Source organism: Trichoderma aggressivum (assembly GCF_033847375.1).
Source record: "Trichoderma aggressivum f. europaeum strain CBS 100526 chromosome Unknown scaffold_078, whole genome shotgun sequence".
Lineage (NCBI taxonomy): Eukaryota > Fungi > Ascomycota > Sordariomycetes > Hypocreales > Hypocreaceae > Trichoderma > Trichoderma aggressivum.
Genome location: NW_026946444.1, coordinates 1 through 109,264, shown reverse-complemented (window position 1 = coordinate 109,264; position 109,264 = coordinate 1). Strand labels below are relative to the sequence as shown.

General features: G+C 43.9%; 32 protein-coding genes across 32 annotated transcripts; 11 read left to right on the top strand and 21 right to left on the bottom strand.

The window, feature by feature from the left end:
- Window positions 1-2,278: 2,278 nt before the first annotated feature.
- Triagg1_10635 (uncharacterized protein) lies at window positions 2,279-3,295 on the bottom strand (the record flags this gene model as incomplete). The annotated part of the gene is made up of 1 exon (XM_062894728.1): window positions 2,279-3,295. One exon carries the CDS (start codon window positions 3,293-3,295, stop codon window positions 2,279-2,281), a length of 1,017 nt encoding a protein of 338 aa, XP_062750441.1.
- Window positions 3,296-4,487: 1,192 nt separating this feature from the next.
- Window positions 4,488-5,339, bottom strand: Triagg1_10634 (uncharacterized protein; the record flags this gene model as incomplete). The annotated part of the gene is made up of 1 exon (XM_062894727.1): window positions 4,488-5,339. One exon carries the CDS (start codon window positions 5,337-5,339, stop codon window positions 4,488-4,490), a length of 852 nt encoding a protein of 283 aa, XP_062750440.1.
- Window positions 5,340-6,468: 1,129 nt separating this feature from the next.
- On the bottom strand, window positions 6,469-7,291 carry Triagg1_10633 (uncharacterized protein; the record flags this gene model as incomplete). Its single annotated transcript, XM_062894726.1, has 4 exons — window positions 6,469-6,730; window positions 6,864-6,930; window positions 6,994-7,068; window positions 7,120-7,291. The coding sequence occupies 4 exons, from the start codon at window positions 7,289-7,291 to the stop codon at window positions 6,469-6,471; spliced, it is 576 nt and encodes a 191-aa protein (XP_062750439.1).
- A 449-nt stretch (window positions 7,292-7,740) lies between these two features.
- Triagg1_10632 (CAZyme family GH18) lies at window positions 7,741-13,440 on the bottom strand (the record flags this gene model as incomplete). The annotated part of the gene is made up of 10 exons (XM_062894725.1): window positions 7,741-7,950; window positions 8,018-8,457; window positions 8,525-8,571; window positions 9,304-9,858; window positions 10,014-10,242; window positions 10,298-11,092; window positions 11,154-11,420; window positions 11,497-11,601; window positions 11,663-11,870; window positions 11,941-13,440. The coding sequence occupies 10 exons, from the start codon at window positions 13,438-13,440 to the stop codon at window positions 7,741-7,743; spliced, it is 4,356 nt and encodes a 1,451-aa protein (XP_062750438.1).
- A 1,026-nt stretch (window positions 13,441-14,466) lies between these two features.
- Triagg1_10631 (uncharacterized protein) lies at window positions 14,467-16,177 on the top strand (the record flags this gene model as incomplete). Its single annotated transcript, XM_062894724.1, has 7 exons — window positions 14,467-14,676; window positions 14,732-14,945; window positions 15,212-15,232; window positions 15,286-15,729; window positions 15,788-15,919; window positions 15,985-16,008; window positions 16,101-16,177. 7 exons carry the CDS (start codon window positions 14,467-14,469, stop codon window positions 16,175-16,177), a joined length of 1,122 nt encoding a protein of 373 aa, XP_062750437.1.
- Window positions 16,178-16,379: 202 nt separating this feature from the next.
- On the bottom strand, window positions 16,380-17,441 carry Triagg1_10630 (uncharacterized protein; the record flags this gene model as incomplete). Its single annotated transcript, XM_062894723.1, has 2 exons — window positions 16,380-17,202; window positions 17,269-17,441. The coding sequence occupies 2 exons, from the start codon at window positions 17,439-17,441 to the stop codon at window positions 16,380-16,382; spliced, it is 996 nt and encodes a 331-aa protein (XP_062750436.1).
- A 997-nt stretch (window positions 17,442-18,438) lies between these two features.
- On the bottom strand, window positions 18,439-19,233 carry Triagg1_10629 (uncharacterized protein; the record flags this gene model as incomplete). The annotated part of the gene is made up of 1 exon (XM_062894722.1): window positions 18,439-19,233. One exon carries the CDS (start codon window positions 19,231-19,233, stop codon window positions 18,439-18,441), a length of 795 nt encoding a protein of 264 aa, XP_062750435.1.
- A 972-nt stretch (window positions 19,234-20,205) lies between these two features.
- Window positions 20,206-22,136, bottom strand: Triagg1_10628 (uncharacterized protein; the record flags this gene model as incomplete). The annotated part of the gene is made up of 4 exons (XM_062894721.1): window positions 20,206-21,360; window positions 21,424-21,571; window positions 21,638-21,920; window positions 21,980-22,136. The coding sequence occupies 4 exons, from the start codon at window positions 22,134-22,136 to the stop codon at window positions 20,206-20,208; spliced, it is 1,743 nt and encodes a 580-aa protein (XP_062750434.1).
- A 1,833-nt stretch (window positions 22,137-23,969) lies between these two features.
- Triagg1_10627 (uncharacterized protein) lies at window positions 23,970-25,409 on the bottom strand (the record flags this gene model as incomplete). Its single annotated transcript, XM_062894720.1, has 4 exons — window positions 23,970-24,523; window positions 24,563-24,598; window positions 24,659-24,773; window positions 24,828-25,409. 4 exons carry the CDS (start codon window positions 25,407-25,409, stop codon window positions 23,970-23,972), a joined length of 1,287 nt encoding a protein of 428 aa, XP_062750433.1.
- A 1,230-nt stretch (window positions 25,410-26,639) lies between these two features.
- Triagg1_10626 (uncharacterized protein) lies at window positions 26,640-27,542 on the bottom strand (the record flags this gene model as incomplete). The annotated part of the gene is made up of 1 exon (XM_062894718.1): window positions 26,640-27,542. One exon carries the CDS (start codon window positions 27,540-27,542, stop codon window positions 26,640-26,642), a length of 903 nt encoding a protein of 300 aa, XP_062750432.1.
- A 405-nt stretch (window positions 27,543-27,947) lies between these two features.
- Triagg1_10625 (uncharacterized protein) lies at window positions 27,948-29,396 on the bottom strand (the record flags this gene model as incomplete). The annotated part of the gene is made up of 1 exon (XM_062894717.1): window positions 27,948-29,396. One exon carries the CDS (start codon window positions 29,394-29,396, stop codon window positions 27,948-27,950), a length of 1,449 nt encoding a protein of 482 aa, XP_062750431.1.
- Window positions 29,397-32,437: 3,041 nt separating this feature from the next.
- Triagg1_10624 (uncharacterized protein) lies at window positions 32,438-33,482 on the bottom strand (the record flags this gene model as incomplete). Its single annotated transcript, XM_062894716.1, has 2 exons — window positions 32,438-32,793; window positions 32,876-33,482. The coding sequence occupies 2 exons, from the start codon at window positions 33,480-33,482 to the stop codon at window positions 32,438-32,440; spliced, it is 963 nt and encodes a 320-aa protein (XP_062750430.1).
- A 3,164-nt stretch (window positions 33,483-36,646) lies between these two features.
- Triagg1_10623 (uncharacterized protein) lies at window positions 36,647-37,444 on the top strand (the record flags this gene model as incomplete). Its single annotated transcript, XM_062894715.1, has 3 exons — window positions 36,647-36,729; window positions 36,785-36,822; window positions 36,897-37,444. The coding sequence occupies 3 exons, from the start codon at window positions 36,647-36,649 to the stop codon at window positions 37,442-37,444; spliced, it is 669 nt and encodes a 222-aa protein (XP_062750429.1).
- A 1,691-nt stretch (window positions 37,445-39,135) lies between these two features.
- On the top strand, window positions 39,136-39,705 carry Triagg1_10622 (uncharacterized protein; the record flags this gene model as incomplete). Its single annotated transcript, XM_062894714.1, has 4 exons — window positions 39,136-39,192; window positions 39,248-39,334; window positions 39,403-39,537; window positions 39,592-39,705. 4 exons carry the CDS (start codon window positions 39,136-39,138, stop codon window positions 39,703-39,705), a joined length of 393 nt encoding a protein of 130 aa, XP_062750428.1.
- Window positions 39,706-42,834: 3,129 nt separating this feature from the next.
- Window positions 42,835-44,088, top strand: Triagg1_10621 (uncharacterized protein; the record flags this gene model as incomplete). The annotated part of the gene is made up of 1 exon (XM_062894713.1): window positions 42,835-44,088. One exon carries the CDS (start codon window positions 42,835-42,837, stop codon window positions 44,086-44,088), a length of 1,254 nt encoding a protein of 417 aa, XP_062750427.1.
- A 450-nt stretch (window positions 44,089-44,538) lies between these two features.
- On the bottom strand, window positions 44,539-45,492 carry Triagg1_10620 (uncharacterized protein; the record flags this gene model as incomplete). Its single annotated transcript, XM_062894712.1, has 1 exon — window positions 44,539-45,492. One exon carries the CDS (start codon window positions 45,490-45,492, stop codon window positions 44,539-44,541), a length of 954 nt encoding a protein of 317 aa, XP_062750426.1.
- A 1,137-nt stretch (window positions 45,493-46,629) lies between these two features.
- Window positions 46,630-47,329, top strand: Triagg1_10619 (uncharacterized protein; the record flags this gene model as incomplete). Its single annotated transcript, XM_062894711.1, has 3 exons — window positions 46,630-46,759; window positions 46,825-47,101; window positions 47,167-47,329. 3 exons carry the CDS (start codon window positions 46,630-46,632, stop codon window positions 47,327-47,329), a joined length of 570 nt encoding a protein of 189 aa, XP_062750425.1.
- Window positions 47,330-51,173: 3,844 nt separating this feature from the next.
- On the bottom strand, window positions 51,174-52,230 carry Triagg1_10618 (transcriptional regulator family: C2H2 zinc finger; the record flags this gene model as incomplete). The annotated part of the gene is made up of 2 exons (XM_062894710.1): window positions 51,174-52,074; window positions 52,139-52,230. The coding sequence occupies 2 exons, from the start codon at window positions 52,228-52,230 to the stop codon at window positions 51,174-51,176; spliced, it is 993 nt and encodes a 330-aa protein (XP_062750424.1).
- Window positions 52,231-58,338: 6,108 nt separating this feature from the next.
- Triagg1_10617 (uncharacterized protein) lies at window positions 58,339-60,270 on the bottom strand (the record flags this gene model as incomplete). The annotated part of the gene is made up of 5 exons (XM_062894709.1): window positions 58,339-58,679; window positions 58,749-59,467; window positions 59,526-59,540; window positions 59,598-59,918; window positions 59,972-60,270. 5 exons carry the CDS (start codon window positions 60,268-60,270, stop codon window positions 58,339-58,341), a joined length of 1,695 nt encoding a protein of 564 aa, XP_062750423.1.
- An 804-nt stretch (window positions 60,271-61,074) lies between these two features.
- Window positions 61,075-61,814, bottom strand: Triagg1_10616 (uncharacterized protein; the record flags this gene model as incomplete). Its single annotated transcript, XM_062894707.1, has 4 exons — window positions 61,075-61,240; window positions 61,299-61,416; window positions 61,469-61,747; window positions 61,811-61,814. The coding sequence occupies 4 exons, from the start codon at window positions 61,812-61,814 to the stop codon at window positions 61,075-61,077; spliced, it is 567 nt and encodes a 188-aa protein (XP_062750422.1).
- A 1,562-nt stretch (window positions 61,815-63,376) lies between these two features.
- Window positions 63,377-64,460, top strand: Triagg1_10615 (uncharacterized protein; the record flags this gene model as incomplete). The annotated part of the gene is made up of 4 exons (XM_062894706.1): window positions 63,377-63,473; window positions 63,542-63,681; window positions 63,722-63,905; window positions 64,177-64,460. 4 exons carry the CDS (start codon window positions 63,377-63,379, stop codon window positions 64,458-64,460), a joined length of 705 nt encoding a protein of 234 aa, XP_062750421.1.
- Window positions 64,461-65,308: 848 nt separating this feature from the next.
- On the bottom strand, window positions 65,309-66,430 carry Triagg1_10614 (CAZyme family GH75; the record flags this gene model as incomplete). Its single annotated transcript, XM_062894705.1, has 3 exons — window positions 65,309-65,833; window positions 65,935-66,273; window positions 66,332-66,430. 3 exons carry the CDS (start codon window positions 66,428-66,430, stop codon window positions 65,309-65,311), a joined length of 963 nt encoding a protein of 320 aa, XP_062750420.1.
- A 4,008-nt stretch (window positions 66,431-70,438) lies between these two features.
- Triagg1_10613 (uncharacterized protein) lies at window positions 70,439-71,236 on the top strand (the record flags this gene model as incomplete). Its single annotated transcript, XM_062894704.1, has 1 exon — window positions 70,439-71,236. The coding sequence occupies one exon, from the start codon at window positions 70,439-70,441 to the stop codon at window positions 71,234-71,236; it is 798 nt and encodes a 265-aa protein (XP_062750419.1).
- Window positions 71,237-71,695: 459 nt separating this feature from the next.
- On the bottom strand, window positions 71,696-73,217 carry Triagg1_10612 (uncharacterized protein; the record flags this gene model as incomplete). Its single annotated transcript, XM_062894703.1, has 2 exons — window positions 71,696-72,864; window positions 72,926-73,217. 2 exons carry the CDS (start codon window positions 73,215-73,217, stop codon window positions 71,696-71,698), a joined length of 1,461 nt encoding a protein of 486 aa, XP_062750418.1.
- Window positions 73,218-79,012: 5,795 nt separating this feature from the next.
- On the top strand, window positions 79,013-81,109 carry Triagg1_10611 (uncharacterized protein; the record flags this gene model as incomplete). The annotated part of the gene is made up of 4 exons (XM_062894702.1): window positions 79,013-79,648; window positions 79,702-79,770; window positions 80,072-80,460; window positions 80,542-81,109. The coding sequence occupies 4 exons, from the start codon at window positions 79,013-79,015 to the stop codon at window positions 81,107-81,109; spliced, it is 1,662 nt and encodes a 553-aa protein (XP_062750417.1).
- Window positions 81,110-81,388: 279 nt separating this feature from the next.
- Window positions 81,389-82,863, bottom strand: Triagg1_10610 (uncharacterized protein; the record flags this gene model as incomplete). The annotated part of the gene is made up of 2 exons (XM_062894701.1): window positions 81,389-81,532; window positions 81,607-82,863. The coding sequence occupies 2 exons, from the start codon at window positions 82,861-82,863 to the stop codon at window positions 81,389-81,391; spliced, it is 1,401 nt and encodes a 466-aa protein (XP_062750416.1).
- A 1,640-nt stretch (window positions 82,864-84,503) lies between these two features.
- Triagg1_10609 (uncharacterized protein) lies at window positions 84,504-85,446 on the bottom strand (the record flags this gene model as incomplete). The annotated part of the gene is made up of 2 exons (XM_062894700.1): window positions 84,504-85,366; window positions 85,425-85,446. The coding sequence occupies 2 exons, from the start codon at window positions 85,444-85,446 to the stop codon at window positions 84,504-84,506; spliced, it is 885 nt and encodes a 294-aa protein (XP_062750415.1).
- Window positions 85,447-86,131: 685 nt separating this feature from the next.
- On the top strand, window positions 86,132-87,229 carry Triagg1_10608 (uncharacterized protein; the record flags this gene model as incomplete). The annotated part of the gene is made up of 2 exons (XM_062894699.1): window positions 86,132-87,042; window positions 87,106-87,229. 2 exons carry the CDS (start codon window positions 86,132-86,134, stop codon window positions 87,227-87,229), a joined length of 1,035 nt encoding a protein of 344 aa, XP_062750414.1.
- A 4,748-nt stretch (window positions 87,230-91,977) lies between these two features.
- Window positions 91,978-92,579, bottom strand: Triagg1_10607 (uncharacterized protein; the record flags this gene model as incomplete). Its single annotated transcript, XM_062894698.1, has 2 exons — window positions 91,978-92,090; window positions 92,402-92,579. 2 exons carry the CDS (start codon window positions 92,577-92,579, stop codon window positions 91,978-91,980), a joined length of 291 nt encoding a protein of 96 aa, XP_062750413.1.
- Window positions 92,580-94,242: 1,663 nt separating this feature from the next.
- Window positions 94,243-95,726, top strand: Triagg1_10606 (uncharacterized protein; the record flags this gene model as incomplete). The annotated part of the gene is made up of 5 exons (XM_062894696.1): window positions 94,243-94,333; window positions 94,426-94,611; window positions 94,687-95,093; window positions 95,175-95,384; window positions 95,637-95,726. The coding sequence occupies 5 exons, from the start codon at window positions 94,243-94,245 to the stop codon at window positions 95,724-95,726; spliced, it is 984 nt and encodes a 327-aa protein (XP_062750412.1).
- Window positions 95,727-96,364: 638 nt separating this feature from the next.
- Window positions 96,365-97,873, bottom strand: Triagg1_10605 (CAZyme family GH28; the record flags this gene model as incomplete). Its single annotated transcript, XM_062894695.1, has 1 exon — window positions 96,365-97,873. The coding sequence occupies one exon, from the start codon at window positions 97,871-97,873 to the stop codon at window positions 96,365-96,367; it is 1,509 nt and encodes a 502-aa protein (XP_062750411.1).
- A 6,314-nt stretch (window positions 97,874-104,187) lies between these two features.
- Triagg1_10604 (uncharacterized protein) lies at window positions 104,188-106,054 on the top strand (the record flags this gene model as incomplete). Its single annotated transcript, XM_062894694.1, has 8 exons — window positions 104,188-104,338; window positions 104,410-104,890; window positions 104,952-104,957; window positions 105,017-105,048; window positions 105,111-105,279; window positions 105,345-105,417; window positions 105,479-105,881; window positions 106,011-106,054. 8 exons carry the CDS (start codon window positions 104,188-104,190, stop codon window positions 106,052-106,054), a joined length of 1,359 nt encoding a protein of 452 aa, XP_062750410.1.
- Window positions 106,055-109,264: the final 3,210 nt, after the last annotated feature.

Below are 109,264 nucleotides of genomic sequence, written 5' to 3'. Positions count from 1 at the left end.
TAGTCGTTTTGTCTGATAGCTAGTCAAACGGGTGGGAGTTTTTGGTGGTTAGGCACCCAAAAGGTGGGGTACCTGTAGATGTAGGAGGGAAGCTTGTGGGGGGACTGGTTAGATAGTAGTTTAATACCTAGTGCGAATATTCAACTTACATCACAGACAGTAAACTATTAGTTCTTGTTAGTATCTTCACAATAACTAATATATATACAAGATATGCAGAAATCTTTCTACTTACGCAGTCGCAGTCTGCAGGAGTCAAAGCTGCGGTAAAGGTCACGCCCATGAGGACGGTGAGGAGAACACGGATCTGCATGTTTATGGTAGCGTTTTAGGTATTGGAGCCTCAATGATTTGTTTGATGAGATGAGCTGTGAAGAAATTTACATTTGCAGACAGTGCCGAGTCTTTTATAAATCTCAAGATAATTTCTAAGTGGACCTACCGGAGTTTTCTGATCACCGCCGGAAAGATTATCTACCCGAACCAAGTTTGTTGAAGAAAGAGAAAGCAAACGGCATTATGTTTTATTGTTGATCATCATTGGTCAATAACATCAACAGGCACGGATGCATGATGAGCATTTACTGGGGTCGTTATATAATCATTGGATAAGTCATAAATACTACATGTGGATAAAGACGTTCTACAAGTAATTAAATTGTCAAGTTACAGGCTAAAGTATGTTAGAAGGGGTAATGATTATCCTTTAAACTGAGATGCATCTCCGGTCCCTGTCATGTGCCCTGGGTCACACTTGTAGACTCAAGACATCCGGCATTATGACTGGGACATTCTTTATAAAATCATTAAATGGTTTTTGGTCTTAATTTATCCTGGAAATGATCTCGTCGCATCAATGTTTTATTGTACGGAAGGCTCAAAGTAATTGAGGCTCCTCATGAATCGTTGAGCCTTCGATGAGATCAGCCGTTACATTAATAGCGCCAATCTCGGCTAGTTTGTCTGTTCTCTCCGCCAAAGCTCTGTAGTATGCTTATAATTCTTTTATTCCAGACTAGGAAGGAGCTCGCAACTCATCCTAAACCATGAATCCATGAGCCATGTTGCACTGTACACAGAATGCGGGCGATAATCAACTATGTTAACTTTTATCTCAAAAGCTTGATCATACGATTGGCCATAATCTCAGTGGGAATCTGAGCATTTCATATTTTATGTGCATTACATCTGGACAGTCGATGTGCTCTCAATTCACTATCATTTCTCTCTCACTGGATCTGGGCCTGCATATGTACGAAGATATTGCATAATCATTTGCTCATCGAACACCTAAACTTCGCTCTCATAACCTATTTGGGAAAGCAGTTGGGTTAGAAAGCCAAGCCCCTGATTGTTAGTGATGAAACTGCATGGGTAATATGATTATATGGAACCTACATCTGACATTTGGCCTACTAACAAGACTCATTTTGTGTCATATGCAGTGGAGATATAATTCACCGTAGTCATTTATGGAATAGTAAACTCAAGAGCAAAGGGGTAAAATAGCTCATGGGTCTCAGAGGCTGAGATATGTATGAATTTTGAGCAGAATATTCCTTGTATGTAGTGGAGAATTCAGAGGCTGGGGCGTAGCCTTCCTCTGACCTAGCTGTTGCAGCTGTACTGAACCTCCTGATAATAAATATAACCTCTATGTAGTGGAGACTTGATTTATAAATGCTTCAAAGTCTTCAAGTAGAGCGAAGAGCTTTTGACTTAACTAATGGTATCAATTAATTTTGATCAACAAAACGCATGTTAGATCGTGGGTCGCAATTGCAAGTCTTTTGGCAAGGTTAGAACAAACAGAAAGTAGTTGCATTTCACACAGGTGCATGTGTTGTTTGTCCAAGAAATAGTTTCAGTCGTAGACATTGTGGAGAACTACATGAATACACGGCCACATTGGGGAATTACATCATTGTCAATGAGAAGATACAAATAGTCAAATCTAATACTATGGTTATTTCCAACCATTTCATACCTTATGGCATGTTGGTATTCGAGATAGACTCCTAATTTAGAAACACACTGCTCGTGCTCATAAACGTGCATCTCGAAAAATGGACTTTGTCTATCCAATAATAAACTACTAAATATATGGAAATACGACTAACTTAAAGTTAAAACATCGCACTATGAAACGTAAAATCAGAGTATCTGTACTAAGTTCATCTATTGCGTCTTCTTTCATCGGCTTGATACATCTAAGACTAAGTTTGTAAGGTAGCGAGCGGCTCTACACAGGTAAGTATTAGCAGCGTGTGCCGCAAATTCACAGCGGCAGATCCTCAGTCTTGAAATCCGCCATCTTTTTATACTCGATTATCCGCATGGCTCGTGCGTCTCCCTTTTTGAAAAGCTCATTGTAGCTTGCGCTGTACACCTTCAAACCCTCAGTAAAACCAGGTTTCTTTTGTTTCCAACCAGCAGCCTTTTTCAGCTTTTCGGCACTCATGGCGTGAGAGAAACCAGTCAATTCTTGATAAAGCTTCCCGCTCTCCACAGGCTTAAATGTGATCGTATGTTGTCCCCCGTATTCTTTGCTGACTGCCTCTGCAATGGCGCCAAGAGTTTCGTACTCATCGTTTGCTATATTGTACAGCTCGCCATGACCCCGCGACCCAACCTTGGTCGCCAGCAAAAAGTATGCCTCGGCCACATCATCAACGTGCACGCCGTGGTAGACAACATCCTCAGAGCCATATAGAACGATTTGATCCCCGGTAGCAGCTTGATGAAGAATTGTTCCATACCAAGAGGCGCTGCGACCGTAGATGAGCGTTGGTCGAGTTAAGATTGCGTGGAAGTTGGCAGCATGATCAAATGCCTTTTGTATAGTATTATGTCGTATAACATGCATTGGGAGAGGATTGTGGGGAACAGTTGACTCGTCCGTTACCACGAAACTCTTGGATGAGACAAGGCCAGATGGTCCGGTGTCTTTAGCGCCAGTGGTGAACAAGAGGAGAGGTTGCTTTCCTACACGATTTGCTGCCGCCGATGCAGAAGTAACGAGGGCAATGATGTCGGCAAAGTGGGCTTCGTAACGGACCATGTCTTCGGTAGTAGATATAATGACATCAAACTCGACATCTTTAATCTGCTCAAGAAAGCCCAGGTTTCCAGGCGCGCCCACGAGTGGTATAATCTCATTTTCCGTCAGACCGGCCGCCTTATCAGCAGAACGCACCAAGCCATATGTCTCCCACCCCTCGAGGCAAAACTTTCGACACACGCTCTCTCCCAGGAAGCCGTTTGCTCCGGTGACAAGAACTCTTTGTATAGCCATTGTTGTGCTTGTTGGTCTCTTTTCCTGTAAGTCGTTGTTTATGTTGTCTTATTGGGGCTTGCCACATCCTTCTGTGCTGTGCGCCATATTTATACTTAAGTTGAACATCCAAGAGCGGGCTAATCCTGATATCCCAAGTGCCTCAGTCTCCTCTTCCCATACTTCGCATCGGTGTCTCCATGCATCCGCAATTTCCGTGCATGACCGCATTTCCAAGTCAATTGGTAACCATTTGATCTGAATTGGTTTGTATTAGACCGACGGTCGCATATTCTGCGCCGATATGCCGGTTTCATCTCATTGATTAGCAGCTCAATCTGTCATCTGTTTGGTGGAAGAAGGTATCTACTTACTCGTTGTCCTCGTCTAGAAGCCTAGAGAAGAGTTGCTTGCGGAGTGGATCATATTTTGCTCAGCAAATTTAGATGGCAAATGGCGGGAGCTATCCTATTTAGCTTAGTCGCCGCATTCAAAGTAGTAGCAGGGATGCGGGAAGTCTTAGAGTACTGTACATGGGAGTTGCCTCCTCTACGAAAGTTCCAACGTCCTTCAGTACGTTTTGATAGTGGAATGATTGGAAATCGCGTACTACGTATAATACTTCCAATTGTATCGACAGACATACCGTGAAGTGGCGGCCTATGTAAGCAGCCACGGTATATATTCCCGTTCTATGTGCCGCCAAGTCTACTGGACCGTGTCCGCTGACAGCGCTTGCCGCATTGAATACCATGATTTGTGCCCATGACTATAGCTAGAAGAACTGAGAAACAGGCACAGTATTATTTCGAACCTCTTGGCTGCGTGGGAAAAAAATAGGCGAAGCTGTTGCAGTACAACCCGAGATTCTCACAGCCCATACTTCAATACAAGTAACTGCGTATGGTGTCGGTGGAATGGCCGAAGGCTGTGAAGAAGCTAGTCGTAAGGACAATGAAGGGCTTCATTTTAATATGAGACATGGGTTATAGAAATAATTATTATGATCAAGGTAGGATGGTCGGTAAAGCTGTAATAGCTGGTGCAGAGGAAGGATACGCCCCAACTTTTGATCCCAGATCCAGAATCAATACTCGGGCCAACCTGATGAACGACAAATCAAAATAAACGCTGTGAATACTAAACGTTGGTCGCTGGTAAAGCTATAAAAGAAGTAAAGAACTCTGAACAAGATTTATCTTTGACAAGTGTACTAGCATTGAGTCCATCGCTCCATTCTTTCTGTTCCATATGTACTCTCCAGGATCATCTTCCCAAAATCATCAATTTCTAAAGGATTAGCTTCTGTAAAAAGCTTTTCGGTCTCAAATCTCTGGATGAACCCAATGTCTGTCTCTAAGCACAGCATCTCCCATGCCAAAGCCGTTTTGGCTTCCCAAACTCCGTGGCGTGTCGTAAACATCATGCCTCCGGGACAGAAAGCCCAGCCTTGCTGGAGGGTTAAGTACAAGGCTTGTAGCCCCGTAGCTGTTAACCATGTACGCCGTATGCTTTCTGCCAAGATCCAGGTGTGCCAGAGATGCTCTGTGTTGCCAGTCAGGCTCGGTGGGTCAACTTGGCAAGCAGTTTCTACAAGATCGAGGGGATCGAGCGTCAACGATAGCGGGTATAGACTGCTACTGGCACACTCGACCATCTGCATAACCCAGCGGTCCAAGATATGAGAGCGGCCTTCAGCAAGATGGCGCGATCGGATATCGCCATCGAAGAGACATATAATTTGGTATACCATCAAGGCGTGGACTCGAGCCAGTTGCTCCAAAAGGTCGAGAGGTTCCAGCGCGTCGTTGACGCCTAAGTCTGGGCCAGTCAGCAATTCTTTCGCTTGACTCTCTATTATCCTCAGGATGATTTCGTAATTGCCTTCGGTTCTGTTAATATAGGCTGATAAAGTGGTGTAGGCAACCTGAACACAGGTTGGAAATCGAGTCCGATACAAATGAGAGTGTATGAATGGGTTACTGCCCGACATGGCCCAACTCTTGAGCCAGTGTTGGATCACCGAGACATAACGCTTGAGCATGGAGCTAGAAAACAAATTCATGTTTGGATTAATGTGAATAGGATAAGGCTCGATCTTCCATGTCTCTGGAGAAAGAAACCAGCCTGAAGGCGAATGTGCGCTAAAAGGTTGATGGGAAGGGGCTGAGAGATCAATTGCCGGTGATAGTATTGCAGTATTAACACCTGTAATCTCACGAATGCCTGCGGAGTGTTTTGGCGAGCCAGCGACCTCATTAGACAAGACAGAATCGTGTAATAGCACATATGAAGACTGCCTTGGAGGTGGGTACACGCACTCCATACCCGCGTTTTTGCATCTCTGGCAGGACAACATCTGCTTGTCACATTTTCTCTTCGACTTCGCGCAAGCATTGCAAGCTCTTAGTTCCAAAGGCGCAGTCATTTTAGTATCGAGCGGCTCCTCGAGGCTTGGTAGCTAGCCACTGGGTAAATGATTGGACAATTGAGAAGACAATAATCTTGAAGCAAGACCGTGTTTTGACCGGCCGCGTACGTGGCACAGGTGCTGGCAGAATCTGATTAGCTAGAGACGATTTGGGCATCGGCTGATACATGGAGATAGTAACCGGGTTAAATGGCATCCATGAAGGGACTGCAAGGATTAGCGCTTACGGTGATGATTGGGGTTGTTTGCATCGTATCTAGGCGTCTACTCTGCGGGGCACAGCTTTTTGAACGCGATCTTCTCCCGGCAACGCCTGTAAATGACTTCTCTGATGACATTGTTTTGCCATTCTATAAGTCAATTTTTGAAAGTTAATAAGCCAGTATATAAGTAACAGTACACCTACTCTTTTGTACCTATGATAATGCTGCTGGTGGATCATATTATTGCTGCTGCTGCTCTTGGTGCTGGCCAATAGAGCAGGCCGTTGACAAGAGAATTGGAAAACAGTCTTCAGGTTCACCATGGGGGGTAATTGATGGCAAAGAATTTCTTTGAAGAAAAAAATGCTCCAGGTGCAGCAGGAGAACTTGTCTCCCATATTGCTGTGCTATATAATTGTGTTCATGCATGAACAACTTGTTGTGTTCCAATTGGAAGGGAACTGTAGCCATGTAAAATATCCGTTGTCGTTAGAACGCAATGCATAGTGTGCTATTGCATCCCCCGTGAGGCCTTTTATGTCTTAAAAATATATCCATCGTTAATCTACAGGAGCAGGAGCCGCTTCAGGATCGTTGGCCAGCAATGCTTCAATTTTCGCCCCCCTTCTTCGCCTCTCATCGAGGGAGATCTCGTCATCGGGGGCAGTAGACCAACCAAGACGTAGCTCAGGATATTGAAATGGGACCTCGTCACTTTTACGCGGCAATCCGTCTAGGTAAATGGGCCATGGAGTGCCCAACCAGGCATTCCGAGATTCGTGATCTCGGCGTTGTTGAGATGTCAGAGGATGGACCAGGATACTATATAGTTTCTTAGAATCGAAATGAACCGTGTTTATCTTGGCCATCGGGAAGCATAGTGTATTCAGGGTTGGCAAAGTAGACCGTGGTGGCTTGCGCCTCACATGTTAAGCAAAAAGGCGGGGGCTCATACCTCAGGTTTCCCCGGTTTGTTGCCAAGTAGAAAAACACCTCAGAAAATGAAGTGTCCGGAACCCAAACTTTATCCAACAATTAGCCTTGTATCATTGGGGTCAACCGCAGTCACCAGCGTTTCCACTTACTCTCGTACGATCCAGCAGGATGAGGCCCGATGGGTTCCTTATTCACCCTGTGTAGGGGGACGGCGACGAATGCGCCTACATGACGATAGTCAGCGAAGGCTCGAGATCACCTGGCGACTTGCTTACCATCACGACGTAGTTTCAATACAGCATCACGAAGCGCGAGCGCTGCGGCCGTTTCAGTCGGCGATTGCAGGAGAAAATAGATGTGAAAGTGCCATTCCCTCGTCCGACTTTCTACAACAGTTTGTAGATCCGTTTGAGGGCCTAGTGCCGTGGGAAGGGTGACTTGAGTCATCGTGAGACGTCCTCCTGGCGTTTACGAGTAGGCAGCTTCTCTGAATAAGTGAATGTCTTCGGTTAAAAGTTGAAGTGTTTGTTTTCTGCCCTAGCCAAGCGGTAAGCACGCCATTCCATTGTCATTTGCGCTACCCGATGCGGGGATCCAGATCGCGCATGTGGTGGCTAATGAAACTCGACCCCGGCGCGCTCCGGCAGCCCAAAATAGGATGCTCAGTCAGATTACGTTACGTCGAGAACTTGGCGACAATTTCGAGGATCTTCATAGTAGAGGTTTACATATCTGAAGAACCATCAATGCATGGCCGAAATAGCCTATTGCTGTTCATTAATTATTGGTCACACATAACGCCACAGTCACGTCAACCGCGTGAAACCATTTGCCAAAGCTGGTGATTCATATTTTCTCATCTACTCTAGCATTCTTTGTATCTCATAATGTCAGATTTATGCCTTCAGCTTTGCAAGGCGGGCCTTGGTGTTAGACACAACCTTTTCCTCATTCCAGATTCCATTCACACTGGGGTGCTCTACCACTGTGGTTGCCCATTTATAAAAGTTGGGTGTCTTGGTAGGCAGTTCTTTGATCAAACTCTCTGGCCCAACGCCATTCTTTGGTAGAGAGAGCAATCGCAGAATGAAAGATCCGGTAAGAACCTGTCATCAGGATTAGTACAGACATGTTTTTTAATGACTCTTCTATTTTATTCTTTTGATAACATACCTCAGCCAACGTCAACGTCTTGCTTCCTCCAAAATACGGGGCTGCATCGCTCAAGAGCGGCTCAACCTCCTTCTCAAGCTGCTTCACAAATTCCGCCGAAGCCTCCTCGGCCTCTTCTTCTGTCTTGGCGAAAAGCGCCTTGTGGTAAAGAGAATTGACCTTGCTAAAAAAGGTATCCACGAAGAAGTTTATTCTGGCGCGAGTAAGGGCCGCCTCAGGAGTGCCAGCGTTCGGGACTAGGTGGGACGGATAGGCATCGGCCAGAAACTGGGCGACAATGGCAGACTCTGTGATAATCTGGCCGTTGTAGGAAAGGCTGGGAACGAGGCCACGAGGATTGATTGCCAGGTACTCTGGCGTACGAGGAACACCCAAGTCAATGATTTCCTCTTCAAATGGGATTTTCAGCTCTGCCAATGCAATATGAGCACGGTGGGCCCCTGTGGTATCAACTAATGTTAGTGTTGTCATGGACGTGGCTGTGCCTAGTGATACTTGTATACGCACAAGGGCAGCCGTGATTGGTATACAGCTTGATTGTGGCAGTCATGATACTGGCAATGTCAAATACAGTAACTGGTCAGGTGGGTGAAATAATGGCAGAAATCGCTGTCTTAGGCAGCACGCAGTTAGAAAGACAAGAGGGGTAGCCGTTTATATAGGTTCCATGCCAATGCGCGATCAACGCCCATCTTGATGCAATTCCGCAATCTATGAGATGCTTTATAATACTCGCAAATACCCCGCACACAACTAGCCACTTGATAGGACGCGCTGGGTAAGGCGTCATGGGTTGTGCTTCTTCTCGTTCAATGAAAGGCAAGGATGTTCTCTATGTACTATTCATTTCGTGCTCTATGGCCCCATTGCGTGTGTCAAGGGTTCTTCAACAATATGTTGTCGTTAAGTGAGATATTGGCTGACATTCACTAAGCACCTACGGGGTTTGCGACGAATGAGGGAATCGAGAAATGATGATGAGCAATTCCGCATAACACACCAGACAATCCGCAGATATGCACCGGACTGAACACATATCGAACGGTAACTGTATTCTCCCCATGCATGCGCTATTCAGTTTACGGTCCCTGTTTTGCGAACCGCGCGGCAACTATAAGCTGAGGCAGAAATAGGGACTTTGTTTGCGGACAATGGAGTAGACACAAGGACTTCAATGGCGGACTTTCGTGTTGAACGAGTCCAAGATCGGATTTCGGCATTAGCGAGAAGCGAAAATACAATCTAGGTCCGGACCACCTGCGGAGACTATCGCCCTCTCCACGCACCCTTTCTTCATAAGCAGTGGTAGGTTGAAGCGGCACTCGCGTGTGCCATCCGCTCTCTTGAACCACTCCCATCCGGTCACTGCACCGCAGCCTTTGACCTCCTTCTTGAGACTTTCACCTTCATCGTCCAAAACCCAACTGCCTGTCATGTCAATTATATCTAGTCGCCACATGATTGGTGCGTAAAGCGCAATCCCGCATGTCACTTCTGGCGCCGCTGGAGTAGGTTCTGGAGTGGCCTCTTCTGCGGATGTCGAGATAATCTCCGAAGTGGTCGTCGCGGGTGACTCGAGCAAAGAGAAGAATTCGTCTTCGTCTGTAGCGATGGATGCGAAAAGATCTTCATTTCTCAGCAGCTTCATCCCTTCGTACCCGACAACCTTTGCAATGTAGGTTGGATCTGGTTCTTCACTTGATGATTTGATAGTCGTCGTGACAGTCATGTCGGCAGCGTCGCAATCGACTACATTCTCGCACTGAGTTCGAGTAGTAGTTGACCAGCTAGTAGTTGGCTTCGTCTGCACCTCGGTAACGCTGATGAATTCCGTGCAGTCTCTACCCGTTTGTAACGTTGTGCAGGCTTTGGCTGTTGGCTGACGCCCCGGAGGACAACCAATCAGGCCGCATGGTGCGTTGCACAGGAGATCCCAAAATGGACACTCAGGGAGTTTCGGACATCCAAAGAGGCATGTAGGCTTTGGGAAACTCACCGGAGTGCCCTTTGGACGGGGAAGAGGTTTGATAGTGAGTCTCTCGCATTGTCCGCCAGAGCACTTTGATCGAGGGAAACAGCCTTTGCCCTTGCACTCTCCAGAATTGCAGCTTCCGGAGGACTTTTTAGAACAGCCGCCTCCTCTTTCGCATGCTTCTCCTTCACAAATTCCTCCTCGTTGACAATGAGAACCCACGCAATTTCCTCCACGGACGCATTTCTTGCCCCTGCATTTTCCAGCAGACACGCATGATTCGCCGAAACAATCACCTCCCCGCAAACACTCGTCATTCTCGCAGTCCTGGCCCTTGGTGCATGAATCGTTTTGACAGTCAACAATACCAGGAGGAGTAGGAGGATTGACTATTGGTTGTTCGTCATCATCAGGAAGCTCCGTTGGGGCTGGTGGCTTGGGAGTAAGCATTGACGGAATTCTGTAGCTCACCGTTGGGAGCCAGGTAATAGGCAGCAAGAAGCCAATTCCGCCATGGGATGAAGTGGTGGTGCTAGTCGCTTGTGGAAGCCCAATGATTGACTTGGAAGGCTCCGTTGACGACTCTTCCTTCGTGGCCTTTCCTATTCCTGTTACCGTCCAGCCGGTGGGTATGAGAATCGTAACGGGATTTGGCGTTATCCTGGGAGTGGGGTTATACGTGAATGCTAGTCCAGAACCCAATGAGCTGATATCCGACTCGTTAAATGTAAACGGCTGATAGCTAACTTCTGAGATGGAAAAGGGTGCGGATACTACCGTCGTGCTAAATGACGTTCCAGACTGGAGCGTAATTGTCGTATATGCCGTAAGCGTAACTGCAGCCGGGAGAGGCGAGGGCTGAAGAATATTCGTGCATCCTACGACTGCCTCTATGGATGGATTGAGCCAGTCCCATATCATATCGTCAAAGACTTGTATGCAAGAGGAGCTGTTGTATTTCCCATGCGGGCCAAAGGTGTCCGCCCCGTTGAATTCTTGCAAATCAACTGCCCAGTCAACTGATCCGCCAAAGTTTAGCTGCTTCCACTTGTCGCGGCGCATTTCCTTTGTGTGATCGGACATGTAAGCTACCCATTCAACGTCTGTATCGATGTTAGCATGCAATGCAGTATCTGGAGAAACCTCAAGTGCGGATAAGCTTACCATCGTACACCAGATAATCCGACGCGGTATCCTTGTCGAACCATGTCTTTTTTGACTTTGACGACTTGGATATGATCTCGTTAATCTCTGCATTGGAAAGGTACCCGCTGGCGTTTGTACATCTTCCTTTTGAGGCATCAGAATGACCGTTTGCGCCTGTGAATGTACAATTAGGCCCAGTACAACCAGCCTTGGCCATTCGAAACGATCTTCCGTAACTAGATTCTCCTACAACCACCTTGTTTGCATTCACACCGGCTTTGGTAACTGAATCCAAGGTAAACAAATTAGCAATGCTATATATTTTCTCTGTGGGTATCAATGAGCCCGACTGTTGACTTACTCATAGAAAGCGCCAACATGACTTCTGTCTGGTTAACATGGCTTCTTAGGCAATTTCCACCTGGGCATCCGGACATAGCCCATCCATTTCCTACATCCCATTGACCTGTCACACAAGTTAATCATCGTGGCAGTAAATCTTGTCGCAAGGTGACGGTGTTGCTTACCATGAAGATCGTACGCCATGTATACGAGATAATCCACGACTTGAGACATCTCTTGGATCGGAAAAGGCCGTAGATACCAATACGAGGCAGGGACAGCAATGGACAAAGAATACTTGGCTGGCAACGCTTTTCGTAATGCGCGCAGTGTATCGAGATAGTTGTGGGTGTCGCTTGGTAGACCTGCTGGAATACCAGGTATATCTGCTGCCTACATTGAATCGGAATATTAGCAACCAACAGTTGAAGCACTAGGCAACGTATGACGAGGTCTCACTCACGCCAGGATATTCCCAGTCGAGGTCTATGCCATCGACGTTTGCTTCTTCCACAAAAGAGACAATGTTCGAAATGAAGCGATCCCGGCTTTCGGGAGACATAGCCTTGCGGAGTACTTCATACGAGGCGACTCCAGTGGAAAACCCCCAGCCGCCAAACGAAACAATCTTTTTGATGTCCTTCAACTCAATGAATCCATCCCATTGACCGTATGTATCGTTGACAGACACCGACATGTCGCTTTTGACGTCTCCAAACGCCCAGTGCATATGAGTGTACTTCTGCGTGTTTGACATCACTGATCTCATGTGCAAGCATGGACGCTCCCAGTTGAATGCTTCGTAATAGCCGATGCGCTGGAATCCGCTCGAAGGGGGTTTGTCGTTGTTTACAACGTCGGTGCCACAGTTTGAGATGCATCCATTTGAGCGAGGCGGTGCGGTTCCAGGGTTTCCCGTAGGCCCATCTGCTTTTGTGCAAAAGAGAGAATCGATTCCACATTGACCCCATATGTTACAACAAGAGTTGAGGGGGCATGGGTTGAGCTTAGCCAGAGCAGAAGCATCCTTGACTGGCCCTGGACTGACGGTGCCGGGCTTCTGGGGGCCACAGACGGCGTTGCTGACGGGTGCTGGCATCGGGGGCGAGCCTTTGCTTAAACAGATTTTGAGACCGATAGTCAAGTCGGGACAGCCTCTCCAACCCCAAGTTACCTTGTCGTTGAACCCTTCTATGTCCTTTGGTGTAAGGTTCCAAGGCAGGCCGATCTTTTGACAGTCGTCGTCCGCCTTTATGGTGTATGTAAAGCAGTCACCATTGTCTTCAGGGAGTGGTTTGCTTGAGCCAGATGAACAGCATGCATTCTTCCCCGTTTGCAGCTTCCTACACCAGTCGTCTCCGTCTCCTTTGACGTCGTTGTATTTGAGAAAATCGGCGACTGAGATCTTGCATGCTTTTGCTATCGAAGTGCATGAGTCACCGAGGACAATTTGGTGCTTGATGCAATATTTGGCATTTGCATTAGTATCCAGAAGCTGGGCGGTGTTTCCGAATCCTTCCAATCCCCTGAATAAGAACTTCATGTCTGTAGAATTCTTGGCTTTTGAGCTCACAGTGGCTGGCAGAGGTATTTGGTGAATGATGAGCTCTCGGGAAGTGGATTGGTCGTTCGCTGCTTTGGGTTTGCTGGCACACTCTCCCTGGTTCCACGACAGTAATGCAGATTGAACATAGTCAATGTCAGTTTCCAATGCCACTGCCACACCGGCTGTATGATCCATGTCGTTTTCCTGGCCACAAATCTCTGCTAGCATACTGACTGTAGCATTGCTAAGTCCATTGTATCGAGCAGACAGATGATCAATCATGGATGAGATAGTATCTGAGGCCAATGACTTCCCAGCGTAAATGCCTACTACCAATCCATCAAAGTAGCTGAGCATAACATCGTTATCTTTCATGCAGCCATTGGCGTCTATAGTACTGCCCGAATAATCCTTCATTTGGTCAAGTAGTCTCACCAAATGACCGCTGGATATAGCCGTGGATTTGTCAACATTCTGCGAAAATTGCAGTGGGACTTTGGTTTGGACAAAAGAATGTCCGCATGTGTCTAACTCTTTCTTCGCAGCTTCCGATCCCTGCAAAGACTGTCCATTCGATACAGCAGCCGTGCATGCACGAATTAACACCGACTTTGTTCGGTCATTGATTCGCGTATGTATTGCCAAGTCAAAAAGCATGGGGCGGTCGCATTGCGAAAGTCGTTCGAAAGAAGAGTAAACGCTCCAATTTTCGGGAGTGTTACCCGAACATAAGATTGGGCAGCGATTGAACTGAGATAGGAAATCTGTCGTGTTGTATGTATTTGACAAAAGCTGCTCTGGTTCTGCTGCTACTAATGTTGTAACCAATGCAAACAGGCATGTAATAGCCCAAGACCTTATCCAAGGCATGTTTGCCTGATAAAGACAGGAAAGAAATTTTGATCAATGAGAATTCTTAACCTCAGGCGCGAAGTAGTAATATTTGGGCGGTATCAGCTGGTGTGTGTAATGTCTTCGCTAGAATCGTAAAATATTGATGATGGAAGCATTAGGCGGTGACTATATGGCTATGCGTCTCTTGATTTCATTTCACCAATTAATCTCTACTATAATATCACCAACAGTATCCCCCGCCTGTGAGATCAGATGATCTATTGACAAACAACCGTTGGCTGTTGGGCTCCTACTGCCGGCGACTTTCTGTTATTCTCAGGCGTGTTAGTATTACGGCGATATGTCATCATTGGAGAATTTGTTGGTTCCTACACTAGGAAATCTGTTTGTTTAATTTCGCGAGGACAACAGACTGTTGGTGCTGTTGTATTGCCGTGATTTTAGAGTGTATGTTCAACGCCGCTCCAGCGCTTCCCATATCGCGCCGATTTGCAACCTCTATGTACATATATTGCTTGTTCTGGTATACTACTCGGATGAACTTCATTCAAGCAGTCAGAGTCACTTGTGTTCTTTTCTTTCACAACCATGAAGCGGTCACTACTTGCCCTTGTTGAACTGTTTACGCTTTTGGGCCTCGTACTCAGCACGTCGGCTCTACCAACTGATTATCCAATTGCAAACGTCACTGCTTCTCCAAAAGTCAGACCAAGAAGTAAACAAGATGCTTTTCAAAACTGTCAGAATGGGAGGATCGTTCCTTACGTTGAACAAGCTTTCGAGGACGCAGAGCTCATTGTGAGATATACCACTTCCTGTTAGTGATTGAAAGCATTACTGACCTCGGGTTTAGCTGGGAAATGCATTTGAAATGATGGATTTACTCATTCCGCTTTTTAGCGGCGACGGCACCGGTCTACTCCGACCCGAGAAAGCCACAAAACAGGGCCGAACCTTTGATGAAGACAATGTGTTTTCAACATACAGCTTTCTGATTAGAAGACTGTACTTTCCTGATAATCCGGAGTGGAACAGGGGAAATATGGATGCAATGTTACACACGCGCAGTAAGTATTACTTGGTGGGAGTCTCGACTAGAGAGGAATCTAACGCGTTTTCGCCTTGTATAGCTATGTTATTCACCATGAGGTACACGATTCAGCAATACTTACTCGGTAACCACATTGCTGGCCAGCCAAAACTACAAATGTATTGCGACGAAAGAGAATACATGTTTTAATACAATGACCGTGGCACACGATATATCGACGGTTCGATAAACCCCAATTTCCTTCTTAAACGTGCCGTTGCCTCTATTTACTGACTTTGGCAGACTATCCCCAGTCTACAAACCGTGAGTTTTCGAGATTCAGATGAGAGACTGTACTGATGCTAATGGGTAAAAAGCCTACAACGGAATTTATTTTGTTTCACGGGCTGTAGGATCGCATTCTGCTCGCACAGGCTATATATGGGTTGGAGTGACAGAGATCTGCGAAGAATCCCGTGGACAAACTCACCGCAACATAGGATCGCTCGTTATTCCAACTTCGGACATGTACGCATATGTGGAGAACCCATCACCCGAAAATCTCGACGAAACCTTGACTCTTTGCCCGGCACGGTCTGATCAATGGATAACCGCCGAATCGAACTCGGTAATGGATGGTCTTGAATTTCGGCGGCTACACGTGCCAACGGATTCTCAGCCTAATGAGTACCAGAAAGCGGCATTGGATAAATTGATTTATCAGAAATCTGACATAGGTTGGCTAGGACAATTCCTTGTCACAACTTTGATCCATGAGCTATCGCATACAGAAGCTTTTACACCCACAGGCGTCCAACAACGTAAGCGGTACATTCTCGTCTTATCTTAGGTCAATGCTAATGTAGTTGGATGGAATAGAAGATATTGAATGTCTCGCAAGTGGAGAGCCTGTCATCACATCTGGAAGCATCGAATGTCTCTATAGTGTCGCTAAAGGGACTGATGGTTTAAATCCAGATACCAACACTCCACAAGGTCATTTGGATGCAGGTAAGTTTCTCAGAGAACCTGCCTTTGAAGAGGTAGTTGTGCTGTACTAATACATGAACCATTAGAAGCATTGACTTTATTCGCCATGGGTAAGTTATCTCCAAAATACACCTTTCCACATCCATGTTCAAACGGATCCTACCATTGGATTTATGCTAATTGACATCCATGATCTTTGCAGCATTATGGGCAAATTCGGCAACTTGGTGGAAGTCTTATGAAGCAAGGCGCAGACAGAAAGACCCCCAGGCACAATGAGGAACTTGGCCCAACACAGCGGGGTTGGTGAGATACAGTGAGGTGTGCAGTTCGGTTAATGCACGTCATGAAATTGAGTCATGACTATTGGATCTTACCACGATGATCTTTAATCTGAGCTATATTTAGCTACTTATGTTATCAAGAGTATACATGTTGAACCAGCAACCGAAAGACTAGATTGTTGTTCCGAATGCTATGTTTAAAATGAGAACACGCTTCTGATTCTTCTAACCACTTCTCTTCTCAGGGCGTGGTATTCTGCCAATGTTCTTGACGCGGCGTCTTTGTTCTCGTTGGCACGCCGTAGAAGATAAAAAATGCAGTCGCCAATTGTCCCCCAAGTAAGGCATTTGTATACCTCACTAGGTACAAACCCTTGGCGTTGGATATCCTGGTTGTTCCGCTGAAGCAGTGTGAAGCTTACTTCATCTGCCATCCCTAGTAGCTGGCCGTATTGAATCTGAATGCGCGGCAGTCCGGCGCTTGTGCGCGACTGTTGCAGCTCCTGAGCCTTGAGAGTGCTAGTACGATTATGGGTTGCCAAAAAGAGCTGTAGCCTCGGAGAACTGAAAGATTCATCTTGCTTCCAGGTAGCCGATTGCCCTTGGATGAGACTTTCTGCCATGATATCGTACGAAGCATCTGTCTCTGCCTTGGTATCGTGGATAAGATGGCGAGGCTCTGTGCTCATATAAGCACCGCGAACCAGCTTTATACCAATTATAAATTGTTCCTCTTTCGCGCAGTGTAAATGGTCAAGAAGGGTTACCGATGTCGACTTCAGATAGGCCTGATAGGTGTTGAATACCACCGCTGCATCACCCCGATTGTAGCGACGCATCAGATCGATGGCGACTTTAGCAATTCCTGGCTGAACATGATGCTGCTCTGCATCTAAGAAAATGTTTACACGTCGGCGAATAGCTTTGCCGCATATATCTACCAATGCGTTCTCCATCTGTGTGGGAAGAGGTTTGCCATGAGAAAGCGCCGTTGTCACCGCCGCACCGGCCCCAGTCAATCTATTCACATGTCAGTTGTCTAAATCGGCACGGTGAATTTTGACAAGGAAAAGCGATATGCCTTACTTTAATGCCAAAAAGTCTCCATCGCCAATCATCTGGACTGTTTGCAAAACACCTTGGTGCCATGCTTCAATCTCAGGGTCAGCCTGTTGTGATTTGGAATCGACTTGGTCTTCCTCAGCGGATTTCCCAGGGCCTTCTTTTGCATAGGTAAGAATAACTCCGCGGAATCCCATTTTTTTAATGTTTTGTATTGTTGCCTTAACCTCGTTTGCATTCCCCCCGGCGCAAAAGTGATTGTAGAGTACGTTTTTCACGATGCTATGCAGCAGTGGGTTTCTTTCAACGTTGAACAGAAAGCCTCGGGGCTTGGACAACAATTTCAGAGTAGCTAATCCTGGAGCGAGAAGCATTGGGTGACTAGTGATTCCAGCTACCAATAGCGACCGCAGAAGCATCCTAGTTGGGAGAAGAGAATGCGGTGGCAACATTGCGTTTCCCCCTCCTCCAGCTCGAATGAGCCGAAAGCCTATGAAGCTATCTCTTTGTTGTCAGATGTCCGGATGCGTGCTCGAAGAACTTCTTTCTGAATCCTATATTGGAATAGAGAGGTTTACTGCTCCGTCCAGAAAAGTACCATCATACTCGTTTGGGCGAGTCTCCTGGTTGTCGCAGTGCTGTTTGATTCGAATCTGAAGATTTCCCCTCCTCTTACGGACCTAGAGGATTGGATTGGGCTAGCCCCTCACCAGTATCTGCTTAGTAACCACGTGAATCGCTATTGACATCGGCATTGCATGTTTCCTTCCTGCTTTCAACTGGACTATATCTTCAGATGGAGGACACTTGGATCGAAGCACGTTGCCAGTAATGCTTCGGGAAGGTAGCACTTGATTTGTGATTACATTCGTAAAAGTCCCTTGTCGCTATCACATAATGTAAAGTCACGTCGCAGAAAGCTCGAATTTTCAACTAATGACCTATCAGGATGAATGGAGTCCCCCCTCCCAAAAAAAAACGATCATAAATGGGCTTGACAGAGAACTCTAATACCATAATGTGTGTAGCGAATTATTATTAAAATTTCATCATAGAGAATGCCTCTTTAGTCATAATGAGACCTTCAAAAATCCCCAAATCATCTCGGGTTAACACGCCTTCACTTTGTGATCTGGTGGTTTTGGCGCACCAAAAGAATTGCATCATGATTCCTATCTCCTCAGCCCAACCTGCCTATACTTTATTAAATTCCTCTGGCTGAAGTTGGATGTACTCGGCTGCCTTTCCTTGAGCTTCTCCCCATAATTGTAGCATTTCCCCGCATGTTGTGTTTTCTGTGTGGGCTAACACATGTTTCCCGGGTAATGTTTTGTTGGGTTGATCGATTATGGCCTTGATAAATATTCCGACATTATTCTTAGCATCACCGATAGGCCGAAGAGGCGTGTCGGCTGGGTATGCATTAAGTTGAACGTATTTACCAGCTGATGGAACAAAGATTGGAATATGTGTTTGCCAGTAGAAGTTTGCGGCGTAATACCCTATGATGACAAATGTAGTCTTTGCGAACAGTTCTGGCTGTGATTGAATATATCGGTCGGCGACATTCTTGCTCTCGAAGTGAGGGACCAAGGGTTTTCCTGAGCTCTGAGTTTTAGCATTAGGTAGAGTTGACCATATATAGTGCTCAAGTGTTGGCGTTGCTGCTGCGGCTTTTGCCAAATTGATAGCTTGAGAAGAATCAATCTCCATTGCTTTCAAAGGCTCTTCTTTTGCAAATAATCCAAAGAAATCCGTCACACCAAATATGATCGATGACCCTTGGAAAGCTGCCGTTAAGGATGAAACATCATTAGTGGTTGATTGGATGAGTTCAACGCCTTTAGCAGCCAGATCTTTAGCCGACTGACTTTGGCTGTTTCGTGTGATAGCGCGAATATGAAATGTATCATCTTTAAGAAGAACATCAATAACAGAACCACCTTGAATGCCTGTGGCACCAACAACAGTGACAATGTTTTTCTCCATGGCGTCTTTGCGGCCTGAGTGAATTGCAGAGAGATTGAAGAAAAATAAATGACCCCGTAGACCGGCAACTTGATGAAGTCTATGTTATGGTTAAAGTTGGCTCATGTCGGTTGGGAGAGGATCGATCTTTTGTATGCCAAGGGCCCGTTAGCTACCATTGCACTTGAGATTGTGTCAGGATCCAAGATTAATAATCGGTCTTGTTGAGTAATCTTGATTTTGAAGCACAAGATATGCAACTCATACACAGCTTGGAAAGTAATAGAGTGGATGGTCAACGCAGCGCAGCCAGAGTAGTGTAAATGAGTAGCACTTACAGGATGCTTAAACTGTGTCCCGGGCTAGCCATAGAAAGTCGGATTTTGCAGCCGTTCGTGGAAAGGTGGGTATTTTGCCCCATAGGGAATTGTTCCATCTCGTTCCAGTTTATGATACGATTCGATAGTGAACCATGATTCTATATGTGTAGAGGTACTGTCTCGTCTACTGATCACATAATCATGTTCAAATGCCAAGCATTTAGTCAATAGTAATTTGTCAATATGGAGTCAACAGTGTGATAGAATATCGGATGTACGGCTTGAGGGCGTGACCACACGACCAAGTACTAAATACTGAACAGAGGGAGGTAGGATGCCACTGTTTAACTCTTTCAAAGAGTGATATGTCTATATAGGGGAATTGTTATACAGTGATTTTTCTGACTGTCACCATTATTTTTAAGAAATATGAAATTTAGCAATACACTAGTGGGTATTAATAAAAGCGTGGCTCACAGCATCATCGCCACAATTGGCCCTCACTGCGAACCATGGCATTAGAGCGGATACTATGAGGTGAGCCTAGAATTATTGGGATATAATATCTAAATGACAGGTTGCACGCTCCCGGTCATCCTCTATGATCTATATCTAAATAATAACGAGAAGCAAAAAGAGAAAAGAAAAAAAAAGTGAAAAAAAAAGGTTTCCATCATACAACGTTATTGACCTTCATCTCCTCGGCGTTATCTGAGGACTGAACTTCAAAGTCAAGTTTTTCCCATTTCATAAAAAGTCCTGCGATTAAAGTGATAGCACCTCCTGCAAATGCAATCCATTCAATCTTCCCAATGGTCGTCGTTATACCTTCAACGGCAAGGCCGATAACACGAGGATCTTGTCCAGAGCGGAAGATGCTTGAATCAACGCCGGCAAGCGCGTCACGGATGTCTTTGTCGGAGAAATTACCAAGACTGCTGATGGAGTCGTGTAGCTTGTTGTATCCGAGATTCTGAAAAACGCAACCGGCGCATGAGAGAGCAACTGAGACTCCAAAGAGCTGTGAAACAAGATGTATCATGGCAGTATCTTGGCGTAATGATGCTTTGCGCGCCTCATTTCTTTCCACCTCGACTGGGTTGCTTTTGTCAAGCCCAGGATCATCCGAGACCAGACGTGACATTACCGCATTCCCTGATTGCCAAATGAGACCAACACTTATTCCCACAAGCGTATCAAGACCCAATATTCTACCATCGGGAGTGTTCGGCTCAATAGTTGATAATCCACCCGCGCCCGCCAGCATCATGGCGCCACTCAGGATGTAAAAAGGTGGGAAAATGCGCAGCCGGGGTAAGAGAACGGCAGATACGATTGTTGATAGGATAAAACTACCGATGAATGGCAACAGACGAACCGATGCATCGAGGGGACTTAAGCCCTGGGTAAAAGCAAAAAACAGCGGTGTATAGTAAAGCGCGATACCGTAGGAGCCGCCTGCAGCAAAAGTCGATATAAATATGAGAAGGAAATTTCTGTTCTCGAAAAACAAGGCGACGGGGAAAATCTGATGTTCGCGGGTGGTGAAGAGTGGTTTAAGTTGTTGCACTGTGTAAAAGATGAAAAGAACGCCTGTAATGACCCAGACTGCAATCGTCCCTCCGAAGCCCCAGTCCCACGTTGAGCCACTGAATATGAGGACCACACTGGAGAGAATAACGAACGAAAAGTGCGAAAGGGCTCCTATCCAGTCAATACTAGTTAACTTTGTTGATGCCGTTGTGCTCTGGTCTGCGGATAAACTGGGAAGGCTAATAACTGCGATCGTAAGGATAAGACCAATGAAGGGAATATTGATATACATGGCCTACAATCCGGACTTGTTAGCGAATAGGTTCTTAAACCAGTGGTTTTTTTCATATATACTCACCCAGCGCCAAGTAGCGTGGCTATTCTGGGCAAAAGCACCTCCCACAATGGGTCCCAGCACAAGCCCTATTGCCCAACACACGCCCAAGAGCCCCATATATCGAGCGTATTCTATCGGCGTTGTGAGAAGTAAAACATATATGCTGCCTCTATACTCCGTAAGTACGTTAGCCAATGTTTAAAGGACGAATTGCTGCTTTTGAGATATTACATACGTCATGATAGCTCCTGCTGACCCAAATCCAGTAATCACGCGCCCGATAATCACCATATCGACGTTGGTGGCAGCACCAGCCAAGATTGATCCAATGAGCATCAATAGTTCTGAGATAAAGAATACGACTTTTAGCGGATAGATGGCGGTGGCCTTGCGCCATGATGGAGCAGTAGCAGCACTCAATGTACTATACCCGACGGCCACCCATGGAAGAAGCTCAACATGACCAAACGCTTCATAGACAGAGGTTTGAACATTGGCGACATTGCTGACATCGTAACCTAAAGAGTGTCAGTGGTTCGTACCGATGAAGACGTATTGATTTCTTGCATCAACTCACCGACAATTAGCATGGTCAACCCCAGACAAGTGAGAATCAGTGGCCATCTCCAGCCTTCCAACCCCTCTCTTGGATGACCGGAACTGATTATGGATGTAATGGCACTTTCATCGGTATTAGGCGCTCTTTCGTCAAGAAACATCTCTCGCTCCTCCATATCGATGGCTGATGAGATGCCAGGAGCAGCTCGCCGGCAATGCTGTACTGCTTTGAAGTCCTTTGAATAAGGTCCTAGAAGGGAGCACGATACGAAAAGGAGCAACTAATGTTTTTTTTTAATCCTGAATTGCAATGGGTCTCTTCCAAAGCTGAGCAACTTCTTTTCGTCAGCGGACGATTATATAAACGCGCGTTTGTGATAAAGACCCATAGGGCTCAGCTCTCTCACGCGCGCAGGTGTAATCCACCATAATCCACAAGGAGACCGCAGGGTTACCTTGCGCATCAAATCATTTACAGTACTGTAAGCTTCGGCAGTGATCCCGAACACCTTGTCGAAACATTATCGACTTTGGAATCAATGTGACCCTATCATGTCCTAATGCCAAAAGAGGACATATCTTCAAAAAGGACCTCTCATTTGGAACCAAACGACCCACCCGCGTCAGCACGGCTGCTGCGACCCACGGACGAACAAGTACGGGCACTATACAGATACGAGTTGCTCCATTTGCAGCTTGGTGGGAACTAGGAGCCTCCTTACATCTGTTGCTCAGAATCATTGAAGATTTCATCAGGATATAACGGAAATAGGAGAAATAGTAACATCTTTGGAATCATATATAGAAGGTAATCGCCAAATAACTTGCATGGAAGAACACCAAGCGTATGGATATCAGAACTGAGGCAAGTTACGACGGTGACACAAGGTATGAAATAACTACAGATACAAGACAGAGGAATTTGAAGATTGATACTCAAAGTCCAAAATACAAAAATAGCTGTGGCGGTCAGCTCTCCGATGCGCGCATGGCTATCGTTGCGTTCACGCATAACATTCCCATTATAGCTATGACTGCCCCATATATCAAGATGGATCCTGCATTTCTCACGTGAGAAAAGGAACTGTAGATTTATCTTGACTAACTACTCACATTTGTAACAAACCGTCTTGAAGAAGCCATTCTTACCAGCCATAGGACCATTCCGCATTCTAAAGATTGCCATAGTACAGAAGGTACGCTTTCGCCTCGCACTCCAGATCTCCCACGGATGCCTAGGCTGCTGCCTAATACTTCATACCTACTGGCTTCATCTTACCGTAAACCCTGAGGTGTGTGGAGTTCAGTTATATTACTAGTCAGCTTCTCGCTGGGTGAGGACATCGGCTGGTCCGTCTTTTCCAAGCGCCCGGAAACGTAACCAGTAAATTCCGCGAAGTCTTTGAAACATTATCAACAAGGCCCATCAATTAAAACACACATGTAGGGGGTGAGTTTGTCAACTCTTTCCAGAGGCAATGGTGTATAGCATGGATGGTCGTTGAACGGGAGACTACGATAATAAGCCACACCCTGCCGGATAATACTACTCCGTAGGAACCTTGATTTCACGTCTAATAGTGGTCCCTCTTATGTGTCAAATTTTGCCGTAGGATTCGTAGCTTAGCATTAAGCTCGTTCTGGTACATCACTCCACACGAAGGGAAATAAGATCGCTCCTGGGGAACAGGAATAGACTCAGTGTCGGTGGGATATTACACAATTATCGGATAAAATCATAGTACCCACTTGGCGCCCCGTTTCCCTAGCATAAATAGGTTCCTTTCTTCTTCAGGTTCAAACCCTAGATAGTTACATAACGCACATTAATTGATCACGGATTTTCCACACTCAGCCTCTGTTTCAGAAAAAAGGGGCGCTAAAAAAGATCAAAGTGAGAAAAAAGAGGATCATCTCATAGTCAGATACTGCTGTTTTTTTTTGGCAAAATTCACTAATTGCGGCTCAGTAAATATATGTAACTGTGCTCTATGCAACAATGAGTTGTCTTAATTTTTCCACACATTGTTGAGCAGCCACAGCTCTCCAGCCCATTGCTCCTGAACAACGGGCCAGATGTTTTCAGGAGGTAAAACAAAACCACCCTGACCACTGGTCACTGGATCTAATTCGAGTGTCCAAGAATGGTCTGCACCGTAGGCACCATAGTGGTGATCGCGACCATTGCCGGCGGAATAGTACTCAATATCGCAACCCGTACCATACTGATAAGTCTCGTTTCGGCTGTCGAATGCCTGCACAGCATTTGCAAAGCCTCCAGCAACTTCAAGCATGCGAGGGAGGGTGGCGGGATACTGAGAGGTATTGCAAGTCCAACCGGGAGGCGTCAGGATCTTCTGGCCGTAGCTGTGGAGGTCAATGTAGGAGCGAATTCCCTTCCGGGATGCTCCAAGCTTGTTTGAAAGACTCGATACGGCGATGTTCTCCGGAGTGTCACCTGGGTTCAGCCCTTGGAAAGTATCAGAGCATGGGTTGGTGGACGCAGCTCCAGTGCCTGGTTCACCACCCCACTCAAAGCTCCAGTTGCGGTTAAGGTCTGTGCCTATGCAAGTCGTGTTAGTGCGAGGCAGTCGGTTCTTACGCCACATTCGATCAGTCGTTTGCGTGTAAGAGAAGCCTATGGGCGAGATTCATATCAGCATATTATTTTGTGACACATTAATCAGTGCCTTCTCACCGTCGGGGTTGTGGAATGGAACAAGCCAGAAGTCATAGTAGTCCAGAAACTTTGTAATCTCCTTGTTCTTGGTCTTGTATCCGTTGATCAGTTGCCACGCCCAGTATTCAAGCACCTATAAAACCCGTTAGACTAATTACAGCGGCGCGGGTTGCTATAAGACGCATACCGCTGTAGAAATCCACTCTCTGGCATGGACGGTGGCATGCCGCAAGATGATGGGCTTATTGCCTTTCTCACCCTTGTCGCCAAACAGGTGAAAAGCGTATATGGTGCGGTTTTCATACGACAACCCAAGCTCATATTTCTTAGAGTTCTTGGGAAAAGCCGCAGCCAAGTCATCCCAATACTGGAGATGATCCTCGTATGGGTGGTATGTTTGATACCAGGACAGGTCGGGTAGGTGGCCAGCCTTGTGCAGCCAGCGCTTGTAGACGGGAGCCTTATCCTCACGTCGAATCTGCTCCCCAAGATCGTCGCTCAGCAGGCGTGCATTGAGACCAAGTTCATTGAAGCTGCGGACTTCATTGGGAGGAATGGCGACTTCAAATCCTCGGCTCGTAACTTCTGTGTGGTAGCTGGCGAATCGTTTCTCAATGGACTCAGCCTCGCTCTTATCTGCCGCTCTTATACTGTAGACGTGATACCCATCGTAGCTGACTTTTTCCGTACGGGGGCCAAGCGATTCTACATCGACAGAGCGCGAAGCCACCAATGGCGCCAGAAGGGCCAGAGTCGTCAGGAACTTCATGATTTTAATCCCGGATGGGGTGCCGGATCCGGTTGTCGAGTGCACTGGAGGACAAGAGAAATTGAAAGCAGGCAGATGAAGGCCATCTTTATACTTCTCATCTATCAATGCCCATAACTATTTTGTGGAGAGAAAAATCGGTCGGAAGCTACCCCGAGATCATGATATATTGCCAAATGGAAGATCTAAACCGCGAGTTGCATTACATAAAGCAGAAGGTAGATGAGGGCAGTTTCTGGATCTATCACGCAATTCTTGGCCTCCTCATTGAGTGATATTGTGCTCCATTTACGCAATCGCCAGGGGTCTTTGTATCAATGCCATCAGTGTTTATGTGCGAAAATATGTCCAATGGGCCATGGTTCACCCATTATTAAGAATCATTTGGTGCCCATATCCGTACGAGCTAATGCGCTAAAAGTGTCACCGCTGCTAGTGGCGGTTATAATACCAAAACTACTGCAATCTTGCGACGTTTTGGGCCGGCAGTTCCAACCCAATTCGGCATGTATGAAGTTGAACCAGTAATGTTTCAGCATGATTGCACGTAGCTTATCGCGTCTTTCCTTCTCCTTGGATAAATAGATCTCATAGAGGTGATGATTGGATGCATCGCCTGGCAAGCCAAAAATCTAGCCAATTGTGCTCCAGTAGCCCACCTAAAACCTTCAGATCCCGGTATGTTGTCATCACTATAACGCATGCTATTAAACTACATATTCTGCAACATGTAACTGTCTGTAGAGTATCTAACAAACATTTATTTAGATATCGCAACATTATGATGTTGCGGTCAGCTTGATCTTGGTTTGTTGCATAGATATAATACATCCTTTATCTTTTTGCTATAGCGGCTATTGTATGTCCGCATCCGCGCATTTAATGATACCTCATCTAATTATTTATAACTTATCTGAAAAAAAAAGAGAGAACGTCTGACCAAAACATCTGCTTCGCTAGAAGTATAGGCAAATTTCGTGTTGAGGTCTAGTAAAGAGAAATTAGTTCTTCACGCAGAACACGAAACGTCGGATATCAATACCGATATTGAAAGGAATACATCACATTCATGCAATATCTTTAGTCAAGTGACGGAAGCTCAATATGTGATATCATCTTGTTTCTCATTATGATACTGTAAACATGAAAAGTGTGGTGGTAATCTTCCCCTGTTCATATATAGCCCGAATCAGCTGTCTGCGTTGAGCTGATTGGCCAACCTCCTTGACTTCAAAGGACTATTCGAACTTTCAGCGCATTCTTCTGCAATATTTCGTCCTTTTTCTGTTCGAGTTCTTGCATGTCCCAGCACACACTAATGAATCGACCAGACAACCATTCTCTCCTTTCCTTAGCCAGCCATACAAACGTATGAGCTGCCAACTCCGGTGGATCAATCAAAACTTGATGCAGATATTTTGGCATACTCTGACCCAATTCTGTAGCAACGCTGCCAGGATGCAAATTGATTGCAATCAAACCTTGCTGATAATATTCTTTATCTGCAAACTCGGTAAAACGAGCCATTGCAAATTTCGCGGTTTGGTAACCGGAGGCACCTGGTAAAATGTGATGGCCGCCTATACTGCTGCAGTTGATGATTGTCTTTGTTTGCGACTTGAGCAACAGCGGTATAAAGTACCGGTGACAGAGGTATGTGCCCTTCATATTGACTTCCCACGACTTCCACCAATCATCAGCTTGAGACTCAGCTAATTTTCGCCAATCTTCCAGGTAGCCAGCATTGCAAATCAAGACGTCGAGGCTTCCGGCAAACGCCTGATCAGTAGCCTCAGCAGCCATTCGTACTGACTCTTCGGACATTACATCCACAGTTAGGCTTAGAACAAGAGGCTCAGGATGAATTTCCCTGGCAGCAGCTTCTCTGATGGCCATTTCGACACCGCCTAGGCTAGAACGTGCAGCAATTGCAATTTTGGAACAGCCAGCCGTCGCAAAGGCCAAGGCAGCAGCCTTACCAATACCTTTGGAGGCACCCGTGATGAACACAGATTTACCAGCCAAATGAGCATTGGTAGGATCTATGAAAGGATATACATCATGGTGAGGTTTGACATATGCTGCTAATTGAGGGGCGTTGGTCTCACGAGAAGATACTTCTCGATCACTCATCTTGGATGATGGGGTTGTGTGCTGTGGGTTGCACGCGTCTTTTGCGCTAGCTGTGCCAATAGCAGGAAAAACAATGAATGTGAAGGGCATCAGATGATAGACACATGGCAATCATGAAGTACTACTTATAAAAAAAGAGAAACGGCTTGCCTGCTTTAACTTTCCTCGGATATATAGCATGGCGTTATCTCCGCCCGAGGAAGAAGGATGCGGACTCCAATGTTCAAATTATAAATCTGTACCAACGGCTGTTGTCGGATTTGGAAGATATCGAGTAAGTAAAGCTAATTCCGTGATTTATTACGGATTTAGCAGATAAATCTATCATACTAACTATCGTCCACCGATTTCTCCGGATGTTCGTAGAGTGACTCTAATCCGAGGGATGCAATAGATCCCATCACTCTATTTCAAAAAGTTCCAAATATTATTCAAGCTTTCAGCTAGCGAAGGGTGTGCCCATATGGCATTGCTCAATGCCGTCCATTTGACGCCTCCGATCATGGCCATTTCTACCAGACTCATTATCTCCCCACCCTCGATACCCAAGCAAGTGAATCCAAGAATTTGCTTCGACTCAGCATCAACCACGGCTTTCATGAGCCCTCTCGACTCATCTGTCTCCAGCGCACGGGCAACATAGGACATTGGCATGGTAGCGACTTGGATTTTCCGATCAGGGAACTTTTCGCGGGCCTCATGCTCGTGTAGGCCAACATGGCCAAGCTGTGGATCGGTGTAGACGACGTAAGGTACGAGACGGTCAGTTGTGGTAAGATTCCCCTTCTCAAGCAAGTTGGTTCGCAACAAACGAAAGTCATCATATGATATATGTGTAAAAGCTGGCCCTCCCTTAACATCGCCTAGGGCCCATACTCGGCTATTGGTTGTGCGTAGCTGCGCGTCCGTGATAATATGTCCGCGAGCAGTCGACTCAATACCAGCCGCGCCCAGGTTAAGATTTTCAGTATTGGGCATGCGACCAGCAGCGAAGAGAACATGGGAGGCCATCAGTTCATATTGATCATTTTGACCAGACACTGAGACAGATAATGAGACTGTGGTGGCTGGATCTTGACTGCTGGTATGAGGGCGGATAGCTGTAGGGGCCGCCTTTAGAAGAATGCGGATGCCATCTTCTTCCAGCATCTTCTGCATTATTTCTGCAACCTCAGCATCTTCACGAGGGAGTAGTTGATTACCACGCTGAATGATTGTGACGGCAGCACCCAATCGGCGAAAAAGTTGACCAAATTCGAGTCCAATATAACCTCCGCCGATGACCACGAGATGTGATGGGACCACTCCTAGCTCTTGGATAGAGCTCGAGTCAAGTATGACACCGGGTGGGAAAGAAGCCACATCGAATCCGTCAATCTGGGGTATAGCCGGGCGTTCTCCACTGCAAATGAAGATGCGATCAGCAGTGAGGCTCTTCTCGGGGCCATCCAGGCCGCGTACCTGGAGTGAACGCTCATCTTGAAAACTTGCTGTGCCCAAGATAAGCTCCACTCCAGCTTCTCGCAGCCTTCGCTCGCTTCCGGAGCGAAAACTGTCGACAATGTCGCGCTTTCGCTTTCTCACAACCTCCATATTCACTTGAACATCATTACTGGCAGCGTCGGCGCCAGCATTCGCATATACGCCGTACTGAGGACCGCGGCGTGTAAGATACGCGACTCTTCCGGATGCAATCAAAGTTTTGGTCGGGGTACATCCTTCGTTAATGCAACAACCGCCGACATGAGAGCTCTCTATCAAGGCAGTTTTGTATTTTGCTTGTGCAAAAGCCATACTAAGTGGCGTGCCGCCTTGACCGGAGCCAATAATTATGGCATCGTAATGAGTAGACATGGTTCGAATGATCTTTGTAACAATAAATCGCTTGGGTGCAATAGATAGCCTCAAAGGCATGACATGTAACGCAGTGTACATGAAATTACCTGGGTGTCGAATGATGCAAGTTGAGCGAGAAACTGTGAAGAGATGCGGTAATGAGGGGGGACATTCATAAATGTCATCAACGTGACGACAGTACTCAAATGGCAAAGTACTAGGTAAGGTTGAGTACCAATCAGGATTATAGGATTATTGTAAATGCCTACTAGGTAAGTACATGTAGTCTGCATGCTTTAGAGTTAAGCCAATTTAGACTTTACGTGTGGAGAAAAGGTGTATTGGAGTCATTAAACACTGGGTAGAAACTTGTGAGAAGGATAAAGGCCGCAAGGGAGTTAGGTGTAGGTGGGGATATCGGGCAAATATACTGAAGTAACGAAATGAATATCGGTCAAAATGCGGTTTACTCTGTGCAAACCTCTCTTGATACCAAAGATATAAAAAGCGAGAAAGTAAGATGATCAAATATTGAACGAATCTTACCTACTAGGATACGCGAGAGCAAAGGCGTAGATCTCGTATTTCTTCTGCTAGAGGCTACGTGATTGTCAAGAGGAAATTAAAATTATCAATAAAACTTTTGTCTACCTAGGCCGTTTACTGCCGTTTGAGTAATAAAGAATAGAGATCCGCAGCGTCTTAGTACACGAAAATGGCAAAATAAAGAGCAGCTTCACTTGACAGTTGCGAACTTCAGATTACTGAACTTTAGTGGCCTATGGAATTTTCCATGAAATAAAATATGGGTACGACTTTGGAACCTGGGTTTAGGTCACTCAATCCCGTATTCGATACCGATATTTTATTTCAGTAATGAATCTATACTCACAGACGTTTTACTCATAATATTTTTAGTATTGAAATTCAATACGTTCAGCTACTCGAGGATGTGGCGCAGTAGTTCGTTGTACACGCACTGAGCCCCGACACTGTTATTTATCTCTCAAGTGATGAGACGCAACCAACACCTGCATATCGGGCTTGGCGGTAAAATGAGTTTTCAAAAATTTACAAGCCGCACCCGTTTATCGGAATTTTGCAGTCGCAGACATTGTTCATTACGAATTATTCATCGGCCGGTTATGATATTCAGTGCTTGGTACCTCATCGTCCGTCCAAAGTTGGCCTTGCGTCTTAGTAAAGAGATCGATGAGGCAGTCTCAGATTGATAAATGTAACGGCTATACTGCTATGCCCCGGCATGTTGAGGTGCGAGGGACCGGATGGAAAACTTCGATCGTTAAGTGACATTCATGGAGGCCTAAGAGAGCAGACTCTGAAAGAGAGGCGACTATAATGCTAATCAATTAAAGAACATCGCGGAGTTCGGCAGTTGTCTGCTAGTGTACTAAACATTGTGAAAATGGAAAGACATTTTCCGTAAAGGAACCTTTTTTTTCTTAGCTTCTCGCCCGGCCAGCCGCGGCGCCTCGCTTCGGCCGCAGTGACACCCAGTATGTTTGTCTCTAGAATGCCGGGAAGAGGCCGTCGTAATGACAAAAAGCGGAGTACTCATATACTTCTACATTTTCGCCAAACATAATCTGAATAATTTCCATTTCATCAAATCCTATTCAATTTTACTTACGATTAATTTCTGTATCTGTCGATGACTGTTCTGGACGTACCTTGCGGTTTTCCACCAGTGGGTAGATCTGCAACGTCTGATGAAGGGGCTTCTGGTAAATACGGTAGAGTTACCTCGTGGCCGAAGTGATTTTGGCAAAGGTCTATACAATGTTACTTATGAGGTTTGTTTCGGGAGAATTCGCTTTCCTCTCGGGCTGACCACTCCATTTAGAATTGTTGAGTGCAAATGCTTGCTCCAAATCTCGATGACCCAGGTCAATAAAGTACAGGGCTTTTTATGTATGGGTAGTTCGATTTCGGGGATGCAGACAATGAATCTCCGATTGTCAGATTCCTTCGGCCACGATAGAAGCATTCCGTATCCCTCGCACGTTATACCACGCCTCAAGCAGTTCCCACAGGATGGAACCTGTCTGTCGCATGACTTCTTACCCCCTGGCCTTTCAAGTTAAGATTCTGAAGCGGAAATGTTGTGCGATGTGTAGATGTACTCACAGCGGCAATTCCAACACCTTCTCTGCGTTCGATGGTCCATTGCTTGTCTGAGCGAAACAGACTCCAGCATAATCGAGGGGGGAGTCAAATAGTAGAAAGAAGCAAGAGACAACCCAAAGTTGCCGCAAGGAGCCTGCCCTGGTGAGGCACATGGCCACGAGGCTAATATAATAATACATCATCTATTCTGCAGCTAGTTACTTGCTACATATGATAATCAAGTGGAACTTTGGAACACCCCTTTCGGGTTGTCGTCAAGTTATGTTGTGCTAAGTATTATTTTGTCCTCACATTGCCACATTGCTTCTGATATTGGGAATGTAGTAGAATCACGCGGAACTATGAAACATCCGCTTCAGATATTTTGTCGGTATTTAAGTTGGCTTCTAACGCTGTGGATTGTTTTTTTTGTCGCACTGTCGTGTTGCCTTTGACGTTGAGTGTGCAGTCCGAAATCCAAGAGCACCAGCCCGTCACTAATCGCCACCAAAATGCCCCCTTATGGTTTTTCTGCATGTGCGAATAACAACTGAAATCAAATAAAGCGATCGCCCCGTCCCAATTGTTATACGGTAATTCTATATGCGCGGTAATGGTCAAGAGGCATGCCGACATGTTTATCTGGTATTATTTTATCTAGTGTTATGACGTTATCCCAAAGGGAGCTACTTGTAGGGAAGTTTAAATAAACTGATAGGGAAATTGAGGTATCATTTCTATTCCGAATTATTTATGGTGAGATTGTAGATTCTAGAGTGAGGGGATTGTTGAAGTGTTTCATGAATAGAAGCGGCCGACGTAGAGGGAGAGGCATCGGATGTTAGCTGCTGTGGCGAGATGCTCATACAGCTTAGAGGCTTTACCACGATTGCAAATCTCTCGCCATTTCCTTACCCTTAGATAATGGTCTTTCATAAAAATGCGAGACCAGATGTGAATGCCATCAAGTAAACGGTCAACCATAGTGTAGGCACAGAACTGGGACCAGCAGCATTAGAATGACCATCATCCCCATTGTCTCCGTCCCCTCCCTTGTTTGAAGCTTCGGGATCTCGGCTGCCGCTGGTAATATTGCTGGCACGCAAGCAGCGAAGCGTTGACGTGACACTGGTAATATTTTCCGGCGTGTTGGATGTGTGACTAAATGTGAAGAGGACGGGCCAAATGTTTCTAACGGCAGCATCGTACTCTGTTTCGTTATTCTCGGAAGCTGGAGCTGACCCAAAGGTGAAAAAGCGATTGTCGGTGAGAAGCTTCTCGTTGAGTCCTTCGGCGCGTTAGCTCTCTTTCCCGCTCCCGCTGTGATATTTTAGGTATATATATTATATAGACCGGTGCCCTCAACTTACCAAACGAAGTCATTTGGAAGATTTGATTGCCAGACGGGCCTAGCCAGTCGTGGCAAGAATCTGGTATAGTGAGTGAACCACAATCAGATGATTGACGTTGGGCGTCGGCCTGTAGGTCATCCTGGCACTGCTGGGAAAAAAAGTCACAGTTCCCGCCTTTGCTCGCATCGTCCTGGTTGTCCGTGGTCGCGTTGGAATTGAGACCAAGCATGATGTAGCCACACATCTTATTCTCTTTCGCAATTTTGGAAACTTCTGTTTTCTCGACATTATTGAAACTCATAGAGACGAACTGGGTGAATTCATTCTTCTCGGCACCGCTGAGGCTTGTGTCAGTAGAGCCATTGAGCGGGATGTTGGCCTGAACCGAGATTTCGATGTTCCAGTTATGCCCATCGTCTTGTAATGATGCATTTGATGAAGACAAGTTGAATGCTGGGATGGTGAACGAGCCGGTGGCATTGGCTTGCGATGGAGGCCGAAATGAACTGTCTGGAAGACTCCATGGCGCGCCATTACCAACAACTAGGTATCCTCCTGTGCCAATGTCTGCCACAACTAGCGGTGCCAGACTCGCGATATAAGCCACTTGGCGTAGGATGGCCATCTTTGTATGTGTTGTGTGGGTATGGTATATGTTTGTGGTAATAGTAGTACAGTAAAAGAAGGCTAAGCATTCCTTGAAGGTTAGGCATGATGCTGTTTTATAATTACCGGCTGTGTAATTGAGCACAATATTAGACAAACTATCCGCCCTGCCAGTATACTGTAAATAGCATCCGCTTATCTCCTCGGTGTTTACTCTCTTGGTCCCAATTCGTGTATACTAATCGGGTCTGAGTATGAGATTGACAAGAATCGGCCTCGCCAGTAAGCACCAAAATCAGACCAGGCTAAACCGCAGCAAAACACCCGCCCCCGGGAATAAGCTAATGCAGGACCAGCGCCTTTAGTGCCATTCTTCGCCACCTTTAGGGATGTCAGCAGACGCTGGACAACAGACAGGAGGCTGACGCTGGGGCTCCTGGCACTTACAGGGCAACATCTCAGACGATTTGAGACCAAAAAAAAAGGTAGCCCCTGTTCTCCCATAATACTGTTATAGCTCGCTCGGAAAACCTGCGGGGCGTGAAGGGGACGATGCCCTTTGTCGGCCGGTTCGAATCGTTCAAGCCTGCACCTCGATGCCAACAGCTAACCGCGACTAGTATTGACACGAGCTCTGGATAGGTAAGATTTATGTCTTAACAGAACGAAGTAAAAATAAAAAAGATGGCAATGTGTTGTACTAAACCAATGGTTCTTACAGCAACTACCACAAATCCAAAACTCAGTATTGATGCAATGTACCAAACAACAGGGACCAACAACACCTCTTAATTATTTGATGGTAGCCTCCCCGGAATCAAAAGACGCCTAGGGTTGGTATTGATGGGAAGAGAGCATGCCGATGAGGTGAAGAGTTCTCTAATCCAGGCTGCTATCGGCAAAATCCCCTACTTGTAAGTTTATGTTCGAGTTGCTCAAGAGAGAGTTTCAGAGGAATACAAACATATTGGATAAATGCGTATCTAATCACTGAATAGGTCAAAGGGCATTCATCCCTTGATAACAAGTTACTGAGCAGAATCTTCTGTCATTTACAATATCGGCATAAGCCTACATTCGTTATATCAACGCGGCCTGATTGCTTTTTCTCTTTCTTTCTTTACTATAAATTATCGATAATAGATCGATCTCTAGCACATTAGATATTGCTCACCTATCGTCTACTAAAATAGGGTTGAATATCTCGAATCTGCTGCCATGCAGCTCGGAAGCAGCTTACACTGTGAATGAAACATTTGCAATTCATCTTGGACTCATGCCTGACACGACTTCGGTAATTATATCCGTATGAGATGTCCCGCCGCCATATTCGATGATGTATCTGAACAATCTATTGACATAGAGTTAGTTATCTACCTTACTGTTCATGGCCGGCATATGGAATAGATACAATGTCTAGATCGACATGTGCAACTAAGCATAAGACACATGGCGTAAATGATAAATAAAGGGTTGCAGAAAACGACTAATTTATAAATACTAGAATATACATCATCTACGCTTACCTTAGTAGCTATTTTAAGCAATTAGTAAATACCACGCTTGCCTTAGTCCGATATGGTGTCGTTGATGGTGTTGCTTTCAAACTGGCAGCAGCTTAAGTAGCTGTACTAAGAGACGGCTTCACCCACAAAGTACTAGCGAGACTGCAGCTTATTCATTCAAGTCATTTTTGAGCGAGACCCTGCCGCTAATCAAAAGTATGTCATGGACGTCAGCTCTGACAGCATCGTGTCGCATCTATACAACATTAGGTAAGGCGGATGGGCACCACCTGTTTCAGACCTTACTCGTGGTCCTTTATAGATAATTTTCTAAGACTTAATACTATTGTGCTTGTACGCGGAGCGTCACGGTACACAGTCTCGGCGAAGGAGTGTTCCAACAGGGGTGAGGGTGAGAATTGATAAACGTGGTTTTCGAGGCCAGCATTCCACTCCTCTACAATTTATTAATATCCTCAATGTGAACAATTCTGTTAATATCGAGGGAACGTGAATAATCCTTCTGCATTCGATTCAGCAACCCTATTTCCAGAAACGACAGATTAGTCTAAAGATCCAACCGGTTCGGTATAGCACACTAACCCAACTTTGCGACTATCCAGAGTTCAAAGTCCCACCCGAAGGACAATATACTACACGGATGGGATGAAATAGACAACGACTGCAGGAATCATACTAGGATAAAGCTAGCTAATTGATATGTCCATTGAAGTGCGACCGAAAATGATACCATGTCGTTAATGACTCTTCATCCCCTTTAGCCGGCGCGATAGCAATTTTATGAGTATCATGAACATACAGTATATGATTTGCTTTGTACACGGCGCACACTGTTAATAATTATGGAAAGACCGGAAACAAACCGCTGTACTCTTTACCCTTACCCTTCGATGGGTTATATTGCGAGACTTATAAGCTGAATGCGTCAATTACACTCAAGAGACTGAATTTATCTGAACCGGCTAGAGTAGCATTGAATCTCAATTTGTTTAAGTGGTTAAAAGAGTTGACTTGTTACCTTTTGGTATTATTGCAAGAAAGATTGTCATACAAAATGATGCTAGAGAAATAGGCATTTAGTAATATTGCTCACAAAATACATTGTGAGCAACGAATTTCCAGAGTGTGAGTAAGCTTAGCGGATTCTGTCATGCTTTCACTCGAAACCGGCGCGTCATAGCCACACGGCTGTTGGCTATATCAGTTGCAACCTCGTGGCTGATTGGGCACATCAGTTTGCAGCGGCGTAGCCAGTGGTGCACATTGCGAGCAACAAACAAAGGGGGGGCAAAACAGTTTGTGTCGGCTTCACGTCTATTCCAGATGGTGAGCAACACAAAAACTGGGCAACTGATGATGATAACCGAGTGACTCGGTTACTCAAAAATGGTGTCCTATTGAGAAGTGGCGCATCATTCGATACTCACTTTGCACTCTGTTTCAATGCAATTCCCAAGCTCGTAATGACTACAACGGTGGTGAGAAGGTTCGGCATGATAATTATGATTGGTGCTCCGCGATATGTTCTAGGTATTTGAGGGCCTTTGCTGCCGTAAGTTGCTATTCGACCTACAACCGTGAACAAACATATCGCATACGACGATCAGCCCATTAAGCAATCATTTGAGAACAAACCCATTATTCAAACTCCATTAGAATGGTTTATCCGGCCATCGAAGTTACTGTCGTCACCGTTGGAAATCGCACGATTGAAGATGAAACAACGGAAGATGGACAAAAGTACATGAAGGCGTTCCATGCCGCAGCTACAACTACCTCGCGGTTGCTGGGGCAGAAGTGATAAATATCCAGGCAAGGTTATTCATTTTATCGGTACGTTTCCAGTTTGGTGGGAGTAAAAGACATGCGCTAGAGAGTCAACTAATCATTCGCATTCATATTATCAGACTACGACACGCGCAAACAGCACGATGTCCACAAAGGCCTTATCAATGGACCTACACCACCGATTCTTCTAGATGTTCAAAGCGATGAGACTGTGTATGTTATTCACCCAAACACGAATGATCGCACCAAGGTTTACTATGCTCCATACACTACCGTCACCTTCTTCTGGGGAATAGATGAAGACAAATGGACCGATATTGCACCAGAATTCTTTGCCGCTGTGGCTAAATCGGATAGCTGCACTGGTTATATCTGGGGTGAAGTAGATAAGCCTATTCTTGCCGATTTTAATGCATATGCGTCGTTAGGCAGTGGAAAATGTGGGATCTTAATTACCGGCTGGCGCAGTAAAGGTCAGCACGACCGAGAGACGAAGGGTCAGCGCGTCACCAGGGCTTGGGACGCAATACAAGAAGCTTGCGTAAAGGCAGATGACTGGGGTACCAGTTTGAGGATTACCGAAAACACGGGTCATACTCACCAATGGACTACGCCTTTGCCTTTGAAGGACCGTTCTAGTTGGCTTCCTGCGGCTGGAATGATTTAGTTCAGGCAATTTAGATATCGAAATGCACACAATTGGACTAAAAGTACGTAGAACAATACAGCTAATTATCTGTATGCAGCGACGGTTGAATGAGAATAGAGAAGGCCCAGATTAATCCAGAATGTATTAGTCAAGAGAAAAAGAAACAGAATTGTCATCGAGGAAGTTGGTAAAGGAAGAGGAATCACCTTAACGTAGCAAGAGTGCGATAATGCAAGCCTGAAGTGAAGCACTGTTATATAACCCATGTATTTTCCAAGCAGCAGATATTAAACGTCGTTGTGCTGGATTCACATCTGTGCAATCAATCAGTAATCAGGCCGGTGTATGTGCAGGGTATCTCGGATAGAAGGAGGTTGAGTGGGGGATACGTAAGATGAAAAAGGTAGGAGTACACCTCTTGAATAAGATGCAATATATATATTTGTATGTAAATAGTTCATCCTCTCCGCTCAACGTCTGGATAATATTGAGGCGCTTCATGCCGATTGTACATCCCATAATCCCTTATAACTCTTCCACCCCTACATCTAGATACCTTTTCCGCTTCACATACTTTGAGAAATTCCGATGCAGCACTGGCAGTTGTAAACGACAGATAGGCTATAATATCGCCTGGGTCAAGCACAGCATCAAAAACATCCCATGACACTAAATTTTTGACCCTGTCTGGCTCCAGACGAAAATAGTCGAGGACCTCCTCGGGATTTGGGTTCTGCAGCCCCGTTTTGTTCATGCTAATTAGCACGATTGCCTCTGCGTCACCCGTGCGTGTGATGTCCAGCCTCTGTTCATGTATTTCATATCCTTCAGGTATGTGCGTGTCTGCTGTGATTTCGCATATTCTCAATCGATAGTCCAGAAATACCTCGTTCCTACCCTTCTCTTGAGCTCCATGGTGGCGCCCCTGAGTTCGCCATCTAACTAATGACTTTTCATCTCTCCAAGTAGAAAGTGACAAGATCCAGCCATATTTAGTTAAAGAGCCGTATCTTATATTATCGATGAAGCCGTCTATTTGCAGTAGTTCGGGCCTGAGAGCCTTCCCAATGTCAAGGTAGAGGGGCTTTTTCTCCGAAGAGGGGTGTACTTCAAAGAGCACTGTAAACATGGCGCCTGTTGGTGAATGCCGGGGCAGCTTTTGAGTATCTGTTTGTGAAACTGTGAATATTTTTGTAGAATTGTTTTTTTTATATAAAATTTCGCAACAACGATGAAAAGTCATTGAGTGTTTTCTTTTATACAGCAGCGCAAATTATAGAATGACAAGGCCTGGGTGAATTAATAAGGGCCCTGCAGGCTGGTGAACCCCGCGCCCGCCGTCCAAAAATTACAGATAATTCTTAAGTGGGGGTGGGGGCGATCGCATTGTGCGTGAAGTGCAAATTATTGTTGCTTTCGATATTGCTAGCTTATTCGTTAACTAGACGCAGCATTTCTTGCTTAGTCTCGTGTTGCTTTGGATATCAAAGCTCACGCATGACATAGTCGCTTTATCCATTATCCGAGGCATACCATTTTGACGTCATGCCTTCTTGTCATGCTCATTGACATTTGCGGGCAAAGCGCTCTAAGAAATATAACCCGTTCTACTTACTACGTATATATATATATTAATCATGAGCAGTAGAGAAGATACACCATTGCTTACTAGAATGTTGTGATAGAGATTAGCGACACATTGCAAAATTATGTCTCTGAAACATATTGCCACCAAAAATGCGCCAGGGGCACCAATCCCCGGACTGGTATAGTCATCATTCTTGGTGTTGAGTTGCAATTTGCTAACAAATGCTTTAACAGTTCTCTCAGGGTGTGAGAGCGGGTCCGTTCTTATGGACTCAGGGTACTCCAGGAGCCCTTCCAGATGGTACCATGGTTAAAGGGACGGTACGCATCAGACCATGACCTCAGTCTCATTTACAAAAATTCGTACTGATACAACTAATGCCCTACAGATTCAGGACCGCACAAGACAAGTAATTAAGAACCTTGAAGCGGTACTGGCTGCTGAGGAGATGTCATTGGGGGATGTGGTGAAGGCAACCATTTACATAAAGAACTTCGATGAGAATTTCCCTTTAGTCAACCAGGTTAGTCAAATGACATGCAATGTAGTGAGTGCATAAGTCGCTAAACGAGAACAGATATGGGAAGAGATGATGCCTGAGCCACGCCCTACTAGAACGTCATTAGGTGTTGCTCAATTGCCCGCCGGCGGAACCGACGTCGAGATCGAATTTGTGGCATATAAAGCTTAACTCAAGATATATTTTGGTAGAATCAAGCGTATTCTGGAAGTCATACCAGTGATATATTATAATCTTATCTGTGTAACACAAGAGCAATTCGTTACCAAACGGCAATCTGGGTTCATGATTTATACTTTCAAAGTCATTTTATTAGACAATAACGCGCATAATTATAGGCCAGAAATCCACTATTTGCTTAACGCTCCTATTGTTACTAATATTACAGTAATACCTGAGATGATGCGTCGAATCCAGGCATGAGGAAGCGACCGATTTTGTAATACTTGGCTCATTTTTCTTGATGAGATTGCACTGCTACTGGCAGTGCCAATCATCCATTACGTACTGTCAACCTTTGTGTGGCATCATATATTACCTCTTTCTTGCAAAACGCGATCAAGACGAAGCTATTTATAAGATATAGTCCTTATCCGGCCTGAGAACTCTCAATAATTGGACATCCCACATAGAGATTATATTGAAGTCCCCACGACCAACTTGCGAGCGGACATTTCCCATCACCGTAATTTAGGCGCCTGCAATGGAGATTCAGCGAATGTTCAATGTATTAATATACATCGTTTCGTATGACGTCAGCTGAGAACTAAAACGTATTGTCACCCCAATTATGGCGAAAAAAACTTAAGACTCCACGTGTAAGAAAACAGGATCAATTTACTTACATGATGCTGCCGTGTTACAAGGCATCTTGTAATCTGTAAGACAAGAAGCAAATTGAACTAACACCCTCGCATTAAGCTTCAGGACTGTACACAGAGAATGGGTTATAGGGCAGTGAGATTCCCATTGGACTAATGATGAGCTATAGAGTTATAGAGTAATTTCGGAACTTCCAATACAATAATATTAATTTACGTGCGTTTTTGAACAATTTCATTCTTTCCGCAAATACGATACCAGTATTTTGAGGCTGTTTAATACATGTTGTGACAGTAGGCTGTGACTGAGACTACGAAAAGAAGTAGTCAGTCAGTGTAGGATTCCGAATGCCCATGATGCCCTGCGCGGGTGCCACTGATACTACCTATTTAGAACTGACAGCGAGCACAGAGGCGTACGTTTCGTTCGGTGGCTTCCGAGTAAACCAATCATCTAAACTACTACCCGCAATTTTTAGAGAGACTGGCACAGCACTCCATTTCGTGTTGGCGGGCTTACCTCGGAAGCAGACCTTTTAAGACTTCACGATTCAATAGCAAAACCATCAACGAAATACTGATTAGTCGATAGCTCCACAGAGAAGACCGGTCAAGGATGGATTTGGTGGTATTGGAGCGTCATTGGGTCGTTATTGCTGCCTAATCATTTCTAAAGCCCCCACTAAGCAGGTTTATAAGGAGTGGTCAGATCAGGTCAGACAATTAGAGGACGCGAGCTTGATAATAACACCAGCGACTAGCAAAAATGCCCGGCCAGTGGAAACAATTCATCAAATCCGTTCACGATGATGATTGGACAAACGTCACAGACAAAGCAGAAAGGAAACGAATACAAAATAGACTTGCTCAAAGAGCCCATAGTTCGTAGATGCTGCTGTCTCCAGAAAGATTCTGATATCCCAACCAAAACTAAAACTTTTAGGATCCAAGTATGGGCGACGAAGAAAGTCCAGAGCAAAAGGAATTGCAGGAACTTCGGCATCCAAAGAAGACGAAGCGGTTTCACATACTCATAATGATTCTGCACAAGAGCTACAACTGAAAGACGGTACTTCCGCAGAAGGGTCAAGATCCGTTTATAGAAAAGCATTGCCTGTTTCCGCCTCTTTACCCACGCATACTTTGATCTCAGCTATCTATGGCGATGACTTGCAAACAAAAGGGCGCCATCAACTCGTGACGTAGGGCTCTACCTCACTTTAGCACATCTTTACTATCTCATTCTGGAGTACTAATAGTGACTAGAATCCAAGAAGACGGAAATCGAAGCGTTATACCCATATCATCATTGAAAACAGATCTAGTTATCAATCTTCAAGGAATGGCGACTCTGGTAGCTCTATTGACTAACAGATATATTCTTGCCATTGATTGTAGCCGGCTTGTTCCTGCCATTCATATCCAAACCTCTACTCCCACTCCTTCTGCACTTACGCCGACAGCGCTTCAAGCTTGCAAACCCCATCTCCCCTTTATTGACCTCCTCCCATTTCCCCAGTTCCGAGACAACCTTCTACGCGCTGGAGATGTAATTGATTCTTACGAGTTCGGGATGATATGGTATCAGGCAAGTTAAAGGTCTGGGGGAAGACTCCCTGGGACCGGAGAGGCTGGGAAATGCAAGAAGAATTTGCGACAAAGTGGAGCTGGCTGGTGGCAGATGATATCTTGGAGGAAACGAATTTTTGGAGAGTATCTAGAGGTGAGGAACCTCTGCTGCCTCGCTTACTATAGGGACCATGATCTACCAGCCATTAAAGAATTTGCATGTTTCTCAAGTAGCCGGTAATAATAAACCAAGAATCAAGTTCTGAGTGGTCGTATAATTGCTGTATTAGTCCTAGCTGGTGGGCGGAATGCATCGTTAAGATGTTCATGGACTTTACTCTCATATATGGCTACTGTAGGGGTAAATATCCGCTGTTAGACCTGTCACTCTTTCTAGTCTTTTACACCATAGTTTAAGAGAAAGCCAGCGACGAAATGCTGACTGTTACATCCAAGTTCGAGCAAGAGTTTGCTTATAGTAAAAAACGCTGGCGATGTAATTAGCTGACAGTCTGACCCCTCATCTGACTGCATTAATAATGCCTTTGAGGCTACGCTACCCGCATATCGGTCTGGCCATTCTGACCACAATCCGCACTGGAGGTAAGCTGCCAGGAATGAAAGCTCTCAATTACAACTATGGGATCCGCCAAAGATATGCTTTGTAAATATTGTCATCGTGGATAGATCAGGTAAAAGAAGCTGCAATGGATTGCGTTGCATCAATTCTAACCGCAGATATCGTTGTTGTACCGAAAAGCTAGGTCAGAGAGCGGCTGGATTTATAATCTCTCGGTTCAGTTTATAAGTTTCCTTGTCCCCAGGCGCCATTGCAAAACTCAACCATCACCATCAACCTACTGGATCTTTATCTCTCAGCACAATCTCCCGGTGGTAGATATCCCCCAATATGTCAAATAACCCAAAATGGCTGAGCGCGCCGTCATCGGCCCAGACAGTTACGGTTCGCCTTATAGAAGAGGTTGGGATGATGACGCTTCCGTCGGCGTTGTTCTTGGACCCGGTATGTGAAGGGCATGAGGTTATGAACGGAGCTGATTTGGTTTTTTTGATCGAAAACAAGAAGCTGGGGAAAATGGCTGTTTTTGATTTGGGTGTCCGAAAAGATTGGTGGAATCTACCATCTAAAGTTCGAGATCCGCTTGCGTTTTGCGTAGGCGTCAAAGTTGAAAAGGATGTTCCTGAAGTGCTGAAAGACAGCAGTATATCATTAAATGATATAAACGATGTCATTTGGAGCCACTCTCACCTTGATCATAGAGGTGATGTGTCGCTATTTCCTCCTAGCACCACTCTTAACTACGGAAAAGAAGTGGGAGCTTTAAAGCCTGATGTCAATGGCGAGGCAGAAGCCGTCTTTCACGCATCAGATTTCGCTGGACGCCATAATAACGAAATTGACTTCAGTCAATCTACCTTCAAAATCGGAGGGTTTCCGGCGCTTGATTTCTACGGTGATGGATCCTTCTATCTGCTGGACACCCCGGGCCATGATCACGGCCACCTAAGTGCCCTGGCCAGAACCACGAGCACAGCGGCCGGACATGATAAAGATACATTTATCCTTTTAGCGGGAGATGCATGCCATTTCTGCGGCGTATTGCGACCCAATGCGTCCCATCCGCTCCCAAGTCGCCATTTTCCCGACTCCAGCATTGGGCTTTCCGGTATCGAGAGCCCAGAGGTGTTACTGAAAAGGCACCCTCAGTTCCCGCAACCGTCTGGTGCAGTAAATGAAGCAGCTCGCGTAACGCCATGGTACGGTGTTGCGACGGGCCAACTTTCCACATTCGTCGACCCTATAGTTGGTCAAAATACGGCTAATCAAGTAAGAGAGGCATTCGATGAAATGGACAACGTTTTTGTGGCAGTTTGCCATGATCTTGGCCTACTAGTCCAAGACAACGGAAAGCCGGTGCTGCCCTCGTTAAACAAGGCCCCGCAAGAAGATCTCAACAGCTGGTACGAGAGAGGTTGGAAGGATAAGGTATACTGGACTTGGGTCAATCAACTGGGTAAAAAGGATGAACATGGAAGAGTGCAGCCGCAAAAGCCATCGGTGATTGGATTCTGGATGTATGGGAAGCGATACGACAAGGCACAAGATTTATTCGAAGAAGCGCGCAAAGTCAAGACAGTCTGAGGGCATAACGTTCAAGCTTCCATTGTACGTAGCATACACTATTGGCGGTGGGGGTTTATATAAGGACTATAGAGCTCTTACAGCGCCAACAGCTAGAGACATAGGAGCGGGAGACAGCCCTATGTTATCCATGCTCTATATTTCCCATTGGCGTCTCAATAAAATGCGGTATGATTTTACACTTCAACCATCTTTGTTTATTATGCTTCACGATCAGAGTAATGGAAATGCACGCGACCCGTCGTATTTGCATTGGATGACGGCGCTGGATGCGGATGCCATACGGCCGCTGCCGATAGGCCTATTGAAAATAATGTAGCCTATGAAATATATAAAGGACGAGAAGTTTGGTGTGTTGTGTGTGATGCGCTTTTCAGACTGGTCAATTAACAAAATTCCATATGCTTTTTAGACGAGCAAGTCAGATATACAGTTGTAGTACATACTAAGCTAAGCCCTCTTCTTTATGAACAACATGACACCATTAATGGTCCCCCGCATTCTTTCTTTCCCTTCTTCCACACCACTTTCTCGTAGCACACGTTCAATTCGTCTCCGAAGAATCCTCACGACATCATTCTCGGTACCAACGGCGTCCGGGTGGGCTTGGCGCCATCGCGTCGTGGGGCTGCCACTTCCGACGATTTTCTCAAATGTGTCCAAATCTACTTCAGACTCCCCTACCACGAATTTCTCCCCTGCTGCCCAATTTTTTCGTACGAAACTCTCTTTGTCAAATGCTTCAACTGGTTGCGCGATTGACCATGGTAAGCCGAGTTCCGCATACCCGCTGCGCACCATGTAATTGCCGGGCACATGGAACGGCTTCAGATAAGTTTCCGTATGCTCGTCGAAAATAGCTTGAAGTGCAGCAGCATTTGGCATAGATGGGTGAACGCGTATTTCACCACTCGTCCATAGCGCGACTGTGCCACCAGGTTTGAGGATGCGGGCGGCTGCTAGCCAGAACTGTGGCATGTCAAACCAATGGGCAGCATTCGCCGCTGTGATGAGATCGACGCTTGAATTGTTGATGGGTGTGGTTAAATGTGCACCAAGATCTTCTGCTGTCGATATCTCAAACCGAATAGGCCGTGATGCGGAGGAAACACCGCCAAAGCTGCGGGCAGTTGCAACCATGCCTTGTGAGGGGTCGAGTCCAATGGCATTGGCAAAGTACGGAGCAAGTCCTCGTGTAGCAGAGCCAGGCCCACAGCCAACATCAACAACGGTGTCGAATTGACCTCCTGTTGCCTTGTGGTGATTGACAATTGCCTGATATACACCAGGGTCATAATCGGGGCGGGCATGAGCGTAGGCTATGCCTTGTTTCTGATCATATGAACTGAATGTCGTTTCAGTTACTGGGAGCGCGAATTGCGCATCGGATAGCTGAGAGGACATGGTTGATTGTGGGTTTATATGGCGCAAAGGCAGAGCAAGTGTATGGGTTTAAAGAATATTAAATGTCCCATTTGTTGATGGTGATTCATGAAGAGATGGCTCCTTGCGAAAGATATACGTCGCGAAATCCGGAGTAAGTAGGTCGGGTTTGGCGAAGTCCGATCAGAGCTTACGCATTTATGTGGGCAGATAACCATACAAACACATATCAAGTCCGTACGGAGCAATCCTTCGAAGTGGCTATATTCCGTATCTCCTTTGTATGGAGAACTTTGTTAAAGGGAAGAAGACGTACGGAATACGGAGTGAACCGGCTCCGTGCTCCGTACTCGTACACCTATCCGAAATACTAGCGTGCTAGTGAGGAGATGCTCGTAAGCTACCTAAAGGCTTGAATCGGGCAACCTCCATGGATGAATCTTGAAGAATCTACAGTAAGGGATAACATTCTTGTTTGTCGAATCTTTCAATGATTCGCGATTATCAACGTATGGAAATTAATTATTGTAAAATTTTCATCTGGCGTAGCTGCTGGGATTGCTTACAACGAACGATCATCATTGTCGCACCGGGCCTCTCAGCCGACCTTCTATGAGTTCAACTTACCAAGAATCAGGCCTGGTATTGATGCAGAGGAAATGAGATGTGGGCGTACATAACAAGAGCAGCATGATAAACATACCAATGAGGTTCTACTGTCTATTTATGGAATAAATAGACTTGAAATGTCAATTTTTAATCGTTATTGTTCTTGATTAGTATGCAGTCTACAGCTTGGCTGCGGTGAGTGGGTTGTATGGATGGTCAATCACCGAGGCCCCAGATTGATCCTAATCCTAAATGGGTGTCGCTCCATATTAACAGCTTACTCGAATCTTTCGTTGCCGAGGTTGGGCGGTACTCTTGTTCATATATAGTCAACTGACCAAGCTGAGTAGTACATTTTGGGAATCTCCTTCTTCCAGCATATTACCAGAAAACACAAATTGGACCTGCGCGATAATGAAATCCTCATCCATGGCCAGGGTAGCTTTGCTGACTACCGCAAGAGTAAAGGATGATGAGACGAAGCAGGTTCGTAATTTTATATCTTACCTGTGTTGGTAGGAATTATTGCCAATCACAGTGCACTACACAATGTCACGTTGGAACGCTAAGTTGATGCACGCACAGGTTGTGAATGGTCTGCAACAGCTTAGTGCCCATCTCCAACTCCCTAATACACCATGTATAGCAGGAGCGTGCTTTTGGTCCGCGGCCAAGAAAGGTTCGTAAACGCAGTGTGTCGAATAATTATAAGTAAACGGGGTTTTTATTGATCTGGAGATTTAGAAACGGGTGCCAAACTCATCGGTCGCATGGAAATTTTCCCTAGTGCGAACGAATTTGCTACTGTTCAAAACTCACCCGAATATAAGCGTTTCAACGACTCGGTCACCGGCCAAAAGTTTCACGAAGGCAAGGAGACTGCCAATTTATGGCAACCTACCGGCGGTTTTCTGACACGGAAGAACCAAGCCTCGACAACAAACGCCGGTGTACTTGTTCTAGCCAAGTTCACATGCAATGACAACGAGAAGGCTGTTCAAAATCTCGTGAAAGAGTTGCAGTACGCATGATACTTCTCCCAATTGAGGACAGCAATGAGCTGTATTTTTAAGCTAACCTTTTTAGAACATATTGTGAGTGGATCGAGGGCAACGAGTTCACGACATACACATATTGCGTAATGACAAGTCAAACTGCAAACAATGAAGTTTTGCTCTTTGAGCGTTATAAGGATCTTCCTTCCGTCAAGGCCCATGGCCAAACAAATGAGTTCAAGTCTATGTTGTAAGTTTAGTCGTAGCAACTTAAATATCCTCTGCCCATGGATGGGGGAAAGTTTAGTATGGAGCTAATGACTATTGAAGCAAACGAATTTCGCCTTGGATCGAAGCAAAGCGTACCGAAATAACTCCATGGAGCGAATTAGACGGTTCTTTTTTCTCTTCCTTGGATTTAGGAGCCACGGCGAAGCTCTAAAGATAGCTAGATAATCGTTATAATGTTGTATTTGCTCCTGTCTTCTATTCCAAGATTGACAACTGTGACTATACTCTGGCACGTTTCGTTGCCTCGATTTAGTTCAACCGATGACCTGAAAGGTATGGACATTCCCATGCAGGGTTGCCTTTGTGGATAATAAACTATCACGCGACACGGAGCGATGCGTACCATTTGGTACTGCTGCACTCTGCATACCACCTCTATCATTTACCTGTAGTAAGGGGTTATTCTAGTTGTCGAGTGTCAGTGTTACTCCGGCATATGCGTGTAATATTGGTATTCCCGGCTGTTCTTCTTTGACAAATCGGTTGGGTTAACAAGTTTCTCAAATTGAATGGCGTTGGAAGTCCCAAATGACTTAGGGAGTTGGTATCATTCCGAAGCTGTATGCTAACAACGATTTCAGTAACACACATTGGTAATGGTAGTGGCCCATATGAATTGACGATCTATGAAAGTGTTTTTAGTAGTACTGTTTGGATGGAAGTACCTGTGATGTCACATACTTTGCCAATAGACTTATATCAAATGTCATACCATAACTGTAGCTTGGTAGAAGCGTAACAATCAATCCATCAAAATAGTATATAGCATGTTAAAGTGGCTCATCCAGAATTAATCACCTTATACTATAATAGCGAATTCGATTCAATAGCCTTTTCGAAGCCGGAGGCGTAAAGAGACTTGATCCTCCCCCAGGTGCCTCAATTTGGTGCTGTATTATAGCTAGGTTGCTGGGTAGCCAGCTGTAGGATGTCAAGTAGCTGCTCTCTTTATTTATTCATCTTTTATTGATAATATTACACATGGCATCTGCTGCGCTATACCCATGCGGACAAGCATGGAATCATGATACTATTACTTTATGATTTCTTTACAGTAGACCTTCGGCTCTGGACAGCAACCTTGTTTAGTATTGGTGGGTTTTTGTATTAGCCCGTACCCTTACTGGCTTAGTTAGGTGTCAAAAGATTTCTCCAGGAGCCTATGCTGCAGCTAAATGAGAGATACTCCGTAGTTGAGAGAGATACCCCGTAGTGCTGACATGAACCCCCCTGGGGAAGCCGACCATCCGACGTAAAAATTTGGCGGGGCTCCATACTTGGAGTGTGTCACACACCAGTTAAACGGGGGAAACTCCTCCATCTCATCGCCATTGGTGCATAATTACTGGCAAGAGCCATTTAGTATTACGCTCAAGCACAGTTGATCCCTTCAATGCGGCTTGTTTCGTTATAATAAGCGCTGCAATTGCAATTATTAGCCTAATATTTTACGCTACTAAGGTAAAGAATATCGGCCCATCGGACATTCACTGCACTAGAAGGACAATAAGCAAAGTTTTTAATTCATTACCATTCAGTGATACCTCGACATAGAAAGTATAAATAATTTACCGAGTTGTAATGGATGGTTTAGTGAATAGTTACGCCTGAATCTGCAGTTCAAAGTAAGAAGATATTATGATATTATAGCGTAATGTATAGCGCAAGGTATCGATAGGCCACTGCGGCAAGCCGGGGCTGCTTGTCCCTGTCCCTGCCATTTAATCCCCTGTGAGTTCATATGAATTTCCCCGTGGTCGTAATACTAGTCACGAACGACTGATCAAGCGGCAAGCGATAAATATTTGCCTAGCCTCATGGGTTCGAATGTTCCATTATCTTGTTTATTACTACCTATGTTGACTCAAAGCAACTTTCTCCTGCGTGGAGCAGTACAGTCGGTCTCTATAGGTATATATATTTAAAATTACATTTACAGCAATGGGCTAGCAAAGTAAATAAAGGTCCTAGAAAAGTCATTCTTGGTTGAGAAGAGGCGGGGTGTATTACTCTGTAAACCCTTGGTGATAAAACACCCTCGTTAAAAGCAGCCATCTCCATGTGGAGTATCAGGGTCGCATTTTCGATGAAAGCGTCTACATCAGCTTACTCTGTTGCAGATTACGAGCTGTATCTATAGCCTGAAGTGGGATCTCGCTCGTATTCCGATATTTGGACAAGCCTGTTTCCCGACATAATGTGCAATAATCCAAGGCAATATGTACAAACAGGTGATAATACCTGACTTGGATAGTTGTCCGTGTTGTCATAGTTAAATGCGCCTATTTACTTACAGTCTCGATTCGTTTATACGCTACTTCAGCTTCCTTTTTTGGGTCTGCAAAAAAAAGAAAGTGGGGAGAATCTTGATCTCATTGAAACCAGTACTTCTCTCTGTTTCTGGTATTGGCATTTTTGGAATGTTTAGCTCAGTGGCCCTGTTCATCTTGGAACCTTTACAGTGATAGGTTTTACTTGCTACCGTTATGCGAAGGAAAAAAACTCCTGACAAACGTCTTACCTGCAGTGTCTAATAAAAGCTTTGTTATTCGGGGAGAGTAGTTTGAAGATGGATACCCACATATCGCACGCAGAATATCGCTTTGACGTAAGCATTCCTAATCAAATAGTATCCCTATTACTTATTGCTACTTAGTCTAATATTTACCCGGTTTGAGACGCAACCTTTGTCAATACATCAAGGTACAGGGGGTTTTTGAATAAGCCTAAAGCCGCCTGCATTAGCTCTCTCAAAGAAGGATCATGACACGCGGTGATCAAAAGGACAGACACAGGGGGAACTATGAGCACACAACTCTCCTATCACTACACAAGCGGCAATAATAAAACCTTGCCAACTACAAGCATGTGTTTATTTCATCACTGTATGCGTATCTTGCTTTCTGGTTGAGCGTTTCGGGTATTTACTAGCATGGGTAAGGATTGAATATTGAATGTATGCATGGAGCTATGTCAATACGAATCCAAACCCAAGTTTCGTTTCCTAGGAAAGAAAAGTATAAATAGGAGGCTCAAGGTCGTATCCTAAACCCTCTCAATCACATCAATCTTCTTTCACATTGCAATTAAAATCAGCCCGAGAACAACTATCTTTTCACGAATCCGCCTTTATACTATCAAAATGAAGACCGTCACCGTCCTCCTTGCCCTCGTTGCTGCTGCATTTGCCGCACCTGCCCCAGTTGAAGAGCCAACTCTCGCCAAGCGTGGCTGTGCTGCTGGCGATATCTGCATTAGTGGTACTTGCCACGTTTGGAGCTGTGGCCCTGTTGGATGCTCCGTTGGTGGCTCTCTTGGTACCAGCTGCTAGATCGTATGGTAATATTGAACTTGACTACACCAAGGAAAACTTTCATAGACTGACCAAGTCAATAGGTGAATGAATTTCTCTTGCAGGGTTGAGAAGGATACATCGTAAAATAGCATTGCCTGGAGTAGTATATTAAAGCCCTGGCGAGGATAATAAACCTCTGATCTCTATAGAAGATATCGTGTCAGACTATCAAGGAACTACTCAATTTGTGATATAACTGACTTTGCTGTCTACTACGCTGAAACACTGAGCCTTATTTATGAAATACATGTGATTTACTAAGCCTCATTTTCTGGAAGCCTTGATGTATAAATACCTTTCAATAATAAAACGAATAAACAACAATGTATAAGCGCTGTGAGGATGCTATATATATACCTATTGGGAGCTATAGTTGCTTTTCTTTACATACGAACAGGTGCAGCATGATGTGACGAATAAGGCAGTCTCTATACCCCTCAAATTATTCCCCTCTAACCCCAAGGACCTCGGAACCGCTTAGATGTATCCATTCTAAAATGTCCGGTCAAGGTAGTATTTCCTGCCGTATCCAACTTCAGCTGTGCATCTTTTTCTTCCCGCCTCAATTGATCGATATGCCGAGCACTAGTTGCAAGCAGCGACCGGACTTCGTGGTTTGGTAGATGTGCCAGACTTTGCTGATCGCCGCGTGTAAGCCGTGACAATTGAGTGTGAGGCTGTGCTGTAGTATCATCATCTTGTACTCGAACAACATGTGATGGATGTGTTGGTGTCATTAGCTGTGATGCTGCAGCGTCTATGCGTCTTTCCCCTGTCTGGCGGGCTACTGTCGGCACAGCTGGTCCAGATGCTCTCGTACGGTGACTGAGGATTTTGCCTGATGGTAGTCGCAATAATTCTTCATCGACATGATACTCTAGCGTGGGAATGGTGTAAAAATCTGCAGTGTCTGAGGTGACGTTAAATCGGCAATGCCCTTTGGCTATCATATGGTGCTGAATCCCTTCAACAGAACTACGGCACGTGGCGCAAAGAATGCACTCGCGATATCCGTAAATAACTAGATGCAAATATCCGATAAGCGTATCACGCTCGACTATCAGATCGACTTCATGAGGTATAGTGAAACTGTGTTCCGTTGACATATGCGCGAGATTGTCCTTGAAGGTGTCATTTTTCGTTCCACAGAAGAGACATTGTCCAGGGTTAAACCCTGGCTCTACAGAAACCTCTGCATCGACTTTGTCGGGATCGTCATCCAAATAATTGTTGCTCACTACATCGACGGCTTTTTGGGCGTTTAATGCCGAAGATGCCTTTGAGCTTGATGACGAAGATGGCCGTGCCACGACTGTTCCGGGTTCTGCAACTCGCACGCGAAGATTGTAGACACTATAAGAAAAGGTTAACTCATCTCATCATGAACGTCCGTGTAGAATTAGCTCATGAAACGTACTGCCAATCGCTCTTTGCATGCTGTCGCCAATCAGTTGGGCTGGCTAGCGCGATGTTGCATAGCCGACAAAAGGATGGGGATTTGTCTTCCATGGTGGCGGTGAGTGGATCGCAGGTAGCTCCAGTGTCGAGAATGTTGGCGGTTTATTAGTGGCCTAGCTAGTAGGTAGAAGGTAAAAAGAGACGGAGGCGACCAAAGGAATTGGGCTATTGTTTGTGATAGAAGCCAGTGAGTTGTACTACAAGATCGGGAGGAACATTTCGGAACATAGACGCATATATATGTCTTCATGCATCTCCCCAATTTCACAAATACGGCAAAAAAGCACTTGTGACTGTACTTTGCCCTGTCAAACTTCCATGCTCGTATTGCCCGAGATTGGCGTCAGTCATTCAATAGCATCTGTTTGACTCACAGCTTGGCCTACTTGGATTGCTCCAATCTTGTTAAACATCAAGCCACTATGAGTCATATCATGATTCATTCATTTTGGGTACAAGCGGCGCGTAACATGATCTCGGGTGCGGGGCAATCTAACCGCGGGATTGTTCTGTTGCCGGGCGCTAGAACACCACGGCCCCAAAGCCACGTACAGTAAAATATCGCGAACTGGTTGGTCGACATTAATTTCCTAAGCGGGAAACCTCTTCATCGTTCGTTTGTGCTAGTGGCAAAGTTCAACTATTGATTTGTAAGGTCCTCGACTACTCCTTCATTGATACCTTCCCTGGAGTTCTATACACCCTGCTGCCAAGACCATACAATTGGCTACCAGTATTGCATTGAGTGTACGAGATCAGTCTGAGCCGCTGCGTGGTTTTATCGGAAGTTATATTTTCCTACCGTTTGCTATATAACGTCTCAGGCCGAGCGAGGGGTCCCCAATTGCGGTTCTTGTGTGTTTATTAAAAAAATTTTACCATTGCTTTTCAAGTATCATATGACAAACGGCGTGATAAAAGTTGCCAACTCATGGGCGCCGGTTGGTTATAAGCACGTTTGACTATTCCCATCATTTCAAGCTTCAGGCAGGTCGGTCAGATAATAAATAATGTCTTAACCAATCCGCATGCTACCTAGATTTCATGAGACTATAGCCAGCGACGATGATCATCATGAAGAACATCGTTAAGGAGGATGTGATAATGGTCAGAAGGAATGTTGCAAAGCAGTGGCCCATGCCATAATGCTAGCGCCAATAACAAGGCCTATGACAAGGCTAATACCCTGTAGGAGGGGATTCCCATGAGTGCACACAACCCGCAGTATCAGAATGGCGATACGAATTGAAGTTACAATAACTTTCGTCACTTCCGAGGAGATGAACCCATCTCATCAGAGATACCTATATCTTCGACCTCAGCCTCTGGAGCAATAGTGGACGCTTCAAAGCACAAAAACTACCAATCAGCTCAACTTGGCCAGCATGCATGTAGGCAGGTACCGATGAATAAGCGCCAGCTGCTGCCCCGGTGTATGGAGGCTTAATGCAGACTCAAATGATCAAAGAAGTGATGAAGAGCGTCATGTTGAGTAAAGGTCCAACTGTCTCTCGGGGAGAAAGGGGGGGGGGAAAGAAGCCAAAGATCAATTGATGGAGGATACAAATCGCCAGAGGAATAATATCTGTTCAATTTAGCTGAATCTAACCAGCTAGAATTGGAAGTTTCAACACAATCTCTAAACATCCTCAAAAGTAAAATTCGCTCATCTGCCAATAAAATCGTTGTGGTGTTTGTGAATGTTGGCTAGTGGTATGGATCTGAACGCCATTAGAGCTAAAACTCTAAGATTGACATATGGCTGAGAACGATGCTTCGGCGTTAATATAGCCTGGGGCCAAGCAAAGTGAATTTGTAACCTTGATACATAAGTATAGTACTCAAATTTAATAAATGCCGAGATATAGACATATTGCCGATCCATTTCTCTTCAGGTAGGCAGGAATTATGATCGAAAATTACTCGAATCGCGAATTATCGCTTGGCTTAACTAGCAGTCAAAACAGCAAAAGAGAAGTACCATAAAAGGGTTCCCTGATATTCTATTGCCTATACCTAGCTACAGACGTTTAAATTGTAGTATTTTGAGTAAATCATATTGCACTATTGATCCATAAAACTGTCCTTCAGATGACACGACCGTGGACCCGTATATATCAATTAGGTATCATCTAGAATGGCCTACCACTCCGTAATGATTGATGGCTAAAATACAAAAACAAGCCGTTCTTCTTCCAATGCCTTTTGAACACTTGGTCTTTGTAAGATCTTTTGGCGATATCGTACCAAGGAGGGCCATTCGGCCAGGTCAACATCATCGAAAAACCTTGTCCACGAGAGCAAAGTCCAAGCGTAGCAGTCTATCACACTGATCTCTTGCCCAAGGAGAAATTCCTTTTCGCCCAAGGTGTCCTGCAATATTGTGAAAGCCCGCCCCAAGTCTTTAATGGCCCATTCGCGGTGTTTTGATGACATATCGGGATTAAATAACGGAGAGAACGCTTTGTGGATCTCTGTCGTAATAAAATTCAGTAATTCGACGGCTCTCCAACGCTCCAATCCGCTCTTGGGAAGAAGATCCCCCTTCTGTGCTGCAGGGGCAAGCTCCCACGCGATGTATTGAAGAATCGCCTGAGTTTCCGTCAAGATACATCCATTTGGAAGTCCAATAGCGGGTACTTTTTGCTTGGGATTCAAAGATATGTAATCGGATGGAAGTGCTTTTGTGCTTTTAATTTTCAGACCCGTAGGCGATCGTTCAATCTCACGAAGGTTGAGTGAGATGTTCGCTTCATGGCAAGCGATATGGACTGCTAGAGCACATGTATCTGGAATGAAATAGAAATCCATTTCGAAAAAAGTATACAATAATACAATGCGGTTAGGTATATGGAATTGGAAAGCTGCATATTTCCAACATACTTGGCTGAGTAGACATCTCTTTATATTATCGTTAGAAGCATTGAAGCAGATATTGTATCCATAGTCACAAACGTAAAGAGATCCGAAGCGTTTGTAAAGCTTTGACTAATCTGAGAGCATGATTTGTCAGTTATTGTATAAGCGTGAATAAACAGAGGATCTTTTTAGTTGATACGTGTAGTGTAGACTCGGAATTAGTGCATTTCTGGGTCGCTTTATTCCGATTAGATCAATAAAGCCGATAGGCTTCTTCATTCCTATAACTTATATGATGGATTATTGGTAATTGCAATTTAAAGGATTACGTATGAAGGCTATATTTAGAGTTGAGAAGGCCAGTAAAGCCGTAGTTGTTGGTTCAGAGGAAAGCTAAGACCTAGCCTTTGGTTCAAAACCCAGAGTCAATCCGTAGCAACAGCCGACCAAGCCAAGTCTTCAACATTCATCCCACAAAGTATGGCCAATGATGCTTGATGATCAAACGTCAATTGCGCAAAAATGCTCGAACAACATGGTCCAAGAACTGCGCAAGCTTCAAGCCCGCAAGTTATTATTCAATGGCTCAACTACGCCAGATAAGATCGTTTCGTCGGGCTATTAAAGGCAGTGATAATCCTCGAAGATGGGTTACGCATTCTTTTCGAGACCAAAAGATGGCTTCATGGACAACGCAACCATTGGCGACACTTATACAAAAGCGAAGAACCCCGGCAGCAACTACCACGAGACGTGTCGATAGGCGACTAAAGTCTACCACAAAACAACCACCGTAGCTAACGGCGATAATAAACCGGCTGCGGCGATAGCCAAGATAATGGCTGCTACTACGAAAACCCCCAAAGAGAAGGTAAATGGAATACATATATCTACAAAAGCTTCACTGGCTGATTGTGCCTTAAATGCAGAGCTGAGGTGTCTACTGTAATATCTCTCTCGCTGGATACTACTGAAACAACTTTACAGCATATTTTCTTTTGCACATGGCACTAGTTCTGATGGCTTTCTTTCTATGGTGAGATGTTCAATGGGTAGAAAGAAAACCGTACTTTAGCGATATTGGTAAAATAAAGTTGTAACATTTAAATAATATAGTAGTTCTAACCAGGGGAGAATTTGTTCTGCTTATGACGACTACATCAACAAGATATGAGTTATAGAGAGGCTGATGTTTGGTTGTTTGTTTTATTATTAGCGACCACTGCGTAAGCTAGTCAGAGAATCCTCATGTGAGCACTAGGTAGGTATGAGCCGCCGGGCCTGACCCGCGTTTTTTACGTGTCTTCTGAACAAAGGAAAGGAGTTTCTAGGTTGTGTTCATGAGTGTGTCACTTTGGAAGGGTTAGGGCTTGTATCCCTCACTAGTTTCTCGAAGGCTTTGTAGCCCTTCGGGCCAAGTATAGGTAGGTAGTCCAATTGTATTACCCCTTTGTCGTAGTCTTTTTCTGGAACATCGGGCAGGACCTGTCGGCATTTCATATAGGGAATCTTCCGAGATAAACACTTATTAGATTGCTCCAATTGAAGATTTCTAACAACGGATCTGCGAGGTTACTCCCAGTATATCGAAGCACGCAAGTCCATCAATCGATGTATAGTTGGAACCCAGTCAGTTGATGTCGCCAATAATCGTTTTACAAAGGTACGTGATACTGCCTAATTACTAAATGAAAACATTCCAAAGTATTCAAATAAAGCGATCCTCAGTTACATTACGTTAAATCAGGCCTTAGTAGCTTACACTAAGTGCCTCATAGCTTCTAAGTTATCATTACGCATGAGTTAGTTAGTTGGTTTACCATTGTATCTAAGTCAATAAGACTCAATGTAATAATGAGCTTTGTTGTTTGCAAAGGGGTTTGTTGATCAGTGGCTGGACTATAAGCTCTAACCTAACAAAACTCAATGTAACAATAAGCTTACAGTTAAATGGGGGTTGGTGAAGTAGCGGTGTATCGCATGTTCTAAACTGGCAGAATTTGATGTAACAATACGATCAGCATTTTCAAGTACAGGCTGTGTAATATGATCGACATCTTTAGGTACAGGCTGTGCAATCAGGAGTATATAAACTTAACTTATAAACTTGTTATTTATTGATTTCTCCATTAGCGGCGTATAAAAACGTTAAATTTAAGTTACAAACCTCAGCAACTGATTATTCTTTCTTCCAGATGAACAAACTTTTCAATCTCTTATACTTCGGTTACCAAATTCAACATATTCTTTATCAATCTTATTGCGTCGGCAATCTTATTCATGCCTGCAGTTCTTGCTGCGTCGCAAACAGGACAATGCTTCCTTGGTGGTGCTTTTAACGCTGGAAGCTGTCATTTTATCGGAAACGGAGGCGTTTTTACGGGTACTTGGTCGGATTGCCCTGTAAGTAGTTTTTCTGTATCTTGAGTTTCAAAAGCGATTCCCCAAACTTTTACTAATACCATGTCTTATAGACTAGCAGTCCATGCAATAATAATAACAACTTCTGCCAAATGGATACTCTTAAAGGTGTAACTACATGCTCGTAGTATCACATACAAGAGTGTGGGCTTCACATGAGCAGTAGAAAGCATATGTTTGCCTAACGGGTTAATATGTTGATTACTTCCCGAGAAAGTCAGCCATATATACTGGTTAACTTCTATCTCGTTCTTTCAATATATAGGATAGCTTGGTCATATAAACATTTCATTACAAAAAGACTGAGTTCTATATCATGACAAGTTGTCAATCTGCAGTATATTACATGTCAGGTCTTATGTATGTTTCAACAAATATATTAACCTGATATATCCGTAGCAATGATGAGTAGTATCATCTCGTTTTGATAAAATGTTTGACAGGATGACGCTTACCCAGACGGGCGGGTGCAAGGGTTGGCACGGGACTACAAAGGGTGCAATGTTTAAGCTGCTTCCATGCTCCTGTCAGAAACACCTTGATTAGTTTGTATATACCATTAGCAACTCTAGCCAAGTGATGGTACAGAACAAATGTCTAGCGATTATACAGAACAAGTCTTGAGTGATTATATATGCCTATCAAGACGCTTTTTTGCGATAGTTCAGTCAATAATGTGGAAGGTAGATGATCAGAAAACAGGCAAACGAAGCTTTTATTGTAAAAACCCAAGGTCGGATAGCGCCCCCAAACATGAATCGTGATGTATGTTGGATGATAAAGTTTGCTGCAACTATTCCTATTACTGTTTTTTCTAACAATGACTACGTATTAATTAATATGATGATACCTCTTAAAACGTCCCTTTGCTATTCCTCTTTACTCTTGTTCAGTAGCCTCATCTTTCAGTCTTATGTTCTCCATCGCAAACATTGCAATAAAGGGGACTGATAGTACTGCAAGTGCTACAATAAGAAGTACATGCATTACTTCAGTATAGCTTTTGTCAATGGCAATTCTCTCAGAGCTACCAGGCAAATATGATGAGGCTACTAAGAAAGAGTTTTGAATTTCCACCGCAGCAGATTGCGCTGTTGCTGGCAAGTTGGCTCGAAGCCTAGCAAGAAGGAGAGCTGTCCAGACAATACCGGATATGGCGTTACCAACTGCTCCCCCAATTGCACCAGCGACTTCGTATAGAGTTGTCACAGAGGCAACGTCTATCCGTTGAGAATCTTGCAGTTAGAACGTGTAAATGCTGATGTAATGAACATATGTGAGCCTCGTACCTTGAAGCGGTGTTACAGCCTGAACGGCAGTTTGCGCAATGATAGATATCATGCCTGTCCCAGCACCAGAGATAAGCTGGCCGAACAAAATCTGTACAGTACTTGCTCTAGCGTTAGAGTATCGTAACATCAATCCTGCTCCCACCAACTTTGATGTCATTCCCAGCATAATAACCCACTTATATGTCGTAGTCAATCTGACAAGAAAAGCTGCGAGGAGTCCAATAACGGCGATTGCAACTGTTTGGGCTGCAGTGATGTTTGTGGCCGCCTTGGAAGACTCATTGTTGACAATTATGAGGAATGAGAAGAAATATGGCGCCCAAATGTAGAAGCTCATATAGAGAACAAATTGCAATATGCAGCCCGCCACGACGGTGCGGTTTTTGGCTAAGTTCAACAACATGATAGGGTGCGAAGGAACGTAAACCTCGTACACTAAGAAGGCGATAAAACAGCAACCTCCAACGGCAATCATAGATATTTTCCCCGGTGAAGACCATGAGTGGAAAATTGTGGTTGACAATGTCATCGGGAGTAGGATAAGGGTTAGACTGGCCGTCAGAAGAGTAAGTCCTACAATATCCAATTGAGACCAGAGCGCAGAAATATTCTCGAGCTTTCCATGTGTAGCAGCGGACTCAATTTTGTGGGCACGCTTCTTTTGCTGCCAAAGAGAAAATAGAAGCGGTAGTGAGATCGTTGGAAATATAATGGCCCTGCTTTCAATGTTAATTTGCGACTCCATTTGCCAAGTCACACACGATCAAATCATACCACATGCCGTATCCCCTGTTGCATGAGTGTTAGCGTAGTCGGGCGCTAATAATAGGTGAGGCATGACTTTACCATCTCCACTTTGCGGGAACCATAGCACTGACAATTGGAGCTCCAATCCAAGAAGTAAATATTGTAGGGGATAAAACAAGGCTTCCGAGAATGGATCGATTTTCCAATGTCGTGATTTCGGCTACCAAGATCTGCTGCAGAAACTGTATGCCAACTTGTCCAATGGTATAGAAGATCTGCCCGGCTGCCAAACCTCCTAGATCTTGAGAAGCTGCGTTGATTGCAAATCCAATCAGTATCGCCGCGATAGACAGGCTGAATGCTTCTAGAAGACCCCATATATTTGCAGCCCTCGCTAGCGCCGGCTTAACAATTGCATACCTAATTTGTCAGTTGTTGCATCATGGCTTAGCCAACCAAGCGGCTGTACGCACAGTATGTATTGGATTGTGCCAATTACCGATAGCATGCTATGAGCATTGAACTCAGAAAGCGCGTATGGTTGGTAAGACACTATTGTCTGTCCAGCTAAACTCACAGCAATTGCCAACAAAAACATGCCGAACCATATATACGACAAGAGGACTGGGGATGCATCATATGTTGGTTTGGTGGTCGCAATCGATTGTTGTCCGTTTATGTTGTTCGTGGGTTCGGTAGGGCTGTCATGGTCAATTGAAGCAGGCGCAGCCGCCTGCAGTCGTAGGCTGTAGTCAACTTTGGATTTTTCCATGTTTTGTAAACGTATAAAGGTAAGGATTCGTAAAACTGCACAAAAAAGATCTTATGTGGCCAGCATGTCTTGTTATTATATGGAGGCCAAACCCCACGGGAGAAACAATTATACATTTCGCCGAATCTCGGAGAAAGGTATCTTCACGTGAATAGCCACAAGATGACACATATGAATCGTTCATCTATTAGAGTACAAATCAAAGTTTAATAAGCCAGCATATGAACGTATAGTTATAATGACTTCCACTACCACCTTTCCTCATTTACGAATAACATTATTGCTTACCAACTTTGTATAGGTCTATCGCTTGTATGTTCAACTGCATCCTACGATGTATTTGGAGTATACAGGTGAAAATACTCTCCGCCGCATCAAGTGAGGTATACATCTTATCTGATCGGCTGATATTGAGAATCAGATAATTGTGAGAAATATATCCGACGTTAAATTCGGAGATATTTCAACACTAACTCTGAGGGAATTTTTTTAACCACTACGTTGGGAGCCCCTCCAGCTATTTGTAAATCTTATCTGATGATCAAATGTTTTACGGCTCCACTACTGTTAAAGGGCGTGCTTCTAGATCTAAATCTACTCCGACTACATGCTAAAGTATCCGATATTGCGTCAAATTGACCGATGAGGAGATTCCCGAAATCGGACGCATATCTGCGTAGAAATAAGAGAACTATGCTGTTGGACATGGATATTCTTTCTACTGGAAACCTCCATACATATCAGCAAAAGAATATGTTCTTGTTTTGGCCAGTAGTCACTACCGGCATATCTTTTAGGTGCCGGTTAGTCTTGTTTTGCCACCCCAGTGATATCCGGCATGACACAGCTCAGCGCAAGCGGAATGGGCCAGGCCAGGCCTTCAGCGGGATTGCCAGAAACATCATTTGCCGTTATCTTATCGACAACCACGACAGCGACATAACCGCCAAAAGCCGTAAATATGTGCCACCTAGTTGTTAAAGTCAGAAGTTTCCTGAACTGAGTACTGCTATCACAGATACACATACCATCCATGCAACTCCAAAAGAAATGCTATGGGCAATCCAACAAAGTGCTTCACATCTGTTAATAGATTGCATGCCCATCTATCAATCAACCAAACAAAATACCCGAATCCAAAATTCACTGCAGATATCAGTTGATGCTTTCAGGTAATCTATAGTCAGAAACAACTTACAACAGCCAAACAGGGCCATGTTTCGAAGAGTTGCCTTGATCTGGGGATCTGCAATTTGTTGGATTGTCTTCAATGAATAAGTTGCAAGGAGGTAAACTCCAAGACCGAAAGATGTAGCATGAAGGAGAAACTCATCCATGACCATATGAATGACCATTACAACGACGAAGATGATTGAAAGAGCCGCTCCCAACAATCGGGTTCGCTGTGGGCTAGCTTTGAAGCTTAGGAGGCGAAACAAAAGTGGCGTAAGTAACATATGCATGGATAGCTCGTCCGCTAAGATATTTCAGCAAGTGAATCCCAAGAGTAGTGATAGTTCCCGGGCCAGGGTGTACGCACACATTTGTGTGTGGTATTTTAAGGTCATATGGTAGGCCGCGGAGCAAAGTCCAACGCCGATCAATCCAAAGTATGGAACCCAGCGAGAAATCTCTGCATGCTTGCTACGAAGTTGTAACAAACCGTACACTCCATATACCACTGGTACGAAATTTAACTTGAGTCTGGAGACAATGTACCAAGATTATCTTACCAAAAATTAGACTGCTCAGTGTGTTAATGAACTCGGCTATAAATCGTGTGATTGTGTAGTCCTAAATTGTTCATCATGCTTTAGATCGTTCATCGGCGTTTTATAAGCGAGTTCCGTTTGCATATTACCTCTTCACAAAAGCTGGATTAAGGGTGGGAGTTAGTCAATTTCATTGCGGCGACTCTGAGAGCGGAAGACAAACTTCAGATAGGATGTTTGGGGGCCCCAGAATGGGTGTGCAGGCGCTGGGGTGTCCATTGGAGATGGAATCGCTATGGATAGAATAGAAAATTCGCAAAAGTATTAAAACAAAACACAAGCGTTGCATAAAGCACACAAAAAAGCAGCTGGGCAAGGGTCACGAGCCGACACTTTACTTCGATCGGCGAGTGTACGCACTGAGTCAATTTATCAAGTTGGAAGGAATTGAGCGAAAAAAGGGAGAGAAAAGAGAGGGAAAAACACAGTAGAAGCTGATTGGCTGCAGTCCCACACTCCACTTGAGCCCCCGAGCATTCCGCATTATATCCGATTGCGCCGAGCAAGGGAGATGTAGAAACACAGCTACAATTGAAGATGGCAATCAGAGGTTTTATGTTCTTGTTCTCTTATTAAATTAAAAGGCAGTCAAGTCCCTGTATACTTTATCTTTTTTATATGTCCCCTAGTATATATATAGAGAAGTTCCAAGTCGCTGATGCAGAAAAACTAGAATATGAAGGAAAGGAGAGAGAGTATATATAGTGTAAGTATCACTGGACGAGTTTACTCTGCTCATCTCGCAAACGCTCTACTGTAATTAATGAAAACTGCTGGCACCTGTAAAGTTGTATTCATAGTCAGTGTAAAAACTCCAATAAGTCATAAAGACTGATTCTCTGAAAGATTTCGGAGAGTCTTCTGAGAAGCTATGTTCTCGGTGTTAAGCATAATACGTTATACATTACTATCTTTTTTACTCGCTGATTTTCTTCTAGATCCTATGGATAATTAGCGCCTTTACTATTCACAGCATATGGCTTACACGAGATGTTACGTTCGAACACTTTGTTAAACTTGGCCTCGGAAATTGTTGCTATATGTGATAAATACTGCTAAAGCTAAAACTTGAACCTTAACATACTACGGGACCCAGTTCGCAAATAGTCTCGGTAAGATAGTAAAGTATTGTGATCCATGAGTTATTTAAAAAAGGCATGTTATCTATGGTCGAGCATTTGCGTGACGTTTTAGCCTCATCGCCATTCTTATTTGCTTGCTTCGGCTATGAACGCGTTTGCAACTACTGGAAGAATTAGTATAAATAGACAGTTTTCTCCCCAATTTAAGCCTTCAATACTACTTTTGTTTATTATCGACGTCATTTATCCAATATGTCTATCCAAGCTACGCTCCCTAAGGGTTCTCTGGTTCTTGTTACCGGTGCCTTTGGCTACATTCGGGCGCATGTTACCAAACAACTCCTCCACCGTAGGTACAAAGTTTGAGGAACTGTTTGAGACATTGGTAAAGCTGAATGGCTATCAACGGACAAAAAGAATCCGCAAATAGCTCGCCAGAAGTAGTTATCCTCAACAACATCAATGACAAGAACCAGATCCAGCAAGCTATCCAAGGTGTCGCTGGTTTGGTTTATATCGCAGCACCGAATACATTCAGCCCGGATCCAAATGAAACGGTCACAGAGACCGTTTACTTTGTTGTGAATTTACTCATAGCCGCGTCTTCGAAAAAAGAGTGTCAAAGAGTTTGTCTACACTTCCACGATTGGCGCTGCAACTATGCTCCCTGCCCAACCAGGATTCCATTCCGATGGGACGAATTGGAATGAGAGCGCCCGGGCCCTTGATTGGGCACCTCCTCCCTATACCCCCGATCCTAGCATGATAGCCTATATCTACGGTAAAGTTAAAGCAGAGAAAGCTTTCTAGAAATTCTTCGAAAAAACAAACCCACTTTCAAGGGTAATACATTCATAGTTTACACTTTATTTGGACCACGACTACACGAAAGGTCAAATGCGTCAACCAGCGGGTGGCTTTGGTTAATTTATAAAAACCATGCGGCTCCAATGCCGTTCTTCCCATCATTTACGGCCCCTTCTTTACAATTCTTTCCCCTGTCCCATCCTTGATTGGCAGGCCCTCTGTGGTGGTGACTAATGATGAAATAGCCATATTTGTTGATGTCCGCGATGTGGCACTGCTCCACGTCGCAGCTCTCCTTGATCCATCCCTCGAAGTGGCACATGTTCCGGCATGGGGGTATGAGTTCAATTGGATTTATATCCTCAAGATCCTCACGCAGCTAAATCCGGGCACAGCTTTACCAGTTGCTCTTGATAACCCTGAAGGATTTAACGGTACCGCAGATGTGGCTCAAGTGAAGCATGCGCTTAAACAATGGAGTGGCCAGGATGGTTTTGTCTCTCTTGAGAAGGGTGTAATAATACTCTGAATGAGCCGTCTGTCTCTGAGTAGATACCTTTTCCGATGGTTATAGTTATGAAGTGACTCTAGCGTGAGATTCTTTCAACAAAAGATCCATCTGTACATGCAAATATATGATCGCGAGACTGGAATATACCGGTGTCATAATGCTTTTCGTTCTCAATCTCTTGTGATCTTAAAACTCTCATTGGGCTGACTGTATTTACTGTATCACGAAATCTATCTCAGAATTACACAAACTCTTCACACATAATCGCTGTTGGTTTTGACAAACTTTCTTCGGAGTTTCTATGTTTATCTATTGTCTGGATGTTTTTTCCAAATCAGTTCTCCAACAATGATCTAGATTGAGTCGGAGCCTGTAGCGAAGTATTAGGCGTCGCCTGACAACTTCGTTTCTACAGACGTCCAAAATTCTATACATATCATCTAAGACTAGATGGCTGAGACCATACCATGCATTTCATATCCGGAAGACGTATAACAATAGTATAATAATCTTCTCTCTTTTGAGGCCCCGTTCCATTAGTAAATCTCATAATACAAAAGCTACAAGTCTATATCTTGCAACACTTTCACGTAATAGAATCTCTGGAAATAATATATGCATCTCAATTTGCAGTATTATATACAAATATTTACATTTATATGCATATATGTACGTATGTAGAATGCATAACGTTCTGTTCAATCCTTGAACCAGTCGGTAAGATGCGGGGACGCATAAAGAGTGAGCTATTATAAGTTCCAATCATCCAGTAGATGTATGCTCAACACTGAGTGCAAAGATATTTCATGACACATATCCCCGTTTGAACAAGGGACCGAGAGAAGATAAGAACCGGATTTAGACTTTTACTGGTCCACAGAGCACTTGCCACTCGTGCAGACAAAGTCATCAGAGCAGTCATCATCAGAGCCACAAGAGGCACCGAGACAGTGACCCTCCCAAGAGCAAGTAGTGGGAGGAGGAGTAGAGCCGCCGCCTGAGTTGCTACCGCAAACCCCGCTGTTACAAGTGAGATCATCGGAACAATCATCATCTGAACCACAGCTTGCACCGGCGCAGTGGCCTTCCCAAGAGCAAGAGGAAGGAGGAGGGGTGGTGCCACCACCGTTGTTGTTACCAAGGCCTTGAACCAACTTGTCACCCAATGTCTTGATGCTAGCTTCAAACTCTGAAGCATTCTTAGCATTCCACTTGGCACCGTTCTTGCCTGGAACAGCCGTAGGGTCGAGGAATCCGATATAGAGCACATCCTTAGGGCCATGTCCGTTATCGCCGGTAAGGCCATCATTAGGGAAGCACAATTGGGCAAGTGAAATGGATGCCTCTCCAGTAGTTGGTTCTGTGTTGGTATCACCCCAGACACCATACCACTAAACATGGTGTAAGTAAAACTTTTTCGAATTTTGAATGCGCGCTATCCAAATTCATGCTGCTGGAAAGAAGTAAAGAAAATATGAGAAATCAAACTCACCACCTGATTGTTGCAAACAATTGCCATGACACTCAATGGCTTCAGACCGAAATGTTGGGCATCGAAAAAGGGTGGCTCGTTGACAACAACATATGGGTGAATATTGGCGTTCAAATCTGAAATGCCGTACGATTGCACAGTATCCTTGAACGCTGTCTCACCATATCCAGTAGGATCATTGGAGCAATCACCAGCCTTATCGTCGGCACCATCACAGTCGACGTCCATGTTGTCATAGTTTCCATTACTTCCCTTGAGGAAAATAGCATTTGGAATATCTCCACAAAAGACGGCTCCAGAAGAAGAAGTTCCGGAAAGAGGTTGGGCACAAGTTCCCGCCTGATTCAGCAATGTTTCATGTTAGCAATGATAGTCAGTAGTGGTAGGCAATACAGACCTTGTGGGCGTTGTATATGGCTTGAAGATTAGCGGGGATGGTGTAGGCTAGGGAAGTAGTTCCCGTAGCAAGGAGCGTGAACAGAGTCGAAGAATGCATCGCGGTAAGTTTGTGTAAAAGTCTCAAGCAGTACAGAGTGTCTGTGTGAATCTGAGTTGCCGCAAGAAATCAGGTAGTTGCTAGTGTCTTTATATACCTGTGAGTACCCCATACTCCGTTGGTATTTTTGAAAATACGAGTTTGCATGGATGTCTGCTACCAGATGTGGGAAGGATTCAGAGCGGTGGCAGCTTACCCCTTGCCATTGAGCGCCACGCACTAAAGTAAGCTTAATTAGGAAGGTTGGGTCCTTAAATTAATTAAGAACCCCCCAAAAACAGCCAATCCCTGCGTAAGCGTGTTTTACAGAGGGCACTTTTACTCGGAAAAACATTGCTCATTCGAGGAAAAACATTTTCTAAAATTCCCAAAGAAGCCATAAAAAAAAGGATGGCTCAATGGAAAAATCCTTATATGGATTTATATTCAGATTTTAGCTTATTGCAACAGCTGATCAAATCCATCCAGTTGAAAACCTGCCTCTCTTAGCTTTATTCCAAAGTCAGCGCTAAGATTGATTTTGATAGCAAAACAGTATACTCTTCTGGGAAGGCAAGATCGCCGTATTGCCAAAAGTTTAAAAATACTTCAAGTTTGTTTAACCTGCGTAAGCCACTACGATATATCAGACGCTACTGAAATACGGCGCGGATGAAGAGCTGGAAATAAACCTCTTAGGAACACAAACGCCGGGTACCGAACACTGCATCAAATGGATTCCCATCATATGCTTCCCCCTCCAAAGAAAACATAAGGCCGGCGGGAATTGGGATCACCTGAAGCCACGGCTCCAAAGAGATCAAATGTTTATTAGATGCCTTGTATAGAGTATATCTGGGCCTCTACTTAGATAAGCATGCACGACACTCCCATATCTCGTGTTTGAGTCATTTCATAGCGACAAGTCAGATTTCTCCACGAGAGTAATACGACGATGTAGAGGGTTAATGATAGCCCGAAAATCCCACCCAGTCCATTTCTTCTTGTATGTCTCATTAAAATGAACAGATATATCTAGTTAAATCCAAATGCATATATAGACGATAAATATTGATACAAATTACCAACTACGTTGTAATTCCCAGTTATGTTTCATTAAACCATGTTATAGATATGGGATATCTCCATGTAAAAATATGCACGGGTTCAGAAGTCTGTTATAACCAAGCATACAATGATTCACAGGCACAATTCCTCTAGCGCTTAATATGCTCAGGGCTGTGATGTTATTATTCCGCGAAATAACCCGTAACACTCCACAAATAGAGATAACCATGATATGATAGTCTCGGCTATAATGCTGCAAATGACTGGACAATTTCTAACTCTACCCAGCAGCACTAGGAAACTAATGCAACAATAGAGGCGGGGAAACCCCGTGTATCTGCCTCATATTAATGGCGCCCATTCTGTTCCTCATGTGGGGACGGGTGGTCTTTACTGTTCTTATCGCGTGACCTTATAAAAACTATATACTAAAAACTTCTACACGTTGCAAATATCTTGACTAAGAAGTGGCATTTGGGTTAGGCTTGGTGTTAAATATCTCTTGAGCCCGTATACTAAATGGAACAAAATGTGTAAAACATTATGCGCAGCGCTATCACGACATTTGGCGCACCGATCTCATTCGTTAGCAATGAAATTATTATATTCCCTACCATTTCTAAGAAATATGAGACAAATATAGGATGAAACCTAACGAAGCACTTAGCGGAAGAAATCTCAGCCTCTAGGTATTATTGATTAGCGCGGAGACTTGTAGACGATTATCTATTACTATGAATAGAGTTTCACAAAAGTAGACACCCGGAGGATACTGCCCCCCCAAAAAAAGAAAGTAGAAAGAAAAAAATGATGAATGATTCAATCCCAAGGTGGATGCAAGAATATAAAGAAAATTACTCCATTTGAATGACATATTGCACTTTCCGGAATTGGCCGTATGAGTATGATATGGTGTATAAGTAGATCACGCAAGGGAGCACAAATATGCATTTAATCTTGGTGCAGATATTATTTATAATCGTCATTAGAGGGCCGACAACGCTGTAGTAGTTGGTTTAGTAAATGTTGTGCCCAGCCTTTATTGCAAAATCCAGAATCAAGTTGTAGCTCTTCTAGCAGTAGTAGAGGAAATTAAACCTGAGAGATGCAAGCGACAGAAGCGCATTAAGTAAGGCTACCGATAGAAGTTACTGATCCTGGTTTGAAGGCGTAAACATGGATATGCCTTGAAATATCTTCATCTCGCTGCGGCTTTGCTATGGTACTATGAGTATTATCAAAAGATTTATACCCAAGCGTCTTGGTGATATATTGTCCATATGGCATACCTGACTTGTACTACGCCAAGATCCTTCTTCCAATTGATCTTTTGCAATCGGTTGTGTTTGACAGCGGAACAGTGATAATTGTGAAGCATAAAGCTACGACCCGATGTGGACATTTAGAAGTTACCACATGACATAGCAGTCGTATATGGCACTTCGGACATTCTCTTTGCATTTTCGATATAATTCCGATAGAAAGTAAGTAGTTATGGATTTTTTTCAGATATCAGGAACCCTATCTTTCTATTATTCCGATGCAAAAGCGGTGGGACACCTTTTATGCAGGCGCTTTGTAAAGCTCGATGGGAGTTGCAGTGAGATTCTGAAACTGAGTTATTGAGTTCACGAGTTCATACTGCGATCTCGCAGTATGCCAAAGCCGACAGTTAATAGTAATCGCTTAGATTTTTTTCTTTGGTTCCCTTAAGCTTACGGTGCTCAAACCGTACATGATAATCTTAGGCAAAGGGGTTACTATTGTAAGACGTCAATAGATTATGCTATACTATTCTAGACATCTACCCATATTGGGTGCCTACCCCAGACCAAACTTTCTATCTCGTCACAGGCACAAACGAATCCAACTACTAGTCACCTATCGAAATATCCTCTGTGCATTTCCATAAAACTCCAATATCTTCCCTTACTATCTTCATTATTACTGTATACTCTTTTTTATTCATTAACATGTCCTGCTAGGCATTCAATACGCTTCTTCTAAAAAGCGGATGTGCTGCTGCTAGCGATAATCCCACTTTTCTGGTTGCTGGTTTCAAAAAATGCTGCGGTCTGGCCCCTGTCGTCCAGTATTACAGCAACACTACTGGTTGCAATGCATATTGTCCAATTGTTTCGAATGGCCCAACTGGTTCTGAGCTCCAGCACTGTCTGACTGAAGCAATAGGAATCTGTGTCTGCTACGGTATGGACGACTTTGCCTCACCGAGCGCTCTTGCACAGGCGAGCGCAATGGCCTCAGCGACTGTTTCCGCTGCTCGTGCCGCAACGGCGACTACTATCAACGCCGCTATTAGGATTCACACGCCCGATGCCGCTTCGTGGAAAATTGTCTTCACCATCGGAGCCATATTATCCATTGGACCCTTCGCTGGTTTCCTCATGTAAAAACCCGGATCATCGGCATGAATGAAGATGGATGAAACGTTGACCCTGAGTCCCTTAGCGCTTTTTCCCCTTTCGGCGGGGCCGTTAATTTCTTGGTAGCAAGGGTAACTTGTTGTTTATGGATACCGACTGTCGTATGTCTGACACTCGGTAGGAAGCTGTTCTTTCGAAAGAGGAAGGCAGAATAATGGACCATTCCCATTATGATAACTGCTATTTTCATCCATGGTTTTTTAGCGCCATATGGTGGCTCGCAGTCTTTTACATTTGCCTAGAAAGGCAGGACACTGATGTCTATAAGCTTATGTTAATAATATGTCTCGACGCTATTTGATTCCATAGGGTTATACGCTTAATGTCTCGTACGTTACTTCGGGCCGTTTGTTCTCATCAATGCTTCTCCTATATACCTATTTGATCAACTATAAGTAGTCTATCATCTCCGTATCATTGCATTGCCATCCAGCAGCAAAAGCGGTTCAACAAGCCAGTCATCCTCACAAGTCACCTACTCTCATTCTTCTACGCTGAACAACAGAGTATTTTCAAAATGAAGACTCAAACCATCGCTTCCGTTGGCCTTTTCGCCAAGCTGGCGCTTTCTCAATCAGTCATCAACTCCGGAAATGGATTTGGAACCTACTATTACGACGTTATTGATAGGAATGGCTGCGGCAACAACTTCGCCAACATCAACACGGGATTCGTTGAATGCAACCAGGTTACCGGCTTGTCCCTGAACCAGATCAACAGCAACAACGTTGTTGCCATGAACCGCACCCTTCTTGCTTCAAACTTTGCCAAGTACTGCGGCAAGAAAGTTGTTGTCAGCTTCAATGGTGTGCCATCTAGCACGCCGTTCTTCATCGGTGATGGTTGTGAGCGCTGCGCTACTGGACCATCTACCGCCAGCGTGTGGAACCCCAACGGTGCTCCTGGACTGGATTTCAGCTTGAGCGGCCTTGATGGAATCAACTCCAACGGCTGCTTTGCTGGACACCTCGATATCTCTTGGCAGATTTTGGACGAGACTCTCTACAACTTCGACACAAATGCTCCCGGTCAGCCTAATGGCCCGGTCAACGGCGGTGGAAGCAACCCTGGAAACGGCGGCGGTACTTGCAGCTGGGAAGGCCACTGCCAAGGCGCAACTTGCAGTACAGATGATGATTGCTCCGACCCTTGGGGCTGCGTCAACGGCATTTGCGGTGGCAGCTCAAGCGGTGGTTCTACTCCTCCTCCCACTACTTGCTCTTGGGAGGGTCACTGCATTGGCGCTTCTTGCGGCTCTGATGATGACTGCTCCGACGACTTTACGTGCAAGAGTGGCAAGTGTGCCAATCCCTAAATTACGCCAGGGGTTCAGAACACGATTGCTCCAATGCGTTAGTCTGGACCAAGGGAGGGTGCAACTTTGATTCAATTACAAGTTCATACGAACTTGGAATTTACTCTTACGTTCAATGTGTAAATATGTTGATGACGGATGTTTATACTTATCTTTTGCGTGTATATAGTACAGTCGGCATATAGGTACAAACTGTAAATAGGCGATTAAGTATATAGCTTTATAAAAATATGTATATATCTTCAAACAAAATCGTCATTCTGTGATACGTGAACTTTCTAAGAAAATAGAATGTATAGGGATGTGTTTCACGAAGCATGTGCATTAACTTAATGCGGTGCTAATTTATCTACAGTCGATATATGTTTAATTTGAACAAGTTATAAACTACAAGAGCTAGGTTATGCGCGTTGTTCATTAGCACTGCATATATATAACCGTTGCTACCTCAGCTTAGTCTCATGGATCAATGTCGTACTCAATGTCCGTCCTTATTATATATTTGGCGCCTTTTGTGACACTCGAACCTTCATGCAACAACGCTCCCCGCGTTTCACCATGGGGAAAGATGGCGACACCACCCATGACTGGCCGCACGCGGTAAGCATTGAGTGTTCCCTCAAGAGGCGCTGGAATAAAAAATGTTGTTTCTCCACCTTCAAATTCGTCGTTCAGATACAGTAAGAAGGTAAACAATGAGCTTTGTTTCTTTGCGAAGGGTGAATCGTCGTATACATACGCATCATCAGCCCGGATGCCAGATGGTGGCCAGGCTCCATCAATATGACATCTATATTCGGCACCCGGAACATACCGGTACACACGGAAACGCCGATTGAGGCCACGAGATAGGCGACCGTTGACTGAGGCTGGCACAAATGGAGAAATACGCGACCAAAGCTTATCATGAAACGCGGTATCGGTGATCCAATAAAAATTGTGTGCCAAAACACTTGTATCCCCACCCTCACGAACGGGAGTGTCAGGAAGAAAGCCAACTGTTTCGCCAACAGCAATAATAGCCTTACACTCCTCAGGTGAAAGAACGTTTGCGGCAAGACTGAGATTTGGCACATGGGGATGCCTGTGATGTATTATTCGGGGGCTGTCTGATGATAACAGGACGGTATCCGGCTGAGAAGTATAAAGGATGGCTGGGTGATGATTTGGGGGGTTGCGGAGATGGCCAGGTGTTGTTTCGATGATGCGGAGAGAAGAAGCAACTGAGTTCGGGGCCGAGGCGAAAATTGATTTATCCAAAACTGATTCATAGACTTGCTGTGGCTTGATAGGCGGCCGGACATCCCATGTGGCCTGAAAGGAGATATGGGATAAAGACCCCGGCTGGGGCTTTGTGACACTGGTGTTGTCATCAATCGGGCAGCTAACACGCAGTACAGCATCGAGTACGCTGAGAAGTTCATCATCCTTTGCAGAGCGCCGAGGGTTGTCGATACTGATACCCTTAGGCTGCGTTACAACATCAAGGTCTCGCACCCAACGACACAAGGCACCTAATTTAGGATCTTCGCCTCTCAGTCGCATTTCAGCCAGCAAAATCCTCGCCTCAAGGTATTTTTCATCAGCTAGTGCAGCAGAGACCCGTGCCGTGAGGTTTGCATTATCCGCTAAATGGAGCCTTAGCTTCGCCATGTATTACAATAGCAGCTGTCGCAGGGATGGGCTTACTGGTAGCATTGACGCCGGTCGTGCATGATTGGCGAAAATCGTAGACAGCGGTTCGAAGGCTTCTGCAAAGCTTAGATTTTGTCAAGCTAGGGTATTGTGCCAAAGTCGTAAGGGTGTCGATAGTAATGTCTAGTTCCTCATCTGAAATGACCGTCTGGAGGCGTTTGATCTCAAATGGCTCGTCATCAGGCAATGAAGCGACCGCTGATGCTGTGTTTGTGATTTTGATGTGCTTTTGAGAAACTTTTACTTGAGCATTTCGCTTTCGCTTCATCGACTTGGACTGCGTCATTGCTATTTAAAGTATGTTTACAAAAGGGTAATTAGACTCAACGGTTCAATATGGGCTTCATTCAAGTGATCAAAGGCTGACGGGGCGCAGTCCATCGTGCGAGAAAATTTGGAAGGCTTCGTTGTGTCCTTAGCTACTCCATGGCGACGGAATAACTCAATTCCGACAGGCCAATTAAACGTGTCCTTAACAAACCTCCCTAGTCATTCTTAACTACCTAACATAAAAAGGGCATAAAAAATAATTAACTGTTAAAGAATATTTTATATGCGAAGACGTTGGAAGAGATCTAACTGAATTTGTAGGAGAGTTCATGTAAAAATAATAATAATTGAAACCGCCTGTCTTTCTTTTTTTATCCCCCTAATCGTTGGCAGCTTGATACCTTTTCGTCGGCATAAATTCTCCACTCTATTGTATGTGTAGGCCGTGAAACCCTTAGTAGAAACAAAATCCTCAGACATACGAGCAATCATTCATGTACTACGTGACTGGAGATGTATGAAAAGAATCTGTTTCACCATACTCTTCGTCAGTTGAATTATGTTCAACGCAATGCTCCATCTGGAGTAATCGAGGCCAGATAACTCGGAATTAGGGTACAGGTACGGAGTACACAAATGTATTGGCATATATTTTCCTTCAAGAGTTATCGGCGGTCTATATAGAATAGTTTATTTACTGTCTAAATGTACCAACTATTTTGGTAGTCGAATGCCACACAGAGTGTACAGCGACTCGCTTTGCGAGAGAATATTCTGCCATATCATGGAACAAGCGTGACAACGAAGGTTGCACCGACTTGGCGTTGTCATTAACAACGCGGGGTGATACTCAGCAGTTCCATTTTCACATATAGCCAAGAACAATTGCGTGGACATGACCCCGCACCTGGTGCAGAAAGTGTTGATGTATGGTGACAAACTGTTGATGCTAAGGCGTCACCCAGCGTCTCAGTGATAAAGTTTGCTACTCCCCACGGTGCAGAGGGGCACATGTTGTACAGTGGTTTCTTGGCGAAGCGTAGGGAAATTGTAGTTCTACGCCTCTCATTGGCGGGGAATAGAGAGAAAATATGAAGTGCAAAGGGTCTTATCGTACTATAGTGCAAGCTTGGCAAGAACAATCCTCGATACTACTACCACATCTCTCAGGTCGCACTCATTAGGATGCTACAGGTTCTCCACCACCACGCCATAGCTCTGTAGTTACTAATGATATGTAGACAGCAATCGCTGCTTTAATTGATGATGGATACCGTCGAACACACCGAAAGTAATAGGCCATCAAAGAGCCTAATGTTATCATGGTTTCATTTACAACAAATACTTTTAAAGAATTGTTTGGAACGCATGTGGTTAAGTGGCGTCGTATATATTTCAGTTAAATTCAAGATTAGTTCCTTCCTATTCCTTCCCTTAATACGAGACTTGCGCATACAAGGATATTTATCGACTTTGCTCTGTGTTCTCACTGCCATAAAGGTGCTAACTGACTTAAACATTATTGTTATGGATATTGTGTGATAATAGGGTAGAGGAACCAGTATTTCTGAACTATGCTAGTAGATATTACCGCCCTACGATATACCAATAGTATTTAGGTGATTAGCTCTTGGATGCGGCATATAACGGCAGATTAATCCTAGTGGTCACTTACCGGATTCCATTTAAATGACCAACTGTCATGTGGTGACTTTTACACTTGAAACATACTCTCCGAGGCTTGCTTTTCGACTGTGAAGAGCTGCCACGAAGCTGCCACAACAGTGGCATTTACAGTGGATATGCTCTATAGAAGAAAAATAACACCTTTTTTCCAGATACACGAAAAGTTTCGACGTTGAAAGAGGATGGAAGGGAAGGATTGCCGTATCTAATATGGAGCAAAAATATATTGGCTCGCATCACGGGCCAGTATCGCGACGATATCATGCTGAATTGGTCTTTCTTTCTTCATTAGCCAATTAGTAACTAAAATATTGATCATTTTTTAATTTCAAACCTTCAGTACGACAAATCTGACTTCCAGATGTTTTGCAAGAACGGTTGTGTCGGTAATGACAAGACTAGGGACGATTGTTCCTGAACGCTTAAGAGTGACTGTGCATGCATCTGCGCTAACCATATTACCATTGTGGCCCTTGGCCTTGGTTTTTCACGCACACCACTTTGTGAGGTAGGCATGTACTGATCCCGAGGAGCTGCGGAAAGAAGAGTCATGAAATGCTACCAATACATGACAAGACGTAGCTTTTTAGACCTCGGGTTTATAACCATGATAACATTGCCACTGATCTAGAAATTAGCTGCAAATAAGTACCAAATTACCCCCTTAAGCTCCAAAATGCGCGCCGTCATGATTAATATGCAGATGAACCCTCGTATGCAGTTGGAACTATTAGGTGGCTTTATCAGAGAGCCAGTACTCCTGATGCTATATTTTTTTTACATTTCTTCAATACTATCCCAAAGAGACGTCAAACAATTCTACTGGTCAATCAACAAATGGTACTGTCTTTAGGTTGAAGCACTGAACCCATTCCAACCATCTTGCTCCAATTTGACAAATTAGCAGGCTCTATTCTGCTACAACTCGTTGTTTCAGCCGCATCTTATCCTCCTTTTCTCCAATGACGATATATGCGCGGTGTCAATGAATCATTTCTTAAGCTTATCCAGCTTGTTGAGTCGCGCATTTTCCAAGGTATAGGAAGTCCAATTCACAAAAAGCTGTATCATAAAAACATATCCTTGAGGACCTATCAACGCTCCAGTGTCATACTCAGGGTCCGTCCAGGCAGTTCCAGGATAAAATATTGCCGACAAGCCAGCGATGGTGGTCAAAGAGCCAACGAGTGCTGCAACAAAGAGCGAGTCCTTAGCAGCCTCGACGTTGGCGTTGCGTCGGCCAAGTAGGTAAAGTGAGGTTAAAGCGGAGAGAGCGCCGAAGGACATACTCTGTCCATTGTGGAATTTGGCATGAGGTGGCCATCGTGGATTAAAGACATGTGTATGACTCCAGTCAGCAAAATATGCTGCTGCAGCGAAAAGGACATTCCCACTGGCCATCAGGCCTCGTGGAAACGAGTCAAACACATGAGACATTGCGAACATTGGGTTTTTGGCATGTTTCAAAAGTGTGTGTGTAGCTTCTGAACTCAAGCAGGGTGTCTGTAGTGCCCGTATTTATAATTAAAAAAAACCTGAACTTACGATGACATGATCACCGCTTTCGCCAATCTTTCTCGCTATTAATGCAACTTACGAGGACATGTATCAGTCAAGCCCGAACTCCGTTCATTGTTTACTCCACTTGACCGGTAGCACATGGTGTTTGTTTCTGGGTACTCTGGACCCCACATGCCAGTTGTCCGTCTGAAGGACATATTCTTTTGGAATGGTTTAACGGTTTCCCCTATGCCTTACAGAACATCTAAAAAGCAGGGGGTTCTCTATTTGCAGTTAGTCTGCAAAAAGCTCCGCACTTTCGCAAAGCAGCGTAATATGTAACTTAACAGCTGCTGCACTAGTTATAGCGAAGTAGCCAGTAGTAGTCAACTCAAGGCCATCTGGTTGGGGTCTTTCAAGTCGGCCAAAGTCATCTAATTCAATCAAGACCATGTAGCTGGATCAGAGTCGTCTAATTCAGGCCGAGTTACATTCAGAGGTATCTATTGTTAGAATGAGAAAGTACCGTTCTTGTAACATTCACGCGCCATATTACAGCAGAACTGTATTAACCTTTGAACATATACTTACAAGCACATGCCCCGCCTTTATGGGCCAGCATTTCGCAAACTACGAGGGATCCATTTGCCTACTTTTTGTTTTAAGACCCACTGCATTTCAACTTGAGATTTATAACCTTTCAATTGAGCTGTTTTATGAAGGCTTACCACTGAAGCCTACTCGAAGTTTCTGTGAAGTGCCAAATCCAAAGTATGAGAAAGCCGTCAACGTAGCATTCGTAGCCATTCTTCGTATCCATCTATTGAGTAGATGCAGAAGCGGCCTTTTCCTTCTCTTGCAATGCTTTCTGGACTGCAGGACGGTCTAAAAGACGTTTTATCCAAGCCACGTAGCTCGGAGCGTCTTTCTCTAGATCAAAACCTGCAGATTCCACTGCATTCTGCCCGATCAAAGCCCAAGTGATAAAACTCAAGTCTGCATACGTTGCCCTTTCTCCAACCAGATAATTTCTACCCTCCAGTATGGTGTTCAGTACACTAATGACACGCTTGATCTCGTTCAAATAACGCTCCTTCGCAGAGGGCAATTGCTCATGGTGAAGCATTGCAAACCAGATATACTGGCCTATATCGTCATCTCCCAATTAATTTTGACACTATACCTGGCTGTTATGAATTGAACTCACCAAAATATGGACCTTGCCCCGAGACTTGAAAGTATAGAAACTGCTTCTCGAGCCACTTTTCCCGACTTTGTGGACCATGAGAAATCCTCTGCTCAGTATCATAATTCTCGACAAGGTATTCGATGATGGCACCCGATTCCCACAATGTGATGCCAGTATTAGGGTCTTGAATTGCAGGTACACGGCCATTTGGGTTTATGTCAGTGTACGGAGCTACTTTGACGGTAGCGGGTGTCTCGTAAACAAGAGTATACGGCAACTCTAACTCTTCAAGGATTATGACAACTTTCCAGGGATTTGGCCCGCTGCTATGAGCGTGAAGAGTAATAGACTGAATTGGAGACATGGTAAAAAATCAATAGTCAATATTCTTACTGCAAAACCTTGTTTGAGAGGATTAGAGAAACGCTGATGGAGAAGCCGCGGCTATAAGTCCTCAGGGCGCTTTAAATAAAACCACTGTACCTTTGGTACGATGGTCAAACCAACATAACTCAACCAAACAATCCTACTCAATTCCGTCCGCTAGTGCTAAGCTGAATAATTGTCGTACCCGAGCTTGTTAAGCTCGGGGAGAAGAAAGACTGGTCGCATTCGAAATAGTTAGCCCTCTGCTGGTCAATAGCGGAGAGAAACAAGCGAGACGTCGCAGATGATCCTACTAGTCGCCCATTCTAGGATCAGTTTTGGCGCACACGGAATTGCCAAGCATGTGCCCAGAACCGATGCCGATCCATGCTTTGAGAATTTTTTTTTAACCTTGATTGCAAAGCACGGCCTTACTCAAGTCTTGTACGGAGTACACTCCGTTTCACCGACTACACAGCCATCTGCCAACGCAGTCTCGGCATCCCATGCATGCCCTTGACAAAAGCTCGTGGCACTTGTCTCGGAATGTGAATTCCGAAATCCGGCCCAACGCGAGCTAACAAGGATCATACCAAAATATCAGCGACTTTGGCTAGCTTTATGCGGAAGCATTTTGAGAGCTGATAGTTGGCCGCACGCGTTAAGAATCATTGGATAGTGGCCGAATTTGTAAGCCGGTTTACTAGTCACTGTTGTTTGTGCTCTTGCCTTGACCTCCTATTTTGACCAAACTAATCGGTAAGTATTCTTGATCCACTTACGTTGACTTGGGCAAGACGGAGTACTTTACCGCAAACCCTTACTCATACACCCCCCCCACACCCCCCTGGTGAAATCTAGGCACATTGGAAAACAGCTTCGCTCTAAACTCATATACAGTTGTCTACATTGGAGTACAGCCAGCGAGATAGATATCGCAATATGGTTGGTGTTGCGGGACGTAGTAAGGCTTGTACCACTTGCAAGGCGCGACATGTGAGGTGCGGTATGTCAAACGCTTGCGCTCTTTGACCCTTGCAGCCATTTTGGGTGTGGACTGACGCAATCCAATGTCTGTGGTAGATGCGCGGCATCCAACCTGTGGCCGTTGCGAAAAGGGCGGTTTTCAGTGCCAGGGCTATCGCCGCCCCCTTCGATTCATTAATTCCACAGGGCAAAGCGCTAAGAATAATCTATTGCCGCGGAAAGGCGGCATTATTCGTGGCCCCTCGACACCAGAGGACATGAAAGGCCAAGCTGACAACCACAACGTCGGGAATACAACCTTCTCCCGACCGACGATTGACAATTCATGTTCCTTGGACACGTCGCCCCTGGGGCGATCTTTGCAATCTTGCTTACGTATTTGGCCGTCTAATGACATTGTCTTTACCACTTCATACGCATATGTAGACATTACGACCACTGCGGTAGGTGACAATACTGGCACTCACCTTAGCTCCAGTGCCCCTTTCATCGGTAGTCGTGTATGGGCCCAGCTTCATGGAGATGCCGCCAAACACGTCCAAATCTTCTTATACAACCTTCTCGTTGCGCAAGGCATGGGCTTGGGAGTGTTGGAGAGTCGCCAATGGAACCGTGGCAGCATGCAGCCGTCAGCGCTTGAACTCTCTGTTGAAGCTGCTGCGTGGGCTCTTCATGGGCGCCTCACAAAGCACACAGTCAATGTGCAGCAGGCCATCACGGTATACCAATTGGCGCTACGTCAACTCAGGACTCAGCTCTCTTGTACTGATAGCAATTCAATCCCATCACCCATTCTCATGTAACAATATTGACAGTTGTCATGAATATGGCGCTTTTTGAGGTGAGTCGTTTATGTGCTGCAGAATCACACTGAACTGCTGTTTCTTTCATGAATTGCTAACAATGTATCATAAACAAAAAGTGGATCATGATCTCAACCAGCAACGGGTGGAAAGAACATGTTCGCAGTTTGGCTGCATGGGTAGAAAAGTGCGGCCCCGAACCCTTTCGGCAGGAAGATATGAGACTGGCATTTGAGAGAGCTAGGGCACGTATTGCAAGTTCCCTTTTCTAGCTCTCGTTCAAAAAAATTGAAGCATCATACCGACTTCTTGTTTTGTAGCTAACATGGAGCCTCTTAGATGCTTCTCCACATGGATGAAGCCCGGAGAACCTATCTCGAAGAACCTTGCTGGCAAAACATCCCCTGGAGTGAGTATCCGGATCAAAAATCGTTTGCAAATCGCTTCATCGATGTCGTTTGTTGTATCCCAGGTATCTTGGAGGATGAAAAGCGACGCATTAAGATGCAGCAAGAATATATGTCAACCGGTACAACCTGGTCACACGACCTTTACGAATCCCTGAGGCAACGAGTCATCCTCCTATATCTTAAGCTTCTAAGCATACGCTGGGAGTGGGAGTTGCAGCATCCTTCCTGCTGTTTCGAGATCTTCCAAGAATCCAGGACAAAGGCAGGAGGTGTGCTATCTGTCAATGAAGCAACGGGCCAGCCTATCTTCAATTCGGTGTTATTCTTCACGGACTTCCGATAGGCCGTAGAGATTAAATTCTATCACTCTTGTCTACTAATTTTGCATGATATTGCAAGCGGCTTAGGCATCATGGACGAGCTCAAGGAGCACCAAGCATCACTCTCGTCCTTCTCGTACAAGACAAATTCACCGCTGACATTTCCGCACGAAACTGAACCAGATCGTAACGCCGTACGTGATATCTGCCGTAGCGTGGAGTTCCTTCTGCAACCGACACATGGGCCAGCCGGCGGCTATGTTCTCATGTTCCCATTGCGCGTCGCACAGATATACCACGATATTCGGTTACCATCACGAGATTACAGCAAGGAAAAATGGAATGATGTAAATACATCCATGTCAAATGACTACAGCAATGAGTCGGATGTTCACATTGTAGAGACTCAACCTGGAATGGGCGTTGATCAATCTGTTGTGGACCATGGAGGTTTTTCCGGCCGCGGGGATCAAAATGAGAGGGTGAGAATGGACAGGCCACGAAAAGAAAATACTGTATTAGAAGCGGAAAACAGCACATCAACCAAGTTCGGACAATGTGCTATCATTTCGGAATGGATTCAGAAGGTTATGCGATACATCAGCGACGTACATGGGTTTATTATATCGAAAAGCTATACTTCTTAGATAATAAGATTTGGACAATGCAGAAAAGGGTTTGAGATATATATTATATCCCAGCAGCTAATCCAACACTTTATTTATGACTTGGGTGCGTATCGAGCATAGAAATATATATAAAGAAATGGAAATGGTATAGTGTTATAGTCTGGCGAAATGAGAGTAGCTATGGGTCACCGTGATCATCCCTTATTTAGGTAGATGAATCGAACAATACCACGAGACTCAAGAGGAAGGCGCGGGGATATCATACTGCTAGACACTTGAAATTGAGCAGGCGCTATTTCAAGGACTCCAGGGAGATTGTGCCCGGTTTCCAGTCAGTAGTGCACCACCCTTCTCGGTGACCAAGATGGGATCTTCCAGTCTTATACCGAAGCCCACTTTCTTTCCCAGCAGGGCTGCCTCCTCTGTAGTGACATAGATACCCTAATCGCATTAGTTGTCAGCAAATTTAGCAATAGAACATATGTTGCAGTGTTGTCTCAATGTGCAGATCGTACCGGCTCGTTTGTGGCTACTTCAGCCAGTTTCAACCTCTCGTCATTAGCACCATTTAGATATGGCGGCTCATGTCCTTCCAAGCCGAGTCCGTGTCCCAATCGGTGGGTGTAGTATTGGCCGTACCCAGCACTTTTTATGACGTCGCGAGAGGCCCTGTCGATTGCCGAGCACGCTTCATCTGCATACATGCGTGATAAACCAGCTGACTGCGCGTCCCACACTATTTGCCAAACGGCCATGAGGTCGTCACTAACGGTGGCTCCAGTTGGTAGGATTGTGCGTGTTACGTCACTGCAATATCCATGAAGTTCCGACCCAATGTCAATAAGAACAAATTCCCCGTTCTGCAGTGTTCGGCCGGTCTCACCGCCATGGGGTAGAGCAGCCTGATCGCCAAACAGCACCAGCACCCAAAATCCATGACCCACACCAGCACGCGTGAATAATGCCTGGGAGGCGTCGATGACTTCTTCTTGAGTCATACCAATATGGATACACTTTTGCAGGGACTGAACCAGTGCAAGCGTGAAAGAGTTGATCCCTTTCAGCAGAGCGATTTCGTCCACAGACTTGATGGAACGGAGAGACTGGATGGTTTCTGACATGGGCACAACTTCGACTCCTGCCTTTTGTAGACCGGCTGCAATCATAAAACGCGTATGCTCATCAATCATCACTTTCTTGTAGCCTGTGTCTCGAGCGAGTGCTTCATATGGCGACTCTTCTTCGATCCAAGTGATTGTCGTTTTGTTGTCGAACACCATGTCGAGCTTTGCAATGCGACCAGCTTCAAACTTCGGTACAAGTGTTGTAAATTGGCCATCTTTGTCAATGATCATCAGAAATGGGCGCTCTGAGAGGTGAAAGCTTGAAGTAATGTTTGCGTAATAAGACGTGGAAGCTGATGGTTCGGCAATGAACGCATCGACCCCAGCGGCGTCCAATTCGAGCGCTAGAGCCTTCTGACGCTCAAGAAACTCGTTTCTGCGGATCGGTGGAACTGACAGCAGAGAAAGATGCGGCTCGAGGTGATTCCAAGCACAAGCTTCCAACGGCGACGTCAAGCTAGACTTGGAATTGCGAGAAGGGTACGTCACGACTGCCAGAGCTAGCAACACGCAAAACAGTCCGGTCGGCAGCAAAACTTTCCAGAAGATCTTGTTGCTAATTGATGTGGGCGGATATACCCTCCCTTTTACTTCGCCTGCTTTTGGAGCGAGCAGATATCGCTTCTCTCCATCGTTTCCCACTGACATCTTGGCGTGTCCCCTCCGGTTTAACGTGCGAGCGATTTGTGAAGCAAGTAGGGACACCAATTCCAAGTCAGCGGGCGGTGCAAAACAACAGCATTTCCACTAGCCCAAAGGCCCGGTCCGGTTGACACGACAGGGATGTGCAACGCACTGTGTTGAGACATCTGTTGAAGGCCGTCAATTGTATACCAGAGCCCGCAGTTTACTCTCCGAGCATTCAAAGCCATTAGAGAAATTGATTGGCAGCTCTGTCAAGGAATTCGATGCTCCATGGAACATATGTTGGCAATAGCGGAGGGTACCGCCCACTCTTGGCTGGCACTGTGTTATATCCGCAAATAAGTACCTCGGCAACTAGGTATTAGATCGCAACTGTAAGGTGGTTCATTCTTAATGAGAAGCCGGGTGTTGTTCACTCTGGAAATTGAAAATAGGGATGAATTTAGAGATTGCGCAAATAAGCCGTGCCATAATTTGCAAGAGAGTATGTATATCATCAGATGTAAAGAGTATCATCGGAATCCGTACGATTCGAAGCGCGACGGGGGGGGGGGCTGTCAATGCCGACCGGTTTTCCATTAAGAAAAAAAGCAAAGGAAAAGAGAATAGAGAAAAAAAAGAAACAGACATAGAAAGCTAAGACAGGGTGAAACTAGTTGTTGTCTTCCTCCAACTGAAGCGGTATCCTCCTTGCAGATCTGTTGCCCAGGAGCGAGGTAAATTCCGGTCGTGGACAAGCCGAAGGCAGCAGAAATGCCTGCCGTTCCACCATTCCACTTTCTATAAAGAAGAGGGAAACCATAGCGAGTATTTGCCCCCGAAATAGACACGGAGGTCAACCCACTGTACCATGCGTATATCAGGATATGAACCAACCCTATTTTCCCAGTACCGGCGTTGATCTTGCTTGTTTTTCGTAAAAGTCACCGCCTTCATCGTCTTTCTGCAAGGGCCCTGCAATGTCAAAGATCGACTTCCCAGGATGGTCATGAAGTATGTCAATCCAAAGAAATTGCTTTAGCTGATGACGTAGCTTATCCCAGCTCTCTGCTTGGCAGAGCTTCAAGTTGACTTGTATCCAAGGAACAAGCCAAGAATGATCGGTAGGGCTGAATATTGATATGGCTCCCATCACAAGCAACCAGCAAAGAATGTGAGGTGAAGATTGATTTGGAAACTTGAGTGTCAGGAGACATTTTCGATAGCGCTCCGGGAGATAAGCGTGTGGGTATTTAACTCCTTGCCAGTGGAGGAAGACGTGCGATGAGAATGCCAACTGAACCAGTCGAATAGCTTCATTAAAAGAACTCGAATCGAATGTCATACTGAGCAGCCGATACATTGTAGGCGCCATTGTGTTTAATAGGACTTCTTTAGGCAGCCGACGCTTGTGTTCTGCAGCTGAGTTAATTATGGAGCAAAATCTTCTCAATGTATTCCAGCTTTTTCCTAATTCTTCAACAACGTTTAGATGCTCTAAGCTGGAATATGTCTCGTGTTGAGTGGAGCTTGAGTGTTGTGTCAAGAACTCTTTAAAATCTGGATATGGCATCAAAATTTCCGACAATGGTTCAGTGAAGAAGACAGGCTTGGTACCGTAGCTAAGCGCTATTCCCAAATCGCATCTAGAGGCCAGTTATAGATTAGCAAATGAGTTGGAACTTCACTTTGGGGTCCTGCCGCGTCGCGTACTTCAAGAGCTCTATGGAGAGTTTCGGGTGGTAACTGAAAGTGGACAAACCACCTCGAAGATGAACAATTCTTCGGAGGCCATCAATATGCTTATTTGCGGTTTCATAGTCATTAATCATGTGGGCATGACCAGCAAGGGCCAAAACAACAAGGATTGTGGGATCTGATATCTTGGCCTCTTCATGTTTGGCCGCTAACCTCTCACGGAGGAGTTGAAGTGCTCGAGAATGATGCATGATGATAATTTTAGCAGCCCCGGGGCTTTTCTCGTCAGACGTATGCATGAAGTAAGTCTGAGATGCGAAAAGAACGGTATGAAGATATGCGGCGTCTTGCGTCATGAGCTCGAACCACATTCTATCATAGTTGTCTTTTTTATCGAAATTGATGCATTTTTCCAAAGGATAAATAACTTTTTTAGCAATAAAGGAGACTGATTTTGAGCGATAGAAGTGAGTATTAGCAGTGCGCGTTTCGGCCGGTGTAAGGCAAATAGGGGGGTGACAATTACATTTCAAGATGTCCTTGATCAATGATGGCTCCACAGAATCTGCAAACTGTGTGAAAGATAAGTCTGATCCCACCTTTTGGGGGATATGTGAATAACGCATGTTGATCGATAATCCGGTCGACGCATCTTCGCCATTGTAGCCTAAGTCACTTTGAGAAGGCTGGTAGACCTCTCGCTTCACTTTCCGAGTCTTGCCTCGATTCTTCCCAAGCATGACATATCTTCTGATCAGCTTCCGCTTGTCTGTAGCTGTGCTTCCGATCCCATCCGAAATAATGAACGGCATCTCCACTGAATCATTAACTGCTCTGTTAGACAGGTGAGTTCTTTTTTGGGTACGTACAGATGTCAAGTTACGTACCAATGCCATCTACAGGAGCCATCTGAAATATTGGCCTCTCACCATTGAGGTGAGTGTGTTGAGCTAAGCGGAAATTGGCACTTTGGCTGTTTCGCAAAGCGAGCTACGTGGTAAGATGAGAGAGATAGAGTTCATGCTCTAGTGCAATGATCCATCTGCAGATGACTGTTTTCTGATAAAAGGCAAGCGTTGAAAGGGATTTCAGCGTCTGGGCTATTCGAGAAATGTCCTCGAGCGTGTTACGTAGACACAGCAGCCCCAAAGTGTCCACTTCAAGTTAGCCGTCGCCGGCATGTCGGAGGCACCCCCTGATGATATGGAGATGAGACACTATCTGGCCAATCAAATGAGTTCAAATCTAAAAGCCAGAGACCATACCTAATCCAGCAATCAATATCCTGCATTAGTGTCGCCTCATTCGGCCCTCTGTAATTTCGTCTTGGTGCCAATACTTGCAGGCGATTGCTGGACAATAGTGTTAAAAGATGCTGATGAGGTGGCCTTCAAGCATTCTTAACTCCGTCACCATAGAATGATACACACGCTTATTTGTGTATATATAGGTAGTGCGGTCACCAGCGTTCTTCTCCTCGATAGCTCTGCGAAAGCGTTAAATTTATGAAACATTCAGTTAGACTGCCCCCCTCATCGTTGGCATTTATTTTATATTTCCGCGCTGTCAGAGAATATCAATTGTCCAGTTCATCATGACATCTTCCAAAGAGCTGCCGCCCTTCACCTCTCCATTTTTCCCCAACTTATTCATCAAGAATCAATTCTTTACCAAACCTCGGTTTCCTCCGCAAAGCACTAACCTTTCCGACCAAGTTGCCATTGTCACAGGTTCCAATACCGGCTTAGGCTTGGAATGTGCCCGGCAACTACTATCTTACAAGCTTTCACGCCTGATTATCGCTGTCAGATCTTCAGCCAAAGGCGAAGCTGCAGCCTCCAATCTTCGGAAACAATTTCCCAAATCCAGCATTGAGGTATGGCAGCTGGACATGTCTTCCTACGGCTCTGTCCAAGCTTTTGCATCGCGGCTTGATAAGGAATTGTCTCGACTCGACATTGCCATCTTGAATGCGGGGATGGGAAGGGCGGTGTTTGGCATTTCGCAAGATACCGGGCATGAGGAGAATGTACAGGTCAACTATCTGTCCACGATGTTGCTGTCGATTCTCCTCCTTCCTATACTGAAGAAGAAGTCACCGGTGGGGTTTCCTGGGCGACTGACAATCGTGACGTCAATGCTCTCAATCACTGCCAAATTCGCTGCAAAAACCGAGGTTCCTCTTCTTCCCGCATTTGACAGAGCTGATTTGTTCGATCCTCTTGACAATTACCCAACCTCAAAGCTCTTGGGCCAGTTATTTATATGGAAACTCACAGATATGGTATCTGCAGAGGACGTTGTTGTAAATCTTGTCGAACCAGGCTTTGTCAAGGGAACAGAATTGCAACGCGACATCGGTGGCGCAACAAGAATTTTACTTAACCTCTTCAAGTCTATCAGCGCTCGGTCTGTGAAAGTCGGTGCGTCAACGTACATGGATGCGGCTATCGTCAAAGGGAAAGAATCCCATGGCTGTGTCATTATGAACTGGAGCATTGCACCGTAAGTAGAAAATGATGTTTTTTTGCATCAGTAGCTGTTCCTTTTGTTAACATAGCGCTCTAGGTACGCACCTTTCCAATATACTGCCGACGGCGAAGAGATTATGAAGAGATTATGGGAAGAGACTTTGAATGAGTTCAAGTTTATTGATGTGAATAGCATCCTCGGATCTTTGAAGGCGGTTTAATTATTCGTTTGTTTATTTCCTTTACTATAAGCGTCTATCAAGTAGCCTACATGCACATCTTGACCTACGAAATACCATCTACCTGTTTACAAAATAAAATATTTAAAATTGGATTGAGATGCATTTGACTGCAGACAAGGACGTTGTAAACCTTGCAGTCATTGATCTTAGCACTATATTTACATTGTGTTGCTCAAGATTCCACTTTGAACCAATGCAGTCATATCTAAATGCTGGAGCGATTGTCCCTAGTTCGTCTCTTCCTAGTTCTTCAATGTCTATAATGGCCTGCATACACTTTACCAGTGCAATACTGATCCATGTGGCACTGTGAGAGACCACTTGTACCAGCAGATTTAGGATTTTTTGCCTAGTTTCGTAATCCCGACATTGGGTAATTATAATCGTCAAAGGGATAAGCCAAAAATCGAAGATGAATTTCACATTGTCAGATATGATTTCCATGTCATTAACCAGCTTCTCGAGTACTGTGATGATTTCTTGGTATTGCTTGCACTTAGTATCCCAAAACCGGTCGGTGGGATCCACGCAACACTCTAAATATATTAGATCTATCAGTGCCTCGACCTCAATGACTCTCAGTTCCAAGTGTGTACGAATATCCTGGGTTCTCAGCATGCGCTTTAACAAGGGCCTCCACCGACGAATGTGGGCGATATAACGACATTGCTCGCCTTCATACTCGGATATCGGTGTCTCGGGACTCAACGACATTGAGTACCTCTTGGCGCATTGTTCGCTCCCAGTTGATGCAAAGTAATGCCACAGGTAAGTCGTTGGTCAGTAACATAGTTATTTCGTCTGGCTGAATTCGGCCACAGAGGTCTTCCCTACTGTGTGTCCATATATACTGCAGGCACTTAACATAGAGGTGGTAGAAGATATCTTCAAGTCTCGAAGTCCTTTCTTTGTCTTCGTTAAGATTGTCATCGCCAATGTATCTTGTGGGTTTGCGTCGCCTAGTTTCTGCTTTTAGAAGTTCCAAGGCGGATAACAATAACTTGCTTGATGCATCCATATTCCCTTGAAGCACTTATAGGATTACAAACATGAGTGTAGATGTGATCAAGGGCCGAATCGAGTCGTTGGAATTAATAGTAATGGCACGCTGGCGACACAAGTAAATCGCCTTGGTGTAATGTTTCAACGCCTCGTGAGAATGGTAATGATCAATTTTAAGTCTTGATGTATGCTCGCTAAACGTTAGTTCACGTGCTGTCAATATCTTCTTCCCAGTCAGCTGTTCATATGAGAGCTGGGTTGCCTTGGACATTGCTGTAAGGCCAAGAATAGCAGCTCGGACACTTTCTTCTTGCATGAACTCTTGAATCAAATACGTATCAAACCCCAGGCCGCGGCACCACACCTTTATATCACGTAGGATATAATGCCGAAACATGTCGAAGTATCCGACATCCAATGAATTGAGATGGATGGGTGAGAGGCTGCGAGTCAGCAGCGGGATTGGCAGCGCTGTTTCAGTCTGTACAATTCTCATCTGCACGTTTTGGGGCCGCAAAGCTACGAGCGATCGTGGGGACGGCTTGATAGTTTGCCTTGTCTTCACTTTTGGTGGCCCGTAGCCCAGGCACTCGATGCCCGATTTGACACAACGCTCACATTCCGGCTTCTCTTCGTCGTACTCTAGGTGGGCATTTTGATGAATGGACATCAGGGGCGCCTGGAGCCATGCACTTTCTCGAAGCTATTTTAACAGGAACCTACAACAACACTGGGTGCAGGATTATGGAAATCGCATCAAGTTCTAGCTAAGCAGGTGCCAATGTTAAAGCGGTCCATACTTAATAGGCGGGTCAGTGAGGGGTAAGGCTTAACGTACTCTAGAATATCACTGGCGCTTTTTTAACCAAGATCGTTCAATACCAATTGTAATTACACATGTAACATGGCGCTACATAAATCCAGAGTGAATACCACAATAGACAGTCAACATCAATCCCAGTCTCTGCATTCCGATCCCATTCACAGTTAATACTTGGCATGAATAGTGAATCATTTTTACCTCATCCGCACGGGAGCATTCGTATTTAATGTGGGTAATGATGCTTCTCGCAAAGCTAACTTATTCTAGTTTGAAAGAAAACCATCACTTTAACGTTATGTTATTCCCACCTAAAATGATGTAGCGAAGGTTAATGTAACACCGCTTCTCATGGGGATACTAATATCACCTTCGCAGGCGGCGGCACAATGGCATGCCCAGCAGTCGATGGTCACGAGTCTCAGATACACTGTTGCCGTTTGCATCAACAAGTGCTCGGAGGGGGCGGGGCGAATATCCATTCAGCGCTTATTTCTGGGCTGTGAAATGTCGTATACCGCAGGGACGAAATTAGAGACAACCTTTCAGCCATTTTCTGAGGATGATGCCTTTCTTATACTATAACGGTTGCAGTGGCTTTTGTGCGTAGGCTTGTAAATCAGAGAGATGCATTATAATAATGAAACCCTAGCTGGGTGGTAATTTAGACAATGATACGTTTCTGCTGCTATATAATCAGGTTCACATTTTGGAGAATTATGCTGATTAATAACATTCATTTCTAGCTTGGGAAGATAATTTGTTGGTTAATACTCCAACTATGTGACAGCCGGAAAAGAAAATGTGACGATGTATAGACATAGGAAGAAAAGGGGAGAGACACCTGGACTAGGGAGTTATAGAGCTCCTGGGTTGTTTATTATTCAATGTACCATCATCATTCCCGATAAATAGCAACGTTTGACAGCTGTACAAACCTAGTTTATGTCACCTTGAAAATGTTTGAATCGTGGAACTTTAATCTGCAATATAACGCTGCCAGAGTTAAGGATATAAGAAGATGAAAAGATCGGTTGGTTATATATCGTCTTCCTGGTATCTGCTCTCCTAGGCTGGTCTCTATATATGTAGGCACATTACCAATCAACTTGGCCATATGGACGCTGTGGAGTTGACAGGGTGATATTGCCATGGCCAGTCAGCTTACCAGGATCTGAAAGCATCTCATTGTACCAAATTTCTTGATCTAACAAGAACTCTCTGGCCGTTTTATTACCACTGGCATCCAGAGGTTCTTCTCCTCTGCCGATTTGGCCCATCTGCGTACCCGCCAAACGAATATCATGCCAATATCCTCAAGCATTTTCACTAGCTTAATCGCACTGAGAATCCGGCCGCTGAAAAAATCATTTGCAAATCTCGGTTCCTGCGCTGCGGGCCGGCCGATACCGATGCCGAGTGTTCAAAACGTTCCTGATCTCAATAAAGTCTGAAGACAATTGTGTACAACAGTAAAATATGACGAGCATAATAGCAATAGAATAACCCATATATGTATGTACATATTCAGGTTGCGTCACAAATGTATCGCCTATAGCTACTACACGGTTCAATTACGCTACTTCTGTAGCTAAACCTCGACAAAAGCTGAAGTTCTATTTCGTCTTTGTGAGTTGCTCGTCATCATGATTTTATTCTCATCTGTTATCATAGTTGCCATTTTTGCAGAAGTTGAGGCATCGGAAGCACCATGGAACGCTTTGGGCAGCGAAAGGCTGTTCAAAGGCTATCTCAAAGTACTTCAAGATGCACAGCCTGTAAATCTATTGAGGGTTCTCCTCTCATTCCACCCTGCTGATGAGTCTCTGGAGCCTTTCGGCATATAGGCCGGATAACATAGACAACGTATGCGGTCATGGTGAATACAAAGTCATCCCTTTGTGGTGTAAGCATCTGACATACTGCGCTTTGTGGTAAATATAACGGCCCGGTGTGGGCGTGGTCCGATAGTTTCTACAATTACATAAAGAAGCTTCACTCAGACGAGATTACCGGCAAGCCTATAGATACCACAAAGTTCCCCCTGCTCTAGGATTTGTCGTCGAGTTCTCATCATAGCATGAAAACAGGTCAAGAGGGAACTTTGGCTACCTTCGCTTGCAGCAGAAAGCATCATATGTCTATCCATAATATGTTATTCATAAATGTTCATTCAAACGGCCTTTATTCAAGATAAGCTAGCTGACGAACTATCCACCTGTTCAAAGTCATGTAATGCCCATGAAAGGGTGTAAGCTTTATGGGGATGTTACTGACCACGGCGCAGATAACACCGGTTAAACAGAGAGAGACGAATGTAGCTATTAATGCAGCCATTAAAGAGGGCGATTGGTATGGCATGAACTCGATTTCATCAATTACCTCAAATACACTCGGTCGCTACTTGAAGAATCGGCAACGCTTTAGAGCAAGATAAACCAAGTAACTGGGGGTGCCTCTGCGGCATTCTTCTAGATCAATGATCTGACCAATATCGAAGCAGCTCAGTCCGGAAAATCACAAGAATATCTAGGGATCACGCACTATGGCATTGTGAATATCAACGAAGCCAATCGTTATCCATGGACAGAATCAGGCAGCCAAGAGTTCCTTCGTGACCGTAGCACATGGGAGATCTCGCAGGTTTTAGAACCACCGGGGGCATCTGAGCCAACTACTAGAATATAAAGACGAATCCGCAGTAGTTTTACTGTGATGTGGCGGATGACGCACTGGGAAGTGGCCAGGCCATTGACCTGATCGAAGGCAACCTCGGCCAAGCCTAACCTGTAAGTATAAGCTTGCTCGGATATAAAGCTAAGGTACCTAGGTATGGCTAATAAAAGTGATAAGCGGAATTCTCAGGCACAAAAGCGCAGTACATCGACGGGCAAAAGTTAATTTTCTACCAGAACACGAAGGTACCCAACTCAGCACGCACAGCAAACAGGTCGGCGACATCAATGTGAGCAAGAGACTGGGTCTGGCGCGCAAAGCTCAGTTTATAATCGTGTGCATCTACAATGGGTCACCCAGCAACAATAACATTCACATCCACAAGCGGTACCTTGCAAGCTGGGTCGCTACCCTTGCTAGAATAATACTCATTCCAGTAATAACAATATATATTTACAGTAACAGTTGTACTATTCTTTACTATTGCCACTGTTACTTTCTGTGAGGTATTCTTTTCAGTCTATAACATAGAAAAGCAGCGCGCTACTGGTCTAGTTGTTACATAACTCGGAAACTTTCGCCCAACGGTCCCCAAAACTCCTTTTAGATCAAGTACGAAGCCACCGCCGCGATGGTGAGAACGCCTGCCATACCTACGGCGACGTTTCTATTGCCAGCAGAGACAGGCACAATACCGGTTACAGTAGCAGTGCTGGTGCCCGTGGGTGTAACAGCGCTAGAGCTCATACCAGATTGGCTAGAGATGATAGTGAATGAAGCACCAGAGCACGAAGGTGTCGTTACTGCAGAGCGCGTAACGATGTCGTTCATTGATGAAGGTGTTGGACAGGCGCTGCAGGTAATTGTAGACTCGGTCGCTGCCTCAGTGACATAGAGAGCTGTAGAATAACTATATATGAGTATAAAGTTTCGGCAGATCTTTTATCCCATAGGACTATTGACTTACCAGACAAACCGGCCACGATATAGAAGACCTTCATAGTATCAGAGAGGCGACTGAAATAACAACTTGGTTCGCTGTCAGTGAATCACAGAGTAACAAACTCGGGATCTGGATAAATAGTCTCCCAAAGAAAAGGAATTGGGGGAGGCAAAGTTTACAAAGGTAAGAAAGGGGGTCATAATGGACTAGCTGTCCAAACACTGACTTAAATATCAAGGGGTTCGTTTCCTTTGCCCAACCTGCATAACGGCAAACAAAACCAGCCGAACAGGGCCGCCAAGCGGCTGATACATCCTTGCCAAGATTCATCTCGTCCTCCTCCCTAAGAAGGAAAACTAGTCTATGTAAGAGTATCATCATCGGCACAGTCCATGACCAAAAAGGGTTTGGTACGCGGACACCAGGGGAGTAACAGATTTCAGACATCATCCAGATATTGCACTTTTCTCAATCTATCTCTGGATCTTTTAGACTATGCAGCATATTTTTCTACAGGCGATTGCCCGGTGTTACACCAGCCTCCTAAGATACTACATGCTATGTGTAAGGGGCATATGTATGCGTGCTGTTTCTTTATCACCGTGGTCGCTCTCTAAGATGCTTGACATCAGTTGTTAGGATTTACGTGGGTAAAAGTCGATTACAAGAAGTCTATCTCATACCAAGTAGCGCTGGTATTCCTTGCTTCGCGGTGCGGGATGGACGCTAGTCTCACAAATAGAGGCAATCGGGTTGTAATTACTCCGTGCAAGCGTCGTAAACACCACCCACACATGTACACACGATGCGGACTTGCGGTCATCACCAGTGCGAGTCTGACCGCCAGCCGTCGCTGGCCCTTCTTAGAGCGGAAGCGCAGCCATCCGAGACATGTGGAGACGGCAGAGATGAACCAAAGGGCAAATCGTCTCTTTTTATTGCTAATCGCCACACAAGGATCTCCTATGGCGGCAATCCGATCGCCTGGGCATCGTTACTAGTGCCTCGGGACAGCGCACATCCGCTCATTAGTACAACCTAAGGTCTTAATAATTTTGTACGGCTGGGCACCTCAACTCTCGTGGCCCGCTGTTGTTGGGGCGCTCGTCGGTGATGTCATTCCCGCGCACGCGTTCATAGAGCTGCAAGAGGCCAAACATCGACAACCCCAGCATCCAGGACGTATTGGTTATATGGGTAAGATTACACTTTTCCAGTTCTCGATGACCGTAGTACCAACAACGCTGCATGTTCGGGACGGGGCTGAAAAAGGGGTGTAACGAAAAGCAAATTGCCCCATCTCCCTTACATTGACCCATAACAACGCCGAAGCCACCTTGCTTGCCACTACTATCAGTAATGCCTTGATGCTGTGCCCAGTAGTCTTTATTATGTTATAAATGGTGGTTGCATTGGTTCCTCAATCTATTTAAGCCATCCTCTTCTAGCCATCACATCTGTCTACTTTCACCACAAGCTTTTTTCACCATCAAACCAGCTCCGCGTATCAACACCTCTTCTGGCTGGCCTCACATTGTTTGACTTACCACCATGTTCTTCCTTCAAGCTGCTATTGCTCTCTTTTCTGTCGGCTTCGTCGCCGCGGCTCCAGCTGTTGAAAAGCGTGCGGCTATTACTGACGGTAATTAGCTCCTCCGTCCTCCGTCTAATAGATTGGGGACAGAAAAAATGGCCGTGCCATCCGTGACACTTTGACTAATAGCGTTTCATTAGTTGATATACTCAACTATGCCCTGACGCTGGAGCATCTCGAAGATACCTTCTACCGTCAAGGCCTCGCCAACTTCACGCAGGATGACTTCGCCAAAGCTGGCTACGATGCCACCTTCTATGGCAATGTCCAGAAGCTTTCTATAGACGAGGGTACTCACGTCTCCTTCCTAACCTCCGCTTTGAAGGGTATGTCAGAACCAGTCCTTCGTTCTTGTTAAAGATCAAGAAGCTTTGGGAGCAAGACTGATTGAATTCTCTCAGCTGCCGGCGCTACTCCTGTCAGCGCGTGCTCGTACAGCTTTGGCGTGACCGATGTAGCCAGCTTCCTAGCTACGGCATCCATTCTCGAGGGTGTTGGTGTCTCTGCTTATCTTGGTGCGGCTGCTGATATTATGAGCAAGACCTATCTCACTGCAGCGGGTTCTATTCTAACTGTTGAGGCCCGTCACTCCTCCTACCTACGTGCTAATCTCAAGGAAGCCCCATTTCCCCAACCATTTGACGCCCCCTTGACCTTGGACGAGGTATACTCGTTAGCCTCTGGGTTTATCAAGTCCTGCCCTTCGAGCAATCCGAGCCTGCCCATAAAATCCTTCCCTAAACTACAACTCGCTCCTGCGACTGCCGTACCCGTCGCCCCCGGCACAACGGTTACACTTCTTACTCCAGTACGTCTTTAATCAATGAACAGCTCTGGTACCACAGTTGTTCCTGACACTTATTATTGAAACGAATACTTATTTTCATAGGGCTACACCCTGAAGGCCGATAAAGGCGCCCAAATCTACGCTGCCTTTATTGCTGTCACTGGTCCAACCTTTGTTCCCGCCAGACATGTCAATGGCGGCTTCTCTGTGACTCTTCCCAAAGGGTTCGCTGGCCAAACCTATGTTGTCTTGACTACTTGTAATGAGAGCGTCTCTGATGACACCATTGCTGCTGGTCCTGCTATTCTGGAGGTATGCCTATCTCATGTCCAGTTGTGTGTATTGAACTTGTACTAACAGCGATAAGACTTCAAACTGAATTCGGTGGTGACTTTATATCACATAACGAAGTTTATTTATTCAGCTTATTATAAAATTAACGCGTGTTTTCCTTGGCTACTTGGACACTTTGGAATAAGATTGAGAACTCATTTTACTATGAATAATAATAAATAAATTTTCTTACGTATAGTTTGCAAAACATATAAAAACAAACGCAAACAGGCCGAGCTAGCGAAGGTTTATAACCTGATTGTCGTCAGCGGCATTGACATTAACTCAGTCGTGTCCCATGTCAACCCGTTTTTCAGCTAAGTTGCTAGCTAAGTTGCTATAGTCCCGGATTCAGAGTCCATATGGGAAAGCCTTCTAGCAGCGGCTTGACTCTAGCCGATGATGCTTCTCTAGGGCAGTGCAGCCATTCCCAGTCATGCAACATTCCCTTCTCTCACACTTCTACACGCAAAACATAGTTGACTAAACTAAAGGCGGAATTATAATAACAATGGTCTTTGTGCGAAGGATGTTGGCAATATGGTGCCCCACAGATCTCCCAGCAAAAAATAACCCCCCCCACAGGTGTCTCACAGGATTTGCTGTGCATTGCGCCATATATGAGACATACATGCTCTTGGTTGTCTTATTGCGAGTGACATTTATGTCAAGGAAGCAGCGAGAGGATTCTGCCGTGACTTTGATCTCCTATGACTTAGCTACGGATAACTCGTTATTATTTCAGTGGCTGAAAGAGTTTCAAGGTGCTATTCCTTTTACGATAACTACCAGTCACAAGCTAAGCCTCCTTATATATGCCCAAAATCACCCTCGAATGAACTTTTATTAAGAAAGAATATTGTGATATTGTCTAATGAATACAACTCACTGGATAGAGTCATCGGTTGTAGATAATTGCCGTGAGTTGAAAACCATTACAACTGCCACGCCAGGGAGCGTTATGAGACTATAGCATCGGAACTACTCCACGTCAGATTGTTGACGTGTCCACCAACAAACATTGGTAAAGTATCCGCAGTTTGGTACCAGGTAGGCTTTGCCATACCATCCCAGATCTCCCTACCATTAACGGTTAGACCTTGAAAGTCGACGAATTCTATGCTCCGCTCATCGCTATATCCTGCGATAATTGACATGACCTCCCCTGTCCCATTATAAGTGACATCCTTAATCTTGAGGTTCTGGATACCCCGTCCTGGTGCTGTGTTGTACTTCGGGTTAAAGAACACTTTGAAGTTGAATAACATGCCAATACGAAAGTTCTCAATACGAACATTGTCAATCGTAACATCTTTGATGAGGTTCTCGTCTCCGCAATTAATGGCTATGCACCCCATATAGTCAACTTGCGGCTCCCGGTGATCCAATATATCGATATTGGATATAGTGACTCCTTCCATAATCTCAGGATCCACTGCGTTTCCATGGATTCCTATATGGATTGGATGGGCAACATCTGCCCAAAGAGCCGAATCCCGGACCGTGATATTCTTGGAATCACCAATATAGCCCCAGCGATGCTGATACAATGCTATACAGTCGTCTGAATTCCTCATAAAGAGCTTTTCAAGGATAATATTGGTGCTGCAAAAGACATCGATGCCATCACCCCATTGAACTCCGCTAATAGATCGAAACTCGCTGACAATGACATTATCGGCCATACCAAGCGTAAGAGAATAGTGTGTTGGATTGAGAATTGTTACTCCTTTAATTTGGATATTCGTGGAGGATTCGACCGTGATTGACCCGCTTTGGTAGATGACTCCTCGTCCGAGAATCACAGCATCGGAGGAATTTTGGAAAAGAAAATCACCCTTTACCACTGCACCTGGGGCCAGGTAAACAGTTTCCCCTGACAAAACCTTGACTGTCTCGTTGAGTACATGGTATCCAGCTTCATATCGACGGATGGATTCAGGGCTGTGTGTTGAAGGTTTGATGCTGTCGATTGCGCCAAGGAACAAATGAAGGACATTGAAGACGTCTCCATTGACTTCTACAACAATGTCTCTTGGTTCAAACAAAGCAAGATCAATCCGTTGGCCATTAATAATGGCATCAATTCCATAGGATAGCGGACGTATTCTAACAGTGTCGATGGATGAGAAGATGTTGGGATCCGGAAATATGGACAACGTCACACTTTTACCAAAATCGAAGAGGCCAACTGAAGTGTGATGAATATTCGCGTGCCCAGTGGTGGAGTTGATTTCCTGGACTGGAGTGTCGAATAATTCCACTTCTTGCCACACGGAGTGGTGTGTAGACCGGACTTTGACCTGAAAAGTCTTTGATCGCGTGACGTTGCTGGGAATTTTGAAGACTTCAAGAGTATTCTGATCTGATTCTCTAATTGCGTGTGCTGTAATGATCGTAGATGCAAAGCCACTACTGCAAAACCATTGGAGGGGTAGAGCCCACTGGACAGCACTGGAGAATCTCATATTCGTGGAAGTATCATTCGTTGGTTTGCATGCTGTAGCCACATTACGAAGCTCTTTTCTCTCCGGTGTATTATGTTTGTTTTATGCTGTTGTCCTCCACTACTAAGGCCCGCGATTTGTTCCGCTGTTGGCGATGCTAACTGTATTTCCCTTCACAGCTGCACCACCTTTTTGTCATAATATACCCCAGACACCAGGGTAATTACACACTCTAGCGAGCCTCGGAATAGGCTCCGGCCCGCTCCCCGACCACTGCCAAGATTTGTAGTGTCATCGCGCTGGGTTACGCTGTTGTTCGAATCCGGAAATTCATTGTGCAAAGGTTCCCCACATACTACCTCTGAGAACTACAGAATCGGTGAGGTAACGTAATTGAACTGTATGTAAACTGGGGCTTGTCATTAGAAACAAATACTGAAGCCCTCAATTTTGTAATGCCAGTGAATCGTGACTGAGGTACCTAATCATATCTCTAACCATCCGTAACCCTTGGGGTCAGCCCGTCTCTTCCCACAGAACATCATCGTCAGTTAGCTCGTAATAACGTACGATGCACAAAATGCAATTAAAAACCATCTACCTCTTACCATTCACAAGATCATCGTTTTAATCTTCTGACAAGTATCTCAGGCCTACTTTATTAGTCAGCGTCGTTGGTTGACTTCAGATTCTTGCTGAGCATATTGACCGAGAAGCAGAGCATGCTTGCCCCAGTTCGGAGCGTGGGTGCGAGATTTGGAACGACACAAAAGACTCGAGAATTGGTAGAGCCATTTGAACCAATTGCAATTTGATTGGCAGTTGAACAAGCATGTTTTCCTCATTCCTGTTCTTTGCTGATGATCACTACTTCCAACGGGCAGTTTCAGGTCTGTTATCCAAAGCGCTGCAAACTCCGGAGATTGACCCGGAGGAATAATGTGGAACTGGTGCTAGAACTACCGGAGATGTCACCGAATCACCCATACCAAACTACCTCTGACTTTACGGGTGTTGGATACATGTGTTGGCGTGTATGCTTTCTTTTTACTTTATCGCTGGTGCATCTTGTCGATTAGAACATAACTGAAAATATAAAATTCCTTAGGGTAGCCCCTGAAAGAGGAGTAGCGTTCATCTTCGCGGCGGCATCCGCCCTCATTTTCATAATTACCATCTCTCAAAGGTATGTATGACTAACTGGAGAAATGCTTCTGTAAATATACTCTACGAATTATCTGCTGCCGTAGGACCTATTATGCCGCGACTACCGCGAGAAGTGAAACTGGGGCTAAGACAGTTCAAGCACCCTGGCATATGGCATTCCCATGACAAATTCGAACTGATGCGAAAAAGAGGTCAAGTAAGATGAACAGCCATGGTCTTGGAAGGAGGTCGCGCCATACAACTGCGGTTTTCCCTCAACCCTCCCGGTCGTCTAGGATCCGATCTATTCTAAGTATGCAGTGCAGAGATGGGAAACAGCACCTTGGACATTTAAGGCGAAAGAGTTTCACAACTCTCGGGGCGGGCAGAGCCCTGCGGGTTGCACATTGATGGGATGGAGTGATATTATCTGGACTACAGAGCCTGAGGAGAAGCATAAACGTTGGCTTCAAAGGACGACTATGGTATTTGAAGGAGATAGAATATACGCATAGTGAGATATTCTGCTCCAGCCATTAAGTAGTAGTTTCATGCTTATATATACCTAGTAAGACTACGGGTTAGGGTTATTACGTTTTATGCATTTGGATAGTGTTTCTCTTTCTTCACACTTAAGTAACTTATCTTATTATTTATAAGAGAAAGTACTTTTGTTAATCATTTCCGGTTATATTGCTTGTACCTAGTAAACTGTAAAACTAACGGTTATAATGCTTGTGGGGTGTAGACGCTGTTAGCGAGTCCATAATGGCGGGACAGCTCCAATATTATTTACACTTGAGCTTTGCCGAGTCTCAGAACTTCCTCCAACCGAGCCCGGGCCAATCTTCAATGGCATCCTTTCGCTGAACGCGAGGCCATCGAATCAGATTTGGATTCATGCCGACAAGGAACAGCTATTTGATACCATATGAGAATGGAACCTCTACAGTCAGCCGCCTGAATTGCAGTCCCCGATTCGCAATCTGATGAACAATCACCACCACCATTGCCTTGGGCTTGGACATAATGGCGTAGTGACTTACAGTAGTCCCACAAACCGTTTTTATGCGTGTGCATTAGAAGAGCACCTGGCTATTAAAGATGGCCTGCAAGACTTCCTTGCGCTAGAGAAAAAAGCACTCCCAACGTTATGAAGAGGTAGGTCAATACTTGTTCCAGCCCTTTAATAAAACTCGTATCTCAGTAGGACAAGCATTCAGGTTGCCCAATCCCTCCTGTATTACTATTTACGACCTGACCAGTTCGTTGCGTGTTAGAGTCATGATGGCAAACGCCGAATTCACCATTCTTACACCTAATGCCATACTTGGCTATAACTACAACTCACATCACTTTTGGTACGGTATCGAGAAATACACACCGGCAGCTATTATCGTTGATAGCGGTTCAACAGATGGGGGGCCGTACAAGTTGGTCACAAAAAAAAAGGACCTGTGGCAGAGGACCATATGTTCGTGCCTTGGACCAATTCTTGCAACTTGTTTTCACTTTAAAGTCAAAGTATTTATTGGGTCTGTTGGAGACGATGCTAGCTCACAGAATGTTGTTGGAGTGTTCGATATCGTTGCCCAAATCGCAAAACGGCAAGATTATGAATTCAAACTTGCAACCATTGCTGCTACTATGGATCTCGATTTCATCCAATGGAGGATTTACAATGGTAAAGTAGGCTCCCGTGGCCCTGTCAAGCCACTATTGCCTGAAGTTGTTGATGGGGCCGTGGATATTGTCGCCCAATTGGGAGCAGAGCCGTACAACTCCCCAATTCCGCATAGCATAACGTATGCTTACCGGTTTTTTCAGATATTTCGAATCGTTAAAGAACGACCCCGGTATTATTCTCGGTGGGCGACTATATGATCCTGCCCCCTTTGCTGCCTTTTGCCTCTCACGAGGAGTCCAAGACGGCGTGACGTGGCACATGGAAAGATCATGAAGTGCGGCAGCATCTGCGCCTTACCCAAAGGTCGCTCCATAGTCGCCACGGTGCGTCAAGAGTCCTTTGACTTGACTCTTTGATGTCCGGAAGAACACTGCACACTGCTGTCAGTAGCTGCTCATCCACTCTATGAAAAGACGAGACCAGATCTCTTGTCTGGTTCGAGGGGTGTTTTAAGGTTAGACAGAGCTCAATACGAACCAATATCACACCTCACGAAATTGCCATCCGTAGTTGCGTCAACTCAAGAGTTGTCGCATACCATTGCTACCGTAAGAGCTTCCACTTTACATTCTGCATATACAAACCAGATGGCTTTCTGGATAAAACCAGAAATAAAATAAACCCCATCATCTCACTAACTGATCAATAGTAATCTAGCCAACAAGTATGGAGTGGCTTATAAGTTTTACAAAGTTTTCAGGCGAATGTTACAGGGCCTAAAGAGAAAAGAGAAAAACATCTGCTACTTTTAGTACCAAAATGGGAAAATTAACTTCTCCACTTTTCAGTCTCGTATCCTCTTTGTATCAAGATTATCCCATAAAATAAAAGCTTATGAAACAGAGCTGTTACAAGGATCCGGGAACCCAATGGCCCAAAGCAAAAGAAAAAAAAGAGATCTCACTGGGCTGACATAAAAGGTCCTCCTTATTAACATGTGTGGGCCAAGCTTGACCGCTAGTACTTGAATTTTCACTCATGAATTATCTCCGGCAAATGACTATGGAATAAAGGGGCCCGCGAAGAGAGTTAGGTAATACTACTTAAAGAGATTGGGATTTTGTGTAAACTATATAAAATGAAAACCCTAGGAAACATTGTTACCTTAACTATAATAACCTAAACAAGGAAAAAATACAACAGTTTCCAGCAATTGTACCCAGTAGGTTATAAATATTCGTTGGGTGTCCTTAGATAAGTAGGGTCAGTATACTAAATATAGCAATATATAATGCAACTATAGTATAGATAATCCAACTTGCATTAATAAAAATGTATACTCTTGAGATTCGTAGATATAAAAGCCTGTACAAAGTATTAATAATCCCTAAAGTAGTTTAAGTGTGAATATTAACTATTTAGGAAGCTGAAAGACTTAACGCTATTGAATCGTAGAGCTAAATACCTTCTTAATTTAGTATATTCAGTTGTTCCAAAGACTATTAATAAACTCCTATTATCTTTGTTAAGAGTCAGCAAGTTTATCCATTTCAAGAATAGGAAAAATATATATATAAGCTTAGCTTCCTTGCATTCTTATCTTAAATAAGAACCATAAAAGAAGCATTATGACCATATGTAAATTTTTGTTTCCTCCAGATCAAAGCATTTTCATTATAATCTCTCCCCCATTAATAAAAGCCAGCTCCCCATAATTTCCTCAAACTTCACATTATTCAGTCTACCTATAATTACTTTCTCATACCAAGAACAGCAATAACCTCACTATGGTTGCTTTTCTTAACACCAAACTCGCTGCACTTAGTGTGCTAGGCCTTATCAGCTCCGCGTCCGCTGGTATCCAGCTTAATGCTTATTCCAATGGTGGAAGCTCCAACTACGCCGGCCAGTTCAACCAGCCCTCAAACGGAGTTTTGACCAATTGGACTGTTTCGGGTTCTAATAGCGCCATTATCGCAAATTGTGACGGTTATACTTGGTGCGATTGCTACTGGTGGACGGGACCTAACGCCTTTGGAAACATGGGATACACCGCTTATGGAAGTAACAACTATGCGTCTGCATGGGGTTCTGGATGGAAATCTGTTAGCTGCACGTATGGATACAATGGGCGCCGTGGGAAATGTGTTACTGCTGGAACTTATGAGGCTAACCTGTAGAATTTGGGATCTTCTACACACTCTCTGGACAGTAGGGATAGTTTGACATCTATTATAATATACACTTGAACTACCAATTTGTGCCTTGAGAATAATTAACTCGAGACTACTATAGGAACCTACTTTGTTATCTTTATATATTATCATTTTCTTTATATTGTAAGCATGTAACTGCGTTAATCTATATCATAACCTACTCTATATATGCGCGGCAGCTACATCTCAAAATTCAGTCTCTTGGTTGACCTAAGTATTATGCGCTTTAATAGTATACCAGTTCAGTTACCAATTTCCTTCTCGCGCCTGTAAAGGCTCCGTAATCTTCTGTTGGCGCCCAGAATATAAAGAAACGTAAACACTCTGGAATAAACCTATAAGTCTAGACTCTTCGCTACTAAAGACTATTATATTTCCAGGGCTCCTATAGTTTTTTTTTTCTCCTAATTGGACGCAATAGCAGCTGTGTTGTATCTTTTACTTATATTGCGTGCTTTTTCTGGTGCGTCGGCACCCAAGACAGTGGGGAATTTGAAGAAGAGATGCTTTATTAAATCCTAGCGTTTCCTTAAATAGGAGTCGTAAGGTTGTCACCTGTCTCCTCAAACCGAGACATCTATACAGGTAACTCAGAGTGATAATAAACAATTGCGTAAGGGATGCAGAGAACAAGTTCTTTAATTACGTTATAGCCACGGGATTTTTCAGCTCGGTTGTTGCTGATGCTATACTCTTGTAATGTAGTGCCTTAAGAATGGATACCAGCCACGCTCTCCTCGCTAAACTTTATGCAAGCCTCATCATTTAAACGACGCCATAATGTGTCCCGCGTTGCGCATTCGTGATAAGCAGATCCAACCACAAGTGCCTCAAGCAAGCTGGCAAATATCCGCCCTTACTCCAGTTTCAAAACGAAGTCTAACTCTGCAAGCCAGGCTTCTTAAGCTGAGCTCACATGAGTTGGCAGAATCAATAAAATGGCTTAGTGCCCTAGTCGGTGCCGCCGGTGTGGTAGCTGAGTGATACTAGTGCATCCGTAGACGCCAAATGCCCAATAATTGGAGAATCTAGACGTAGATTACGCGGGATCTACCAAAAAAACCTGGCGTTAGGTGGGCCTAGAGCCATCTAGAATCAGCTGAAGGACAGGGGCAACAAGACTATTGATTACCGGAGATTGAGCATATGTAGATCGGTAAGTCTAGATCGCGGCAATCATAACATAGGCAAGAGGCGGTCTATACCTTCTTAACAGTCTATTCTTAAGGACATCCAGTTCCTCTTTTAATGTGTTTTCTTTTTTACCAACTACTTGGAGATTTTGTGATTGTCTCTTTCCTATCCATTAATTCTGTGATCTGTGCACTAGGTCTCTCTCTTCCATAATGGTTGCGTTCAAAGCGGCGCTGCTATGGCTCAGCACTTTAGCTTACGTTCGTGCATTACCAGCAAGTAACAAAGAAGCTGAGTACAAGTATGACATTAATGGAGAGATCCTTACCTCTGGCACCGATAAGAGATCAAACAGCTATCCAGGTATGCAGCCTTATCCTCCCTACACCTTACGAGAGCGCTTTACCATGACCATTGGTTAAACAGCTGGATAGTCTGTAAAAATGACCGAAACTACTCAGCCCTTGAGCGCAATAAGGCCAAGGCATTGCCATTCTGCTCCACGTACCTTCGCAGCACAAAGATCATAACAGTGACACCCACGATTCGCAAGACCACCACTCGAAGCGATTACATAACAGCTACCGTTCGGCAGACCAGTACAGTCACCACGCAGAAAATTACAGTGGCCACAGCCAGAGTGACGGACACGTCTACTGCCACCCAAACAAGGACAATTACTGCCCAGGTCACAGACACCAAGACAGAGCGAGCTACCATTACACTCACAGACGATCTTACCGACACTGCTACAGCTCTGGCGACAAGAACAGCAACAGTGGAAGTCACTGTTGATATTACGAAGCAGGTCACCGACACCGTTACAATTGGGGTAACAGACACAGTTACCAACCAGGTCACAAGCACGGTGACTGAGGAAGCCACCGACAAAGAGTCTACAACTGTCACAGTAACGTAAGTATTTTATTAGCCATACAACCCCCCAACAAGATTTAATACTAATAACTTACTCTAGCTCTACGTAAGCTACCTATTGCCTCTGAACAAACTTTACAAACAAAAAACATTAACAGTCTGCAGCGCCCCGACCCCTACCCAAACTATTACCACGAGTTAGTTATCTTCTATCAAAATATTTGGTAACAAATACATTTGAAACTGACTCCCATTCAAGACAAATACCATTGTTCCATTACTGGGTATGGTACAGCCCAGTACAGTTTGGCCGCTGGTCCAAGTGGTAGTGGCACCTTTGCCTCATGTAAGGCGTTCTGCTTGACGGTATCCGGCGCTGTTAGCTTTGGATATGGCGGTGGGCAATGCGCCTGTTACAATGCCCCGGCGTAAGTCCCCTTTGACTTCGCTCTGTTGTCCGAGACAATGAAAAGTAACGCTTTGGAAATTGCAGAGAAATAAATGCAAGAAAGCAACCCACCCAATACTACTTCTCAGACCTAGCTTGCCCTTCTGAGAATCCTCCCGTAAGTTTTATTTTCCACTGCCGCAATCTGGCGGATGATCCTAATCTCAGAGTCCTTTTAGCCTACCAAACGAGCCGCCACGCAGCCTAAGCTCCCTGAATATATCCTATGTGATAATCCTCGAGATATTAGCAAAGCCTGCTCGTGCCTCATTACTAAACCGGCCGCTCCCATTACCAAGACAGCTACTGCCTACTCAAAGACTATTACGGCCACAGTAACAAAGTGCAAGACGGTCACAGTTACCAAACCAACAACAGTCACAAAAACAATCCAAAAGACTGCCACCACAACTCTGCACCAAACTGCTGTGAAGACAGCCTACAAGACCGTCACCACCACCCACCATAACAGCGCGACAGTGACCAATACTGTTACAAATGAGGTCACTGAGTATAATACTATTACAATGACTGCCTACAATACTGTCTCTGCAACAGAATATAATACAGCATACTTTACGAGTACGAATATAGTCTCTCAAACAGACATAGTTACTCTCACTGCTATAAATACTAACTATGAAACAATTACTAATACTGTTACTATTACTAAGACTAGTATTGCTACATTTACATTTACCCCTTTAATAGCAACTGCAATAGTAACTCAAAATGGATTTGAGTATGGGTCTTAGATTATAAATAAGAAATTAATAAATAAGTAGTAATTATTAAAGTATAATTAATAAGCCTAATATTTATATTATATATTTATATTAGCTATATAATTAAGACTTAATACTTATGTTATAAGTATATATTAATTATATATGAAATATAAAGTAAAAATTATATAGCCCTTAGTATAATAATTATAAATTATAAACTTATTTTTAATATTAAAGTTTAAGTTATATAAAAAATAAAAAAAGTAATTAAATTACTATTTAAACTTTTTCCCCTAAGGAAAGTAATTACTTAATTATTTTTAAAAGCTAGCTTATAATAAACCAGTTTATACTAAGTAGTATAAGGTAGATTTTTAAGGTAATAAACTGTTTATAGTTTATATTAATAAAGGCAGTAGGATATAATTAAGTAATTTTATTATATAGCTAGTAAGTTAAGTATAAAAATTAATCTTATTACTATATTAATAACTAACTATTTAAGCTATTTAATAAGTATAAATATCTTATTTTTATATAGTAAGTTATTCCTTTATAAAGTAATATAGCCTATTGCTTTATTATCTAAGGGAGTAATTACGTAAAGCACTCTAGCAATTAAGTTTAGCGCTTTAGTTTTTTATTAGTTAAAGTAGAATAACCTTATTCTAGGTATATATTTATTTTAGATTATATAAGAGGTTAGATTAGGTTATAATATAATATCCCCCTTTTATTAGCTTTATCCTTAAGGCTAAATAAGGAAACTTATACTTAATTAACTCCTAGTATATAATCTTAGTAAGTTTATTTATTCTTCCTATTATAATACTATAGCTAATATTATAATAGTTTTTTAAAAAAGGTATAAGAATTTTTCTCTTACTAAATAAGTATTAACTTTTAGTATAGTAGTAAATATACTATATTCTAATTATTATTATTTAAAATATTAGTGTATTATATTAAGAATATTAAGTTACTATTTTAGTTACGTAAAGGTAAAGAAGCCTTATAATAGAATACTAATTACTAATACTTATAAGTCTTTCTTCCTTATTATTAAAATAGTTACTAATTTTATAATTAAGCGTGTGTTAGTGTAAAAATATACTCTTAAGTATAAGAAAAAGGAAGTTAATAAGTAGTTTAATTCTCTAAATACTTAAATAGTTAAGTTATAGATATAAATTACTAAGGCAGCTAGTTAACTATTTTATATTTAAAAAATATATAAAAAAGCTAAGGAGTAGGGTAAAAAGTTATTTTATTATAAATTAGCTAAGGCTAATACTAAGGTAATATATAAGTAATCTATAGTATAAGACTTATAATTATTAAGTATACTTAATAATGTTAATTAGTTTTCCTTAGGTATAAGTTTAGAGTTTTTAAATTTAGGTCCTTTAGTATTAATAAAGGATATTTTTTTATTATTTTCCTAGTTAGTTTTATTTTTATTTAGTATTCTTAGGTTATTTATTTTATTTTAAATCCTATTTCTATAAGGAAATTATTTAGAGTTGCTTTTAAGTAGTTAAAGTTACTAATGGGTTTTTATATATTTTTACTTTTATTATAACTTTTTTATTTTATAAGGTATTTACGCTATTTTTATTATTTATTAAGGCTAGGCCTAGTAGTAATAATTATTTTAACTTTATATTTTTTTTTAATTACTTTTATAGTAATTTTATTATAAATAATTTCTTTAGTGTTTTTATTTACTAATACTTTTTTTAATAGTAAAATATAAAAAATAAAGTATAATTTAATATTTTTAAGTAGTTTAAGCTTATAGTTTACTTCCTTAATTTTTTTTAAAATTTTATATAGCCTAAGCTTATAATAATTAAGTTTATTACTTAGTTTATTTATTTTAATATTAGGGAGCTTTTTACCTTATATATAGTAAAGTAAGTAAATTATATCTCTCTCCTAAAGGTTTAGTTTTTTAATTTTTCTTTAATCTATGTATTTACTTATATATTTATAAATAAGTTTAAGTTATTTTTATAGTTTTTTATAAAGTTTCTTTATATCTTTTATATATATTTTTACTTTTTTAGTATATAATTTTTATTTTAGGGGTTAATATATTTACAAAGTAAAACTATAGTTTATATAAAAAGGTATTACTTTTATTAATTTTAACTTAATATTATTATAGTATAGCTAGGTTATTAATAATTTTATAACCCAGTTATCTTAAGCTAGGTTAATATAATTTCTTAAGTATACTTTAATAATTTAGTTTAATTACTTTATTTATTTATTAGTCTATGGATAATAAATAGTACTAAGCTTATAATTAGTCCTAAAGTAAGCTATAAATACTTACTAAAAATATAATATATAAGTAAATCCTTAATTAAAAATTATTTTTTCTAATACTTTATATTTACTTTTTATATATTTTATATAAATATAAGCTTAGTTTTTAGCTAAGCTTATTTCTTTATTAAGGATAAAATAGGTCTTTTTAAAAAGCCTATTAATAATAATAAAAATATTATTATATTTAAATTTTATAACTAAATTTTTAAATAGTAGTAAATATATAATATAATTAAATATAACTAATTTTTATAATAGCTTTAGTATAGGTAATAGTTATAGCTTCTTATAGGGTAAGTATTAACTGTTTTTTATTTTTCTATATATAATATAGTATAAAACTACTTTCTTTACTTATTACTTAATTTTTTTAAATTTATAATATTATTAAACTTATTATATAGTTTTAGTAATTCCTTTATAATTATATAGTTTATATTTATAAATATAAGTAATTACTTTTTTATATAATTCTTTAGGCACTTATATTTTATTATTAAGCGTAAGGTATTTTAATTTTATTATAATATCTTTAAGGAATTATTTTTATTCCTAGAGTTTAATATATTTTATAATTTCTATTAGAAGTAGATTATTTTCTTTAACTTTAAAAATAAGGTTAATTTATTATTACTCTAGGGCTTTTTACTTATTAGGCTATAGGACTTATATAATAAAATCTAGTATTTTTTAAAAATAATTAAGCCTTTAGCTAAAAGCGTTAGCGCAGCTGTTTTTAAATCTTTTATAATAAATTATCTTATAGTTAAATATAACTAGGAACTTAAAGTATTTAACTTATTTTCTAAATAACTATTAAGTTATTATTATAGGCTGTAAACTCGTCTCTGACGTTAGGGTTCGGGTCATATAAAAAAAAAAAACTAACTAAACTACTAA